General features: G+C 33.8%; 2 protein-coding genes across 3 annotated transcripts; one reads left to right on the plus strand and one right to left on the minus strand.

Annotated features, from left to right (window-relative positions):
* Positions 1-2575: 2575 nt before the first annotated feature.
* On the plus strand, positions 2576-29392 carry LOC129221882 (U6 snRNA phosphodiesterase 1-like). 2 transcript variants are annotated; one of them, XM_054856251.1, is made up of 7 exons: positions 2576-2814; positions 5037-5186; positions 6232-6415; positions 12332-12385; positions 21881-21986; positions 24362-24442; positions 27403-29392. In XM_054856251.1, exons 2-7 carry the CDS (start codon positions 5057-5059, stop codon positions 27508-27510), a joined length of 663 nt encoding a protein of 220 aa, XP_054712226.1. In that variant the 5' UTR covers positions 2576-2814; positions 5037-5056; the 3' UTR covers positions 27511-29392. The 2 variants fall into 2 exon arrangements, with proteins under 2 accessions (XP_054712226.1, XP_054712225.1); XM_054856250.1 differs by having other exon boundaries at positions 2576-2728.
* Positions 29387-81065, minus strand: LOC129222924 (serine--tRNA ligase, mitochondrial-like). The gene is made up of 3 exons (XM_054857485.1): positions 81018-81065; positions 37562-37746; positions 29387-30436 (listed from the first exon to the last, which is right to left on the minus strand). The coding sequence occupies exons 1-3, from the start codon at positions 81063-81065 to the stop codon at positions 29944-29946; spliced, it is 726 nt and encodes a 241-aa protein (XP_054713460.1). The 3' UTR covers positions 29387-29943.
* Positions 81066-130543: the final 49478 nt, after the last annotated feature.

Below are 130543 nucleotides of genomic sequence, written 5' to 3' on the forward strand. Positions count from 1 at the left end.
AAGCCAAGTGAAATGAATCAATGATCCTTTAAATCCCTGACACTCTTTCAATTTATTTCTGTTTGATTTTTTTTTTTTTTTTTTTTTTTTTGCCATCGGCCAACGGCATCGGCCATCGGCAATCGGCCATTTGGAGGAAAACAATCGGCCATCGGCAATCGGCCATCCTTGAACAATCGGCCAACAATCGGCATCGGCCCATCGGCCAAAAAATGCCATCGGTCGAGCCCTAGAAGCGTAAACAAGAAAACTCGGGATTAACAAAATTGGATAACGTTATACCAGGTAAAATTTTTTATTGTTTTGTATGAATTTGTAAGAATATGAGTTTTTTTTAATCTTAAATTAATTTTACTAATCATATTTTACAGCAGCATTTAGTTGGAATGGACAGTATGCAAAATATTTTCTTGAATTTATTATCGTAGAACAAAATGAAAAATGTTTAACCGAGAAAGAATTTACTTTATTCCTTTTATTCTCAGCTGAAAGGTTTCGCCAAATTTGTTTAGGGTTATAGTGTTAGTATTGTGCGAGCAAAGTAGCCTTGGCGAGATTTCGCGTTTTTAGTTAAACCATTTTTAATTTTTATCATGAGTGGAATAAAATGATAGTAAGATTACAGAATTCGATAAGTAAAAAGAAATAATGGTCAATCAACTGAAAAGAAAACTACCACCATATATAAACTGTGAGTACACATTTTATTTATTTTGTTCTGAGTGAATTTGAATAAATATCAGTTTTTCAATTCGATGAAAAAAAAACGAACTTAACAACATTGACTGGACACTTTTCCTTAACCTAATTCCACATAAATGATTTAAATAACCTTTGTTACTACAGTATCCTACTGAAATAGACAGTATGCAAATAAATTTTCTTGAAAATATTTATCGCAGAACAGAATGAAAAATCCAGAAAGAACGTTAAGAATTTGAACAATAAAAAATAAAAGTTCGCCAAAAATCTGTTTATAGGGTTATGGTTTTAAAATTGTATGAAAGAATAATGTATCTTGACAAGATTTCGCATATCAGGTAAATCATTTCCATGACGAATGAATTAAATGCATGATTTCTTTGGATATCCAATCATATAGTCATAGAAATAAATTATCTAGTGTTAAACGTTACTCTTGACAGTCTGCCACGTATGTGTCCTATGTGACAAAAATGTCAACAAATGCCGGAAATGTCACGAAACTGAACTGAATATGTACTAATGTATAGAAAAAACGGTACAAAATGAAAATGCCGTTCGAAGCGAACCAAAAATTTATGAATTCCGAATTCAACATCGTGAAAATGGCTGCTTCAGAACAACTTACTGTGTGTTCTGCATTAATTGTTTACTTTCATAATACTTTTTGGTTTCTAATCTCTTTCTATATGGGTCAGATAACCAAAAGACTTTGAAAAATCTTTTCAAATGAATAAAGCGAAAAAATCATACATAACAACAAAAATCACAACACTTTTAGCATTTTCTTCGTTACCATGTGCGTTTGTTTTGGTTTTTAAGTCCGCCATTAGACAGTGACTTCAGTGCCCCCTATAATTCGTTGGAGTTGCGAATAAAGTAAATTCTTTCTCGGTTATTCATTTTGTTCTACGATAATATATTCAAGAAAATATTTTGCATACTGTCCATTCCAACTAAATGCTGCTGTAAAATATGGTAAGTTTAATTAATTTAAGAATAAAAAACCTCCCATATTCTTAGAAATTCAAACAAAACAATAAAAAATTTTACCTTGTATAACGTTATCCAAGTTTGTTAATCCAGTATTTTCGCTTTCACCAATTATTAAGGAAATACTGAAAACTAACATAATTTTGAGAAGCTCGAGAATACTACTAAGGGACGAATTAATTTCTGTAGCTGAAAGCAAACTAAAACACATCGATTGCGTTAATAAATACTCAGAACAAACTGCCTGTGTTTACGTCAACAGACACACGTGGAACGCAACGTGACAATGTTTTAGTTTCATTTGCAGTTTTGTAAATCACCGCAAGGTAGCGTATTCGAGCGCTGGAGTTCCGAATTCTTGTCAGGCCACAATTATTATTTAGTTTTATCAAGAATTGATAAATATCGAATTCAACATCGTGAAAATAGCTGCTTAGAACTACGAACTACGTAGTTTGCATTAATCTTTGACATTTAGTAATGCTTCTTGAATTCTCATTTCTTTCTACGTGGGCCAGAATATCCACAAGACTTTGAAAATTAATTTAAAAAGAATAAAGCGAAAAAATCATGCATGCGAACAAAATTTACTAGACTTATTACCATTTTCTTCGTTACCACATGCGTTTGTTTTAGTTTTTTCGTCCGCCATTAGTCAGTGACTGCAGTGCCTCCTATAGTTCGTTGGAGTTGCGAATAAAGAGCTTGAGAGCTACATTAGGGGCAGCGGTTTTGTGGTTTTGCCTTCCAGTTATTGCTTAGCTCAGTGATCAGCTGAAAGCTATTGCAGCGCAACCTATGTACCGCTTCCTCCGTTAAATCAGTACTTTATGTTACGATATAGATCTTATGTTCTTTTGTTTACAAACAATGTAAAATACTCTGTCTTTCCTGGATTTAAAACAGAAAGTTGTACTTTGATGAATTCTTTAGTTGATTATTCTTCAGATGAAGAATGTTACTCTCCATCGCCATTAAATTCCAAGTCTGATGTTAATGAAACCCTGAAATGTTTGAAAAATAATGACGAATGGTTATTTCTATTTATACTTTTTAGAACGGAAAACTGCTGAACTGTAGTGCTTTAAATTTCATTACATATTTTCCCTCTCATTTTTCGTACGCATATATTTTGCTTTTATGTGTTTTTCTCCCTGAAATTTTCTCCATGGCTGTTTATTTCATTAATATTATGCTCATTCTGCTCAGAGCTTAGTTTTCTTTCTTTTCTTTTATAAATACCAGCTTTACTCTTTGTATACAAAAAGAAAACCAATGTTATTTGGCATGAAGTTGAAATACTTTATTTCTAACTCATGTCACATGCAAATTGTTCATGTAGTGGATGATGTTTCTTAGAAGATACGCATTGAATTTCTGTTGCAAGTTTTCAAAATAGCATTGTATTTAAGATAAATAAATACCTTTGTGCTGAACAGTAAAGTCAGACAAAACAATGTAAGTAGAAGCACAAATTTGTAAATTACAGCAGACACGTGTTTCGGCGTTACAGGGAACGCCTTTTTCAATGCAAAAAATAATGAGCTTATGGATGAAAAGACATCTGACAAAAGCTCATTATTTTTTGCATTGAAAAAGGCGTTCCCTGTAACGCCGAAACACGTGTCTGCTGTAATTTACAAATTTGTGCTTCTACTTACGTTGTTTTGTCTGACTTTAGCATTGTATTTGTTTGTGTATTCTACGTCTTTTAGGCTAGAAACTATACTCTGTTAATTCTAAAATATTTTTTTCTGATTCTTCTTTTTTTTTTTTATTTGTAGTTTTCCAAACGCAGGGGTGCCCACCTGGGGGGGGGGGTCGTGGCACAGACTGCGGCATTGAAATTTTTAGGGGGGTTGTTTTAAGGAGTAGTTTTTCCTTTTCTTAAGGGGGTCTTTGCGACATTTAGGGGGGGGACGCCCTCGCTCTTAGGGTGTGTGGGCAACCCTATCCAACTTACCCTGGGTTCTTGATCTAATGCCCTAATTTTTTCTTTGTAACAAAAATAACAATAAAAATAACTGTAAACACTTACTTTAATAGTAGGAATTCAGTTTTTTTGCTCTGATCTTGATAAAAAACTGTTCAAAAAAATATAATTGCAGACTTCAGAAAATTACTTAGCTCTGCTGAAATAACATTTTCCAAAATATATTTTGTTCAATATAACTACCATGTTATTTCATTATTGGATTTGTAGGACTATAAGTATTTGTAGGTCATAAATTAAAAAAATTAATTTAGTTTAAAATTATTGACAATGTCCTAATGTACTTTCAGCTGCAATGAGCCCCTTATCCCCCTATGCATGCATAAGAATGATTTTTTCGCTAAAAACAGTTACCTGTGATTAATCAGATTTTATCATCTTCATGTTGCTATTGTACATTTGCTAATGTACATTGGGGAGGGAAGAGGGGTATAACATACAGAATATTGTATAACATCACGTCTTGATTAGGTTTTAAAACTGGTTACCTGAAGTTGCTTGAGTAGCAGCATTGGTGCTCATGGGGGGGGGGGGCTTTTTCAATGTTTTAAAGCTTTAATTTTTAAAAATATTTTTTTCCTTTTGCTTACAAAGTAATAAAAATTACATTCTTGAATGTTTTCAGTTTTGGAATTTAGAAAAAGGGGATTTATATTTCTGCTTTCCTTAGAGAACTGACAGAAATGTGTTGCCAAAAATTTATTATTTTATTCTGGAAACAAATTCAGAGTGCAGATTAAAATTTTAAGATAAAGAAGTTTTAATAACTCATTCCTTATATGGCTTAGGTCAAAATGTTTTGATCTTTTAAAAAAATTGAAAGTATTATTATCCAGAGGAGTACTTTTTTGCCTCCAACTTAGTGGACCCCCATGAATTGCACATTGCACATATGATTTTGCTTTTATGCATGAAACATAAAATTTAACTGACATTGTTTCCTGCCTTTTTTTCCAAACTACTTGCAGGATTCACAAATAAAAGTTATCTAGAGATGGACCACTTAACTTTTTCTGCAATTTATTGCCACTGTTTTAAATTTTTTGTGATTATATTTTCATAAGTATCCCTTAGACACCAGAAGTTAGATCCACCTTCTCATGGAGGGAGGTATCTCACTACAGAATTCTTTACAACATTTATTGAAAACCTTATTATTGCTAATTTTGGCTCAGTGCATTGAAATAGTATTGAAAAGTTGAGGCATTCAATATGATGTCTACTTTCAAATGTTCTGAATCTATGTGCAGACTTGTCCATGTTTAACTTAAGTTGTATTTACATTTACTACTATCTATATTTTATTTTAAATAGCCTTTATGTTTAATTATTTTTATTGTATTTTCAGCTCTCTTCTTCCAGTGCCTGATGAAATTTCACAAATGTATGAAAAATATTACAGAGCCAGATGCTAAAAATGATCCAAATAAACATGGTGGAAAAATCAGATCTTTTCCTCATGAAAGAGGTGTATGGGCTACATATGTTTACATTCAATGTAAGAAAAAATTAAAGTATCATATTGTTGATCCTTTTTGTTTTAGAGTTAACAAGTAAAGTAATATCTTTTTCACTATGCATTTTAATGTAAACATGCTTCAAAATATGTTAGCATTTTATTTTTTCTCAAAAACTTTTTCATTCATAAATTTATGCTGTTTTTGTTTAATTATGAAGTAAAAAATGAAGATTATGTTTCTGCAAATACAAAAATGACGAGCAGCAGACTCTGCGTCTAGATAGACTGATCTTAGTCAATTTATCAGTCCTCAGTAAAAATCAATAGCTTTCTTAAAATTATCTACCTCCTTGCATGTTACAGCTTCTTCGACTAAGCTTTCCCAAGTGCCTACATCCCTAGTAGTACTTTTTCCTCATTTCCAGATTATTCTAAGATTTAAATAGCTTAAAACAATGACCCCTTGGCTTGCCTTTGATACAAAAGTTTATACAATTTGCATCTTTCATTTTGATAAACAGCTGAAACATGTCCTCTCTGATTCTCCTGCCTTTTAAATTGGATGCAAAAATTTGACAACCCTTCTGGCTCACATTTTTGCTCTTTTAATGAAATTTTCTTTAACTTGTTGGCATAAGTGCTCGAAAACTATAGCATATGTAAAATATAGCATCTTACTGATTATCTGGGCTATTCACTGGGAATGGCGACATGGAAAATCTGAAAACATGGATAGTCCAAAACGGTTTATTTTACAATGGAATAAGTTACATGAGAAGGAAATAGTTTTCATGTGTATATCTTTGAATATAACAACCAAAATTTTGAACAAAAGTGGAGTAATCAATCAATATGGTTTTTTTTTCCCTATAATTGATTATTATATGAAATTTAACCTTTAAATATGCAGCTTTTTACTAAATAAGAGAAAATGCTTACACCATAATCAAAAGGAAAAATTCACATTGTTAAAATAAAAATATATTGCTGAAAACAGAAAGCATTACTTATCTAAAATTATTGTTACTTAAAATATTATCTTGCTAGATTGTTTGTGTTATTCAAAGATTCTATAATACCACAGATAAGCCCCCTGAAGAATTCTTAGAAATGGTTGAAGAATTGAAGAAAGTGTCAGAATCTCATGGAATCATTTTAAACACTGTAGAAGATTTTCACATTAGTTTATCGAGAACGGTAAAGCTACGACATCACTGGATTCCACTATTTGTTGACTCTCTTAAAGCTCATTTAAGTTATTTTTCAAGGTAATGTATTCTAATTCTTATTATATGAGCTAAAGTTTTCTTATATGTTTGCATATAAGCCAATTTTGAAGGTTAGTGCAAGGTAAAATATTCTGTTGCTAAAAATTAAATTACCTTTGTACAAAGAATAATGTATAAAGGCAGGGGTCTCCAACCCTTTTTGCTCGAGGGCCACATTGTAAATTGTTGCAGGCAAGGCGGGCTAACAATCCAACGATATTTCAGTTCAGATGGTTTTAGTAGTTTTTGGTCAAATGAGGGGAAAAGAACGGGCAAGCAACTATCCTACAGAATTTTTTTGAAATTGAAGTTCCAAAAATGCAATTTTTAACTATCTTTGGTGACTTTAGACAGAGAAGGGAAAATCAGGGACTATCCTCTAGGAGGAAGCAGTTGCCCCTTCCTTCACCCCTCTGGCTAAGATGATGCTTAGTGTTGGTTTTTGAGATTTTCTTGGCTTAGTTTTCTTCTAAAATGCTTAAAAAGGAATATTTCCAAATTTAAAAAAAAAATATGTTTCTGGTTTGTAACAGTGGCGGATCCACAGGGGGGGGGGGGGCGATTGGGGCGATCGCCCCCCCCCCCTCCCAACAGACTTCGTGGTTTTTTTTTTTTTTTTTTACTATTAGGTTGCATACCAAAATAAATCGTTTTTGTTTGAACACTTTCTGAAGAATAATCTAATTTTTTTTCAAATTCAAAATTTATACATTAAATTTTTTTCATTTATGCTCAAAATTTAAATGATAAATGTTAAAAATTGAAAGCGTATTTCCTTCTCAGCGTTTGTTTTATATCGTTCGAAGGTGTAATCATTCCTGCATATTTATAACTGGTGCCATACATACGTTTTATTTTTGCTCCAGGGGGGGGGGGTATTACATATTCCCTTAATTTGCGGTTTTTTAGTTGATTGATATGAAAATACGGGTTTTTTTTCTCCTTTATCTATTTGATAAATTTAATTATTTTATATATAAATGTGAGTTGATGAAGTCAGTAGCATTGCTACGGTGGCGCGGATGGTTTTGCCCCAGGTGGCACCTGAAATTGATCTTCAACTTTTTTTGAAAAATTTAAATGCTTCAATTCTAAAAAAAATTCCCCAACATTTCAATTTATATTAAAAATTATTTTGCAGGGTGGGGCTAAGCCGGGTGACACCCCCTAGATTGTGACACTAAAATGAATATGAGAAATTTCGATGTTTCAATTCTGAATTTTATTTCCAACATGAAAAAAAAATATATTTTTTCTATCAAACATATTGGTCTTACTAGAAGGGCATTTCAGGCGGTTGGTACTCATATGGAGTGGGGCGGGGGGGGGGGGGGCGGAGACACCCAAAATGCATGTAAGAGATGATAATGTAAATACCAACGGAAAAATATAAATACCAACAGAAATTCGCATATGTTTTATAATCTCTCAAATGCATTGGTATCAATACGAGGGAAACGTTTATTTCGGATGATATCCCTCTCGGGGGGGGGGGGGACACAATTTCGTTTTGTTTATGAATATTGTATGAACTTTGTTTCTTTCATTGAACATTGAATAAGGTTTTTTTTTCGCCTTCGGTTGATGGGGAGGGGTGAGGGGTGATAGCCCAGATTACCACCCCGGTTGACATCCAAGTTTGCTACGCCACTGATTAAGTGTAATTTAACAATGCTGTAACAGAATATGGTTTATTAACAGATCAATTTTTTTTTTAATTGTTAAAAGATCTTTTCTGTCTCTTGTATTTCGCATTTCCTAGTAAAATCTTATTTCAAACAAAAGTAAACTACACTTAAAACGTTTTATTTTGATCCTAAATTTATTTTAATACTGGTTAAATAGTGGAAAATTATGTTTTGTATAACGAAAATTAACCGCTTTATTTGTTTCTGGTTCTATCATATAAGCAATTTTTGTTACAAGATTTATTTCGATACATCTTTATTTAAACTTTTGTTTCGCGTTTTTTACTGCCGCTATTTGTAGTTATAGTGAACTTTGGTAGTTGCTTGTTTTCATTTTTTCGGCAATCATTAGACATTATTTTTATTCAAAAATGTATTACCGAGGAGATTCATAGAAATGCCTCATAAATCCATGTCATATCGATCTCTGAAAATCCCACGTTACATTAGAATAGTGTTTTCTTTCATTCCATAATAGGATGAGAGAAAATATATAAAAAATGGCGATATAAGGGAATGTATTTCCTTTATTTGTAAGACTCAATTTAAAAGCTCATGAATGATCTTCTCAACGAAATAGCTTTTGTGCGTCCGATACTTTTGAGCGCATGTGAGAACGGATGGGATGGAATCATAGGCGGCTCGTGGGGGCAACTCTCCTTTTTAAAAACAAAGGGGCACTGCCCCCTCCGTTTTTCTAACTTCAAAGTTATAGATCGACTGGGAAATGCTGGTGCTGATCGATTCACGTGTTTAAAGAAAGAAGAATTGACTTAATAAGGGTACTTTAAATGTTTGTCACATTTTTTGATGAAGATTAAATTGGAGCTTTGAATCGAAAGAAGGAAGTCTACTGTTGATATTTGTCTCGAGATTTCAGGTCGTGTCCCTAGGTTTTTTTTTTTGAGACGATCATTTAACCAACAACAAAAATACCATAGCCCAATTTTATAAAATTTAAAATAAAGTAATAAATAAATAAATAAGGGGCGCTGCCCATATCCCCCCTCCCATGACTTCTCTGACCCCCCCCCCCCCAAAATGTTTTATGGACCAATCGCCCATCGGATAAAATCGCCCCCCCCCCCCAAAACAGGCCTCTGGATCCGCCATTGGTTTGTAAGCTAACCTGTGAGCAGGGAGAAAGCTGCTCGTGGGCCAGATTTGGCCCGCTGTTGGTTGGAGAGCCCTGTATTAAGGTACACGTTTCGAACAAAAATTTTTGTATTTTGTTAGCATGAGACTAAATATATGTTGAAATAACAAATTTTTTCCTCGCAACTTCATTGTTATGAACTTCATTGATGAAGTTACAAGTGTCAAGGGTAAAGGGAATTCTTTTAACTATGAAACACATAAATGAAAATTTAATAACAAACCTTTGATTTGAATGCACTTTTCTTCTTGCAATCCAGCACAATTCTTGCAATCTTGCAATATTACAAAGGTAATATTTGTGTTTCAGCACAAATGAGCTTTAAGTATGTAAATTCTTCATAACTCTTTATAAAGTCAACTGAACTGTGGCAGATATTTGTAAGATAACTTCTAGCCTTGTACTGGAAATGCAGTGTTAGTTTGTGAAAATACAAAAAAAGAAAAATATTTTTTAAAGTTTTAGAAAATATTTTGAAGTGTTAATGTGTTAGAATCAAACTGAAAAACAAACTGTTATGTATGAGGAAATTTTATATTAGGTCAGTGCTAATTCCTGCAACTCTAAAACTACATTCAGTTATTGAAACTTTACCAGCACAAAAATACAAATCAGTTAAGTTCAAAATTATGCTCGTCTAGGGTACATACTAAAAAAAACTAGGAGGTGGTATTTCTTACCTGAAGTATAATGTTAAGTGGCATTGTTATGAGAACAACATGCAAATAGTGAGATCCTTAGTGCAACTGAGTTTTGTGCTAACTTAGATTCATTTAATCTTTTTTCATAGTTTAATTTCATAGGGATGGTAAAATAGTGAGCTTTTAAATTTTTATGTTTATTTAAACATTTTGAATATTAAGAAACTGTTTATAATGTGTGTCAAAAACTTATCTAGATTGTTGACTTTGCAAGTGAAAGCTTGAGGGTTTGAAATATATCAAAGTACCATTTAAACTTATTAGTGTTTCCCCCAGGCTTTTTTAGGAGGGCATTGTGCCCAGCCCCTTTTAAGCCAGCCCTCTGATGTGCCCTCCTTGCCAATTAAAAGTTTGAATAAAACTTCATCGCAAAAAAAAAATATTTTTTCGAAAAATAAAGATCATGTCACGTCCTTGCCTTCTTTCAAACACTTATCCAATAGAATTTGAATAGAAGGTAAATCTGAATATCTTTAGCATCATCATCAAAACTAAACATTAAAAAGCTTTTCATGATTTAAAAAAATAATTATTATAAAGAAATACTTAGATTTTGCATGCATGTAGAACATCAAAAAGTTAAAAAGCATCTTTTTACTACAAAACTTCCATCAAAAAGGGCCCTTTTAATTGAACTGGAAGCAGCACTAGGCAACCCATCAATCGCAATCCACCGATCGATTTCGAGCCTGCTTTCATGATTCCGGCGACATTCTTGACCTTGTTTATTTTTTGTCAGAGTACCATTCAAAAACAGTATTTTCCGGGGGGAAATCAGTCTCAACTTCTGAATCAAAAGAGTTTTTAAAATGTTTTAGAACTTTTTAAAGTCTATGAAAGGGCCACCATTTATAATATTTAAGAAAAAAATCATTTTTGCTTTTTGTTCTTGAAAAATAATGTTTGCAAAAGTTAGTATGGTTTGACAGATTATACTTGGTATGAATGTTTCATAATTTTTTTAGCAAGGAAGACAACTGTTTTGAGCAGAATTTTATCAGGGACCCAGCGAGGAGAGATCAATCAAGTCGATCCTATTTTTTTGTCAAATTGGAAAGTAGATTGGCAGTTAATTTAGGTTGCCGATCCCTGAACTAAAGTCTTATCTGAGCTTATCTGAAAGCACCCTGCCCCTTTTCAGTCTGGGGGGAAACTACTTATTTTTGTGTTATTTTATCAGTCTCTATTCATCTGTAACTACTACAATGATAATTAACTTCATTTATAAAAATAAAATGTAGTGTCAGTCAAGCATCATTTTACCTCACTCTTCTACAAATCTCAAATTTTTTTTTATCTCGGTCATCTTTTCTTTCTTCAACTATCAGAGTAAGCTTTTCCTAGAAAGCAGAAATGACAGGAACTGATTTAAGGAAGTGAATCCAGTGAGTGGGGGGTGGCAGGACTCCCTCTTTTTATAGGGGGCTCCTGTATCGGGCAACTTGTAATCAAGTTGTCCAAACAATTTGAATTTTCCAAATTATTTTCAATATTTCATGATTGTTTGCATCAGTTCTATGGTTACATATTTAATTATTTGTTTTGACCCCACGTTTATCAAAACTTGTTCTGTCTGATTTTTAATCTCCTAAAATGTCTTCAAACAAAATATAAAGAGCTCTCATTATAAATGGGCCATTCCACGAAAAAGTCAACATTTGTCCTGCACAGGACAGTTCATATACTTCATTAAAAAGTAATCATTTTAAATGGTAATGACGAAATTTTTTTGCTTAAGAAATCACACATAAGTTTGTAATCTGCTAAGCAGAAAAAAAATTGTTCATTAACATTTTAAAGTATTATTTTTAATTAAATATATGTGGCGTCACATGCAAAGGGAAGTGACAGTTTTCCATGGAATGGCTCAAATGATAAATTGTTGATTTAGAATTAGTTTTAGATAGAAGAATTTGCAAAAGTAAAAATTAATAAAAATAAAATAACACAAAGTCTTTTCATTTTGAAAAAAGTTGAAAAGAACAAACAAGTCTTAGGATTGATCATGTAAGAAAAAGTAATTTGTAATGTTATGAATTGAAAAAGTTTCCTAACGGTATTTGCCATTGTGCAGGTTAAAAGCAGTTCTTTGAAAAAAAAAATAATAATTTTCAAAGTCTGTTAATTTGCACTAAAATTAAGCATTATTAATGAACATTATTTTGTGAAAGAAGTCCTTAGGTTTTTTTCCCCCTTTTTTAAAAATCTTCATTCAAATTTTTTGTTTTAATCATAAATTAGAAATATCAAAACATAAATCAGTTGACATGTTTTTGATTTTTTGTTTTTTGAATTTTCATTGAATGTTAAATAACTGCATTCCTTCTCTTTTTCCATAATACTAATAATTTTTATATGATTTTATACTTAGGTTCAAAGTAGCATTACAGTCTCTAGATGTGTATGAAAATGAGGAAAAAACTAGGTATGTTCATTAGCACATTTGTTTTTCAAATGTAATCTTGAGAATGCCAGTTTAAGATGTATTATTTCGTGCATATGTGTTAAAATGCTTTTCATTTACTACTAATATTTCATCATTTTTCTCAGTTCCTAATGTGTGGTGCGCACACTCACATTAGGAACAAATGCTATATGTATACTAGAGGACTCGACAGACGTTGTTCTGTCCAAACTTTCTAAATTGAAAAGTTTAAAAAATTCAATGAACTATCAAGTGTTTAAACGGTTTCGTTGAAAAAAATAAGTAGTATAAAGAAAATGTTTTAAGCTGGTTGGTGTCAGAATGCGTATATTTATTACAACTTGATTTCTCTAATGTCTACTGAGCAGTTGTTTTATTAACTATTTTTTCTCCCGTACTTGATGGTTTGTTCCTTCAGCCATACTCAAAGGATAAAAAGTGTCCTCAGATATAAAGTGTAAAAAACTAACTACCCATCCAGAACAAATGGGAAAATCTGCTTCAACATCCCCCATATGAAAAAGAATAAAACAATCTAAAGGATAAAGGATATTGTTTAAAAAAATGATAAAGGTAAAAACATTTCTCTGAATAAGCGAAAATCACTCATCCCCCCTCCCGATGGTAAATACATTCTTCAACTAAAATGACTAAACACTCTTTAAAAACAAAAATCTTCTTTGCAACTTGAAATATTTTGCCAAATAAGCAAAAATTACAATAAATTACATTAACAGTGGCTGTAAAATGTAAACAAATGATCACGCAACTCTATTGTTTACAGCCAAGTCGCCAAACCACCACTTTACTGTAATCCAGTCAATCAGTGAGCCAAGCTAACTCTGACCGATTAGCAATCTGATCTTTTGAACGAAAACTTTTAAAACTTCATATATTGCCTAATTTGTTCTTTCCACCAAAGATAACTATCTTCCACTGCACTGATCTTTTGTGTATCAGACTACCCTGCTGTAATTTATCTAGACAAAAATTAAATTTGTTTTGTCTTTAAATTCCATCATCTTTTCCTTTAATAATGTTCTGATTAGTTTGATAATCCTTAAAGTATTCTTGGCAATGGTGCCAAAACTCAGATGGATTTGAGCCGAGAAACAAATGTTGCTAGGTACAGTACTTTCTGATCATTTGGTTAGAAAAACCTAAAGCACCGAACTGGTCACATAGTTCCACTACGACGACAGAACACATGTTTTGCGTGAACCTTCCAGTACTTTACTTTAAAATATATCACGGGACATAAAATCGTTGCTTTCAAAAAATGAAGCCTTCACTCTCTCTCTCTACGTTTTATCTATTCTCAATTGACATATCACAGTAGGAGATTTCATTACAAAAAGCAGAGCTGGCTTTCTTATTGTCCTTTGGCAACAGGTTAAATATTTATTTCAGTTCCCGCTCAACAATAGGTTAAAATAAATATTAATCATTTGGGAGATATAACCATCCAATATTTAAATTAACTAATAAATTAACAAAAACGTTTCCAATTCGATCCATCGTGCTTCTAAACCATGCTCCCCACAACTTAATTACACACAAAAAATTTGATCAAAATCAGTCCAGCCATTTAAAAGCCTTATGGTGACAAACATCTGCACAGAAAATTTTTATATATTAAGATTACTGTGAAAGATGGAAATTGGAGAATATCGATTTTCACTGGCAACTCACTGGAAATATTCAGTCTTTTGCCTATATCTTTGGTGTGTGAATGTTGGTATTCATTGGCTAATGTCAGTACCAGATTGTGGACTTTCAGAGTTACATATCTATTAAATCCCTGCTATACCAAGGCACAAAGGGTATTGGAGAACATGTTTTACACCTTCTCTGTAACATAACTGTTTAAAGAAATTTATTTTTTACTCAATATGAGTTAATAACAGCAACATAATGAAGTATAAAATATATGCTTTGTTGTTTTACGACTAATCTATTTAAAAAAGAAAAAAAAAAGCATCTAATAAACCTTGAATTACATGTACTGCCAAATTTTTGTTGAAATTATATCATATATTACTGCATGTAGACATATTAAATTGCAATTATATAAAAGTATACACACAAAAAAGCAGTAATTATAGCATAAATGTAATTGAAACTCAGACTTGAGCCAAAGCAGATATAGCTTCTGGTTATGAAAGGTGTCATCTTTACTAATAATAAAGCTCAAAGTCTCTATGTCTGGATGTCTATAGGATGTCTGTGACGCGCATAGCGCCTATACCAGTGATTCCCAACCTGGGGGGCGATCGCCCCCAAAGGGGTGATCGAACTCTTCTAGACGGCGATAAATTTCTGGGGGGGGGGCGACCGGTATTCGGATACCTGGTAATAGGAAATTCTTAACCTTTCAAGAACTATATTTATTAAAACAAATCGGTACACAATTCAGAAATATCTATCAGAATACCTATGTTGTGTAATACCGAACCAAGCATATGGCACGTCAAATAAAAGAAAGTCGTTCCCAGAAAATGAGGCATGTAGGATTTACAGCTCAATCAAATCTGCTCGGATAAAAAAAATCATAAAGGCGAAAAATAATATCTTTTATTTTATTACCGTTTTCACGAGGAAGAAAAAAAATCTTGTAAGCTCTGTCTGACCGTTGGCGCCAGCATATATTTAACGCCTGAAAAGTGGATGGATATGTGTAGGAATGGATTTTTGCATTTACTTATCAGTTGTCATTCAGAATCTTGCAATCAGCGCATATAACCTCCTCACGTAGTTTATATTGTTTGATTTAATTTAGTAAATTTCTGTTCAATTGTGCATGTTTCATAGTGTGGAAGTTTGATATGAATTCGAAAAAGAAGTGCCGGCAGTATTCAGCAGAATATTTAAAATTTGCTTTGTCACGACACCGCAAAATGTGCAGTTTCGGCATTGTCTTTTTTGCGATAAAACATTTTCTAGCAATGAAGCCCTCGCGAATGAAAGAGCATTTGTCAAGAGTGCATGGTGACAAAGTAAATAAACCTCTTAGTTATTTTCAAGACCTCAAAACAAAAGCGGATAAACGGCCAAAGGTGGGTACATTACTTAGAAGACAAGCAGCAGATCTTGACAAAGGGCTTCTTACGGAAGTGTCTCTTTTGATAGCAAAATGTGGTAAGCCTCATATGATTGGCAAAAAAATAGTTGAAAATTTTGCTTGATGTGGACTCAGTAAAAAGATAAGTCAATCTCTCCTCCTGAGTAACAACACAGTTTCCAGGGAGAATAGATGAAATGGCTGCTGACGTTGAGTGCAAAACTCATAAATGTTTTGAAACAAAGTAAATTTGCTCTACAGATTGATGAATCAACTGTGACAAGATACAGAGCTATTTTTTTAGCTTGCGTTAGGTTTATTAATGAGCTGAAAAAGATAACTGAGGAAATGTTGTTCGCCAGAACTTTGATTACTGCTACAAAGGAATTGTCGATTTTTAAAGTGGTGAAGTATTATTTTGAAGAAAAAGAAATTCCATTGCCAAATGTAAGTGCTTGCGCAGCAGATGGTGCCCCTGCCATGGCGAGTCGTCATATTGGGTTTCTTGCACACTTTAAAAAGGAAGTGCCAGAAGTGATTACCATCCATTGTGTCATTCATCGTCAACACTTGGCTGCAAAAAAATTGAGTGGTGTTTTACATGAAACCTTAAAATTAATCATTTTTGGTATTAACAAGATCAAAGCTAATTCTCTCAATGATCGCCTGTTTCGAGAGTTTTGCCATGAAAATGATGAAAAATTCGAACGCTTGCTTTTACATACGTCTGTGAGATGGCTTTCCAAAGGAAACTGTTTGCCCCGTTTCTTTGAATTATTCGACTCTGTAGCCGAGTTTCTCGACTTGTATGATCCTGCTTTAAGTGAGAATTTGAAACAGTGCAAATTGAAACTTGCGTATCTCACAGATATTTTTGAAAAAATGAACGAAGTCAACATTAAGCTTCAAGGAAACAAGATGAACCTCATCAAGGCCAAAAGCATAATTTCAGCATTCATTGCCAAATTCGAAATCCACAAGGCAAATATTGGCCGTAAAGAATTTATCCTGTTTCCTACTCTAAAAAAGAGTTTAATCGTGGATGATGAACTTCCTGAAGAAAAATTTTTAATTTTTATTGATCACCTTAATCAGTTAAGAAAGAACATGGAATCAAGGTTTGCAGATTTGATCAACTTACAAATTCCTGACCGCATTTTAGACCCATTTAGTTTTCAAGATGTGGATGAACTGGAAAACTCTTCGCAGACAGAGTTTATGGATTTGAAATTTGATTGTGAATCAAAAATTACTTTCAAGCAATACGGTTACGAACTTGCCTGGGTGAAGCTTATGGGTACTAACCCACAACTTTGGAAAAAAAAGTTGAACAGGTCGTCATCTCATTCCCCTCATTATATTTAGTTGAAAGAGGATTTAGCTCTTTAGTGCAGCTTCTCACGAAGCAAAGAAATAGATTGGATATCTGCCTCAAAGGGGACCTCAGATTAAATCTCACTAATATAAAGCCAGACATCAAAACTTTAACGGAGTTCCATCAAGCACAAGGCAGCCATTAAAAAGGTAAAAAAGAAGAAATCTTAACAGTTAAAGTTTTCAATTTTTTCCAGATTTCAATTTTGAAAAAAAGCATGTACCTGAAAAAGGTAGTATTCTTATTTTTGCTAAGTATGTAAATGAGGTTGGTTAATTAAAGTGCTTTAAATTACCTTTTTTCTTTTTTTGGGGGGGGGGGGGGAGGGGGTTAAGAATAAAAAATTCAGTTTTATAGCTAATCATTGCTTTATCATACACTTTTTGAAGCTTTAAACTAAAATTAAGCGTTCAGTAACATTAATCTTCATTAGAATCAGTGCCATCTAATTTGTGTTTTTAAGGGAAGTACGTGGGAGGGTGATAAGTGTAATTTAACTTCCAAAAGGGGCGATGGGCCAAAAAAGGTTGGGAACCACTGGCCTAGACCGTTCGGAGCGATTTTCATGAAATTTTGCACAAAGTTAGTTTGTAGCATGGAGGTATGCACCTCAAAGCGATTTTTCGAAAACTCGAATTTATTCTTTTTCTATTTCAATTTTAAGAACACTTTCCGGAGCAAAATTATCATAAGATAGACAAGTAAATTACGAAATTATCATGACGTGGAATGGGAGAGCGAATGAACATAGCCAGTTGGGGAGAAATTCGTCATCCATTATTTATAAATATACAGGCGTACCGAATGTCCTTTTAATTTTCAACTATGGGCAAAGCCATGCAGGTACCACTAGTTATTGAAATATAAGCAGATAAATCGGATGGAATGGGTTAGAGGTGATCATAAGCGTAATACGTTCAGAGTCGAGGACTTGCCCTAGTTACTTTCTTGAAATTGAAATCCTCAAAATGCAATTTTAGGCTAACTTAGATCTTGTTATGAAGGTCATGATCCTCTTGACCAAACTCCTAATGCGCTTGGACGATAGGTCAAGTATCCTACATTTTGCAGGAGCATAATAAACATGTAGTGCTTAAGTAAGATGTGAGTAATTAAAAAAGATTGTGGGACATATGAGGCTGTATGAGTTTTGAGTTTTGTGAATGAAATAAATGGGGATTTTTTGAAAAATTCTTTAAAATATTCGTAGACACAATGGCACTCAACTTACTTGTAACCAACTTTGTGATGTACCGACGTGCAATAAAATGAGGTTCTACTGAGTATATATATATATATATATATATATATATATATATATATATATATATATATATATATATATATATATATATATATATACAGGGGCGGAATGGCCAGGTCCGCTAGTTGGAGATCCTTGAGTGGGTCAACCGCAACCGGGCCTTAAGCAATTTTGTTATTAAACATAATACATTCAAGTTCCCACATAACATTTTTAAAAGTGTTATAACTTTTTAAAAAAAAATTTATTTTGTTTATTCTATGTGAACAAAGCGTGTTTTTAAACAGGTTTTTTTTTCATCCTAAAAAGGACCAAAGTAAATAGCTGAAGTCCACACGTGCGAATGCTTTCCTCTCTTATCAACTTCCTCGCCTGGCGGGCCATGGCTCCCACATTGTGGAAAAGGGAGGGGCCAGAGAAATTGGAGTTGGACGCGGCCTGTAAAAGGGCCCGGGATGAAAAAGGAGAAGGCCTACGGCTAAGAGGTGGGGGTGCGTGCGGAGAAAAGCCCCCGACCCTGCTTTAAATTCGCGGGCTATGCTTTGGAGTGTTTTATAATGATCCGGGGCGTGCAGAGGGTGACACCTGTTGGCCCGGTTAAGAGCCTGAAGAGGGCCCGAGATTTTTTAAACGAGGATTGAAAATGTAGGGACATAGGAGTAAACAAGATGAAGGGGGGCCCGTTTTCATCCCAGGCTCTTTTACAGGCCGCGTCCAACTCAAATTTCTCTGGCCCCTCCTGTTTCCACAATGTGGGAGCCATGGCCCCAAGGACTCTAAAAATTAGAGAGGAAGTTGATAAGAGAGGAAAGCATTCGCACGTGTGGACTTCAGCTATTTACTTTGGTCCTACTTAGGATGAAAAGAAAAACCTGTTTAAAAAACGCTTTTTTTCACATAGAATAAACAAAATAAAGTTTTTTTTTAAAAGTTATAACACTTTTAAAAATGTTATGTGGGAACTTGAATGTATTATGTTTAATAACAAAATTGCTTAAGGCCCGGTTGCGGTTGACCCACTCAAGGATCCCCAACTAGCCGACCTGCCCAGTCTGCCCCTGCTATTTTCTAGCTGATGGATATTGATTTAGTAAAAAAAAAAACTGATTTTTCTGCTATACTGGGGGTAGAGTACTTACAAAATGGGGTGTACTTCGAATTTTTTTAACTAAGCTGGTAATAATTTTAAGAGGGAATGCTTGCCAAGTAAAGTTGTTAATTGATAGTATAGTACCTTTAAATCTTTAAATCTTTAAAAAATATTCGAATAAAATCATAAAATCGTCAGAATCAATCACTAAAAAAATATTCAAACGTAGATCTACTAGTTTGGGAAGTCTCGTATACATATGCGATCCCTTAAGCACGAAAATTTTGTTCATTACCCTTTTAAAATATTATTTTTAATGAAATATATGAACCGTCATGCTCTTGACAAATTGTTCCTTTTTCCGTAGAATGGTGTTGTTGTACCATATATGTATGCAATTTAAATACAGATTTAAAACTTAAAGTATTTCGAGGGCCAAGTATTTTTTTTTTTCCTTTTTTTCAATTTGAGTTCTTATTGTTTCATATGTGTCTCTAACCTAACATAACTATTTAAGCTTTGAAGTATGCTGGTAATAGGGCCAAAATGCAGTTTGCTCATATAGAAGAAGTATATATTTTTTTTAAAATTCGCAATGGCGGGCCAAAATGTGATTTTGCCGACCGGGCCCAAAGGTAGTCAATCCGCCCCTGTATATATATATATATATACATTGGTGTGCAAAAATTAAGGTCAAAGTCGAAAAATTAGCATATCAGCTGATTAAAGAGGCAGAGCGGACAGAAAGACCAATCAGGAGATTAAGTAAGGTGATGTACGGTAGCACATGCGCAGATATGCAGGCAGACGTAATGGGGGAGTGTCTGAGTAGTATAAAGCATGTTGTCGGTGTAAGATCAGTATTTCTGGCAAAGAGATTGCACGCCGTATAGCAGTTAAAATCACACCGAGTTGCTGCCTCAGCGAGAAATGGCGAATAATCAATCTGTTAGACGACATCTGGATGCTTTTACCCGAGGTCGAATCATTGGGAAGTTGGAGGAAGGCCGCAGTGTGACAAGTGTGGCTGCAGAGTTCGGACATTGGTGTGCAAAAATTAAGGACAAAGTCGAAAAATTAGCATATCAGCTGAACGAAGAGGCAGAGCGGACAGAAAGACCAATCAGGAGATTAAGTAAGGTGATGTACGGTAGCACATGCGCAGATATGCAGGCAGACGTAATGGGGGAGTGTCTGAGTAGTATAAAGCATGTTGTCGGTGTAAGATCAGTATTTCTGGCAAAGAGATTGCACGCCGTATAGCAGTTAAAATCACACCGAGTTGCTGCCTCAGCGAGAAATGGCGAATAATCAATCTGTTAGACGACATCTGGATGCTTTTTACCCGAGGTCGAATCATTGGGAAGTTGGAGGAAGGCCGCAGTGTGACAAGTGTGGCTGCAGAGTTCGTAATTGCTCACAGCATCGTTTCACGACTTTGGAGACAATTTCAAACTACAGGAACAGCTATCCGGGGGTTCAGTAGTGGTCATCCACGAGGAACCACACCCGCAGATGACCGGTATATTGTCTTACAGGCCAGAAGAAACAGGCAGCAGACGGCGGGAGAAATCGCTAGACACACGACACAGGCGACTGGACGACCGATATCGCGTTTTACTGTGGCCAGAAGACTGCACGGTGGTGGTCTGTTTGCACTACGCCTTATACAGTGTGTACCTCTAACGCCTGCCCATCGGAGAAGGCGTTCTCTGTGGTGCCGGGAACACCGGAATCGGAGAGACAATGAATGGGGACGAGTACTCTTTACAGATGAGAGCAGATTCACTCTCAGTGGCGATTCTCATCGCATACTCATCTGGAGAGAGCGGGGAAGCCGCAATCATCCCTCGAACATCATTGAAAGGGACAGGTATGGAGGTTGCGGTGTTCTCGTTTGGGGAGGCATCATGCTTGGTAGTCGTACAGACCTTCACATCTTCGACGCACGTTCAGTCAACGGGACACGTTATTGTAACGAGATTCTTCTTCCATATGTGCGTCTTTTTAGAGGCGCTATGGGTCCGCAGTTCCTTTTCATGGACGACAATGCACCATGTCATCGCACAGTAGCTGCCGAACAGCTCTTAGAGAGTGAAGATATTGAACGTATGGATTGGCCGGCACGATCTCCGGATCTCAATCCCATCGAGCATGTATGGGATTTTTTAGGTAGATGCTTGGCAGCTCGTACCTTACCACCAGTAACGATTCGGGAGCTTCGACTGGCGCTGCAAGAGGAATGGGCAGCAATGCCTCAACAACTCATTGACACCCTCATTCTCAGCATGGGCAGACGCTGTGAAACCTGCCTAGCAGTCGGGGGAGATCATATCCCCTACTAAAGACCGGATGTTTCTTGCTAGACACCCATCACAGGGATGTTTCGGCCTTCATTCGCATTGCGCTCCATGCTACTTTTTCAATAAAGCTTCTTTTTATCCCTCTGATTTCTCTTTTAGTAAGTTGCTTACATTACACATGTCCTTACGTATTGGGGATCTTAGGGTATTAAATGTGTTGATTTGGAAAGCTTTTATACAAAGTTATATTGAAAAAACCGTCTCGTCCTTAATTTTTGCACACCAGTATATGTATGTTTCGTGGTAACTATTTTTCACATGCTTTTTCTTTCCGAGGTAAAAATTTGTACTGCTTCAGATGACATTATCATAGGAAAATTTAACCTGAACTTTCTTTTTTAGAACCTTTCTTGGTTTAAAAGCACATACTGGCTTTGAAAAGTTGGAGAAAATAGCTGACAAAGTTGATTCATGTCTACTAGAATTTAAACTTCCAACATTTTATCAAGTAAGCATTAATAAATTGTGTTTGAGTAATGATTTCTAATGTAACTTTTTGCCTAATGAGATAAACGAAATGAAGCACAACTTTTTGCTTCACGAGTGTCTAAGTTTACTTCTATTTATGTTTTGTCTCTTTTTTTAGAGTATAAATGCGTGAAACGCCTGCAACATTTTGCAGTCAATTTAGTTTTTTTCTGCAATTTTTAATAACAAAAGTTTTAGGATTAACCTGCAAATATAATCCTTTAAGAAAATGAAATGCTACATTAAATAAAGCACTCAATAGAGAAAACAGCAAAAATTCTTGAAAAAAATCTCGAAAATGAAAAAAAAATCTCAAAATTTAAGCCATGAGCAAGCTAAAAAGATTAGATAAGTAAGCAGAAAAAAATTATTCTATTAAATTTATTTTCATCCTAATAATCACCAGGCCAATTTTATTGCTTGAAAATAAATTGCAAAAAATCACTAAATTAAAAATCTCAATAGAACACAAATATAACAAAAGTTTGAAAAGTTGTACTTTCATGAAAACTACAGAACATAATATTTTGCTAAATATTTCTACAGGCAAGCTACCACTATTAATAGGTACCCATTTTTGACAGCACTTTTTTGTTCTTTTTACTCTAACCTGTTATAAATACACTTTATTTTACAGTTCAGTCCCAAAAAAAACCTTAACTCTAATGATTTCCCTGCTTTCTCTTGATGTGCATAAAAACTTTTTGCCCATTTATTTATTTTTGTTTTGCTACAAGCAAAAGTGACTTAGTAGTATTACTCATTTGTTAGTATTAACTATATCTTTAGTGATAACAAAAACTGGCAGATTTACCATTTGGCAGTTACAAAAAGCCCCACTATCATACCAATCCCAAAGAGATTCAAAATTGTTCATGACAAATGTTTTACCTTGTTCTATGACAGACATTGGATATCCTCAAAGATCCTCACTCCTACCAATTCTTTGGTTTATCAGTTTGCAATTCTCAGATTAATCTGAGCAAATGGATCTCTAAGTAACTTCTGTGATAGACAAAAGGCTCCACAAAAATGCAAAATGCTTGTGATACAAATGATGGCCTCCAAACCAGGAACAAAAGTAATTATCATAATTACAAACAGAATTCACGACTACACTTTCAAAAGGACAAGGCACAAATCTATAAAAAATATATATATGAAGCATAAAAATGGTTGGCTTCGATTGAAAAAAGGGCATATCTTTCTAAAATAGCATTGTCAAATACTTAAGAAGCAAAACCAAGATTTTACTTACTGACTATATAAAAACATGAATTTTCAGCACAGTTAAAAGTCAAGAATGTACTATGAAAATATCAAATCAAATAACCCAATGAGAAAATGAACAGCAAAATTTTAATGTTATTACTTAGAAATAAAATCAAGAGTTTACGAAAGTAACAAACACTGAAACAAATCTTTAACCAAAATTGCAATCTTGAAAAAATTTCTTTAAAAAACTCTGGGTGCAGAAATGGATTATTTTCATAATATATCAAAAACAAACCTATGTATTTGGGACCTTAAACTTCTTCATTAGATTTTAATTGAAATAGTTTCAGAATATTTATTTTCAATTTTCACTCTATTTTTAAAACAATTCCAAATCGTTTCATGGAAGTAGGTCTTAACAGCTAATTGTTGATAGAATTCAAAGAGATTTTTTCTTTAGTTGGTCTGTTACACTTGTAATTAAAAGAATGATAAAGACTACATTAATACTTTGATTGGTGTGTTTCTAAACCAATAAACTTTAATTATGCACATCTTTAAGTGAATTAACTAAAATTAAAAATTTTTACGAGTAGTATTTATATATTTCTGTTAATCAAACGTCTATAACTTGGAAGTTTAAATATACTTCTCGACCGAAGTTTTTTGGAAAGGTATAAGGTTTGATCTGTAGAAAAGTTGTCTTGTTTTAAGTACCTAATTAGTGTAAATTAGAAACTTGCCCCCCCCCCCATTTGGATATTGAAATGCAAAAAAGTAGAACCATAACTCAACTGGCTATAATTTTCTGATTGTTCTAAGCTTTATAAATTGCTACATATGTTAAACATAATAATTTCAGTGTGATAAAAAACTATAAGGTATCTTTGCTTTGTATTGTTTTGTAACAATTTTTTTTTTTTTTTTTTTTTTTTTGTATCCATTGTTTATTTTTTTCGTATATCAACATTCCATTACATGCATTAAAATTTTATATTATCTGTTTTTATCCCTTTAATGATCATTTAAAACATTTTATATTCTAATGTTGCAACATTTGAAATGAAAAATTTAAAGTCATTTGAAACATTCTATGATCTATTGCTGCTTCAATTGATATCAAATATTCTTCTCTTTCAGAATCCTTCATTTCATTTAAGTTGTGCTTCTTGCATTGGTAGTAAGACAGAAGAAATTGAGAAAATTTTGGCTGACCTAAATGTAAGTTGAATTTTAATTTCAATATAGCTATGAATCATAAAAAACGTTTTTTCTTCATGCAACTAGTAATACATTGCATTTCTTGGCCTGATAATAGTGTTAGCTCAAAAGAGTGCTCCCAGTGATTTATCAGATTAGAATTTTTAAAAATACTTAGATAAGCTCTAAAAGGAGTAAAGTACCTATTAGCGGTTTACATGAGACAAAAGGGACTTGCACATTAAAATCAACATCTAGTCATTGTAGAAACTCAGACTTTTCTTATCCATAACACTACTGTTAAAATCATATACTGTTGTACACCACTTTAAGCTTCAACTTTCATGGCTTCAACATTTTCTACCTTTGATAAAATTTTTAAAAATAAAGATTATCAAATGTATGTTATTTCTCTCACTAATTTTCTAAGTTATTAAAAATGATAAAACATCATTATTTCAATCTACTTTCAATAATAAAAAAATATGAAAGTTGCCTCAAAAGATTTAATAGATTCTTCAAGTGATGAAAAATTTTGCTGCACTAAGACAGGGCCATATACAGGAGAAGGGGGGGGGCTTTGGGTTCACCCCCCCCCCAAAAAAGTTCTTTTATATTTAAAAATTTCCAAAAAATATTGTTCCAAAACTCAAATGTCTTTCATATGTATAATAATTGCATGAACTGCTTTCATAATAGATACCCCGATAACTTGAACATTAGCGCAAATAGTGCAAAGCTCAGCTCAAAAGTTTTGAAACCCTCCCTGAAATTATTTTTTGGTTACGGCCCTGCGCTAAGAGGAATTGGCCAGTAACTTCCTATTATCCTTCTGCAATTCTACTTTTTTTTATCCATTGCAATTTTCTTGATCAATATGTTTTTGATTTACCTTTTTCGTTAATGTTTGTATTTAATATATTTAAATTATAATTAACCTTCATGAGATAACACTTGAAAAGTATGAATCTTGTATTGAACAGAAAGAAAACTCGCAGGGCCATACCTTAAGACTGAATTTTCCCTTGATAAACTTTCAAATCATTGCCTGCCAACTTTTTTTTTTTTTTTTTTCAAAACAGTTGCTTTGTCAATAATAAGATTAAACTGCTAACTAGTTTTTAATCCAATCCAAACTTTGAAAGGAAAGATGACAAATGGACTCATTAATAGTGTCCCATAATGTAATAAATAAAGTAATATAAATAATATAATCTTCTTCTCTGTTTTTACAGCCTAGGACAGGCCAAGACAGGGCTACTGAAACCCCCCCCCCCTGAAACTACCCCCATGTAGTTTAAATTTTGTTGTTACATTGTGACAGATAAAAAATAGTCAGTTCAAAACATGTATATCCTTCTTTAGCTTATATAAAAAAAATATTGATGCTAATGGCTTATTGCATCCCATAATTTAAAACCATGAGCTGGTACTGCAAAATGAGGCGCATCGGAACAGCTGGGTCAAACAAAACAAATCTTCTCAATCGTACAAAGAAATTCTCCATTGGGGTAATTTTCAGTAGCCTTTTTATTTTAGGAAGGTAATATCATGAGAAGTTCAGAAATAAATTTTGTCATTTTAGAAGCACAATTGGCTAATTATCAGGACTGCACATATAAAGCTAAATAACTCGGTTTTCAACATCCGCTAAACTTTGTATGTACAGACCTTTTCATGTTTTAAACCTATGGAAAGAATTTTTTTATTAGGCACTGGCCTTTACAAGTCTACAGTATTTAAATTTACAATTTGTTCAAACTGCATCGTAAAAAATGAAAAATGTCTCACAACATCAGAGATTTAAGATTTACTACATACATTCACTTGTGTGAAAAATAAAAGCTTTTGTTTAAAAGCTATTTTCTGCACTTTTTCTCCCCCTCTTCATCATTATTACTTGTTTTTGTCAACTATTTTAAAGATTGAATCATTACAAATAACAATTTTAATATTTGTTCCAACTCCCCCGTTTCTGCTCGGTAAATCAGAACCCCTTTCTGTGTACCTTGTAGAAAAAGGTGAATTGCAACACTGCTAAAAAATTATATAATGACGTGTTAAAATCTTTAATAACTTTTTTGATGTTTAAAGTTAAAAAGTGTTCGGATTCACCCCATTTTTACGGTATTCTGTTAGCAAAATATCGCCAACCACTGCTTCAGACTAACTTTCATTTTTCCTCCAGAGTACTGAAACATTTTAATGCATCACAGCAACTTTCTTTCTTTCTTTTTTTTTGGAAATATGTAGAAAATTAAGGACGTTCTAGGGGTCCCTAAACTGATTCACTAATTTCAGGACATTTTTTCAAGACCAGTGAAATGTTTGACTAAACAATTAATGCCATTTTATAACATTTTTTTGCTTAAAAAAAGTGATGATGATAACAAAATATGCTTTTGTACATTTTTCTTCAAATTTATATAAATGCTGATTTAACTCTGTTGATAGCACAAAAATTAATTTAAGCTTTATAAATCATTTCTTAACACGTTAGCTATCACGTCAGTCACTGGTTAGTGTGACTCAACTTTCCATTCAGGCCGAGTGAGTCATCAGTGACTGACAGTTTAAAATGAGATATGGAACCAAAAAAAAAAAGTCGTAAGTAAGTTTAGGATTGTATCATTAATGTACTAAAGTGTTATTCATCAAAAATTTTAATGGATTTTTTAAAATCGACTGTCCTTCCATAACTTTGCGCTTCATGTGACCTGGTATTTCACTTAGCTTATTTTATATCTTGGAAATCATTTTTCATAGTGTTCTTTACCATCATGTTTGGTCAAGGTTGCATAGAAACTACTTGTATGACGTAAATCTTTATAAGTGCATGTTGAAACTAACATGTTAAGCCCCCTTGTAAGTACTCGCCTTCCTAATGTGAATCTTTTTACGGAACCCATTATGTTTGTATTATAAATTTCAGAAAAGCAGTTAAAAATATCTTTCTAAATTTTTTTCTCCTCCTATTTTAGGTAGTTTTCCAGTTATTTCTCAATTCTCATTCCAAATGCAACCAGATATGGGTAACGAAAATTTGCTGCAAAAGTGGAAATAAATTATTCACATTTTCCCTCAAGTAATAATGTATGTAATGCAAAGTGTACATAAATATTTTTTAATTTTTATACATAAAATGATTGTATTGAATTACACACTTCTTTTAAGACAACAGATTTTCAACACAATTTTGGTTTTCTGAAAGGTAACAACAAACTTAAATATGTTTTATAAACATAAAAGTGCGTGTGACAAGATATTATATTTTACACAAAAAGGGAGAAGGAAAAAAGCGACAACAGTCGAACCTTGTTACTCTTGGATTCTCTTTTGTATACTTCAATTTTTAGATAACCTCAAAGGAAATAATCATATGCTGTTAAATCAGGTGACCGCCAAGGCTACTCACAGGACCCTCATATCCTATGATTTTGTTTCCAAACGTATTGGATAGAAATGTACGAGGCTGAAAGGATTCATGAGCTGAAGCCCCATCTTGCTGAAACCATCCTTGAGAAATCTCTTAACAAAACAAATTCTGATAAGATATTATATTTTACACAAAAAGGGAGAAGGAAAAAACCAACAACAGTCGAACCTTTTTACTCTTGGATTCTCTTTTGTATACTTCAATTTTTAGATAACCTCAAAGGAAATAATCATATGCTGTTAAATCAGGTGACCGCCAAGGCTACTCACAGGACCCTCATATCCTATGATTTTGTTTCCAAACGTATTGGATAGAAATGTACGAGGCTGAAAGGATTCATGAGCTGAAGCCCCATCTTGCTGAAACCATCCTTGAAAAATCTCTTAACAAAACAAACTCCTCTAAATAATCAGATAATGGTACTAATATAATGTCTCTATTTTTATCAGAATTTCAAGTATCATTGTAGATAAAAGGTTCAATTACTTCGTCATTCCATGTTCTACACCAAACATTTACAGATTAACGTATTTGTTGCCTGTTTTGTTATACGTTACGGGGATTTTCCAAAGACCAAAAATGACTTGTGAGTATTAACACTCCCTTATCTCGTAAGCTGACACTCATCAGTCCACAACATTTCATTCATAAACAATAGACCTTCATATTGTTCATTTGCTTTATTTACGTTGTTTTTTCACTTTAATCATATTGTATCACAAAGCTTATATGATAATTTTTCATAAAATAAGCATCATATACCAAAGTTTTTCTTTTCCATTTTATAACAATTATTTAGTGCTCATTAACTGTGTTGAAGGGTTTAAAATGTGATTTACCTTTAATTTCAATTCTTTATTCGTGTCAACAGAGGAAGAAAGTAATTTAAATCAAAAGAATCATAAAAAGTTTCATTTCCTTTTAAAATTTTACTAAAAAAAATCGATTTGCAATGCAGATTTTTGTAAGAATTATAACCTGAACTAAGATTTTTTAAATGCAATAAAATTTTGCTGGAAACATGCAACATAGGATATTTTTCTTTAAAAACAAAACCAAATGGTATTTTTAACGATATTTTTTATAGTTATCATTTTTTATGCTGATTTATATCAATATTTTTTTAAGAACTAAAAGTAGTGAAGCATTTAAAATATTTCTTCTTTTCCCTCATTTTTTTATGGTCAACAACTTTTACAAACATGAGTTGAACAATCATATTATTTCTAATAAAAGCAGAGGAATGTGGGGAAAAGTGAAATGGTGAAATATTTACTGTATTTAGCGCCACCTAGCTGGTGGTAGCACCCAATGTAGTACCTTTTGTAGTTTATTATAGTCAGGAGACAGTTCTCTGGAGATTAAAGCATATAACATTGCAAGCAAATTTCAAAAAAATATACTCATTTAGTAATATTTTGCAGTAAGTCAAAAAATATTTTTGTTACAATAAAATGATAAAGTTCTTGTTATTACAATTTTAAATATTAACTGAGACTAATTTTCATTGCAATATTTACTTGTTTAATTTTAAATATTTTGTACAATTAGTCAAATGCATGCAGTGCAAAGTGAAATAGTTTATTTTGCTTAATTATTCAATCATACATTAAATAACGTATTCATTTCTTCATCAAGTTATTCATATTCTTTCATTTATTCTTATTTTCTCATTTATTCACTATTTTATTCACTCATCCACTAGACCAAAAATATTTTTAATCATTAAATAGAAAATATAGAAAAATACTTTATTTTTCACTTTTCCCCATAAATAAAAAAAAGGGTGAAATTTTTCCACTTTTTTTTTTTCGCAAGTACAAATTTAGTGCCAAATATTTTAAAAAATGTTTCAGTGCAAGTTTTATTATGAAATACACTGTTCATTCTTCATGTACACTGTAATTTTTAAAACAAATTTCCAATTTGTTAATTTTGAAAAAAATAAGTTATCGTAACTATTTTACTTTGCCTCACATTCCCCTACAAAACCTTAATTTGACAGTTTCATTTTTTTAAAAACTGCATGCGTAATAAATTTAAGCCTTAATTATTTAATGCGAATAATTAATAAATTATTTGCATATTAACCTACAGGTTTCTTGCAAACTAAATTTTCAGCAAGTTTTTCGGAAATTATTTCTTTTTGTAAGAAGTCCTGCAAGGGTTTTGGAACAGTGATACTACCATCGAGATTTTGAAAGTTTTCAACAATAGCTATAAGTAAGCGTGGTATAGCACTTGCAGTTCCATTTACAGTGTGACAAAAGTTATCTTTTTTAGTCCTCGGTGAAACATATTTAATATTCAATCTCCGACTCTGATAATCTGTGCAGTTTGAGGCACTTGATATTTCCCCATATATTTTCTGATTTGGAATCCAAGTTTCCATATCAATTTTATGATATGCTGGTAATCCAAGATCACAAGGCGGCATTTCCATGATTTTGAAATGCAAACCAATTTCAGAAAATATTTCCTCTTGAATCTGAACAAATTCACTTAAAAGATCTTCGCTTTCATTCCCGACTTCATTTGCTGTGACACCAAACATTTCAACTTTGGTAAATTGATGAACCCTATTAATAAAAAAGACTCAATTTAATAACAATAAGTACATTTTAAAATTCTAGTTGTAATGTTAGATTAGTATTATGTTGTGCATAATTCCTAGGCAGCTATGAGCCAATTTCAAAAACCTTAAAAACTACTATTGCATAAAGCAGTGTAGAATCAGACTTCCATGAACTTCATGGAGAAATCAGACGCCTAGTTATCATATCCAGAGACTGCAGTTTCAACCTTTTTGAGGACTCATCGGTCTGGAATAGTGAAGAATCCAGCTGAAGGCAGATATCATCTCATTGAAGCTGTAGTCAGGGTCCGATCAAGCCAAAGTGGTGCCCAGGTCCTAGCTCAATTTGGTGCCCCACTCACAATAAAACCTGCACGTTATCAAAGTACAAGTTTCAAAAAAAAAGGTAGAAATAAATAAATTTACCCTCTTTTGGTGCCTTTAAAACTATGGTGCCCAGGTCCCCGTCACAGTCCTGTGCATTAATCAGGCCCTGGCTTTAGTGCCAACAAACTGGTAGGGAAAGTAAATGTAGCTCACGCGTGAGTATCCCCTGCATGTTGTGGCTTGACTCTAGGCTGTCTGGTATATTTCATGTGATGCAGTTCTGCCTTAGCCCTGGCTTAGGAGAGAACTCACTGCTAAATACCCGAACTTTGCCTTCAATTTACAAGTCAAACCGCACCATGCTGCGGATACTTGCTGGTGAGACAAATTTACTTTATCTTCCAGTTTGTTGGCACTCACAGCTTGAATGAGATGACATGTGCCTCCAGGTCAGTTATTCACTATTCCAGACGAATGAGTTTTAACAAAAACGAAATTGCAATTTCTGGATGTGATAACTGGGCTGTCTGGTATATTGCATGTAGCTCTGGGCCTTATCCCTGGCTTAGGAACAGCAACTTACTGCTAAATACTCCATGGATTTCCTCAGAAACAAAATTTCAGTTTGTTGAATGATAATGGTAATAACTTTATAAACATTACTCAAACCTGGATATTTTGGGTTTGAAAAAATAAAAATAATACAGAGATACCTAATACCCAGACATAAATATGTAAAACAGGAATATTGAAGGATAAGCGTTCTAAAGGACATAAATATTTCCTTGCAATTTCTTTCTCTGGAGATAAAAGGTAACTGTATATCAACGTAAGGCGAACAATTGTAACATCTGTAAGTTGCCATGCATACAGAAATTGCTAAAAATCACCAGATTGATCGAAAAAGTAATGCAGATCTTCATTAAATGCATAGAATTTGAAGGTCAGCATTTGGAGGATGTCAATTTTAAAACTAAGAGACTTGGAGTGTAACATAAATGGTAAACATTATTGTATTAAAGTGTAAATAAATGTTTCAATTGATTTTGTTTTTGCTATTTTATTCACACTTGAATTATGGGATTTACTTTTGCTGCACACTATATGTGCTACTGCAAATTAAACTAATACCTTTTTTTAAACAAAGTTTATTTCAAAATAATTTTTCAAAATATCTGTCATTGATAACACTGATGCTTTACAAGGCTTAAAACAATAATTGTTCCCATGAAAAAGAAGACATCTTCATTGTTAATCATACTTTTAAATTCAGATTATTTGGATCCATGCTAAAGGATAAATTACAAAAATCATATGAAAATAGGCACACGTAGTTCTGAACACACTTTTTATTACTACTGAAATAGGTTTATATAAATAATTATTGAGTATTTTTTCTATTTTAAAAGCATTCATTCACATCTAAAATGTATAAGTTTTTTTTTTTTTTTTTTAGAAAATGATCCCCAAAAGCTCATAACAAGAATTTTACATTTCTACTCAAACCAGTATTCTATTTAAAAAGGCATTTAAACAAGAATTAAGTTTTGTGAGCTTCAATAGTTTCAGTGCCAGAAGAATTTATCTCATAAAATGTAAAAGTAGCTCTACTTTCTCAGAAAAAGGTATTTTAAAAGGTAAAACTAAGTCTTAAAAAATAATCAAATTGATTACAGACATTAAAATTTAAAGATATTTTTGTTTAAGAATTCCATGTGATACATTGAGAAGAAGAAAAATGTATTTAAGATAATCAAGGTCCTATGTACTCTTATGTAATCATTTGCTGACCTTAGTAGCCTATTATTTAACATTTACGTTTTAGAAATTCTAAAAAAACTTAATTATTTGTAATTAGTTTTCATTACTTAATTACTCTACTAAACTTTTAGGCCAAGTTTTATTTATTTTTTTTTTATATAGACAAGAACTAGCAGCTGAGGCATTTGATCCGAAAATTTTGGGCTGATAACATCTTCTGAAACTGAAAAATTATTAAAAAAGAAAACTTATGGTTTTTAATTACAGGGATGAAAACAGCCCGAAGTCAAAAAAGAGGAAAAATTGCGAGACTTAAAAGTTTGAATATATATATATTTTTTACATTACGCGAATTTATATTGATACTATACTGACTTTTAAATATTAATAGATATTTTTTTTAATTATTTTTTTTTACTAGTATAAATGCTAACAAATGAATAAATAAAGTAAGCTTGCATTTATTTAAGATTTTAACAGAAGATATATCAATTCCATTTACCACTTTTCAATTTCCCATAGCCCACAAATCAGGGTAAATTCAACTTTATAATGTGACATCTAATACTGTAAAACTTCCATATAATTAAACACTTAAATACAAGGTGAGTTATTTGACACCATAGTTACAAAATGGCATTATCAGTATGGCTAACCTAGGAGAAACAATTTGAGGAACATTTTAAAATTTTGTGGAGCAGCTGGGTATATTTTATAAAAATCATTAAACAACTAAACCCAATCTAAAACTTTTTGAGTTTTGATGGTCATTTTAAGCACTAGCATAAAAATGATTATTTTTAAATTGATAATAAAGTTTCAAACACTGTCATGATTTAAAAATATAAGCATCTTTAATTTCCTATATTTACATGTCTTTCATTATAAAATAGCACAGTATAATTAAAATAAATTTCAATTTATTAAGATCTTCACGAGCTATATCTTTGGTAAGCCTGATAAGCATTAAAACTAGATTTAAAGAATGATGTTGGCTTAAATTAACTTGGATGGAATAGGATAAACATTTTTGAATGGGCGTGGTAGTCTTCTTAAAAAAATTAATTAAACAATAAGAAGGGTTGAAAATATTAGTCTAAAATAAGGTATTAATGTCTAAGCAGTAGAATGGCATTGCAGATAAAAATGAGAGTGTTACAGAAGCGGATGCAATCAGATTTCAAAAGCTACATCCAACGATAGCACCTACCCACAGCCACTCTCCAGCATTTCCCCCTCCACTCCTATTTCACCCTCTTCACCAACAGCAAAAAATTCCTCACTTCTTTCTGCTCAAAAAAGAACGTGTGCCTCAGGAAGAATCCTGATGGGAATATCAGGGCAGAAGGGAGGTGAGGATGTATTTGCCCTATTGCTAGAAAGTGGCTGTGAAATTGGCATGGCAAAACAATGAGCGTACAAGTCTTCGGCAAAAAATAAAATACATACAAGAAGGGTTGAAAATAATAGTATACAAAAAGTTATATAGGTTTGAGTGATAGGATGGCAGAGTAGACAAAAATGAGCAAGTGTTACGGAACCGGATGTTATCGGATTTCGAGATGCATCAACGCTGACGCTTTCTACGTCATTCTCGAGCCTTTTTCTCTCCCCACCCACGAAACGAAGTTCCTTTCTTCTTTCTACCTTAGAAAGAACACGTTAGTCAGCAAAAAATCCTGATGGGAAGAATCGCGATTGATCTCTTGAAAATTCTCGGCGGCCAAGAAATTAAATAATACAAAAAGCGGAAAATCGCGGATCCAGGGAAGATTTTCATCCCTGTAGTTATGATTTCAACGATTTTTGTATGAATATTTGAAGAGTTTTTACTTGGGGGGGGGGAGGTGGTCAAACTTCCTCATAGTTTCAGAAAATTTTACTTGAGTCCACTATCATCCCTGATTAGCAGACTTGCACCTCGTAATCTTATAAACAATAGAGGAATTTAATAGGGTAACAAGAAAACACCAAACAGCTCTTTATGGCATTTAAAGACTAGAGTTTTGTCCCTTTCTTGGGAGCATCAATCTGGAATAGCCAAAACATAGCTGGAGGTAGTAAGCTTCTGAGAGTTTTCACCTGCATTCTCTAGCTCTGTTACCACTATTCCAGACTGGTTGGCCTAAAGCAACATTCACACACGTTCGTACTGTGTGCAAGCAAAGTTTTTTTTCTAAAACCAGTTTTCGGCGTTGCCATGACAGCAAGCCGTATTGTACAGGACCCGTTAACATGACGAGAAGCTAGTAGATATCTGACGTCCATAGAGTTGGGAGTCGCATTTCATTGGTTTCCACGAGATGAGCGTGTGCTCTTTATTGGGTGAGAGTACTGACAGGGCCGGATTTAGGGGAGGGCAGGCAGGGCTACTGCCCCGGGGCCTCCACAACAAAGGGGCCCCCACAATAAAATGTTCACAAAATATCCTAACTTTCACAGGTCTGCAAATTTTACGTTTTTTCCCCCCAGACTTTTTTTTTTGTATTTCTACAAAGAATGTATTTCTAAATATCATATGAAAATAACCTTAAAAAGTACATAACTTTTAAAATGAAATGTATGTTTAGGTATAAATAAGAAACAGTAATTTTAAGTCTATAAATAATAATAATAATAATATAAAAAATAAATAGCAGTAACTTCAGGATGTATTTACTATTAAAGTGCTGAACGAAAAATATGATCTTTTCGAACCCTGATTAGGGGCCTCCACACTTCCAAATCCGGCCCTGAGTACTGACATGTGCTTTACTCACGTTCGCAATATTTTAATACTTCTCCCTTTTTGGAAAAGGTATGTCTGTCCGCTTACCATGGCAAACATTATGTGCAGACAATATCTGAATTACACTTAATTAAGGTGAAACTGCAATCTCTGTATGTTGTAAAGAGCTGTTTGGTATGTTTTTATATGCTTGTAACTATGCCTAAGTTTTGGCTAGCTGATGGTTACTTGTAGCTCTTAAATCAAGTTAGCCGACTTATGAAAAAAGAAAGGAAAAAAATCTATATATATAAAAATGGAGTTTGGTAAATTTGTTCCCTAAGATCTCAGAAACTACCCGGCAGATTTGGCTGAAACTTTCACCGTTTGTTCAGTTTGGTACTGGGAAGGTTTATAGATCAGTTCGAAAAACATCCGATTGATAGTTCCCTTTTTATTCTAATTTTTGTCCCAATATTCGCATAAATGCCTCAATGTGCGGGTGGAAAAAAACGTGCACATACTAACATTATATGTCCATCGAAAGCGTCAACTTTTCTGCTGAAGATAGCATCTGTTCGAAGTTTCTAAGTTGTATAAAAAACGAGTTATGAGCTTTTTTGTTCCCTGTTCGAAGACTTTCATCAACCCAAGTTATTATTTAGTGTGTCATCTCAACTCCCAAGAACTGTTGTATTGTTGAATATTTTTGCGTTTCGTCTGACTTTTTGAGGCTTTTCTTAAGTCAAATCTTAAAGTAACGTTTTTCTACAAATTTATCTAAAAATAAATGGATTTGGCTGATCATTTTAATTTTAAACGGAACTTATGTAATTAATGGTTTATTATTATTATTTATGCTGATTGGACACTTGCTCGCCAGAATTTTTTCAGAAAGATTTCAGTAGCTGATGCATTTGGCAGTTTTTTCCCACTGTCGCTGTTTTCGAGCCCAAAGACTATGTAATAATGTTTCTCAACTTTCACCATATAAACAAAATATCACCAATCAAAGATACTTTAAAAAAAAAAAAATACTGTGTAAAATAATTCAACAACTAAATTAAGCAAATCCATAAACCGCACAAAAACTTCCATTAATTTTTCTTTTTGCACGATTTCAAACAATCGCCAAATTTTACTACTTATTTTGGGAACATTTTGGATGAAACCGTTAAGCGCCATTTTTTTTTTGACCAAAAGTATCTCAGCATCTGGCAACAATATTTCCATAATAAAAATTAGTCAGGAGGGGGAGTATTATCGAAAGTGTCCCAAAATGATTCTTGCAAAGTTGATAAGATTTTTAACCGCACCAAGTGCCCACAAAAATTGAAATTTCCCAAAATAACTAAAGCAAGTGTAAGGGGAACACGGGCGGCTACATTTTTTAAAACAGTTAGTACATCAATAGCTATACAGAGAAGGTTTTAGATTTTTAAAAAAAAGTACTAACAGATAAATCTTTTTAAACATGTAAAGTTTAATTTCATATTTCGGAAATCCTTCAAATTTGTATATGCTTAAATGTTGTGCTTTCGTTTCTAATTGAATACTATTTTGTTCTTTATACTTATTGCTATTTTAGTTTATTGAGTAAGGAAGAAGCTCGATTTTTAATCACGTCAAAAAGGTTTGTTTTAAATTCTTTCGCTTAAAACTGAAAACAAGAGCAAGTAACGATTGTTTCTCATAATTATTACTGACCCAGGCAACGCCGGGTATTTTTGCTAGTTTAGTATATTTTTCAGAAAAAGAGTTAAAAAAGGTTGTAAATTAACTTAAACTTTCATGACACATACTCGTCGCAAGTTATTTAAAACATATTTATAAATATAATATTTCGAAGTATACTATACTCAATTTGAAGGTAAGTGCAAAATAGAATGAATATTACATTTCTCAAATATTTCCTGCATGATTAGGTTCTGGTCTTTCACAAATTTAATCAATGAAAATGTGATACTTAAAAAGACATTGTTTCTTTAATCATGGCCTCACTGAATACTTACGGGCTGTGGCAATCGCTGAAACCCATGGCAGTAAAGAGCGCTACAGGGCACCCCTGTTTCCATTACTTGCCATTGATTGGTGGATGCAGCAGTAGTTCCCAGTGGTGCCTCTTGCGTTCAAAATGGACGATGTCCCAATCAAAAATATAAACAAACTTTGAAACACTGATTATGATTGGTGGATGCATGAGCTCATTGAAACGTTGACATTGATGGGTGGATGTATGAGCTGCATCGGTTTAACACAGAAAAATAAAAAAATGTCAAGGCCTGTAAGCGTATTGAGTGGGGCCATGCTTTAATATTTAGTAAGTACAAATACCTGAAAATTCCTTTTTCTTTTTGATGCCTGTTAGCTTCTGCTCTATAGCATCTACTATAGGCACACAATTTTAAAGGTAGGTCCTCCTTTCTCCAAGTTTTCTCTGAAACATAAGACGCCAGAGCTATTTCAGAAGTCCCAGACAAACATAGATCTTTACTCCAGGTGTTGTCGATGAAATATATCTAAAATGATTTCAAAATTAATGGTGAATTTTATATTGAACATTTTTCACCAATTGCAAAAAAGGTCACAAAATTAGATTTGATTATAATAGAACCATACATTTCTTGAAATTTTCACTTGATTATATACCAACACATCACACAATAGTTGTTATAAATATTGACTATATTAATGCATGGCTGAAACAAGAAATATTTTGGAATCAACTGAAATACAAATAGCAGAGCAGAGAGCACATCATGACCTTAGGAAAAGGTCAGTGAACACTTTAAACCATTAGAAGAAACGGTCGAACTTGGACTTAATGAGATCCCAGATTTGACAAGGAAACCACAAATACAAGGTTGGCACAATGCTAAGTCTATGGGAAAATAACTTGCTTTTAATAATGAATTTAATTTTAATAATTAAAGACAACAGTCCCTAAAAATCTTCATTACAATGAGGTCAGGCATAACTCATTGCAAAGGTAGGGGAGAGGGATCAATAAGACTTTTTTTCTCGAAATTGAAATGTTTCAGGATATTTTTTTATATACTAGTAACAAGTTTTGAAAATTTTACTAGAGTGCTCAAATATTATTTTTTTTTAAATCAAGTGGTAGCTTCATCATATTCCGAAAGGGAATGAAATTTATTGTTTCCTCCATAATAGTAACCTTAACAGTAAAAAAAAATCGTAATAAATAAATAAAAAAGGTAATAATCTTGCTCTCTTGGCTACACTACCACGTCTCTCAATCTGTAGCTTCAGACGAAAGGAGAGAAAAAACAAACAATAATGCTAAGATACCACGAGAGAAACACTATGTTTTGTATCAGAATAATTTTATTATTATAGTCGCACCAAAACTTTACAATTTGAAGCTTTTTTTTCCCCCTCCAGTAATAGACCAAAAGTATGGTTTCCTTCTTGGGAAAATGCATTGATTTTTTTCGCATCAAAAGTAAAATTGACGCCCCCCCCCTAAAAGTGTCGCCTGGGGCGGACCGCCCCCTCCACCCCACCCTAGCTACACCACTGCCTGCACATTCTACAATGCATGGGAAAAACTGTAAATAGAAAAAAATGTTAGAGGAGACTCACCAAAAGAAAAAATTTGAAACGAAATTAGGTTTTTTAGATTTAAAAAAAAAAAATTCAGGGAACACAGTCCTCCCTCCCTTCCCCTTAAAAACAGTATTTTACCTAGTCGTGTATATAATGGTCGATGTTTTAGGCAAATTATAAAATACAAGACTAATTACATACTTTGCCTTGGCATTTAATAAAGACATTCTAGAGGATGACAAACGTTATTTAGGGAAGATATAAAGAAAGGTCATGATAATGCTATTGAATGACCCTGCATTTCTTAAAAATACAAATGTTATTCTTATAAAATGGTGAGAATGCTACTGAAATGAAAATTATTCAAAAAACAAAAGAAAAACAAAAGTTTTACGAAATAAAATCCATGGCCTTCTCATTTTATGAAAATTGAATTTTTATATAAAAAATTGACTTACTGCAACATGGCAATAACAGATCTACAATTCTTCTCAGCTGGGGCCAAAAACTTAAAACTACCTCAATTCTTGCCCGTCTTCCTTCAAGTTTTTATCCATATTCAACAACAACCTCCCCCTCTCCACACACACAAATAGGGTGAATTTCCCAATACCTCCTCCAGAAGTTGCCACCTAGAGCAATGGGCAACTTGCTCTTCACTAGATACCACACTGTAATATAGTAATGAATCATATTTCAAACTGAAAAAATCAACATGTTCGAAACAAATCGGAGTTGTTTTTTATAAATTGCTCGATTCTTATGATCTTACTTGAACAGAATGATTTGGCAATGTGTGAAATATGAATTGTGTCATGCATTTTAGGCATTATGTATACAATGCCCAGTAGACATCATAGATTGTTGGATTTCAAACTTTTTCAGTAACATACATAACAAAACACATTGTAAAATTTTGCCATAATCTCAACATTACATCTCGGTTAAAAGTCCTCCTAGTGGATCATATAAATCTCTGATCATTTGAAAGTTAAAAAAAAACTATTCAAAAAGATTAATACATCCTCATTAATAAGAAACACAATAAACTTACTTGTGAATGTTTTCCTTCAGTTTGCATGCCACACTGCTCAAAATTTTCTTTTGTTATAATATCAGGAACAGATATCATTTTAAACCCTTTTTTAATTAATTTTGAAAGAGTGAAACGTATCAAAGCTTGTTCTAATGAAGACAAATCACTTTTCAAAAAATAACTTTTATTACCACTCATATGACCTAGAAATTTAGTTCTGAGCACGTTCAGACGTTTAGTCAAACTATCGAAACTTGCAGGAAAGTAGGAAAAATCTGGCTTCTTCCCAACTTTCTTAATTACTATAGGTTCTTCTGACTTATTCAATAAAACTTGGGGATGCGTGTGATTTGGAAACCATATGAGTTGGGGGGCAAGATTTTTTTTTATTGTAGCAGATAATTCTGCATCGTGTCGCTGATTGTAAAGTTCATTTAATTGCTCTAAAACTTTAATCATATTGCAATGTGCTTTTCTTAGTGTGATATTTTCAGCAAGTTGATGAAAATTCTTCGGATTACATAGATAATCCCAGTCAAATGCCGCATCTGAAAATTTTGGTAAATTAGAATACCTACGCAAATGGAGAACTCGAGACGAAAATAAAAGCTTCATACTCGATAAATCAATAGTTATCCTTCTATCCTTCCCAATTTAACATCGGATCGTAAAGAGAATATTAACGTGTATGAAAATATCCTTCACCGCACAGAATATTCAAGTGTATCCAATTTTGTAAACAAACATTTCTAACAGCTACAGTTACAGCAAAAACTAGAATTTAAAAAACGGCAAGTTATGAATGGCACAGTCGACAAACAGAACAACGTGATTGCAAGATAGATAGCTTTATACTACAGTCACGTGGACGTCTTGAACCAGCACATTGTCCCACAGAAAGATATCATTTTAACTTCAGCAAAGTGCGGCAAACTCTCGATCAGGGCCATAGCCAGTACAGCAGGAAGTAGGGACACTCTAATAGTCAAGATAATTAAACTTTTGAAAAAATAAATGAAAAAAAAATTTTTTTTTCAATTCGACAGATAGGCTTCAGTTTAACAGAAAAAAAAATCGATAATTAACAATCATGAAAATCACAGCTAAGTGGAGAAAAGTACACGGGCCGCATAAATATATTTTTGATACAAAAAAGGTGGAAATAACATTGAGAGAGATTTAAAATATTGTTATCTGATAAATAGCCACACTGAGTATTTGAATATAACTATGAAAGTAAACCAAAACTTATTCTAAAGATTCAATAGGCAAGATATTTAAAATAAAATTAAGTGCAAAGAGGAAGACCTAAGGTATTATTTAAAAGTAACATAATGATCCAAAATGTTTAGAGTTTTTTACTGGAGCCGCGTCTATTTCAAACGAACAAAAACATGAGTGTAGAAATGGAAGGTGTGATAACACTGGAGTTTCGGCTTTTGTGATTCCGTGTTGCTTGCTTATATTTAGGTTGAGCTAGAGGCTAGAGTTCCAACAAATTAATGAATGCGATTAATATATTTTCACAGCAATTTTGGCCTTGAAAAGGGCCTTTGTTTGATAGAAAAATCATAGACTAATTATAGGAGATAATAATAAGATCTTATTCATAGTCTATGAGAAAAATCAAACTCCGAATCCATTAATAGATAAGACGCAAAACTCAATCTTCACCGTGGCCTAAAAACTAAATCAGAGAAAGCTTTGTGATTTCTAATTTTCATCTTTTGCCATCTCATATTCAGGGACTGATTTACGGCGGGGCATTTGGGGCCCGGGGCACCAAAGGAGAGGGGGCACCAAATTTCTGTCATCATTTTTTTTTTTTTTTTTTTGAGCAAAAAGACAGAAAAAAAACTCCAAAACAGTTTTATGATAGACAATGTGAAGAAGTCATATTAGACTCTAAGCAAAGTTTCAAGGTTTCCTGTTTTTATGTAATCTGAGATAATTTGATTACAAAACTAAAATTCAGAATGTCAGCCTATGATGGCATATTAAAGAAATTTTCTTGCTTGTTTGAATGCGACAAGCAAAATATTCGAGAAAGTGCAAAAGATCTTTAAAAATCTTACTCCTGTGATTTGGAGGAATCTTTACCTTATGAATTTATTCATATTATTAGTTCAATAATCGGAAAAGAAAGTTCAGTCACCGAAAAATTGAAAAAAAATCCATAAACCTAGTAAATGGATATACTTTGTCCAACGTCGATACAGCCCTGAAATAGTTTTTAGCTTTTCCAATCTCCAATTGTAGTGGAGAGCGATCGTTTTCGCTATCGAAGAGAATTAAGTGTCCTTTGCGTACTCTCATTTTTGATAGTAAATTAGGTTCATTAGCTCTATTATCAATAGAAGGTTGACCGCAAAACTTGGTTATAAGGACATTATAGAAGAATTTACTACAATAAAACAAAGGAACACAGAAAGCACATTTTGATTTACCTTAACCATCATAGTTTCTTCATCTGCGACTGTAAAACATTTTCTTACATGAAAATCAGGAATTTATTTTAGAGTTTTCTTTCTATCAAAATAATATCCAAAAATTACATTCATATTTTTTTTTTGGGGGGGGGGGCACCATATTTGTCAGTGCCCCGGGGCACCCAAGTGTGTAAATCGGTCCCTGCTCATATTTGTTAACGAATTTAAATGTTTGTAATTAACTTAAGCAAAATTTTTGAAAGAAGCGAAGTCTGCTCGCAAGCGCAGTTGAAATAGCAAATTTGCGATATGCGCGATTTAACGTCGAGTTGCGGGCAGGTATACGGCAGTCTTTCCAAAAATGTGTTTTCGAGATGTTTGAAAAAACGTTCCGTTAATTCAGGAAAAAGTAGGAGAAAAAAAGTCCTAGGTTTTTACAGTATTTCACAATTGATCCATAAGCACACAAATTAAAAAATGTAGAGATAAAGAATTAGCAATATTGGGAGATATGAGAAGGGAGGGGCAGTGGTATAAAAGAGGGGGTGGTTTCCTTTGAATCTCAAAATTAAGTTGCAATTATTAAATTTAAAGTTATTCCATTTAGAATACTTTTCTATCATCTATTCAATTTAAAGTATGTAATACTGCGTATCTAAAATTAAAACCAAATTATCTTTGCGCGCTGCCTCATTTTACGGATCCAAGTGTCAGAGTTGGCTGACTTTAGGCAGGAGTAAAATGAAGGGATAAAGTTCGAGAACAAAGCGAAAAAATACAAAGCGACTGCGGCCCCAGTTAAAAACAACTTTTTACATTTTGGACTGATATCATACTTTAAAGTGATGTGTTAGGTCTTTATTTATTTAATTTTTTTTTCACTTTATTTATTTTAAATATCATACCTCGAAATCACTCGATAAAGTTTTATTTTTTAATTTTTTTTACCTTTCGTTTTTTGCATTCAAACACTTAGAACAACTTGCGTGACTATTCATTGCATTATTTTAAACCTTTCCCACTGTATTTTATTATTTTTCTATTTAAAACATATTTCGGTTACCCATGTAGCTCTGCTTTTGTCTTTTTTACTCCATGTAGCTTGTCTCTCTGTGTAGCTCTGCTTTTCGTGATGATATTTTATTTTAAATATTCGCAACTCCAACAAACTATAGGGGACGCTACAATCACGGTCGATTGGCGGATGAAAGAAGTAAAACAAACGCATGCCGTAACTTATAACTTGCTTTGACGCTTAGTGAATGACAGTAATTTTTCATCGTGTTTGTAGGAAGCTTTCTTTTCTATTCTTCTGAAATTACATTACACCACAAACTGTCTGAAGCCTGTAATTTACCCCAAAGAAAACACGTGGAATGGAATGTTTTAACCTTTTCTTTAGTATTATTAATCATCGCAAGGTAGCGTATTCGCGAGCTCTGGAGTTGCGAATTAGAAGTATAGTGCCTAGAAAGAGTAGTGTACTGACCACCACTGTTTTCCCCGCGATTCTTGAGGACGAAATTAAGGAATTCCGCTAGAGGACACGGAGGGAGCACGTTACTTTTGACGGAGTTCACATTAGTTGTTGCGGGATTTAGTTATAACTCGGTTATGCGTTAATGGTTTTTTTTCCGCATTTCGTTAAAAAATTATGAAAGAGTTTTAAAATACTTTAATGGAAACATCAAAGTCGAATATTAAGAGAAAACGAGCTGATGTGTGCATCACATGACTGCCTTTCACACCAATTTAAAGTTATTGGCACCCCATTATTGACAATATTTATGTGTAAATTAATCAAATCCATAAACAGCACAAGTTTGCGCACAATTTCAAACGCTATTGCCAAACTTAACTACTTATTTTGGAAACATTTCGGATAGCATTATTTCATGGTCACCAGAAGTATCTCAGTATTTGGGGAGGGGCAAGCTTGGGGGGACAGGAACCGTTTCTAGAAACAATAACTCCAATGCGTAGGGCCCTGTCGCAACTCGTGATTGTGAAACACATAATTTGAATTCAAAATGTCTAAATTCAAATTAATTTAATTTATTTTTAAATTTGTTTCTTATGCTATCGGACCTGTAATGAAGATTTTTGGACTTAATCATGAAGGAGATCTTCAGAGGGAGATGTTATTTGAAAACGCTGATATCACCATTCTAATAGAGACTTTAGAGAATGTTTCTCTTTCCGAAATGAGAAGTTTTTTGTACTATTGTCCTCATTTAAATGGGATCTTAAAAATAAAAATAAAAAAACTGCTGTGCTTACTTTGATTTTAATGGTATTTTTACTCTGAACTTTTTTGGTATTTTAATCAGGATTGTTTACGTTGTTAAGAAACAGTTGATTTCCTTCATGTGGGGGATTTTAAAGGTTTGATGTTCTCACTCAAAAGGGACATTTTTAGAATCTGGATTTGTAGTGACTGTTAACCCTATTTTGAGACCCTTTCTCCGGTAAGAAAGCTATACAATAATTTAGATAGCAGGTGTAGTGCTGGACACCATTTGACGGGCATGGGGATTATAAGGGAAATGGTTGACTTTATTTAAGAATTGTTGACCTCACTCGAATTGGAATTTTTTAGAATTACCTAAACTAACTTCTTTACAACTCCTGAACGGTTTCCTGATTTATGTTGTGTGATTTTTTTTTTTTTTTTGGGTGTCGTCCCAGTTTCGCCGACATTTCATTTACCCTCCCCCCTCCTTCCCTTGATTTTAAGTTTTCATCATATATTTTGATATATTAAAGTGGGGAGGCCATTTTAAATGTCGGCGAAACTGCATGGGGAGAAACCATTTTTTGGTAACTATTTGACCATTAACCCTGTGTTGACCATTACCTTGAATCGACTGAAAAAACTACATCAAAGTGAGCGAAGCCGCGGGTAAAAGCTAGTACTATATAATTTATAAACAGCAAGGTTTCCTTCTTATACATTTTTTTTTTTAAATTTAGAGGAAGAGTCATGTTTGAACCCTTCTCGATATCAACTCACATTTAATGTCTCAAAAAAATTATACGTAATCCCTGGGCTCGACTTACTAAAAGTGAGGTCCAAGGCCCACACTGCTTTGGAGTCCCCTGTGCTTCAGGGATGCATTTTACCAGAAGTGAATGCCTATGAGAAATAGTTGAATCCCGAGTTAAAACCAGCTTTACCTGAAAAGGGAATTTATTTTTCCTGAAAAACAGACCTGGTACGCCGTTCCGGCATCAATTCACCCTGTACTACGCATCGGTTAACCATATCAATTAAATTTTACGATAAAGATTAAAAAAGTATCACTTTTTACAGAAGAAATAATTTGTTAACTAATGTAAACAAAGTTTTCCCCGGTTATACTACAGCGCTCTCTTGTGTGCAAGTCGGCGTCTTTGATCTTTTGAGAAATGACTGAGCCTGATAAGACGCGCATCGAGTGAAGCCTTAGTACAGTTAACTGATATATGTTTTCAATTAAAAAAAATGTTTAAAACTTTCATCTCGGAGGCCCTTAATTATAAAATCTTTGTAATTAATAATTTAGATTTGCTAAATAAATCTTTTAAATCGCATGCTCTTATAAAAGTTTTGCAGAAATAATAATTTTTGTTCCTTTCATTTAATTTGGTCATTTATTATTAGTATTTTAATGATTCAAAACTTCGAAGGTTTTTGTGTGTGTGTGTGCTCTGCTATCGAAGAGAACGCCGATCTGGTTTGCTGACACATGAAATTTGGTACACATAAGTACCTCAATGGGAGAGGTGCTGATAATTTTTTTACTACCTATCATTTCAAAGGGGTGAAGCAACATAATAATTTTATTGTCGTCGTTTCTTTAACAGCTGGCAGTAATGACATATTTTATTTCCTATGATACAAGGAGCTCCCTTGTTGATTTTCAGCCGTAATATTATTTTTTAGCACAAATTTGAATTAAAAGGATAACTAAAGTTAAAGCTGTACTTTATTAGATTCACACTAATCATTAAAATAGCTCATTGTTTGCACAATTAACAAAATTACTAGAATTTACCTCTATCTTCAAACACTAAAAGTTCTCCCCCCCCCCCATGAACAAGGGTTTTTTTTCCCCCGAGTAAGATAATTGGAACTGAGCTAGGCCATTGTTTATGGTTACTTCTAGTAGGTAACTTTCATGTAAGAGCGATTAAAAAAAATTTTTTTTTGAATAAAATATTTTCCTATTTCAAAAGTTACACATTCTGTAGCTGCTTAATTTATAATTAATGTGCAACATGGTCATGGTCCCAAGTTAGGCAATTAAGTGTCTTTCTTTTTTTTTTATTTTTAATTTTGATTCAAGACATACTGAACTCGGGGTTTTATTGTACTTGGTGTATGATACCTCATTTTTAAAATTTCAAACAAGTAACCAATATGTATTCTGCCATGGAAAGGTTTGGAAGTTTGAGTACATGTCATTTTTAACGTATAATAAACTATATTTAGTAATTTGTTTCTCTTGTTTTTCACTTGTCTTAAGAGCAATTTTCCTTATCATAAGTTTATAGAAATACAGTGAAGCACCGTTTATACGTTTCTGAAGGGACTTTATAAAAAAAAAACGTATAGCAAGATACATTAATATGTATTAAAACTCTGCAGGGACCAAATTAAACGTATAAAAGAGAAACGTATAAATGGTGCTTCACTGTATTTAATTGTAAAATTCTAAACACATTTTTTAACCGCAATTGTATTTGATTAGTAGCATGCAAATGTTGTAGATTATTATATCTCTATTGCTCTTTGACAAAACATAATTATAATATGCACATCATTTTAAAAAAATGTATACACTATTTAGAAATAAGTGTTTTCTCTTGCAATGCTGCTGCTTCACTCAAAACTTAGAATAAGGTAGCATAACTTTGCTTGTTGTTTTTAAAAGATCTTTACAATGCTGGGCACATAATGATTCAAACACAATAGAGTACGGGTTTAAATATTTATTTTTTGAATATGAGACATAATCAAAAACTGTTAATGAAAAGATGGAGTAAACTCATGTGATATGCATGCATAAAGATCAAATTCCATCAGCACAAAGTCTCAATTTCATACAATAAATAAGTAACAATGTTGGTAACATTTTGATTCATTTTTGAGAAATTATTACATTAATATACACAGCACCTATCCTATAATAGAAATAATTCTCAATATCTTCAGACTTATAAATGCAAAGAATAACCAGGTTTTCAGAAACTATTGCCGGATCCTTTTGGCATCAATGGACTTTTAAAAACTTGCTGCAAATTATTTTCTATTTTAGCTTTTTAACTGTAAAACACATTACTTTTTATGCATTCATTTTCATCTTTTAAAAACATTCCACTGTATTTTTAGTTTATACATTTTAAAAAATTACGCTCCTGACAAGTTTTTGTACTAAGTTTCTACTAACCGTGATTTCCGACATCCGAGGCAGTAGAGGTACCAATTAGCTTGGTTAATCGAGGTTCTACTATACTGTCGATCCTGCTCAATTGGATAATGGGTAAGCAAATACCCTGCTTATACAAATAAAAACTCCTAAAACCAAATATTTCCCTATTGGACGCAACATCAAAGATCTCTGCTTAATCAAAAAATTTCAAATCGGCTTTTGCAAAAATTTTTGCTGAGAAATTTTTTGGATAAATTAGAAATGAATGAAGTAAGAACAATTATTGACATGAAAGTATAAAATATATTTGATTAAACAAGCCTGACAGTATATATACCCTGACAGTAGATATACACCTAAACATGTTTTTATGCGTTGGATAGGGACATAAAAAAAGTCATGTATAAAATAACCCAAAATGTTACATAGAAATGAAATCAAAATAAACAAAGTGATGATAATTTTGACGACTCCTGAAAAATGTCCTGAATAAGGAAATTTTTTGGAGGTCACAGTAACTTCTCATCGGGATGTCCCTGTCGTCACTTGGAGATACTATCTTCTATTCGATGAGCCATTCAGCTCATATATTGAAAGAGGACTGCATACTTATACGCCTAGCCTCTGTAGATGCTACCTTGCATTTATTTTATAAATTTTCATATGTAGTAAACTCTCCATTATCCGTGGAATTGGGTGACAATGTCTCCGCAGATAATAAAAATCTCGAATAAACAGCTAAAATGAGGGACAATTATGGTACAAGTTGTCCTTCCTCAAAATCTTGGCTGTATTATGCATAATAAAATTTTCAAACAGTGAAATATATAGAACATGTCTATATATGATAAATAAAGGACAAAAAAGGAAAAACATAAATAAAACAAAAGCAACAAGAGTTTAAATTTACAAATTTTTACAAAGGAAACATCCATTGACATTTGCTTTTTACTGCGAAAATACATGTTCTTGATTGTTGACTGCCTCACGGATAATCAGGAGTTTACTGTACTGCACAAAAACAGGTTTGGGTGTATAATGGTATAATTGATAAATAATATTAATTCCCCCTAAATTAAAATCCTGCCTAAGCCAATGATAGTATGGAGCATACAAACAATTTTGAATGTAAGGATAAACAAATTAACCTAAAAAAAATTACAGATGTAAAATGCTATACACAATAATCAGTTTGCCATGGCAATGCATTGGCTGGCTTGAGAAAATGCTCGGCCAAAATATCCCGACAACATATGGCACTCATTGGGCCTCTTCGCATCTCAGGCTCCAGATCGTCTAACGAGTCTGCATATGATGCTTTAGATATGTCTTTATCATTAATGGAAAGCCATTTATCATTTTTCCCAATAAAATTATGCAGAACGCAAGCAGCTTTTACGATCAACGTTGCTTTCGTAGGTTGACTGCCAATTGTAGTATGGAAGACTCTGAATTTGGAAGCCAATCTTCCGAAAGCACACTCGACACTTTTTCTTGCTCGTGATAAACGAGCATTGAAAATTCTCTTGCTGTTGTTTATTCCTCTAGAAGGGTATGGGCGCATAATATTTTTCGCTAATGGAAAAGCCTGATCTGCCACAACGTAATGAGGAAAATTTTCAGTTTCCCCTGGCAGACTGACTGGTCGTGGAAGGTTAAGTGTTCCGGCCCGCAACCTTTTTCCAAATGCAGAAGTGCGGAACACTGCGCCATCACTATTCCGGCCAAAATCTCCCACACTTATAATTAGGAAAAACCCATCCGCATCAACCACAGCCAGAAGAACAATGGAAAAGTATCCATTATAATTTATGTATGCTGATGCAGATTTGCTGGGTTTTGCAATTCTTATATGCTTCCCGTCCAGGCTGCCGATGCAGTTGGGCATCTGCCACCGCGACTTATATCGGGCAGCGCATCTCTTCCAATCCTCTCTTGAGGGCACTGGCATGTATTTTGGTTGCAAGACCATCCACAGTATTCGACAAGTATGATATACTATATTTCTTATCGTTGATGGCCCACGCAAAAATGTAAAGCTCATTGCTTTAAAATTAGTCCCAGTAGCAAGGAACCTGTAAAAAAATTACAAAATCAGATAATGATAGGCAATGTCACATAGAAAAACTTATATTAAAGATAGCACTTGGTGGTGCGTAAACATATAAGGATCAATATCCTGAGATATTCTTAGAAAATGAGATTGATATAATCTGATTCAGAAAGTAGAGGGTTTGATTTTGGAAAAAAAGAATTACAGAACATCATCTCTCGGCAAATGATGATGAGATAGATGTCAGTAGTGGGAGACGGGGCATGTTACTTATCAGTTTTAAGTTATTAAAATATTTATTGATAAATGTTATCCAATATTATTCCCGCATAGAACGTCCAATAAAGTATAATAATACCGATTTAACAAACAATATGGTATACTTGGGAGTGTCAGTGCGACACCATTGCAGCTGAACAATATAAATGATAAAGAATTTGCGACAAATGGTACTCTGTAGTTTTGTTAGCCAGCATTGTTTTTAGCTTTAACAAAAGATAAGTCTGCTCATTGAAGAACGTTTTTGCACCCTGAGTGCCTTTGGTTCAAGTTTGTCCAGATAAACGAGGTTGCACAGCACATGTAAGGAGCATTATGAACTTTTAATTCAAACTTTATTATGTTTTACAGGGGGGTCATGGTGCAGACTGCACCATTAAGATTTTTAGGAGGGGGGGGGGGGATGTTTAAGGGCTATTTTGCGTTATTTAGAGAGGTGGACATTGGGCATCCTTGCGTTTAATGTGTGGTTGATTACAACAAGTACTAAAAAAATTTCAAATTCTTTTATGACATGTATTTTTTTATTTTATATTCTAAAATAATGCTGGGCAAACTAAATAGAAAGGGCAAGGGGTTTGTTGCGGATTAAGTTACGAAACCCAACTACTATGCATCTTCATAGCAACAATACATCTCTTTTTATGAAAAGCCCAAGTCATAATAATCTCCTAATGAGAAGCAAGATTAAATGCAGTGAATGCTTCGTATTGACAGCCTATTCAACGGTTCCTCTATCGCTGATTTCCTAAAATCTGTTTCTCAGAGCCAGGAAGACTTAAAATCACATTATGGTAATTTTACAGGAGAGGGGAGGGGGACTTTTTCCTGGCATGCTAAAGATGAGACACACACTCTTTTTCCCTGATAAATGATTGAAAAGAATTTATTCTTAAGAAGTATGTTCACATGACTTGATGCGGAATAAGCTTCTATATACACTGCACTAATAAACAGAGAATAAATGTTTGGACTTACGTCAGTCTGGCTCTGAGGTACAGAAATATGCTTTTTGTCCATAAAGAAAAGGCTTTCCGAAATTGCCGAGAAATTTACAGAAAATTTAAAATACAAAGAAAAATCTGTTTACAAACTTCAACATTCAAGTTAATTTTAACTCGAAGTGCACTTATCTTTGTTTTGTTTCTTTATTTTCCCCCCAATGGGACGGGTTTAACCCTAAAAAGTTCTCTTCGAACACTGACCTGGGAAGATCGATAAGGGTGCGGATAAATCTAGGATACAGCACTTCTTATAGCATGTCTAATTAGTTCTTTGACTCCATTTTGAGAGATCGTGATAAAGTAGTCTTTAAACTTCTGACATACAAAGCATCACAATAAACATGCAATTTATGTCATTGAATTGTAAACTACAGAGAGTTTCGTAAATGTTAAATCATTATTATCTTTTTTGTGAGCATCATTATACTTTCTCTCGAATCTCGACGCATCACAGTAGAAAAAAACGGTATTTTAAACATAATGTGACCAGATTTTTCAAGCTAAGAATCAGGACACATGAAGGGGGGGGGGGGGTAGAGTAGTTTTTTTCCACAGACTTCATATTTTACGTACCAGAAAAATGCCAAGAAATAACTCAAATGTACCAATAAAGAACTCAAGTTGAAAATAATTAAATAGTATTGATGTAAAGAATATTGCATCACACAACAAATTTATTAATCAAAATTGTTATTTTTAGGTAGTTCAGCATATTAAACATTAAAGAATAACATTTTACATGGCGTTCTTACGTTTACTGACAGCAAAAAATCGAAAAAGCGTTTAAAAAATCTAGATTGTATGTTATATTTCTTGTGTGACGGAATTTAAACAAAAAAGGGACTTTTTCAACAAAGCGGGACACTTTGGCGGGACATTCCCGCAGCGGGACAGTAAGACAAAAAGCGGGACTGTCCCGCCAAAAGCGGACGTCTGGTCACATTATTTAAACGTTTCTTCTAATGTCACATTTGTAGAATGGACTTTTTACAGGTGTAAAGTGCAATCAAGTATTTTATTTAGCAAGTATTCAAAATGTGATACATAATATTAACTTACCTTACCAGGAAACATCACGATCAAGGAAATTCAAAAAAATTCCAAATTGGTGGCATTCGAAAGAGCATTGGAAAACATGTTTATGGCACTGAAACTACGTGCCCTCGTGACCACGTTATCGAAATATGATGTCTTAAAAATTGCCGAAATTTTTAGTAAAGTCGCCAAATTTAGCGAGTTTTGCTCAGAAATGGAAGGTACGGCGCGAATTCAACATCTGCATCTGACAAGACATTTCACTTCCATATTTGGTCACCACCAAAGCGCGTGAGAAATAGCGCATTAATTCTTTACTCGGGGTGACTACAATGGCTCGGGGTGTCGTGGCACAGACTGCGGCATTGAAATTTTCAGGGGCTTGTGTTCCGGAATATTAACGTGCAACTGTATAGGGGAAAACGCCACAGCCCGAAATATTTGTTTTATTTTCTTGTAAAAACAATGGAATTTTTTGTTATTCTTAAGACTGTCTGTTAAAAAACTGATGTTTAAAACTTTTATGCTTCTGCGGGTGAAATATTTCCACTGAAAGAGTTTATTCGATGATGAAACTGTTTAAAAAAAAATATGATAACCGTAGAGAAACGGTAAACACACTTTAAAGTAAAGTAAGACAAAACAACGTTAGAAGAAGCACAAATTTGTAAATTACAGCAGACACGTGTTTAAGCTCATTATTTTTTGCATTGAAAAAGGCGTTCCCTGTAACGCCGAAACACGTGTCTGCTGTAATTTACAAAGTTGTGCTTCTTCTAACGTTGTTTTGTCTTACTTTACTGTTCAACACAAAGGTATTTATTTATCACACTTTAAAGTCTCTTTTTTTTTTTTTTTTTTTTTTGAAAAGTCGTAAATCTGAAGTCTTCAACAGTATCTAAATACGAAGAAAACGACATTTTTAAAGATTTCAAACCATGTTCTCAAATTAAAAAAAAACGATTTCTGTCAGTTATTTCCAGTGTGTTTTTCGTTATGTGTATCGTTTTCAAGTTATGTGTAAACCCTCTAACAAGTCAAATAAAAAAAAAAAAAAAACTGTATTAATTTTTATTTTGCTCGTATTTGAATTCCCTTTTAACGTGAAACATGATTGGTAAAAGTGACTTCAGTATTTTTAAAAATGACTAAATAACATGCAATATGATGTGCATTTACGTTATAACGACTTTCAATTGCAGTGACAGACTTTTTCGAACTACAGGGGTTGTTGTAATGAACGTCGACTATAAAATTTTTGATAAGAATCTGTTATGAAGTAATTTCTGACATCGTTAGTTTTGCTGTGCAAATTTTTGACGTTTACTATCCGTTGTTTTCTTTTTTTTAATTATTATTTTTTTCGATTTTAAATTAAAAATTAAACATTTTCGCTAGCAGTGGTCAGACAATAAAACTTCATGAATGATAATAACTTTTGAAAAAATAAATAAGAGCTGGGATACTACAATCCATGATCATGTTCTTTCAACATCAAAAACTATCCATTTTATTTTCAATATATAAGCTTTGATAAGCATGTTTTTTTTACTTATTCATATTAATTCTCGTACATAATTATTAATTACTTACAACACATTTCATTACAAGAGTACAAACTTAAATTAGTTAAGTAAAACACACTTGAAATGCACTTAAATTCTAAAATGCATTATTATCACGATTACAAAGTTAAATCCTACGTTCAATTTCGTTACAAAGTTGTAGCTCCTCTGGATAAAGCTCTCTAGTTTCCATTTCACAGGCTTCATAGTTACTTTTTAATTTTACACACACAAGTAAAGGGTTAATTCGAAACATCGTTTACGCACTTTGCAGATGACCAGGAATGGAAATGAGAGTCCTGCTAGACGCAGGCGATGAAATCACGTGGTATTTTCCATTTCTTGCCAAGTCTTTAAATTTGGCGAATTTTCGTAAGATTTCGACAGACTTTGACCCCCCATATCTCAAAAACAAAAGGACGAGGGCACACAATATTTGGGTCAAATTTTTTTCTAAAGATACTCTTTCGAATGCGACCATTTTAAACTTTTTTCATGATTACTGAACTCGTGATGTTTCCTGGTTAGGGTAATTAAAAAGCGCTCTTCCACAGGGACTGCTAAACGGAATTTGGTGTCCTTTTTCCTTAAAGATTCCGAAACTAAACTTAAAAGCAGATGAAAGGTTTTGCGTTCCATCCTATAATAGGTTTGGAACTTTCGGTCGTCGTTTAAATATTTATGTACGACCACAAAAGTACCATGAATAGGTTGTTGGGCATGATACGGATGAACCCAGTACTTCCTTCGTCGTTTTACCCTTCGTTTTTCTTCTTCCTCAGCAGCAAGTAACAATAATAAAGCTTCTTCATCGGATGAATCGCTATCCCACCCGCTAAACGACGCCATGTTTGTTGTTGACAACTGATAAATGTAGTACTGCGCATGCGCGCGCGATACCTTCTTGCCTGCTGGTAGTCTGCCAGATGTGCGCTGAAAAATGTTTTGTCGCCGACCTGAAGGAGGCAAGACAAATGTCGCGGGCATGTTTCAGACAAATATCCTCTAGGTGTGCGCCCTGCCTAACAGAAACATGTATGGATCCGCCGTGATTTTGGGACATAGCGCTCAGAGAAGGACTTTGAATGCTTTTGCCGTCCAACATGACTAATAATCTCTTTCATTATTCAGTGCCTCTGCAGTGTTCATTATTGGAACAGCGGCAAGACATTTAATCTATCTAATTTGATGGTTCTGATTATACATAAATTTGAAATTCCTCCAAGATAACAAATTGCGCAAGTCTGACTGATATTAATCGTGAAGTTCTAAGGGCCGTGAAGGGAATGCAAAAGTTCTCATGATAAATGTTTTATACTGTGATAGATATGTAGGGGCCATAAATATGCATTTATCTACCCCCAAACCTATAAATCTGCCATTGGTCTTCACACGTATCACAGAGGTAGTTTTACCAGCTTCAAAGGAATCCTAAAGACAAATATTTTTTTTATGCTTGACCAGGGACTAAGCAACACCAGTCCACCACCCCAAAGGTATTGATTTGGGATAGAACCTTGAGGGAGTTGACCCAACTGATTGAACGTCCCCTAATCAAAGTAACGCACTTAGTAGATCTTCGACAGTTGTCAGTATCGAACCCGTGACCCTTTAGCCATGAATTCAATGCTTGACTGAGCTCGATACGTGTTTACAGCATACTATTTAGCTACGTACTAAAAGCAACCTTTTTAAAATGTATAAGGCAGTATGACCACTATCTTCAATTTAAAATAGGGCCATATTTATGAAAACAGAATTTTACCATGAAATTGTTGCAACAGTTTTATTACTATTCCTGCAACAAGTTATATTAATATGAAGAATGAAATTAATTCATTACAAAACTGCTAATAGCAGTAAAGTTTTGCTTTATATCGAAATGTTCAGTATATTTACAGCCGGAGAAGAATCAAAGAACTGAATTTGTTTTTTTTTTGGATACACATGGGCTAGAAAACTTGTTTTACATTGATAAATTGTTGCCAGCGGAAGAAGTTTTGAGATGCAGCTTGTTACCCAATAACGGTATTCATTTTCAACATCAAATCAAAATTTATTGAGTGAAACTGAATCAGAAAATTGGTTTCCAGCTGATGAACTCTGAAGTGCAATTATGATTCATACTTGGGCACGGACAGTGTGATAGGTTTCTCAAACGAACAGTAATGGTTTTTAATATCATGAAATATGTAGTTGCACTGCGTTTTCTTCATTGATTGTTTCTGGCAGAAATTCCCTTTATGAGCGCAAAACATTCTACTTTGATCTTTTTAGGCAGGAAACACGAAAATTTAGCTTTCATTTTAACGCTGTTATTTTGTCCCTCACAACAAATGTGGCTACTGTTTTCCTTTGAGTGAAAATAATTCAGTTCACAAAAAATAGTCGACAAAATATTGATCAATTCGTTCCTCAGGTAAAACATTGAAAACAGCTGAAATGTTGATTCCTTTTTGCTCCAGTTGAGAAACCATAATTTCACGTAGAAGTTCATACAACCGTTTAAAAACTTTTGTTTTTTATATCCAGCATATTTCACACGGACAAGTAGTGGTTTTTACTGCCTACCCATGCTTCGTAAGTTTTCCTAAATAGTCTTGACTGGAGAAAAAGAGATTTAACAAAACAAACTATTTCTGAAGCTTCGTCAAGAACTTTCCTCAAGTCAGCTGGTATTTACTTGATTATGACATATTGATGCAAAACACTGACGACTACTACTTTAATCTGGAGCGACATTTTAGATCTTTGCTATTAATTATTTCATTCTTCTTGAAATTAGGGGAAAACAAATTTTTGCAACGGCTAATTCGCGGCGGAACCCTACTTGTACTTCGGCGGAACCCAAGGATTCCGCAGAACACACTGTGGGAAACGCTGTCCTAGGGGGTTGAATTTTTGTATATGTCCTCAATATATCTCTAAGAATATGTATACAAAAAATCATTAACAAAGATCCCTGGGGGGCTGTTACAGATCCCCGGGAAAATATAATTTGGGGGATAGAAGCGAGGGGGGAGGGAGTCAAATGTCACAAAAGGCACATTAGTAGGGCACGAGCGATGTGTGTGCGAAATTTCAGCTCGATCCTTCTTTTCATCTGACTGTAGCCCTGTCAAAGAACGCGAAAATGTTTTTGGATAGCGATTTTCTAACTTAAAATCCTCCTCCCCCCTTGGGGATTATATTTTGGTATACTTCGTCAGGGGCCACAAAAGATTGAGTATACCAAAAATCAACTCCGGGGGTCTTCACGGGGCTGAGATACAGAGGGGTGAAACCCCAACTTGTTCTGTCGTGTAAACTGTCCTTAGTCGCGAGTTTATTTTCTTTCTTCTTTCTTGGTGGTGGATATTTGACTTTGTCTCGTGGCTGACAATTGGTTTTCTTGGCGGCCGGGACGCTTTCGCGTCCCGTAATATGTAGTGTATTTATAATTTTGAAATTTGAAGATTTTCCGTTTTGCTCTTAATAAAAATAAGAAATGTTTGCTTTTGAATTAATTGCTTGTACATTCAAGCTTTTTATTTTAAGAGAGTAAACCTTTTTACCTTTCTTGAAATGTTAAGTGTTCATAATACCTACCTTATATATCTATAAAAAAAGGTCATTTTCAGGTCCAAAAATTTTATTCTATTATAAAGGTGAAGACGTAAAAAGCAACACTGTGTCAAATGACGTACTATAACAAAAACATACCGCCATATAACCGGAAAAAGAGAAGCAAACACAAACGATATTTTCTTTTTTTGTCGAAGGTAGAAAATAAACACGTTGCCAAGTTAAGTGACGCATCTATAATAAAAAAGTCTATTTGACGGATTATTATTGATGGATTTTTTTGATGTTGTTTTGTTTCGTTTCAGAATTGTTTTAATCAACTTTTAATGTTATTTAATGGCTTAGTTTTTATTTGGTGGATTTTAAAAGCTTAACTTAAATGTTTGACGGATTATTTTTCATTGTAATGGAGATTTTAGTCTCATTTTATTGATGGTTTTGTTAAAAAGTTTTAAAAAAATAATAATAACGTACATAGATATGCCAAAGTACTTTCTATGTAATTTTGGCTAAAATTTGAGGCCAAAGAATAATATCAAAAACAATCGCCAAATTAAAAATTGCGTCAAAGAAAATCATTTTCAATAATTTTCAACATTTGCTTATTTTTTTGTTTCATAATTTTGCTAAAATATCGCCTATTACAATTTTTGAATCCAACTTTGATTTTCTGTTTTTAAATATTAAATACTTCGAGATTAAAAGAAGCGATGATATGAAAAATTATGCAAGTAGGATTTCAGTAAATTTGTTGGTCAGAAGGTGCTGGGGTTTTGTCGCTAGCAGTTACTTTAGGTGCAAGTAGTGTTGCAAAGGAAGGAAAGAAGCAGGTATATTCTCGGGAATTAACCGGGATTTTTAGGAAGGAAATTTTTAAAATATCAGGGAATTTTCAAGAAATTCAAAGAAAGAAAAACTTTGTTTACATTTTAACCTTTTTCCTAAACAATTTCAAAATATTCATTGCTTTTATCGTTGTAAATGCAAATTACGTAACTTATTTTTAAAAATTCCAAATAGACTGTTTAGATACAATTAACTATTTTTTTTTATTGGTACGCAATTAAATATTTAACAAATTGAATGTTTAATACTCTCATGAACACTTAATTTGTACACTTTGGGAGGTTTCACATAACGATAAAAAAATCTAAAAATGAGAATAAAACTATGTTTTTTTTTTCAATCATAACGTAGGTCGACTCAAACCTGTAAATTTTAGTAGAATTACTTGACATAAATCTAGAAAGTGGATTTTTTGAGAAATCACATTGCTTATTGTTCTCATTCAACTGTTTTGAATTCCTATGATTTTATTTTCTCCCCGCTTCCCTCTGCAGCACCCCCCTCTGCATACACACACCTGCACACACACATACACACCCACAATCATGCTTACACACAGACACAAACACACACGCACACACCTACACACACTCATGCCTGCACATAGGCACAAACCACACGCATACATGCACATACCTACACACACACTCATGTCTGCATACAGACACAAACATACACCCATACATACACATACTTATACACACACTCATGCCTAGGCACAAACACACACGCCAACATACACACACACACACTCGTGATTGCGAAAAACATAATTTGAATTCAAGAAGCCAAAATTCAAATTATTATTATTATTATTATTATTTTTTTTTTTTTTTGAGCAATCACGATTGCTTATTGCTTTCATTTGACCGTCCTTGATGTCCGGTTTCTTTTTCAGAATGGGCCAGGGGCCTCTGCGGCACTGCCGTCCAGGGGCGGACTGACCAGAGGTCGGCTAGTCGGGGATCCCCGACTGGGCCAACCTCCGAGTGGGCCACTTCCAGCCATTTTTTTATTGATTTTAATACAACAAAAATTCACACCTAGAATTCTTTAAAGTGTTATAATATAAAAAAAAAGCATGTAATTTGTTTACTCTATGTGAAAATAGCGTTTGGAAACATATTTTTTTTTTCCATCCTAAGCAGGGACCAAAGTAAATAGCAGAAGTTCAGAAGAAGCTTTCCTCTCTTATGAACATTCTCTCTAGTTTTTAGAGCTTTGGGGACCATGACTTGCACATTGAGGAAACCAAAGGAGCCTAGAGAAAATGGGGTCCAAAATGGCATGAAAAAGGGCCCGGGACGAAAAAGGAGCGTTAAAAACCTATATTTGTACATCTATTAACAAAAATTAAAGGGGCCTGCACATTAAACAAAGCGGCCCGGCCCTTCCAATGCGTGAGCCTTGCTTTGGGGTGTTGATAATGAGCAGGAGCATGCACAAGGGGAGGAAAAGAGGGACGCCTGTTGGCAAGGTTCCAAGCCTGAAAGGGGCTTGAGATTTTTTAAATGAGGGGTGAAATAAATGTAGGGACGTAGGGGTAAGCAAGATGAAGGGGGGCCCGTAAAAGTCATTTGTGACGGGCCCCAAAATGTCTGTGCATGCTGCTGGTATTTACTGATTGTGACAGATTCATTTAAATGCTGCCAGTTGGCAAGATATTTCATTACTCTATAGTAAATTTTGGCTATACAATTATTATCATATAAGAATCGCGTACGGGAGAGCAAATCTGGACTACGATCAGGGGCGTGGACAGAAATTTTGGGTCCCCTCACAAATGACTTTTCCGGGCCCAGTTCATATTGTTTACCCTTGTATTTCACGCCAATTTAAAAAAATATTGGCCCCCTTCAGGCTCGGGCCCGGGCCAACAGGTGTCCCTTCTCTCCTGCCCCCCTTCCTGTGCACGGCCCTGAGGGGCGGATACACAAATAGTTTTTTTTTCGGGGGCTAAGGAAATTGAAAAGCTCACCCCCTCCCATTACAATTTCTCACAGTGAAGTTTTCATGACTTTATTTTCAAATGTGTTTGATTTTTTTTTTTTAAACTTTTTTTTTCTTCAGGATCCTTTAAGACCAATTAAAGTACTTTTAAGTACATAAGTACTATGCACTTTTCTGTTTCGAATGTGGAAGTAAATTATCTTTATCATTTCAAGCCAATTAAACACTAAACGCTACATAATTTCACCGAGATGCTGTAAAATGAGTGGTTTTAATTAGGAACATTTTCATAATGATTATGACACATGGAAAAGGTTATTAAAAAAAACCATACATCATTTTAGTTTTTTAACTATAAAATATTATGTAAATAAGAAAATTGTAACTTTATAAATAGGCTTTATTGAAGAATTCAGAAGCTACTTCTTTGAGAATTTCAAAGAGTTGTTGATTTGTTCTTAAAAAATTAAACCATGCATGTCGTTTCAATTAATAGTATGGTTTTGCCAAGAAACTATCATGTATGATTTATTTTATTTTGCATTTTTTATAAGCTGAAAAAAAATCTTTTGTCTCGCAATATCTTCTGGGATTAAAACGACTTTTCTAGGCACATCTTCACGCATTTTTTTTTTTTAAAGTCAATTACTGATTCCATCAAAAGAGGATTTATAGACGAATCGCGGTGTATTACATTCCTTTTAGTTCGAAGTTAGTTAAATTGTCGCTGTGATGCCTGACTCTAGTATTACTTCTTTAGCAAACAAAAATGTATTTATTCAAGTAAGATTTGTGTCTTTTGTGTTCTTTTCAAATAACTGTAAAACATTTCTTTATGTTATACAGAGAAATCAATTTTAAAAACAAATGAATAGTTAAATTAACTTTTCCTTTTGGGGGGGTGCCCGGGCCCTCTGCCATCCCCCCTTTAAAATCCGCTACTGACTACGATAAACTGAATCTGAAACAGTCCTAAAGTCACACCAGCGATAGTCTTCAGTCTACAGATGAAGATTTAGATGCAAGAAACAGTTTACGCTCAAACTTTTTCCTTTTTTTAAATTCATTTTTATGTGTGGAGAATATAGATGTTCTGACTAGTGCAACATCGAGACACAAATGTAAGATTAGACCTCTGCTTTGTAGTCAATGAAGTGAGAAAGATATTAGCCTTTCTATCGGACAGTGATGAATATTTGTTAGTCTTACTAAAATGAATGAGTCTGGACTTACCTATGGTTTTTGCATCAAGGCTCTTATTTGTGTTTTTCAGATTTAAATCCCGAAAAATTTCCATACAAAGTCTTCGAACCTTCGCCATTCCCTTAAAGTCACTGAAGATAGCTTAAAATTTCACTTATAGAAATTTCCGTGGGAGAGCTCCGTAAATCTTTTATCTACACAATAGCCTAAAATTGATTTCAGTTTCAGGAAAAAATGCCCAGAGGGAGCTGGTGTTTCCCTCAGACCAAAAAAGGTGCAGTGCGCTTTCAGATAAAAGAAGAGAAGTTTTGTCAAATAAAAAAGATGCTTCTTTTACTTTTGGTATACAAGGTACGTACAAAGTTCAAGTCTTTTCGATAGTAATTATTTTTAAAATTTGAAAAACTTTTTGATGTTTAGTTTTAAAGGTAATGCAAAACACATTCAGATATATTCTAACAAGATTCTTGTGTGATTGAAACGAGGGAGTTGGTTTCAATGACAGGCTTGTGTGAACTTTGACCTTTTGAAAAAAATTCGTTTTTGTGAAGTTTTGTTTAAACTTTTAAGGGGCAAGGAGGGTTGTTTAAGTCTTGAGTCAAAGGTTAGCTTAAAAGCGGAAGGGCACGGCGCCCTCCTAAAAAATCTTGGGAGAAACACTCGGGAAAACTTTCCCCTTTCCTTTCAATGTTTGCTTTATGTTTTTTCAAATTTCAGTGTCGAAAAATTTCGAATGGGAGTCGTCGGATTCCCTTTAGTAACGAAATGTAGTATAAAATTGGGTCGAGTATACTTCAGTTTTTAAATGCTTCCAAATGAGATCACTGAGCACCTACTCTCTCAAACGTGACCAAAGATAGTTTTGCGTTTTTTAATAGTTCAAATTCGACACCTTTTTCGTTGAGAGCTTACGATGCTTCCCTGTTCGATATGGGTAGCCTAAAATTGCATTTTTAAAATTCCCATTTCGGAGAATTTCTGAGAAGAGCCCCTGACATTCTATTGTAAACATAGATAGACTAAAACAAACTTCAATTTTGAAAAAAAAAAAAAAAAAGTTAAGAAAGCAAAATCGCGTGGTGGAACCCCTTCTTTTCCCACTCCTCTAACGTTACCGAAAATTGCAAAATTGCGGTTTTTGACATCAACTTTAAAAATATCGCTTTTTTTTTACGTTTCACAATTTTCTTTTTTTAGAACTTTAAAATAGTTGTATAGAACTATAGTTGTAGTATAATGTCTTTGTTCGACTCAGAAGAATCGAGATCCGGTACTGTTTAATTTAACTTTTTTAATTTACAGAGGTGGGCCAAAATATTCTTTTGCCGATTGGGCCAGTCCGCCCCTGCTGCCGTCCACCGGAGGACGGAGCTACTCCTCTGGTCCTAGCCTCCCACTAGCAGCACTGTCCACCGGAATCCCCTCCGCCTAGGCGGTAGCGTCCATGTCCTGCATACACACACTCCTACATACACACACACAAATTATATATACATACATACATACATACATACATACATACATACATACATACATACATACATACATACATACATACATACATACATACATACATACATACATACATACATACATACATACATACATATATATATATATATATATATATTTTCGTTGATTTGCATGGAATGAATTGACGAACAATATAACAATGACACCACCTAGAGGTTGAAGGAGATCTCGTAATTTAACTGTCATTGTGTCAGTAACTGTTACGATCAAGTTCAACCTAGTTTAATCAAATGTGTTATCATCTAAGAAACGTATTTATTGAATATTTTTTGGATGGCAACACGATTTAAACACATTATATAGAGTTAATTTTTCGGAACGCTTTACACTTTTTGTCTTGTTTTGGTGAGTCAAAATGCAGTTCAAGATGAAGTACCTTTTGTTCATGTGTGCACTTTTGCTCAAGGAGTGCGCTTGGTGCATGGATGAGAAAATAAAACTACTTTTAAATAAATATGAAGAAACGGAGATGTCATATGAAACTCCAAGATTCTCCAGTGCAAAGTATTTTGAAATATCAGACGCGTTAAAAAGTTTCAGCATAACAATTTTCGGTAAGAGGTATTTTGTAGATTTGTTTATTTTTTTCCCGACCTATTTGGATGCAGAAATTAAGTACTATTCGACTCGAATCAACACTACAAGCAGCTATTTACAGGACGAATACGTGTTATATCAAGGATGGGTCAGAGATGTAAAGAACTCTTTAGTGTTAGGCTCATACACTTCAGATGATACTTTTCGAGGATATATAATGATGGAGGACATTTATTGTGTTGAGCCATATCACCCAGCTCTTGAGCCAAAAAAGGTAAAATCAAGATCCGTGATTGTTTATAAATTCACCGACGTTATTTTTCCTGGTTGCACTAAGGTGGAATATGGGATCAGTTGTCCAGATACCACCTTTTATGACCCATGGAAGTTGCTGATGGCCCCTGGTATGGAAGAATTGCTCTATAGAAGTGAATCTGAAACGTCTGAAATGAGAAGCAGATGGGACTGGGATATTGTACAAAAGAAAAATGATGAAAACAAGGAAAGAAGAAATAAAAGAGGCTTACACGAAGGAAAAGATGGGGATAATACTACTGACGGCAAAGTTCAAAAGGAAAGAATTGGACAGGACGATATTTTGGAAGATTCAAACACTTATATGGAAAAATTGTTGAGTTTATTACATACGCTGAAGCAAGACGTATCCTTGTCAATAGAGAGTTTAACAAAGGATGATGCTGAAAATGAAATAGGTGGTAAAGATGGTATTACTGAAAATGGAACAGGAGAAAGATTTCGCAGACAATCGGAGAAACGAGACACTAATTTGGATCAGATAGTATTTGATTTGAAAAAATCTCAAAATAAGTCCAATCCCGAAAATGAGACAGTCGACGATACGCAATATGGCAACTTAACAAGTAATGAAACAAAAATTGGGAAAAGTGACACAGATTGGAAGAAACCAGGATTGTTAGCAGAAATAACTATTTCTGAAATGGCAGAAGCACAGAGTTTAAATGTTAATGCTAATAAAAGCAAAGTTGATAAGGGTATGGATGTTAACAAACTCCCCAATTTTGGTGATTATGATGGCAACAAAGTCCATGAATACAACAAAAACTTCTTCGAAAATTCCAGTCATCCTGAAGCAAAAGTCAATATTTCGAAAAATGCTACATCAAATATCAATTCATTGAACACAAATGGATCTAATAGCGATGAAAGAAGTAATATTCTTAGTTCGACGTCGACCCCACCCAAAGAAAGATTTAAACCAGAATTGCCAGTTACAGTTTCAAGCAAAAAACCTGAGAAACCTCATGAAAAGCGAGAAAATACCACAGCCACTGCTGGTAATACAACTGAAAGCGCTTCAATGAACTCCACAACTAAACCTTCAACAAATAAGAAAAACGAAACAAAATTTGAGAGAGAACATCACAGTATAAAGCAGTAAGTAAAAGAAATATAATGGTATTTAACTATCATAGACATAAAATATTTCTCTTATATAATCTTTACCTTTCCCTTCCATTATTATTTATTTCAGTTCTTCAGATATCAATTTCTTTCTCTCTGGGGGGAATTATCTTTACATGGAACATGTCTTATTGATGAAAATATTTCACATTGCGTAATTAACTGTTGCTTTTTTTTCTCCTCATACTTTAGTTCTATATTTAATGACATCTTTTCATGACAGCTTGTTTTTCCTTATTTGGTGGATTATTATATATTTTAATAGCTAAATTTAATTATTTGGAGGACTTTTTTTTCGTTTTGATGGTTTTGTGAATGACTTGTATTATTTACAAAATAAACATTGAGTTTTCGAATTCAGTAATATTGGTTTTGGCAACGTTTGGCAAACAGATAAGTGCTTTGTTTTCATTAGATTGGCGAAAAATTTTGAAAATGTACCAAGTGCTTCATTGTATAACCATTCCCCCTTACATATGGAAAGATGACAAAAATTGGGTGTTTGGTAGTTTTTATCTATTGAGCGTTCAATTTTTGGTACCAATGCCTGCACGTTCAATATTTTTCCTTTACAAACATAAACAAAAAGTAAGAAAATTCAAAATCTAGTCGCATTTGCTCACCATAAAGCAATTGAGTGTAAAGGATTGCCAAATTAAAATTAGTAACGTCAAAAATTTGACTTCTACGCCAAACTTCCAACTATCAAAATAGTCCGTGTGCTTAGTATAAGTTCTAAAAATAGAAAAGAAGTAAAGATAAAAAATACTTTGTCACCCAAAGAGGTAATGCAGTATCGGGAAAGATTTTGGTGACCAAGAAACTTGTAAATTTCTTCGATTATCGCCAATTGTTTTTGACCGACACAAACCACGAATATTTTACCACCATCGGTCTCCAGGATGAAATTATTTTTCGGAGAAACGAATTTTTAAGCAAATGAAATGTACCTATTATAATCTCCAGAAATCCACCATTGGTTAATTAAGTATTTGTGCGTAGCATGTCAGTTCTCCCGGCGCATCAGTATTGCAGAGAACCGCGAAATTCAATCGCCAAGCAACGGAAATGATGCTAAATTTCTGTTTTATAATTTTTTTATTGTCAGCAAGTAGACCAAACAAGTCACCAAACCAAGTGACGTACCTTTATCAGAACACTACGTATATCTGTGGTTATGCATGCATAAATTTTGGGAGTCTTTGTAATGTAGAAGTTCTCAGAAAACATACGCTCATGAGAAAATATACATCATTTTTCTTTCTGTCTCTCTGTACGTATATTTTAAAATGTTAAAACTCTCTAAGATAATAAGAAGGAATTACCATAACCTGGCAAAAGTCGAAATGGCGAAAAAGTTTCCCACAGCTGAAATTGCTGTTGCTCGTTTTATCTTCGCTTGCTTTAGTTTTAATGAAATATTCTTAGCTTCTTAATGAGTTCATATATTTTATTTGACAGATCATTTCACTTTTCAAAAGGTTTAATAAAATTATTTGTTTTTATTTAAAAATTAAACTTTTGGCTTTAAATTTCAGGAACATTGTTTTTAGCAACGTTTGATAAGCAAAAAAAAAAAGCTTTGTTTCGATTAGTCTGGCAAATTTTGAAAAGGCTTCCCTTTGAAAACGCACTAAATGTTCTATGTTATAATTTCTCCACAATAAACGTTCCATAGAATGAAAAACGTGGAGTAAATATTTTGACAGTGCAAATAATATTGTTCTGTTTTCGCCGAAATAGACAGTAAACAAGTCGCCAAGTGCCAATGTACTCCTATTTTACTCTGACCAAAGATTTATTACGAAGCATGATTGTTGGTGTACCTCTCTTGCTGGAACTTTTAGCGGCCTTTGTTGATGTCGGTACAGGAAGTGTAGCTGTGTCAATGTGGTAATAACACCCTATAGCTAACAAGGTATCGGAGATATTTCAATAAATGAGATTTTATGACGGTTGTCAACTGTTGAGCAATCGTTTAGTTTTCGCAACATGGGCAAAGCTGAAAAACATTGGTACCTAGTCTTTGGCGTCAAAAAAAAAAAATAAATAAATAAATAAAAATAAAAAATTGCCAAGAATCTCAGTTACCGGAATCTTTTTCGAATTTTAGTGGTATTAAGCGGTCCTTAGAGATAAATGGCACTAAGTTTGGTAAACTGCCATTAATATAACTAATATTCTACTGAAGACCCCGCCTATTCGATAGTGCAGTATGAGATGTTAATCAAAATTGGCTAGTGTTCTTATGATTTGCCGAGCTTTTTTCATGGTCTCTCTTACCGATAAGCACCGTTCACTTCGTGCTATCTTTCATCTAGAACAATTACCATATTCTTGTTTATCGCTGATTTTCCCATTTGTGTTGTACCGTTTAAATAACTAGTTATGTATGCGTGTTATCTAACAGGTTTACAAGTTAAAATTAACTCTTTTAATTCTAGCTTGGGCAAGCAGTTTGAAGCCAGTGCCTGCAAAGTAGAAATTGTTATTGATCCTACAATCATTCGTAAATTTCATGGCAGAAATGATGACGTCGTAGAGGATTTGTATGTTCAAGTGACGATGTTGAATAAGATATTCCGGAAGGTATTCTTCGGGAAGAAGGGTCACTTATCCTTCTTGGTTGACAAAATATCAATTTTCGACGACGAAGCATTAACTCCATTCAGCAAAGATGGAGATTTGAGATATTTTACGACGAAGTATAAGCATGTGCCGGGAGTCTGCCTGACTATAGGTAATTAATTATGTATTACACGCAATTGTAGTGCTTCTGCACTGATTATGTTGGGCTAAATAAATATTAGCTATCAACGGGAAGGCAATCTCAGTTTCAATGGGAGGATATTTTCTCCTGGCTTGGTTATGACTATTCCAGACTGATGACTTCAAGAAGGGTCTTACAGTATCTGGATGTCGCTGATGATATCATGCTTGTAATTATGTAATTTTTAATTTTAATTTTCAAACAATAACTGCAGCACAATCACTTCATACATGCAAATGGTAGAAAATAAATGGAACATATACATGGAAGTAGTACGTGTGAACCGAAATATTGGACATGTTCATTTAGACATGATTGTTCCAAAAAAGGTTTAGAAACGCTGTTATATTGGATATGCACACATAATGAGAGTTTGTTAAAACTTAATAACTTGAAAAGTTGTTAGAGATGCATACCGAAATGTATTACCCCAAGAAAATCTAGTTCGGCAAATTTGGCATAACGATTCGGAAAATTCGGAGACAGTTTTGCGACATTGCATTTTAAACTAGTATGTTGTGGCCATCACGAAACTTTCTTCTATATTTTTCTTTTTTTTTTTCTGATCCTTCCCCATGCTTGACGAGGAAGCAATATTCCCAACAAAAACAAAATTGCACATGCAAAAACTTGACGACTATCCAAATGTCTGAATTATTGCAAAAGCAAAGCAAAGAGCGAAAATTGAAAGTTATTTTAAAAGCCTTGCTTGAATTAATTACAAATATTTTATTTGTTAACAAACATAAGATGGCAACAGTTAAAAATTTTAAATCATTGAGATAATATTTCCTATCATTTCCATACATAGACTAATAATAAGAGTAGACCGAGCTATGGCAACCCTTTTGCTGCTCATAAACCAAACCATGTGACTGGTGGATATCCTAGCAACAGCGGGCGTTGATCGTAGCAGACGATCAACGCCAGCACGAAATAAAATGAACAGAATTGATGGAACACGGAAGAATGATCTTTTATGGAGTCCGATTTGTAAATTTATTATTCTAAGTTGTAAATATTTTGTTAATATAGTGAGTTTTTCGTTTAGATAGTATTGTGCATTTTCTTTAGTCAATTTCAATAACTCTCTAAGCAATAAAAGATGCAAGCGACCAAGAAGAATCAGCAAACGGTAAGATTTTTACCTACAGTTTCAATTTAAGATACCGATTAGTACATTTTTGCGTTAACGCGAAACGTTTACGCCATTTCGTTCACGCCAACGCTGACAGCTCCAAATGAAATAAAAGTTACCGAAAACTGATCAAAAACTATTACTAATGTCAAAATAATGCATAACTAAAAGAAAAACAGTTCAATCTCTGCACCTGGAAGTTTTTTTTAATGAAAACACATTGTCTTAAAATACATGTCGAGTGCCAAACTATAGATAATGCTGCCATCTAGCAACCATGCTGCTAAAGTCTTCGCCAAGCCCTTCCACTAGTCACGTGATACATCTATGAACCAATTTTCTTTATCAGCAAGAATGAGAAAGCTCGGTCTACTCTTATTATTAGTCTATGTTTCCATACAACTACTAGTATGTTGTGGCCATCACGAAACTTTCTTCTATATTTTTCCTTTTTCTGATCCCTCCCCATGCTTGACAAGGAAGCAATATCCCTAACAAAAACAAAATTACACATGCAAAAACTTGACGACCATCCCAATGTCTGAATTATTGCAAAAGCAAAGCAAAGAGCGAAAGTTGAAAGTTATTTTAAAAGCCTTGCTTGAATTAATTACAAATATTTTATTTGTTAACAAACATAAGATGGCAACAGTTAAAAATTTTAAATTATTGAGATAATATTTCCGATCATTTCCATACAATTAAAATCACGAGAAATACGCAGACGACAATCTATTACGATTTATCTTTCTTATTGTTGCATTAATAAAGCTATTTTTATTCGCTAAAAAAATAATGATAATAAAAAAAAATCAGCACCTCTTGTCATGATTGGCGCCAAAATTGAACCAAAGCCTGTTTACATATGGATTCACATATATTCCAAATTTCAACCAGAACGTAGCATTACTTCTTGAGATAGGGCACTCAAAATGGAAAAAAAGAACGGGTGATTGCGCTACCCCCCCTTTTAGCTGTTGACACAAAAATAAAATCAGTTCTTATACCCACTAAGGGCTACTTGCCGATAAATTTTTCTTTCATTCCGTTCATTATTTCTTGAGATACAGCAGTTACAATTGACGACAAAAAACGTTCTACAGCTCAACCCCCGTTTGAGTTATTGACACCAAAATTGAATCAGCACCTGTTCCTGTTAATACCAACATATGGACCAAATTTTGTTTGATTCCGCCAGTAACTTCCTGAGGAATAGCAAGCACGCGTAACTCGAAAAACGTCCCATTGCTCCACCCCCCTTGGAGGAATTCGCGCCAAAAACTAATGGGCACAAGTTCACATAGGGGCACATATGTGCACTAAATTTCGTTCGATTTCATGCGGTAGTTTTTGTTGTAGAGCGGCCACAAAAAACTGGTCACACACAGACGTGACACACATACACACACACACACACACATACATACACACACACACACACACACAGACAGACAGACATTTTCCAAAAATGGTCGAAATGGACTCAGCACACCTCAAAACGTTCGAATCCGTCAAAATTCGAAATTCGAAAATTTGCACGAATCCAATACTTTCTTCTATATATTAGATATAGAAGAAAGTAAAAATTACTATTCACTTATTTCTTTCAATGGTTCGTAATGTCTCTTCTCATCAGTTGCTTGTGTATACGCTCCTGTTATCATTCTGTATAATTTGGAGTTTTATTCAGTAAATTGCGATATTTTCTCCTCCAAAAAAATTGAAGTTTGCAACGCCCCTACATTACTCCAGATCTCTACTACTTAATGGCATCTCTAAACCATTTGCCTGGCCGCCTGTATATAACGGTACCTAGTCATACCATAATATGGACGACTGCTGATGGCTCTGAACCCAAGTCTCGACGCTCATCGAGGGCTTTTAAATAATCAATATAGGATGATATTGATCTCAAGAGAGTTTCATTCGTGTTTGATTTCAAGGAACGTTTGAGCTTCAGCGACGAATTCCGATTTGATTTCGGTACTGATGACCAAGATCTTCAGTCCCAAGCAAGGGGGTAATCACAGTGCGTTAATCCTAAGACGATATGCTAAGAAGCAGGAAACTGTGGAGAAGTGGAAGAAATCAGTGAACCAATGGTCTTGTAATACATCCCTGATTACTAGGCAAAAGACACTGTTACTGGTAAGACTGCATGTTAGCTATAATTATAGGAGTAATCTGCTTCGGCTATCATTTTTAGTTATCTTGCAAGGTTTTCTAAATGCTCCCATGTAGACTGATAATATTTTGTCAAAGATGGTATTGTAACATGCTATGTTGTCTTCCAAAAACTATTTATCAGCCACAACATGCATGAGTCTTGTCGTGACGTCTGTAAAGAGCATAGTGTGTCTTTGTGGCTTAACAGATCATCAGATCGTAATGTATCCTAATCGTGATCAAAATATTTTGAGTAGGATACGAATTAAGGCTGCTGAAGCCATTTTTAAACACGCTTTTATTAGCTTACCTGTATGTATGTATGTATGTATGTATCTTGTAACGGAATCTTGCAGCTCAAATTTCGCCCACTTCCTGCGATCGAATTCTTTTGAAATTTGGCACGCGACCTCAGACCCGAAGACAATGCAATATTCTATAATCAAATTAATTAATTAACTATTTTAATTGTTAGTTTCCTCCAATTTTAATCAATATTTCGGTATAAATCCAACAATGTGAAAAAGGAAAAATTTTAAAAAATACATTAAAAAATGCTCGCAAAAATTATTTTAAAACATCTACAAAAACCTTTAATTTTTCTGCATCAGACAAAATTTGTTCCAATGTTCCAAGGTAATTAGAACTTGAAATATAATTGTTTTTAACTAATTTCATGCCAAAATTTAGGTGAGCCTTCAATTGGAAATTCATTGCTGATCAGACCATTGTTGAACAAAACTTTTATTCAAATGCATCTCAAAATTTCAAAGTAATGTAGATATGATTTCCGCACACATACATCGATGACTGAGATGGATTAGCTTTTTTGGGGCAAATTTCACGAATATAAAAGATTTTGAACAATGTTGAAATGAATATTTTTTCGTAAAACAAGTTAAACTAAAAAGAAGAAAAAAAAAATAATAGTTTAAAAAACTAAAAAAACACGCTTTCGTAGCAAAATGAACTAAAAAGTGAAAAATAATCTTTGGATGATAGTAGTTGACCAATAACTTAACTTTAATGTAATACCAAAAAAAAAACGTGGGGGCTTCTTATCAGTTATCTTGAATTTCTTCCATTTGTTGTCCATGCAAAAATGTAAATAGACAGCACCCCATGGTTTTTTGTATTACATTAAAATTAAGTGATTGGTCAACTATTATCATCCAAAGATTATTTTTCACTTTTTAGTTCATTTTGCTACGAAAGCGTGTTTTTTTTAGTTTTTCAAACTATTATTTTTTATATATTATTTCAGTAGTCTGTTTTTTTGTTTCTACGCGAGAACTTCCTCAATTCTTGATCGATTTCTTTGATTTACACCTCATTTTAAAGCTTATCGTGCAACGAAAAAATAGACCCACGGTCTAAAAATTGTTTTTTCTTGCAAAAAAAAAAAAAAAAAACGTTTTAAAGCACCGGATTGAATTTTTCGGTAAAATTTATAAGTTTAACTTGCGCTGTGACCGACAGAGCTGAATAGCTCGATCGGCAGAGCGTTCGAATAGTAAGCAGAAGAATGAGTGTTCGGACCCGACCCGGACGATCTGCATTAAAAAATTAAACAAATATCGCGCATGCATGAATACATGAAAACTATAAATAACACAAGTGAGGTAATAAATGTGATAGAAACGCTCATTGCTGGAACACAATTTTCCAATTTCTTGCGTCGCTTTCGGCGAAAAAAAAATTACAATTAACCAGTTTTTTATTATTGCTTTTTTCTAAATGAAGATTAAAAGCACCCGACTTAGTTGTTCGGTTTTATTAATACGTTTTTTTCGGTAGAGCGTTCGGCTATAAACTAACTGAACTTCGGACCCGCCCGGGCTGTCCCACATAATAGCTAATTTTGATTAATATTACGCATTACATGTACTCATACCATACAACAGATAACACATGTAAGGCAATAAAATAAATGCGACGGGAATGCTACTTTTCATTTTGACTCCTTTATGCAGGCTACACTTATTATTCAGATAAGTTGACTATTTACCGAAGGGTGTTCTTTCTTTTTTTTAAGCTTTGATTCCGTTCAGACCACTAAACATAATATAAGCATAAAAAGTATTAGATTTAAAAATTCAATTCTCAAGGGAATCCTTTTTGATCAGAAAAACTATCATTGTATGCTGAAATGTATATATTTCTCATAGCAGTGTTCGACCTTTTGTATAAATGAAAAAATACTATGCCAAATTGAAATTACGAGTTTCACCCAGCAAACCTTTAACTATTTATTCGAATACGATGTAAAACATTAAAATTATTATGAACTTTATTACTAAGAAATCATTGTCTACTCCTCTGCTTTCGAGGGGGGATGCATTTTGTCTACGTTCGAAAAATTACACTTAAAAATTGGACTCAATTCAACAGGCTTTGGTTTTGAATTTTATAAGTTGGATTAAAAGAAAAACATGTGCTGGCATTCAAGCCGTAACGGTTAAAGCAGCCTGCTATGCGAAATTGAATCATTTTTCAAAAAATAAAACATTTATTTTCAATCTAATTTATTATTTTTCTAAAATGTTTGTTTCAATCGCTACGCGAGATCTTCCTCACTCCTTAATCAAATTTCCATGTTTTACGAATAATTTTAAAACGTATCATGCTGGCTAATGGCAAAACATGGAAGAATGGTCTTTCTTTCTTTTTCTTTCTTTCTTTTTTTGGCAAAACGCTTTATTTGCTGTTTTTTTATTACACATTGCTTCAATGAATAGCATTCGAAAACGAAGGCGCAAATGCTCGGTTGGTTGGAGTGTCGTGCTGTTATTCAGAATGGCGCCAATTCAAATCCGTGCCAATAAATCTCTCTTTTTTTTCCGTCAGATGTTCACATAGGTAGGACTGTATTTGCCACAACCCGTTTTTCCACATGCACAATTACTGCTTTTTCTCGAGTCACTCAGTCACACTTTTAATGATAATTATTTTTGCATTGAAAATACGTACAACCAAAAGGTGAGTGATGATCACATTATCACAACGTTGTATTTAACGAGGTTTTTTGGCTGATGCCTTCAAATTACATGCCTTTTAGGCGTTTACTTTTTCGATTCTTCTTCATAATGTTCTTTCTCTGAAATTTTTAAACAGCGAAATGCCACATGAAAGGATTCGAAGCACAGTGCGGAGTTCCGCACGGGTCGACTAGTTTATAAGTATTATCGAACTACGTAGTTGAGCTGTTGCTATGGTTTTGAAATATTGAATCAAGATTAGTAAAATAGTACATACTTTACTTGTCCCACAAAGTATTGACTTGTATAGTTGCCAGGGGGCTTTACAACGTACTTAAATTAACATTAAAATTATTCTGTTAACAGTGTTAACAGAATAATGTAACATAATTAACATTATTCAGGTAGCAGTGAAAAATTGCTTTTTTTTCCAATTTCTTTCTTTGTCTCTTGCCTGAATTTGTAATAAAATGCTCTTCGGAAGAAACACACAACGCAATGTACATATTTGGTTTTATGTTCGTGTCTGAATTTTTTCTGGGTGCATATTTTTTGCTTGCAATAATATATAAATAACAGATTTTTTTTAAAAATACTAAGCACTTTTCAAAATGCATTCAAAAGGACAAAATAACTTTTTAGGGTCAGAAAGGGCGATTTCAGTATTCCTTTAGTTTTCGAAAATTCCAAGAAAATGACACCACATACGAATAAAAGTGCGGCTCAAGTCATAAAGAGAATTTCTTATCATTATCTAGCTTCCAATCATAACTTTGAGTGTTGAAACATGCATAATTTTCTTGTTGGGAAAGTTTGCTTTGAAATGACTAGAACCGCACTTTTCTTCGTTTGTGGTGTCGTATTCTTAGAATTTTCGAAAACTAAAGGAATACTTAAATTGCCCTTTCTGACCCTGAAAAGTTATTTTGTCCTTCTGAGTGCATTTTGAAAAGTGCTTAGTATTTTTTAAAAAATTCTGTTATTTTATTCTTTTTAGTGTAAATGTATTTCAGAAACAATAATTTTGCCATCACGAAACTTCACCTTATTTTTACTTTCTTCTATATCTAATATATAGAAGAAAGTATTGGATTCGTGCAAATTTTCGAATTTCGAATTTCGACGGATTCGAACGTTTTGAGGTGTGCTGAGTCCATTTCGACCATTTTTGGAAAATGTCTGTCTGTCTGTGTGTGTGTGTGTATGTGTGTGTGTGTGTATGTATGTGTGTCACGTCTGTGTGTGACCAGTTTTTTGTGGCCGCTCTACAACAAAAACTACCGCATGAAATCGAACGAAATTTAGTACACATATGTGCCCCTATGTGAACTTGTGCCCATTAGTTTTTGGCGCGAATTCCTCCAAGGGGGGTGGAGCAATTCGACGTTTTTCGAGTTACGCGTGCTTGCTATTCCTCAGGAAGTAACTGGCGGAATCAAACAAAATTTGGTCCATATGTTGGTATTAACAGGAACAGGTGCTGATTCAATTTTGGTGTCAATAACTCAAACGGGGGTTGAGCTATAGAACGTTTTTTGTCGTCAATTGTGACTGCTGTATCTCAAGAAATAATGAACGGAATGAAAGAAAAATTTATCGGCAAGTAGCCCTTAGTGGGTATAAGAACTGATTTTATTTTTGTGTCAACAGCTAAAAAGGGGGTAGCGCAATCACCCGTTCTTTTTTTCCATTTTGAGTGCCCTATCTCAAGAAGTAATGCTACGTTCTGGTTGAAATTTGGAATATATGTGAATCCATATGTAAACAGGCTTTGGTTCAATTTTGACGCCAATCGCTCCAAAAGGTGTTAATTTTTTTTTTTTTTTTTTTTTTGCGAATAAAAATATTTTTATTAATGCAACAATAAGAAAGATAAATCGTAATAGATTGTCGTCTGCGTATTTCTCGTGATTTTAATTGTATGGAAATGATAGGAAATATTATCTCAATGATTTAAAATTTTTAACTGTTGCCATCTTATGTTTGTTAACAAATAAAATATTTGTAATTAATTCAAGCAAGGCTTTTAAAATAACTTTCAATTTTCGCTCTTTGCTTTGCTTTTGCAATAATTCAGACATTGGGATAGTCGTCAAGTTTTTGCATGTGTAATTTTTTTTTGTTGGGAATATTGCTTCCTCGTCAAGCATGGGGAGGGATCAGAATTATAAGAAAGATATAGAAGAAAGTTTCGTGATGGCCACAACATACTAGTTTCATATGAATTCTCGGTACTAAAAGGGAAAAAAACCTATACCTACGTGTCCAAAACTTTAAGCAGTTGGCACTAAAATTTAATCCTTGTTCTTCTCTAGGATTTATACTTGCTAATTTCATGTTTGCTTCAGAGAAGCCTCGATTCAAAATTTTCATTATGATTGGTTTTTAACATTACTGTTGCAAGGCAACGAAATTTGTAAGAATGAGTTTTAATTTAAACACTAGCTGACCCGGCCACGCGTTGCTGTGGCTAAGGTTTTTGTTGTATTTCATTGTAGTAAATTATTTAAGCGGTAGGTGAAGGCTCATGGGGACCGTTTTTTTTTCTTGTTTTACATAGATGCTAGTAAAATATATTTGTAAAAATTGCGGATTTTTACCTGATGGCGGTAGAAGGCTCCCTATGAGATGATATATTTGCCCTTCTACTTTAAATGTAGGCATAAAATTTCCTTCCCTAATTTCTTTTGCGCCAAAAGATGTCATTTGAAATAGGTTGTTTTATCTACGTATGTTGGCTAAAAAATGTGCAGACAATGAATGATTATTTTTCAGCAGATTTTTTATTGGTTGTGGTGGTTCCTGAATATTGAGGAGAATAACTTTTCCAGAGGCACAGCACATACCGTTCGGCTCATCAGCCCACTTTTTGGCAGAGCAATGAGAGCAAGTTTTACTCATTCCTCCAATTTGAATAGTGATTTGATGAGCATATTAAATTTGTGGATTGTAATTAAAAGCTGATCTTCGACTGTGAGCTAAAATGTGGTTACGCACTTCAGTCGTTGATATTCGTTGCCTTTCCCTCTGTGACATAAGTCGCTGTAGACGCTCAGTGTCTTCTATATTAGCAATAACGGGAGTTGCTGTAGGGATGGCTATTGCAGTCTACTTGGAAATGCTAGCAGTGGGAATAGCAGTTGGGGCTTGTTGTCTAGTTTCTGCGGCAATCGTAAATTATTGTAATCAGCCTGTTTGCGAAGCGCGTGCCTGCGATGTTCTAGCATTTTGTTCGGCAAGTCTCAAGGATCGTTCAGCGCTAGACTCCCTCGCGCGAGCACGTGAGGTTCTGGCATTTTTATCATCAAGACGTTGCGAACGTTTAATGCTCGTTGCTCGATTCTCCAGCTCTCGATTGTGAAGCATACTGCCTTTGACTTGCAAGGCGATTGACATTTTCTTCTGAGGATTCCGTAAGACGACGTATTTTGGCTCTCCTCACCGTGAACGTATGCTTCGTAACTTGAGATCTTCCTCTTTTGGGCATTGTTACCGCATCAAAAAACGTTTGTAAGACGACGTATTTTGACTCGCCTCGCCATGGACAAATATTTTGTAAGCTGAGATCTTCTTCATTTACGCACAGTTACAAAATAAACACAAATTTACAAAATAAACAAATGTTGCCAAATTACAAAAAAAAAAAAAAAAGCATAGGCAAATAATAAAAGTAATTACTAGTCTCTGGTTTAAACAAGACATTAATGTGTTGTCCTTCAGAAAAATAAATACAATTGTTGCCAAACAACTATTTGAAGTTAAAACAAATTACAAAATTAAACCCATGAAAAAATGCAAAATAAAGGTTTTTCAAAATTTCATAAAAGATACAAAAATTGCTCTATCTGCAAAATTGTTTTTTTTTTTTCATCATAGTTAAAATAAAATTTCCTACATTTTAGTACAAAAATTTTTTATCTGGCGCAATTGGTTAGGGGTCTGTTGGGTAAAAAGCACTAAAGATCACATAAAACATTACATAACTTTTTAAAACTAATTATTTTTGAAATAAATTATACCCTATTATAATTCCTGATAATGTAGCTTTCTAATGGTGAAAAAAAATGTAGCTTTCTAATGGTTAAAATCGATCCGGTAGTTTTAGAGCCTATACGATACAAACACACAAACAAATCTTTCCTCTTTATAATAGTAGTATATATTTAATTCGCAACTCCAATAAACTATAGGGGGCGCTGCAGCCACTGTCTAATGGCGGATGAAAAAGGTAAAACAAACAGATGCCGTAACTTATAACTTGCTTTGAAGCTTAATGATTGACAGTAATATTTCATTGTGTTTGTGGGAAACTTTCTTTTCTATTTCTCTGAAATTACATTGCACCACAAACTCTGAAGATTGTAATTTTTGCCAAAGAAAACGCGTGGAACGGAATGTTTTACCCTTTTCTTTAGTATTGTTAATCACCGCAAGTAGCGTATTCGAGCTCTGGAGTTGCAAATGGGGAAATTACATGAAATTTGCTATTTTCCATCCTAACCGAAATAATAATTTTATTTCTGAATTTTAATTTTTCAGCTTTAAGTTATACCCTAAGATTAAGAAGCAAATCATTTAGTGAAATTCTGAAGTCTCTAAGCGATCTAGTTGCTGAAATGTAAGTAAAACCAGACCTCAGATTACAACGTGACAAACAGGCCAAGTATAATAAAAGTGCTTAAAAAAGCTAATAACTTGAATTTTTATTCCTTATTTTGATCATATCATTAATCGTCAAATCACCTACATTATCTAACTCTTTTTAATTTCTGTTTACAATGAAGCAGACATGGACGTTGTATTCCATATACAACAAGAAAATTTTTGCAGTTTGTAATGATGAAAATTTTAGACTTATTTAAAATACAGTACCTTAACAATCACTTGCATTTCAGCGTTCATCAATAATTTGATTGAAGCGCCCAATTCACCCCTGCTTTACTACTCTGGATACGTGCCTAAGGGAAATGGCGGTGCATGCGCGCCTGTTGGCAACACTATCATCATCAGCCATGGCAACGACGACTCGCCTGCACCCATGGCCTTGTATTTGGTGTCAATGCTTCGAAGCATTACCCGCGCCCTTGGAGCTACTGACACTGGCACTGGATGCTCAGAGGGCGATCTTCCGAACCCAATGGAACTGGTGAAGAAACATCTTATGGAAAAAGAGATTGAAATTGTCAAGACGTACGGGATTTTCACAGCTTGCAATATGCTTGAAATGGAAAAGACGGCACTGAAGTCGAGTAAGTCGGTTCAGTATTCATTTAGTAAACACATTGAGCATTTGCTTGTTTGTTGTTTTTACTGCTTTGAACGTTTGTGTTGCAGTTGGAGTCGGGAGTCGAAGACTGTATAATTCCAAGAGTAAGAGTCGGTCATTTTTTCTCCAAATCCGCAACTCTTCCATGACTAAAACCCTAGATTGTAGCTTAAGTAGTGGCATGTCCACCATCCTGGGGTTAAATGCCGCTTTCTTCCTATATCTGTCATAATAAAGTACAGTGTTTTGCTTCTTAATTGTGGATTAACAAAGAGTTAATAAAAAACTGCAATCAAAAAGCAAAACACGCTACTTCACCAAAACAGAGAGAGGAAGAAAGCATCGGCGGACGTGACGCTTCTTATTCTAGGATTCAAGGTTTTTGCCAGGACTGCGGAGTCAGAGTCGTGAATTAGAAGTCGCACTGATTTTAGAATAAAACAGTTAAAGTCGTCATCGGAGCTAAAGTCAAATATTTCCCTCCAATTTAGAAACCCTGGTTACAGCTAAACATTTTTCCAAGTTCACATTTTGCCGAGAAGCAGACTTTGCCTTTGTTGTAGGAGTAATGGGTAATTATCGGTTACAAGAGACCATGAAGTCAAGCATGTCAACATGTAAGAACAATGACGAAATTCGTGACTATTTGTTGCTCAGTTCTGGCAGCATTCTTGCTGACATCAATTAGGGAAAGCATTTTCTAAAACGAGGTCCTGATAACCGATAAATATATTATAATCTGGCATAACAACTTCTCGTATTTGGAGAGGGCACTATGTTGTGGTAGCTCAGTGGTAGAGTTTCCCATTTGGGCAAGTCACTACTGTAATAGGAACAGGGGATACTCGAGGTGATGTCGATAAATAGCAGTATAAATGCTACTTGAAGTAGTAGCGTCATTTGTTGTGGAGAAGTATATTCATAATGGCGGTTATTTGATATTACTCAGCAAGAAGCAAGAATTTTGCATTCTTTGGCAAGAATTTGGCCGACATGATCCTGTTCGACTACAAAAACTATTCACGTTGTGAAGACACTGTGCAGGGTTTTCCTTACATTCATATCAGAAAATCCCTGGGTAGTTGCAAGTTTGAGTGCTAAAACGCTTTAGAGACTCTTATATGGACGCTCTCAAATGTGTCAAATTTTTAGCGTTGTAACGTCTGAGTTCGGTCCGACGTTTTTGTTTTCAGTGCAGTACCCGTGGCTCTAAAGTTGGATACCCAAACATGTTTTTTTTTCTATCCGGAACAGAATCTTGTCGGCCAAATTGGAACCGAGTGAGAAGTTCTTGCGGAGAGGTGATCAAAAATCACCATGCTCTTCTACAACTCACGACGATGCTCACCTTTAATACTGCTCCAAATGGCACGTATACTGCTATCTATCGGTACCACTTGCCTCCGTACCACTTGTCTTGGTACCACTTACCTCCGTATTCCCACTTCAACTCACACAGTGCCTTCTCCAAATACGGGATGTTAATTGATTGTGGTTTTCTCACCAAAATTTTGAAAGTCTATTCTCGTTCTTATATTTTTAACATGGAATTAAACATGTATTTTTTGACAGTTCCCTCTCAAGGTCCTTATTATTTATAAAAAAAACTTTATAAATAAAGTTGATTCTGGGGAACAGGAGTCATTTCGGAGCCTCAGAACCAAAGTAACGTAAGTCACATAATCCTTACTTTACAAAAAAGCGGAATAACGATCGCTTTGTGCATGCAAAGGATTGGACTTGCGTTCTTTTACCACTGTTAAATTATTAGAAAGAATATCTTTTTAGGATTACGTTCATACGGCTGAATGCAGAACAGCATTCAACATACTATGCTCTAATAAATGAAAAATTGCAATTTTTGGACTTACGTCAGTCTAACTTTGTGTTACAGATTTGTAGAAACAAGAAACCCAACGAGTAGCGCAATATCACAGCTCGTGGTTGGAAAACGTTTTTTGTTTTCAAGGTATCAAAATTCAAATTAATTCATTCCTTTTTATTTTCTTACCTCAGCTTGTATAAAAGAATACTTCAACTCTTCGTGCGGAGACGCCATTGTCGACGACGATGAAGAATGCGACTGTGGTCCACCCTACGTGTGCGAATCTTTGGATCCGTGCTGCACACCTCCCGTGCTCACTCAGCAGGGGTCTTTTGAGGACCAACTAGCGGCTTACAAGAAAGGTTGCAAATTGCGTCCGAAGAAAGATTGCAGTCTCACCGATTCTTGCTGTTCCGACTGCAAAATATGGAAAAGGAAGAATAAGAAGGTATGATTTCATGTGATTACAAGGTGATTATAATTTATGTTCAGATTACAAAACGCTTTAATTTAAAAACTACTTGTTAGAATGACTTGAGATTTCACCAGAACAGTCGTGATTCCATCGGAATTTGTTTGGTTAAGAGAAAGAAAATAGCCTCCAAATCTGCCGCGTTAAGCTCGGAAGTGTAGTGTTGTTCGCAAGAAAGATATAATAGATTTCAATGGTTTCCGAACAATTGATTAGTGTTTACAGCAAAAAAAGAGGAAAATCTTGACCCCGGAGAGATGGCGGATGACTTTAAAGCGGAATCATCTTTTTCAAATGTTAGAATCAGCCAGAAAGCGCCAAGTAGTAAGAGGTGCTTTCTCGATGATCCTATCTACAACAAAATAATAACAAACACCCTATCACAAATGGTGTTTCTGCTTTAAGTTCATACGCCATCTCTTCGTGGTCAGGCTTTTGTGACGAGAGAAAAGGTGAAACACGCACCTTACAGATGAGTAATGCATGGTGATTTGACATACCTTCCACCCTATTCTGCAACTAATTTTTAATTTAAACCGCAAAATGGCATGTTCCACATCAAATCAGAGGTTATCTGTGCTGATTGTGTGAATGTGGTGAGTATGTTAGGTCTTAGGAATTAGCATACCTCCAAAAAAGCAGTTTGAACCCCAGTTGCGCCATTTAACGGCAGATTTTGGATTTTTATGTTTTTTTTTTTTAATTAGTCAAATATGTTCCCATGGCTTCACGACTGTTCTAGTGAAGCATCAAGCCCTTCTGACTGGTAGTTTTTAAATTAGATCAGTTTGAAATCTAGACTCGAATGACTATAATCACCATATACATCACTTTAGGGGGGGGGGGGCTGGTTTGTCTCAAAAAAATCTCATATTTTAGTAAATAGGGAAAATTCTGTTAATTCTTAATCTGTAGCTAGATTTAACTGGATACAGAATTGGATTCGACCAGAACTTAAATTTAAATCTGAAAGTCCCATTACTAACCTAGTAGCTCTCCTTTGAACCTTTACTAATAAATAAATATCCTTCACCTTCTTGAGATGAAGAGACATAAACTGAACAGTGTACTCCAAATGAAACCTTACCAAACTTCCGTATAAAGGCAGAGAAACATCATCAGAAAATATCAATTTAAAATAGATCTGTTGATAAATCAAGGTATTCTATGAACCTAGTTACTTGATATATACTGCACAAATGACTAAACTTGAAGTCCTGATTTATTAGGACACTCAGATCAACACATTTTTCTGCTTGATTCATGACTGGTCCCTGTGAATAATAACTTGTGTTCCTTGTGTGCTTATTTGCAGCCTAAATCAGTGATTCTCAATCTGTTCAATGCTGAGGACCATTTGGTACCCTTCTAAACCCTGAGCAGACCATTTACGAAAGAAATAATATTTTTACAAAAATTAAAAACAAAATACCAGGTGAAATGAGAGGAATCGAAAAATTTTCTTTATAAAATTTAATTACAACTATAAAAATGATATATATTAATTTTCATTAACTGTTCGCAGACTACATGAAAATTTCCCGCGGACCACGAGTGGTATACTGACCACAGGCTGAGAAATACCGGCCTAAATGAAGCATTTGGCATTCCTCAACATTCATTGCTATACAGTCGACTCCCGCTATACCGCGATTTTTCACCAGTAACGAATTCTATACCTAACGCGAATTTCTCACCTGCAACGCCAAAATTTTCGGAAGGAAATCACGAAGCGTAAGTTTCGGCTTTGTTTGTTGGCTACTAAAAACATTTTGTTTCCCCCCCCCCCCCCCGTGAATGAACCTTCATCCCTTTAACATCACTGACACCGGAAGTTCCGACCCGTACTAGTCTGGACATCGCTTTATTAGTGTATTTAAATAACTACTCCTCAGTTTTTTATTTTTTTCATTCTAAATGCGAAAGTTGAGAAAATTTAAGGACTCCTAAGAGCTCTGTTTCATTGTGCTTGAACAACTAAAAAATGCCTCGAAGGTTACACGACAAATAGGTTTGAGTGAATCATATGTAATTATCAGTCCAGAAAAGGAAATCCGTAAAATAAAAGTTCGCTGAGTAAACAAAATGCAAAAATTTTGAAAATGAAAGCTGCTGTTGTATTGTGGATTGAAGAGACCAGGAAGAAGGATGTTATGATAGATGGAAACGTTATGAAGGAACTAGCGAAGCAACTGCACAGGAATATACTAGAATAACGATTTAATTAAGCAGCATAAATCATCATCTTCCTTTTTTAAGTTAAAAATGTTATTACTGGATCTACTGTACCGAATTATTATAGTTTATTATTTTATTATTACTACGTACTGTACGTACTGATCTGTTTAAAATTTCTCTTTCCCACACTGTTAAAAATTCAGGAAGATTTTCTGGTAATTGTTACTGTAAAATGGCGGACTAACGCATCACTGATTTTTACGGTAATTTATACCGCAGAAATAAGCGATCCCAGCGCCAATTGGTTGCTGTGGCCTACCAAGGAAACCGTAAAATTTTACAGTAACATTTGATTTTTACGGTAATAGTTACTGTCAACATGGATGCCAGTAACAATTACCGTAAATTTTCCGGAAAATTTTTAACAGTGCATGGATCTTTGATTTTGTGCATCGTAACAGTATTTTATGTTGAATAAAACAGCGTTTTTTTCTTAAATACGGTAAAATTCAGTGCTGGTGCTTTATGTAAGAAACGGTAATGTATAGTTAAGAAATAGTTTCAAACAGCTTGAGGTGGTGTTTACAAGTATCTGAAATAATTGGGTATGCTAATGAAAATTTGTATATATTGCCTTTTCCACAACGCGAAATTTTGACTTACGCGAGGGATCTTGGAACGCTCCCCTCGCATAAGTCGGGACACGACTGTACCCCCACTTGACTACTCTACTTAGAAATGTAATCTAAACGCTTTTGAAGCTGTTTCAGTTGTTCTTCACTTTTCTCAATCCCATAACTTTGACATCAACAACAAAGTTATTAATATTCTCAGGAATATTTTCACTAATACTATTCATAAGTATAATGAACAGGACAGGCCCTTAAACTGAACCTTGAGTAGCCCCGCTTAAAACATCACTTCATTTAAAATGATTTTCCCTAGTAACTACTCTTTGTTACCTTCCAGTCAGTCAGTTTCTAATATAAACTATAGCTTTCCCTCCTATTCCAATATCAACCAATTATCTGAGGCAACAACAGTTATATTTCCATTAAAAAGTAAAATGAGGACATAACATGGTAACGCCGAAAACGATATATAGTTTCTAATTCGTGTCCTAACAGCTCGAACAGAGTTGCTAGATCGAACGTTTCCCTAGTAGCATGCACGGTGGGGAGATAGTTGGCGAAAGGTGGCTAACGGTAGAAACCGGAGGGGAATGGTAGGTCGGCAACGAACGATGAGCCAACTATGGCCCTTCAGTTTCTGGGCATCGTTGAGCCAACCGTGAATATTTTCGATGGGCCATTGTTGGGAAATAGTTAGGCACTGTAGCTGATCGTTGGCCCTTCGTTGGCAAATGGCTGGTTGGGTAACGGTTGCCAAAGCGGACATTGCCTACCGTCGGCCAACCATAAGCTCCACCGTTGACCAACCATGTCCAACCGATATGTTTTTCTAGGGTTATTACTATTTGAGTGAATTCAATATCGTGAGAAGTTTAGCAAAGAAAAAAAATTAAAAGTGGCATGATAGATGGATTTCAATGAGATTCAAGCTACTGCAATTCGGTTTTGGCGCAATTGAACTTTTTCTCGTTAAATGTGACTTTTATGTATCAAAGGGTAATACAAGAAAACCTCCAAACGTTATTACAATTACATGAAAGAAACCTGATATGATCGGCCAACTATTTGGCGAGAACTGCATACAGGATTCTCCTCTATAATAATTATATGTTTCTGTGTTGTGCATGAAAGATATACAATGATCTTTCGTAATGGTCACATGTACTAGTTTTGAAATCGTAGTCTCATTGTAAGAATTTTAACAACATTGTTCTTTGCTTAAAAGATTAACGTCTTAGATTTTATTTTGCGTACTATCTTTTGTGTACTAACCTCCTAAAAAATCGTGGACAAATTCTGTCTGACGATCTGTGAAATTTGCAGACATATATTTCAATATCAAAATTTTTAAATGTTCGAATGCACCTTTCAATTAGAATCGCTTATTTGTGCATACCCATAATTTATCATTCTGCAAAATTTGGGACTCCATTCACCAAATTGAGATTTTTTGCCCTCACAAAAACTCAAGTTCGGGACTCCCTTATATGTGGGTGTTTGAGTGTCATTTTCTTTTTCTTTCTTTCTTTTTTTAAATTCATTTTGGAAAAAAAAAATTAACATTGAGTTTTACGGGGGGTTTTTTTCTTTGCGTTTATTATAAAAAATTGTCGCCAATTTTAAGAAAATTCTTCTTAATGTTTTTCTTTTCCCTCGATATTTCTCATTTCGATCCCTAATTGATGTTTGGCGTAAGATACAGCAAAAGAACACCACTAAGTAGCCATTCTAAACCGCGATAGTCAGAATTCTTGAATTTAAAGCTGTGTGTATCTGCAATTTAATAACAATTTCTTTTTTTTTCATGTAGAAACGTTGCTTCAGTGGCATAGGAATGTGCGACATTGCCTACTGTGACGGCAAATCTGCTAAGTGTCCAAAGGGGCCTGAAGCATCAGAGGGTCTCGCATGCTCCTTGAACGATAACACGACAGGTGAACCATTATTTTGCCAAGGAGGAGAATGCAAGCTGAGGCTGTGCGACTCTGCAAAACTGGAATCTTGCACGTGTGCCAGTTTGTCCGGATTTGAATGTCAAGTATGCTGCTTAAAAGATGGAAAATGTCAGACCTCCAGTGAATTGGGTTTGTTCGAAGGGAAGGCTTTTTTCAAACCTGAAGGAGCACCTTGTGTAGGAGGTATTTGCCTGTGAGTATCAATTTATGCTGATTCTTTAAATGACACTTTAGAACTGATATGAGTTGGTTGTAGGGTTAGTGCTTTATATGGTGGGGCTCTGCTAGCTAGTTGAGCAATGACCTTGACATATGTTTTCCTCGTTTTGGATAGTTCAGTGAAAAAGGAACGTGTTGTTGGAGCGGATTTGAGTTGAAATACATCGTCAATTACCCCTCCCTTTTACCAACAAAAGAGTGTGATTATTGTGAAGACAAATTATTGTAAAGGCCATATCACTGGGTTCACCGCACCTTCCACTATTTGTGGTCTAACCGTTTGGATGGGGCCCTGAAGATAGCTCTGTTATTTTGATACAGACAAGAAACCGAGCCAATACCTGGTCCAGCATCCCCAGAAGTATCGATTCACTTGGAGGACTTTGTGGTCACGATATATTCGAGGTGCCCAGTCAACAATAACGAACACGGAGGATCTTCGACTGGCTGACATCGAACCTAGGCCCCTTCGGTTACGAGACCGACGCTTTACTGATCAGCCAATAGTGAAGATCATGGCTCAACTGACCAGAGTCATACCATACAACGTGTTTTGTTTACAACTTGTCTGACATCGCATTTCAGTCAGTGAGAAGCAAAAGGATGTAGGGTAAAGGCACCAATTGCTAACACCACTCCAATTACTGACACATGCGCATTGTATCTTGATAAAATAAGCGGTTCAGGTCACCTAGGAATACAAAATCGGCGTCAAATCAATGACACAGTAATTTGCTACCGATTCTGGCCAAGCTCTAGTCTGCATTCATGATAAGGTGCTCAGGAATAAAGTTTTATCAGCAGTGTCTAGAGCAGCATTTAAAAGAAATCTGGAAAACGATAGTGAATAATTAGTGAGTGGAACATATGAACATGATGCTGAAAAAGAAATACATTTGACCCTTATTGGATGAGGTTATAAGAGGGATCTCACCAGCAATAGTGAAAGTGGCTTCAGAAAATGGCGGACTTGTATCCAGGGACAAAACAGCCACAGTGGTGTTCTCCGAAGAAACGATTACCTCGAATCCCACTGGTTCAAAACCTCATTCCAAAGGCGTTCAGGAAGCATTGTTGATCCAGGATCGATTCATCAGCGAAGATACCATAAAGTTATTTAAAGAATCACGACAAGGTACTGGTCATACTGAGGATTCATCTCTCTTAATGACTTTGAAAAGAACACGAAGGTGTTGCCTCATGGAGCTTGTTAGGAAAGGGATTTTGGACACATCTCAAGGAGAGCTCATTGACGATGCGCTCAGAGATGGGATGGGTAATGCAAACAATATCTTTCCAATCAGCATTCACTACTGGCAGGTGAAGATGCCATTGAATCCGCTCCATCCGAACCTCTCAAAGACTTTGGGAACTTCCTGCCCCCCCCCCCCCCTCCCGCTTCTCCAGCACCTCCAAAAACATCGACTCGGATGATCCACCCAGTTTAAATAACTGTAGTTAAATAACTGTAATAACTGCATCAATTGATAACTGTAGAAACTATTGTTCATAATGACCTCAATATACCAATGAAATCCAACCATTTTACAGAGCATGTTATAGAAGCCACCGTTCAAACTCAGGCAATTACGCCTGTAGAACCTAAAAAGTTACCAGTACCGAGTCTTTTCAAACGTGCTCTCAGTTGGCTAGAGCCTAGTAAAAAGACCGTGAAATCTCGCAACAGGGAGTTAATGCTAAGTGTTGTCTCTTCTGTTGAGTACAAAAATTATCTCAAGGCGAAACTTGATGAGAGAGCAAAAGAGGAACAAAAGAAGAAAGTGCGAGTGGCAAAAAAAGCTAGGAAAGATACAGAGAAAGGGAAGATTAAATTGTAAAAGGCAGCAGAAAGAGAAAAGAAGAAAGCAATGACGCAAGCAAAGAAGAAACTATTAGTGAAGAAAAAATCTAAGACTCAACCATAGCACTGTTAGACTCAGACATAGCAGGATATTTTACGAGTGTTTAAAGTTTGTATTTGTAGAATTTGATTAAATTGAAGAGTTCCTACCTTGTACTGTTACATAAAACATAGCTCAGAATCAGTAGGTCTCGACTCAGAATCAGTAGGTACTTGATTTGGGATTTCTTTGGGATTTTTTTAATGACCTAAGTACATTAGTTTTTCCATTTTAAAGTTGGAAATAAAATTAATTTGGTCCTGATACATGGTGTCAGTAATTGGTTCCTCACACTGTCAGTAATTGCTGCATGCATGTCAGTAATAGGAGAAAAAAAATGCATCCAAATTTTAAGCATAAAACTAATTGATTTATCGTTTTGATAATTTTGATGAGCGAAATGGAAAAAACCGATATTAGCCTAGTGGAAAAATTTTAAACTATGAGGATCGATTGATAAATACGGAAGAAAAAGTTGAAAAACCAAAAAACTCTAAAGTGTCAGTAATTGGCGCTTTTACCCTAAGTGGATTTTTCATATTTTTAATATAGGTGTTGCTAAATTCACGTCATAGGTATCATACAACACATTTTCTACGTCATGCTGTGTAGGCACACCTTTCAGGGTCTAGCACCACCTACTATCACCGCACTCTTCCCTCAAAACAAACGAGAGTTTCTTACAACATTTGTACTATAAAAATGGGGAAAACTTATTTTGGCAGTGTCGTAATGCTGTGATTAGGATCTGCGTAGTCTTCACAATGCTGCCAGGTAGGTTAGATTTGCACCAACTAGTTATTTCCGGATTTTTAAGTTTTACATCTACGCCCCTCTTTTTCTTGGAGCTTCATTTCTCATTCGTTGTCTCGTTTTCGTTTTTGTACCTCTCTCTCCTCAATAAAAGACACACAGGGGCGGACTGGACCACAGGGGCGGACTGGCCACGTGTGAGATGTGGAAAATTTCGCATGGGCCGTCCTTAACTCGGGTCGTTTTCTGTGCATTCAATGTGTACGTGCCGTTTTCCTCAATTTTATTTAAAAAAAAAAGTTCTTAGCTAGACCGGCCGTTCTTGTGTTGAGGGCTGCAGCCAGAACTGCTCTTTTCTTTTTTTTTTTTTTGTGGGGGTGAGGAGGGAGAGGAGGACAGTGGCTCCTTTTCCAACGGTCACTCTCAGGACGTTACTCTGTTCTTGCCAAACTATTACCGTATCTTGTTACGTAGGGAAAACGAAACAATGTCTTTGCTGGGTGGTCTTCGTCCGAAGCGAAGCCTTCAGGGTCCATGGGTCTCTCTCGTATCTGTTCGGGATTGATGTTTCCCGGAATTCTGGTAAGGAGTTTTATTGGGGGTGGGGATCTTTTTTTATGGCCATCTGAGACGATCTGAGACTGTCTGGGAAAAGATTACATTGAACCTTTTTCAAATGAAATAAGAGAAAGGCATCATCCTAAGAATAGAATGAATAGGAGCAAAACGTCTGCTAAAAAGGTTTTTTTTTTTTTTTTCGACTTTCTCAACCAATTAGATAATTTTGAGAACTCCTCAATTTCGTCTCCGAGGAAAAAAACGAGTCATTTGTTATACACCGTGTTGACTGCTCAATAGGATTGCTGTGTTTTAAATCCAACGGTGACAAGAATTTTTTTTAGGTAAGTTTAATACTTTTAATCACATCATCTGTTTTTTATTTATTTATTTTTTTTTTTGTCATCATCACTTTAAATAATAAGAACTTGAACTATCGGTTATAATTATAACAAATTGATGGTGTTACACAAAAATGGGTCAACCCACCAAGCAGTGCTTTTGACTAAATTGAGTTCTAAACTGAATTTCATGGCATATTAATAGAATTTGGCTTAAATCGTCTTTCTATCCCCGTAGTGTATCAGTTTATCTGCCAACCTATGTGAATAACTCATTATTTTTTTGAAAATTTTTGTTGGATAACTCATTTTTGTATTACACCGTCCAATTCATCTATTTTCGTTTAGCAAACATAAAATTTATAAAAGTACAAACAGTATAAATGTTTAAAACAGTGATTTCCAAAATTTTTTTATCCGTCGCCCCCCTTACCATTTTCCTTGAAAAAAGCAAATTTTAGAGCAACGTAAAATCGATATTAGGTATTTTTTGCATACGGTGAAACCTGTGTAAGTTGATCACTCGCGGTGCAGTACTTTGGTGGTCAACTTATAAAGGGCAGTAATGATTTTTCGAAATATTTTTTGTCATTTCTCGCACCGTGTATTCATTTTTCGAGGAATTCACCCTTATTACTCTTTCTGTTCAACTAACTTTCATTGTTTAACATTATTGAACGTGAAACCATAATTAAAAATACTATTCAAATAGTTTTATTATTTTTTCCTTGTTTTAAACTATATTAGACGCCGTAGTTTTAGAAATTCCATATGTGCCAGCTAATTTTCTCTGGCTTTCTCCTTTTTCAATTCATTTTAATATTTCATACTTTTTATTAATTTCAAGTTCAAAACTTTCTTTTTAAAGCCTTTTTATGTAACACTTACAGCCCAAAGAGCAACAAGCTCGACTCTCTCAGTTCATAATGGCAAAATTAAAATGTCCTATATCTTAATCCCTTGCAACCGAAATAAGCCAGAAGAGCTCTTTAGCAAGCCCATATCTGCGTATCCGCAGTGCGGGGGGCTCACTTCCTCAAGGGGGCTGACGGCCCTAGAAATTGAAGAAAAAAAGAAAGAAAACTAGCATTAAGACTTATTAACTTTACAAATAGACACTGGGCCCACTAGGGAGATGCCCTACTTATTCTGTTGCAGAGGGCCCAAAATATACAGATCCGGGCCTTAGCGCAATTCCAGTATTGCCACAACCTATTGTAACTGAAAGAAAATACTTCGTACTTTTCTACTGACACCTATTTTTATTGAACAAAGTACAAAAAGCTATCTCAAATTGAACAACAAATGAAAAACAAGTTTGGAGAATAAAGAGCAGCTTTATGCTGCTGTTTGGTTAGTAAAATGCTAGTCCGTCATCACTCATCAAAGCACTCATTAAAAACATTCTTGGAAAGCTATCAAATAATAATAATACTAATACAAAAATGATAAATTAATAAATAATAAAATAAAATAATTTACTGAAGAAAGTTTTAAAAAATAAACCAAGTGATAAACTTACAAAGGTTTTTTTTTACAATACTCCAAACCAAGTTTGGCGTACATTAGTGGTCAAGATAGACAGGTGGTCAAGTTACAGAAGTTTTCCTTCATTATAAGATAGGACTAATTCCGGTCCTGACAAAAGAGGTCAATATAGACATGTGGTCAAGTTACAAGGGTGGTCAACTCTACAGGTTTTACTCTACTTAATTTTAATTCAAAGCCTAAATACTGTACCAATTTTATCCACTTATTGTTACACACATTTTTTATGTTTTTTTTTTCGAGAGTAATTAATTTTTGAAGAGAGTTAATAAACTAAGATTATTAATATACTTCTCAAAGACAGCAGAACATTTTTCTCTCCCCCCCCCTTTTTTATGGTATAAAATTTAGGATTTGGAAGAATAAAAAACTTTGGCAGCTTAAACTTGAAGAAAAAAAAGAAGAGAGAGAGAGAAGGGTTTGTTCCGGTATCCAGAACCTGCCCTGAGTACAATTCGTATGCTTGTCCAAGATATGAGGATGTGCATGGCCCTCCTGAACTTAATTCATTTCTTTTTTAAACTCATGATTTTTTGTTTAACCCTTTCTCAAGAAAATTTAGAAGCTCTCATGTTGATGTCTGTAGATAAAGACATTTTAAATCAAATAGATTCAGAGGATACCATTGAAGTTGTTGCTCAACAAAGTAGACTTTTTGTAAAAAAGATTAATGTTGTAGAAATGTGTTTTTTTTCTCCCGATTTATTTTATTTTTATCTTTAGTACCAAGTAGTCTTTAACGGATATTCATAATCTATTACTTTTAAGGAAAAAAAAGTTACATGCTTTGAAGGGAATGTTTTGATAAAATTAAAAAGTTATGTTAAAGTTTAAGCAATTATTATGTCTTAAATACTGTAAAATTTTGTTTCCCTTTTTTTTAAATACAATTTTAAGAAAAGACTTTTTAAAAAAAGAGTTTTTTATAAAGGGTAAATAGTACCGCTCATGGCCATATGAGGTAATGAAAAGCAAGGGATGCAAGAGGAAAAATTGAAAATTTGGAGATACCAGTACAAATGATAGGTGGACCCCCTCCTCTGTCTTGGGGCAAGAGATAGTACCAGCAGCCCTGGTAGGTGCCGCTGTACAGCATGATTATGAAAAAATTCAATGAAAGCCTACCTAGGATGTAATCTTTATACGAATTTTACTCAAAACTTGAAAATATCTATACTTACACCCCTTTGCTTCTCACTGCCTCAAATGTATTACGTTTTGTTTTAAATAAGATTTTTATTCACTTTTACATAAACAAAATACTCTTAAATGCGGATTTTCAAAAAAGTCACACAGTTTTCACAGTGGTTTTTTTTTTATTGCGTAGAGCAATTTAAGCTTGCAAATATTTTTGAGAAAGTTAGATCCTTGAAATATCATCTGTATATTATGGGCGTTTGCTGTATGCTTAGTTTAAATTAATCTGCCCTCTAGTTTGCTTGAAATGAAAAGTTAAATAAGGATTTCTGAAAAAAAAAAAAAAAATCCTTGGTATTTCAGCGGGGGTAGAGAGGTGAGGGCTGCTGGAGGAACCCCCCCCCCCCTTTTTTTTTTTTTTTTGAAAAAACACACTAGAAACTTTTTAGGTTTGGAAAAACTACAGCGAACTTTTTTGGATGGGGCTGGCATGAATTTTTTTTCCACATTAAAAGTTTAGGACCAGTCCGCCCCTGACTGTCCACAAATGATGTCACGCTATAAAGGGGGAGGGGGAAGTCGTGAAATTGTGGCGGTTGTGACTAGGGGAGGGAGAGGTTACAATAACTGTGACATTACACATATTTTTAAAAGAATATGTTTATGAAAAATAGTGTGATATGTGACAAAGAGGAGGACGGAGGAATGGTGAATAGTGACAACTTGTGACAAAAGGGGCAGGGGGTTCAAAAATGCTGAAAAAAAAGTGTGATATTACGAACAGCCCCTAACCAAAATCCTTTAAAGATTACTGGAGGAATGTCTTCAATATATACAGATCACATTCAAGTGAAAGGCATTTTTCAATTTTGTTAAGTGTTATATTGGATCGCTCCGACATTTTTTTTTATCTATTAGCATCTCTATAAACAATAAATCCCTGAAACATATTACTTTAAATTCTATATACAAAGTTATTATATTTTTTGTGCGTTCTATCTAATAGCAAAATAAATGCTTTTTTTTAAACCAGAAATGGAAGATGCGTAATTTCAAGTAAAAAGCAGACATATACGGAAAAAGATATGACTAGTAAGAACACCAATGAAGGAGATAAAAAGCAAGTCGGTGTAACAATCGTTTCAAGTAAACAGCCGATACTTTCGGATAAAAGTTCCAAGACCAAAATAATAGTCATTGAAGAAAATAACAAGACAATGACTGGGGTTACAGTTTCAAGAAAAAATCAGACACTTGACAAAACTGACACCTCTGACGATAAGGAATTCAGTGACGAGGAAGCTTTTAGACCACCACCTGCTGCAATGGGAAGAAATTTGCAGTCAACTCATTTCATAATATTTTTTATCATGGCCTTGTTGCTCATTATTTGGTAATATGACGTTAAATATTAAGTAAAACGTTTCCAAATGCCTACAGCAAGGCCGAATGCAAAAGTTTACGAGTGTTTAAATGCTGTGCATTCTTAAAATTATTTTCTATGTCTCTGACTTGATTTTAAATCTTTTTAAATTTGAGTTTTGAATTAAAGTTGGATGAATAATGTTGTTAGAAATCTCTGAAGTTTAATATTGATTTAGTCCCGTCATTTCGAGTTTTTCTAGGGAGTGGGATGCAAAAGGTATCCACCCAATGTAAATTATACCACAAAACAGCAAGAACCACTTACTTAAACACATATAACTTTCATGTAAATGCAATAATTTCTCAAAACCACAATGGGCAATTGCTTCGCCCCTCACTGACCCCTTAAATGACGTGCCTGTACTGGTTATACATGAAGCAATATATCAAAAAATTTTTACTCCTAGTATATTTTTGTTGTGTGGTTATTTGGACCTGAAATGTTGCAGCAATAACTATACTGAGTTGGCGAAAAAGTAAAAATGACAAGCTGTGCATTCTTTAATCCAACCATATTCTCTCCAATTTTCAATTCAAATCAATTATAGGGGGCGTTTATTGTCTCTGACCAATGGCTGCTGAAAGAAGTAAAACCAACTTACTTGCAATGTGACCCGTCCAATGAAACGCCTTGACTGTACAAATTGGAAATGTTACACCTCTTTGACTAATTTCTTAAATTACAAGGTGACGTTTCAAAAGCTCTAGAACAAATACCGCATTGCGAATTCCGTTCGTTAATTTTTTTCTGCGTTTTTCCCCTTAAAGAAGATGGACGCTTCTGAAATAAGACAGAACCAAGGGCCAACTGCTGACCTATAGTCTTGTATTATTTTCATGGGGCGTCAATGAACGGAGATCTCATCAACATCTTCATTCGTGTTACCTTCATTCTGAAGCTCACGACTTAAAGGATTGGTAAAGGGTTCCTTTTGAAACCTCAAAAAGTGCATCTTTTTTTCTTCAATGCATACTCAGTTTTAACCAGTTGTCTTCCTAAATGTTTTATTTTGACATCTGTTACAGGGTGTTTCTAAATGAATATTGAGATTTTAGCGCGTTGTAATATTTATAACGTAAACTTAAAATCATAATTATACGTATGAAATGAAAATGCAACTCAAGCAGCTTTACGTACAAGCTTATAAGTGCTCAATGTGAGCACCTTTAGTCCCACGGCACACATCAAGTCGATAGCCCAGTTCTTACCAAACGTTATTTAGTGTCTGCGGTGTAAATGATGCAACACTGGCTTCAATCCTGTTTCTTATGTCGTATAAGTCAGATAATAGTGAAGGCACATACACAAAATCCTTTATGAACCTCCACCAGGAAGAAATCACATGGCGTGAAACCCGGTGAGCGGGAAACATGTTTCGTATGACCGCCACGCTTACTGGATCTCCCGAGGATTTACTGTGATCTCATGTAATTTCTACCTGTAGGGGTTCATAAAGCATCGTGTGCATGTGACTCTACTACCAGCGAACCTAAGAAACAGGCTTGAGGCAGCTGTTGCAACAATTCACTACAAACACTAAACAACGATTGTGAAGAATTGGACTGTTGACTCGTTGTGTATTATGTGACTCAAAATGCTCGCATTGAGCACTTGTAAGTTTGTACGTTGTCGCTGTTGTTGACTACTTCCTCCTGTCTAGCCGCAAGCTAGGCAAGGTCCATGAGCCGAAGAGTCTTCAAGAAATCGTACACCAGGAGAGGACTGGAATATATATCCTCCCTAACAAGTCCTGCACAATATAAAAGACGATCCGGAAATGCTAGTACTAACTTACATTTAGTACAAGTCTCATAAATTTACTGATCTAAGTGAAAGGATGCACTTGATACCCATTTGCAAGTCTACTAATTGTCGTTTGGACGACTCTATCCGCCTTGACAGAAAGGGCACCACCTGTCCTGAGTTTGAACGCATTACTGTTTCAGTAGATCTTTCATGTCATGTATTAACAATCATTTTGAGTTTTACGAAATAAATTTGCAAAGCATTAAAACCCCGATATTCATTTAGAAACACCCTGTATAACGTTATAGTTTATATTGCGTGCTCTATTTAATTGCGAAATAAGTGTTTTTTGTTTCTCAACCAGAAATGGAAGATGCGTAATTTCAAGTAAAAGGCAAACATTTAAGGATAAAGATACGATTAATAAAAGCAACAATAAAGATGATAAGAACGAAGGTGGAATATATGTTTCAAGAAAAAATCAGACACTTTCAGCAGAAAAAGGCCAAGATGAAATGAGAAATATGGTTCCTGAGCCATCACCAAGCCCTCCACCTGCCGGAAGAGGACGACAATTGCAATCAACTCAAGTCATTTTAGGTTTTCTCACTGCTTTGCTGCTGATTATTTTGTAATCTTACATTTCATATTAAGATTTCAAAAAAGGTCGCTGAAACCCTCAGCAATACAGAACACAAAATTTTGTGAATGTTTAAATGCAATGTATTCTTAACATTTTTTAAAGAAGCTTTGGCTTTCTTTTATTTGCTTCTTAATTTAAATTTTGAAATAAAGTTTGATGAAGAATTTTTTCTCTGCAATTGGATCTCTGTAGTCTAATATTAGGTATTTATGAAATAAACCTTTGTAAATGTCGTTAGCGAAGAAAGACGCGCAGTGGCACATTTACCATGTCGCAATAGCGAGGGAATCACGTGAAACTTATTTATTTAGTTTAGTTGGTGCCTAAAGGCTCCCCAAAAAATGTTTTTAGACGGGCCTTCAAACCTTTAAATCCGCCACTGAAATCGGAGGTCAAACTCGAAATTTCTATAGTTTCAGCATAATTTGGGAAATATTTTGATGTGTAATAGTTTAGTTGGTCGATTTAAAAAGTCAGCTTTTTAGGAGGGTTCTAGTCCTTAAGGTAGAGGCAAACACCCTAATTTTAAAAAATAAATAAATTTTGAGATTTTGAAAAATATAGAGAGCCCTAGTGTTCTTTCTAAATCCGCAATTGTTTTTTGAATCGAAGAGTTATTGAGAAAACTAGAAGAAATTTACTTAACTCAAATGCACATCTTATGACTAAAATTTACTTTTTCTTTCTTGATTTTTCTCATAAGAACGTTTTCAAGTTTTTTATTTACGCCAACAGCTCTAGCGGAAAAAGTATTTACTTTAAAGATTTGAAACTTTGTGCAAACATGGTAATTGAACAAATTACTGTGATATAAATCTCGAAAAGTTAATGTACATGCAACATGTGGTTTTGAAGCAATGATCAATTAAAGTTAGGGGGCAGAAGGCACGTTTTCCGGGGGAAATTTTGAAACATTTACCCATAAAACTTGTTTCTAGTTAATTATTTTCAAATTGGAGGGTCATATCACTCTCTGGTATCTCACAAAGAAATAGACACAAAAGCTTTTTAAAATTAAGGAAAAAATAAATGCTCGAAGTAATTTTTTTGCTAAAAATATAGCATTTGCTTGAAAAAAAAAACATTTGAAATTTTTTTTTCAACAAATAAGCAGTCAAAATGTGTTATTTATGTCAATGTTCAATAATCGTACAAAGTTTCAGAAAGGTGCAATGAGTATTAAAGAAAAATATATTTAGGGTGTTCGCCTACCTTAAGAGGGCCATTCTGCAGCATTTGAAAGTGCCGCGCCATCGCTTTTGGGGCACGAAGCATCATCGTATGTTCAATAATTATGTGAAAGCGCGCCTGATTCAAATCATTGGTACGAAAATGCTTAAACAATTCCACAAATGAATTTTGGTTGAAGGACTAAAACTACTGCCGCTTGAACCTACTTATGAGCAATTTATCAAATTTCAGAGAGATTTCTAGCATTGGAACTTCAAGCAAAAATAGTCATCTTAAATGCTCTATGCAATCTTTCTTATGTATTACGCCAAATAAAATCGTCGCACAAAAGCACGACCAGGGCCGCTGGGAGCCAAGGTATGCCCCATGTCAGTTTAGGCGCCAGGTTCCCCCCACAAAATTTTTACTACTCCGATTCCTAGCCGTATCCCTACTTTCTGACTAGGCTGACATGGCCTCTCGTCGGCCCTGGGTGCGACGCGAATCGAGGATAAATAGAAATGTTTTATTACAAATTCTTTTACCTGCAAGTGTTCTATGGATTCAACGCAGTGGCGAAGAGAAAGGGGGAGGGGGTTAAACCCTTCTAGAACATTTGATGTTTTCGTTTTTACACATACTGTCAATCCTTATGTTGTAAGGAATGTTGCGAATAAAACCCTGACGGTTTTTCTGACTGGATTAGGAATTTGACATAAATAAATCTCAAACCAAGAGTTTCATAAAAACTTATTTCAAAACATTCAGACAAGAATTTATTCTAAAAACAGAAGACTTATTTCTGAAAACAGAAAAGAAATTGCACTACCACTATAGTGACGTACGTAAAATTAAAGTAGTATATGCTTCAGCTGTTGAGCTTGATATCTCCATTCCCCATCTGCATTTGCATTGACGAATATTTTGACAAAACTTATTCTGCTATATCTTATGCAAGAAAGATAAATGTTCATCCTGAGTCATTTTTTTTCGCCAAAAGTCGAAAAGATTTTAAGTTTTTATCGTCTACTAGCAAAAATACCCGGCGTTGCCTGGGTCAGTAATAATTATTAGAAAAAATCGTTACTTGCTTTTGTTTTCTGTTTTAAGTAAAAGAATTTAAAACACATCTTTTTGACGTGATTAAAAATCGAGTTTCTTCCTTACCCATAAAATAAAATAGCAATAAGTATAAAGAACAAAGTAGTATTGATTTACAAACGAAAGCACTATATTTAAGCATATACAAATTTAAAAAAACATGAAATTAATCTTCTCATGTTTAAAAAGATTAATCTGTTGATACTTTTTTTTTTAACATGGAGTCTAAAACCTTCTCTGTATGGCTAATGAAGTACGAAGTGATTAAAAAAAAGTAGCTGCGCTCGTAATCCCCTTATACTTGCTTTAGTTATTTCGGTAAATTTCAATCATTGTGGCTCTTGGTGCGATTTTACCGAATTTGCGAAAGTCGTTTCGAGGTACCTTCGATGATGCTCCCCCATTCTTTCCTTACTTTGTAAAACGATATGATATTAATTTTCGTTACAGAGATATCGTCGCCAGATGCTGAGATATTTTTGGTCACCATAAAATGGCGCTAAACAGTTTCATCCGAAATGTTACCGAAATAAGTAATAAAATTTGGTGATTGTTTGAAATTGTGCAAAAAGGAAAATTAATGGAAGTTTTTGTGCTGTTTATGGATTTGCCTAATTTAGTTGCTGGATTATTTAACACAGTAAAAAAAGTCTTTTGAAAATTATTTGATTGGCGATATTTTGTTTACATGGTGAAAGCTGAGAAACATTATGACGTAGTCTTCGGCTTCAAAAACAGCAACGTTGAAAAAACTGCCAAATGCATCAGCTACGGAAATCTTTCTGCAAAAATTTTGGCGATCTGCTGGTTGTTTGGATAATGAGTAAGTGTTCAATTAGCATAAATAATAATAAAAACCATTAATTACACTAAAGTTCCGTTTAAATGGAAAATCATCAGCCAAATCATGTATTATTTGCCAATCTTGTGCAAAAATCTTACTTTAAGATTTGACTTGAGAAAAGCCTTGAACAATCACGAAAAGCAAAGAAAGTCAACAATACAACAATTGTCGCTATCGACAGGGAGTTGAGATGATACACTAAATACTGTATTGAGTTGAGGAAAGCCTTCGAACATGGATCTAAAAAGCTCATAACTCGTTTTTTATTCTACTTAGAAATTTCGAACAGGTGCCATCTTCAGCAGAAAAATCAGAGCTTTCGATGGACATATAATGTAAATATGTGCAAGTATTTTTCATCCCAATATTAGAGAATTTATACAAAAATTATGTTTTATTACCCCCCTAAGGGGGTTTTCAACCCCATAACGGGACGAAAACTACCCTATGTGTTATTCTGATGCATAAGCTATATTATTGTAAAGTTTCATCAAAATCCGTTCAGTAGTTTTTGCGTGAAAGAGTAACAAACATCCATACATCCATCCATACATCCATACATCCATCCATACAGACAAACTTTCGCATATATAATATTAGTAAGATTTTCACGATTTAGACACACGGCAGTGTGTCAGCCAAGTTCGGAAATCAGGCGACACATCTGCCAGTGTGTATCTTACACGAATCATTTCAAGCTACTTTTGACTCCCTCATTTCTCAAAAACTATTAAATCTGCGTGCTTGAAATTTTGTATGTCTAATAGAGCTGCCTATCAGAACTATAATCCTAAATTTCATGAATGTACCTCTTATAGTTATGGAATTATTACTATCTGAAAAGTCATTTTTTACACTGACTCACTCACTCACTCACCAAAATGTTTACGAACTTCCAAGTGTCTCACATACTTGAAATTTGGTATAAGGATAGATTTTCATGCATGTGTAAAGGGAAAAATCTAAAAAGCCAAAAAAACTACATTAAAATAAAACTACGCTATTTTTTATGAGCATCACGGCGTAATCACTTCACCGCACGATTGCAAAATATTTCGCCAAATAAATCAAAACAAATGGGCTCGTCAAACGTTGCCAAAACAAATTTCTTGAAGTTTTAAATTAACAATTTAATTTCTAACCAAAATGGGGCTTGAAACAATACTTTAAGTTCCGCTAAAATGAAAAATGATCCATCAAATAATTAAAATTGCAAATCTAGAGCTAAGCCTTTAAAATCAAATTTTATAAAAACTTTAGATCTCAATTAAATGCAAAATTTTACAGGAGGAGCAAAAATGGCAGCAATAATTTCAATAATTGAGAAATATTTTCACAAATTCTGCATATTTTACGATCTACGTTATGATAATCTCCCCGAACAATAAAGAAACTCCAGACAGATTTTGAGATGAGTTTTAGCAATTTTCCTAATTGTCGACAAATTTGAGGAAGCCGAAGACCAAGATCTAATGTACGTTGGCCTTGCTGATAAATGGGAAAACAGATGATTATTGCCCAAAATTGGCGATCGCGCCAAGTCCCCAGTTATCAAAATATCTTCATAACTTCTAATAAAATGAAACCGCAAACCAGTGTACCGTAACAGCAGGAAAAAAAAAAAGAAAATCCTATATTTGTAATATACGCTTTTGCATTTATAACTGTCTAAATTAGAACATAACCTTTGATTTAGTTTTTCAAAAAGTAATGACATCCCAACAAAACATAAATTTGAAAAAGAAGCCAAGTTCGGTTGAAATGGGGTGCGGGAAAGACGGTGTCACCGACAAAAAAAATTCAGATCTAAACAGTTACCAAGTTCCATAGCAGTTCCTCATAGAAGTTGGATTTTCCCATATTCTTCAATTCATTTAGAAAACAATTTTTTACTTTCTTTGATATTGGATTTAAAACTTGGCAAGTTTGGAAAAAAATTTAAAAAATAGTGATGACTAAAACTTGCCGCAAGTTTAAAATCCATTATAAAAAGCAAGTAAAAAAATTGTTTTCTAAATGAATTGAAGAACATGGGAAAATCCAACTTCTTTGAGGAACTGCTATGGAACTTGGTAATTGTTTAGATCTGAACTTTTTTTTGTCGGTGACACCGTCTTTCCCGCACCCCATTTCAACTGAACTTGGCTTCTTTTTCACATTTATGTTTTGTTGGGATATTATCTACTTTGACTTATATTTATTTCTATTCGGAGAGCACCAACCACTTAGCCATTAAGATAACTGCTTTTAGGATTTCTTTTCCCTTTTGTCATTTCATTAAGAATCATGGCGAAGAAATTGCAGTCGAGCCAGTTCGCTGCCAAGAATTTATATGTTTGAGGCATATTATCAACTCTTGCTCTGTATCAGTGTTTCTTAAATTGTGTTCCGCGGAACCCCAATGTTCCACGAAGCTCTCTCAGGGGGTCTATGAGACTTGCATGTTTTCATTCCACATCTTTCAAATTTGTCAATCAAAAATCGGCAAAAAAGCTTTCCCAAAAATAAAAATAAATTACTTTCACTTTCGTAACTAATCTGAGCTTTATTACCTATCAGGGTTTGCCACTATATGAATAATTTTATTTGTCGCCTGATATTGTGCCTTTCAGATTCCACTTCGAAATTCTTCCAAGATCAGTCATAAAGCACCTCTTTCTCACTTTTAAACACTTCAATTTCAAAATAGTTTAAAAGTGACTTCAATGTTGAAAAACTTAATGGAAGGGCATCCCAAATTCCCTTTCCTGCATCATTACCAAATATTGCCAAAAATTACGATTTTTGATGTAAATTTCAAATATTCTACTATTAATTCTAGTCACTCTCCCAGTATATATGGCAGCAGTTACAAGAACAATTTTAACATTTAACGAGTGAGGACCAATTTAAGTCAACATAACATACAGTGACATCAAAGTCTCTGGTTTATAAATAACTTTAAAAAATGTTGTAAAATAAGAGACATTTTAGTTTTTAAGTTTTAAAACCTTTTTCTTTGTAAATTTTAGTGAATTATTAACACTATTGTAGGTAAAACACATCAGTATTTCTTTTCCTAACTAAGAAAATATTTCAATCATATAACTCATGCATAAATTCTGAGGCTATTCATCCCTTTCAAAAATACTCAGAATCACAAATAGGCATAGGGGGCTCGCACAAGGGGGGCAAGAGGGCAATTGCCGTCTCACTTTCAGCAGTAAAGGGACTTTGCCCCTCCACTTGTCTAAGTTCAAAACTAATGATCGAATGAAAAATGATAGTGATGATCTATTCACTTGTTTAAAGAAAGAACTGACCTAATAAGAACTTGTTTTATGCTTTTTTCATATTATTATTTTGTAAAAATCAAAATTGAACTTTGATTTTGTAGGAGGGAATCTTTTCTGTGGCCATCTGATCCCGCTTTTCGAGTCCGTTTCTCGAATTTTCGGAAGATCAATTCATTAATAATGACGTAAAAATTCAATTGCTCAATTTTCGAAGAAAAAAATTAGCTCTAAGGGTGTGTCGCCCACCAAACCTGCCCCCCCCCCACAACTCCTTTGACCCCCCATTTTTTTGGGGCACTATGCAAATAGGAGTGTTTTGGTGTTTTATAAGAATAAATAATAATTAGCAGTAATCAGTAATTACCATGGTCTGTAATGAAGTCTATTAAATTATCAGTTTGATGACAAATAGTTAGGATAGTCTCTTTGAAATAAGAACCTGGCTCCCTCTCCAACAGAACCTTGGCTACGCCCAGCAAACTATTAACAAAAAGCTAAGGGTTCCACGAGAAAAGTGAGCATTTAAAAGGGTTCCACTTACCAAAGAAATACTATGCTTGTTATCAAGTCTTGCATAAATTTGGGAGCTCAAACAGAACTCTGAAACATATAATTCGAATATAATTCAGAGTAAAAATGATTTTAAAGGAGAAAATTAAATTTTCTTGAAATTTTACACGCACAAAGCAGAATAATCTCAAACTGTGTACAGTGGAAACCCGATTTTACGTTTCTCAAAAGGACTGGGTTAAAAATATGTAAAATGTGGAAAAATGTAAAATGCGGGAAATACAAGGAAAGCAAAAATCAAATACCCAAAAACTAAAGATAGAAGAGAAGACCCTTTTAAAAGGTGCAACATCTGTAGAGAAACCTAAGCTCTATGCTCCTTCCCAACTATTATTCCAATAGAGAGCGCTGCAAGCGCTTATTGAATTAAGTAAGTTGATTATGGAAAAATTTAGTGGCAACTCTGACAGTGGAAGAGATGAAATAGAATTCGACCCACCGTCGTCATTAAAGGGGACTGGGCGACGTTAAATATGCTCGTGGTCTCAATGTCCTCCAAGTGAAACGATACCTCTGGGGGTGCTAGTACCAGGTAGCTATTAGCTCTTGGACTAGTTCTAAATTCTCATTAACTGTTCGATCCGGTGATGGTGCTGCCATCTATCGGTATATAAAATAATGGAGGCAAGGCACTAGTATGCAGACCTCGACATAAAATACAGTTGAAGTCAGTTGTGACTCTTGAATAGATAGAAATAGAATTCGAAACACGAAGCGCAAGCTCCGTGGAAGCGAGTAATTTCGCTGTTTAGAATAAATGATTTGGTTTAATCACCAATATGTAAATAATGTACATAGTCTTCAATAAAGATGTCAAGTTTTCTTCGAATCGTGATAATTTGAACCTATCACTGAACCACCGGATCGACATAGAATTTGCAAGATTCCCCACATGGTGCATCGGCATCGGAAAGATGAACTATTGAAATTTTATTAAGTGGATCGCATTTGGATAGCATTTTTATGCGAAGACTGCAAAAGGTAGGAACTTTTGAGTTATTTACATTGTTGAAAATCATTGAAAATGGAACCAAAATCATTTATACAAAAAAGAACTGTTCTTCGCTCTTCTACTACGGTAATCGTAAAAAATGTTGATAAATACATAGAAGAAGAGCAAAATGAAGAACTAGAAAATTGTTTAGAACTGTTAAATAGCAAGGAGATAGAACTGGATAACTTAGATGAAAAAATACAAATTTTGATAGAAGACGAGAAGAAACTAGATTCTGATATAGAAACTTCCATGAATTATAAAGATAAAATAACTTTGACGAAATATCGGATAAATCGTTATTTTAAGAAATTAGAGCAGCGAAATGAAAATAAAACGTCCATTAATAACGTATCAAATAATTCCTCTCTTATCGATGAAATTCGAAACCAAACACAAAGTAACGTACGGTTACCAAAAACTTCCATCCAAAAATTCAACGGTGATTACGGTGATTGGATAAATTTTTGGAATTCTTTCGAAGTAACTATTCACAAGAACACGACACTTTCAAAAGTCGAAAAATTCAACTATTTGAAAAGTTATTTGAGCGGAAATGCTGCTAGTGCTATAGAAGGTTTTTCGATTTCAGAAACAAACTATGATTCTGCGATAGACATTCTCAAAAATAGATTTGGTCAAAACGACTTGATAATTAACACGCACATTTCCAATCTCTTGAGTTTGACCCCGGTACAAAGCTCAAATGAAGTTACGAAATTAAGGAAATTGTATGATAAAATTAACGTACAAATAAGAAGCCTTTCTTCACTCAATGTCCAACCCGAGAGTTACGCGAATATGTTAATTCCTGTTTTGATGAAAGTAATTCCTGCTGATATCGCTCTAGAATTTCACCGCAATAGAGAGAATTCAGCCAATATAGATTTGAATGCATTTCTAAACTTTCTCCGTTCGGAGATAGAATCTCGGGAAAAAATCGCTAGTATAAAACTTCCGCCTTCGAATAGCAGTGAACAGATTAACACAAGTACTTTGAATAATAAGCAGTTCAGAAAGATCCCTTCCAGATCACAGCACTTTACAGAAAACAGATGTCCTTCAACACATGAGCTAATTGCTAAAACGTCAATAAATCTTGACAAGTGTCTATTTTGCTCAGAAGATCACGAGTCGGAAAAATGCGTAAATCTTAACGTGGATGAAAAAAGGAATGTATTGCGGGGGGATGGCAGGTGTTACTTATACCTTAGAAAAAATCACAGAATATCTGCTTGCCACTTTAAGGCAACTAAGCGTTGCAAAATTTGCAAAGGAGCTCATTCCGAGGCGATTTGTTATAAATCCCATTCAAAGTTAAAATATAATGACACCGACAAAAAAGAAGCAAGTTCACTTTCGAGAAATAATGATAATCAATTTGAAAAAAATAAGGAAATCATTTCTGCCGTATCACATTCTAAATCCAATTCGATGCTTTTGCAAACTTGCTCGGTAAAAATCAAAACAAAACAAGGCATAAGCTATCCGCGTCTTCTTTTGGACAATGGAAGCATGAAGTCTTTCATTACACAAGAATTGGCTAATAAATTAGATCTTGAAGTAATTAGAAAAGAAAAATTATCGGTTTACACTTTTGGAATTACTGCGCCAATTCAAAAGACTTACGACGTCATTAGATTAGTACTAGAACATAGAAGTTCCCCTAATTCTAGAATAGAAGTTGAATTATTGGTAACCGATCACATATCAGGTTCGGACATTCCTCCACCAAAATCAAAAGAAATTAGACAAAATAAACTGCTACGAAATTTGATATTAGCGGATTCTCTTGACAGTCAACAACCTGTTGGCATTTTGATCGGAGCAGATTATTACTGCAATATAGTAACGGGTCACATTAAACGTTTGAACAAAAATCTTGTCGCTGTAGAAACTATTTTTGGCTGGAGCCTACAAGGACGAGAAGGAGAAGATAACTTTGCTTTATCATTTAATGTGATAGTAGAGGAAGATTTAATCTCGAAACAAATAGAAAAATTTTGGGATTTGGAAAATTCCGGACTCATATGCGCAAATCAAAATTATAATTCAACCGAAAATGAAATCCTCAAATAGTTCGAATCTGATGTAGTATACGAAGATTGTCGGTATAAAGTTAAATTACCATGGAAAAGTGACACATCAAGATTGGATGATAATAGAGAAATCGCGGAACAAAGGTTCAACCGACTTAGAAATCGTTTCAAAAAAAATCCGCAACTATTTTCTGAATACCAAAACATAATACAAGATTACTTGAAACAGAATATAATTGAACCCGTCACAGACGAAACGGATAGAGAAAATATCGTGTTTTATTTGCCTCATAGGGAAGTAATACGTGAAGATAGAACCACAAGCAAATTGCGAATTGTTTTTGATGCGTCATCACATGACTCAAACTCCGCATCTTTAAATGACTGTCTCCACGTTGGCCCAAATTTGTATCCGGAGATATTCGAAATTCTGTTAAGATTTAGATATTATCCAGTAGCATTTACTGCAGATATAAAGCAAGCGTTCTTACAGATTCTCTTAGATAAAGAAGATCGAGACGTAACCAGATTTTTCTTCACAGACTTCCCCACCAATGACAATATCCCGCCTCTTGTTTATCGTTTTTCAACAATTCTTTTCGGACTGAATAGCTCATCATTTTTACTATCAGCAACTCTCAAACATCACTTTAAAAAGTATAAACAACTCTACCCTGAAACAGTTAGTATTTTAGAAAATAATGTTTATGTAGATGATGTAATTTTAAGTCGAGACACAGTCAGAGAAGCCTTGACTACTTCTTTGGAAACAATCCAGATATTCAAGGAAGCGAGCATGCAACTGCACAAATGGCATACTAATTCGAGAGAATTACATGAACTTTCGGAAAAAGAAGGCATAATTTCAAATGCAAATTTTCAAATTTCCGATGTTGAAAACACCGCCTTAAAAGTTCTGGGCATGGCGTGGGATAATTCGAGGGATTTACTGTATTTTGATATTCGAAGCCTATTGTCATTTTTATCGAAGCCAATTGAGACAAAAAGGTTTATTCTACAAGTGTTAGGACGAATTTTCGACCCAATAGGAATTTTGGGACCCTTCACTGTAAGAATCAAACTCTTGATTCAGAAGATTTGGGCATCACATATAGATTGGGACGAGCCACTTCCTGAAGATTTGATCTCCCTATGGAGAAAATGGTGCGAAGAGTTGCATCAAATGAATAAATTCAAAATCCCTCGACATTATTTTTTTGAAAGTTTGTGCTCAGACATTAGAAATATCGAATTACCTTGCTTCTCAGACGCTAGCACGGTGGCATATGGTACAGTTGCGTACTTACGTTTCAAGACGAATGATAAAGAAATTCAAACGACGTTCATTGCTTCCAAAAATAGGGTAGCGCCATTGAAAATATTCACCTTACCCAGATTAGAAATAATGGGGGCATTACTATCTGCCAAACTGGGAAATAATATAGTGAGAATTTTGAATTTAAATATTCCTTGTTATTTTTGGACCGATTCAAGCATAACGTATTTTTGGATCAAGAAACAGCCCGATGCATTTAAACCCTTTGTTAAGAATCGTGTTCGGGATATTCAGAAGTTGACGTCACCAAATAATTGGGGACACTGCAGAAGTTGTGATAATCCAGCGGACTTAGTCAGCCGTGGAGCAAAGATCTCAAAGTTGATTAATGAACCCCTTTGGACACAAGGTCCACCTTGGTTGAGACTTTCGCCTGACCATTGACCAAAATTGATCCATGAGAAAATAGTAGAAGAATCTCAGCTAGAATATAGAAAAAAATCCCTGGAGACACATGAACTTGAATGTATAGTCGAAACTAGAGAAGACCCAGTTGATTTATCCAAATATAGTGACTTAGAAAAGTTGTTGAGGGTTACAGCATGGACAAAACGCTTTATCGCGAAATTGAGAAAATCTAGTAACATACAAGGAGCTCTAATTACAGAAGAGCTACAAGAAGCAGAAAATTTATTGATTCGATGTGAACAAAAGAGACACTTTGGAGAAGAATTTAAATTTTTAAACGAGGGTAATTCGGTTGAAAAGAATTCCCCGTTGTACAATTTCGCCCCCTACATCAATGAAAAGCAAGTCATGAGATTAGGAGGAAGATTGGAGTTCTCAGAGTTTTCTTTGGATAATAAACATCCAGTCATCTTGCCTACAAACTCCGCGCTAACAAGACTGATAGTACTTAAAGAGCATGAAAAAATAATGCACGGAGGTACATCTGCTACTCTAGCCAAAATTAGATCTCGCTTCTGGATCCCGAAGGGGCGCCAGTTAATTAAGAAGATCATCAAAAAATGCTTGATTTGCCAGAAATATTTAGCCAAACCAGCAGATCAAATGTCAGCGCCTTTACCGAAAGATGGAATCCAAGAGTCACCACCATTTTCCATTTGCAGAATTGATTTTGCGGGACCTGTATATGGGCAGTTCTCAAAAGGTGGGAACAAACACAGACTTCAACTTTGAAGCTTCAACACCAAATAACTTTCATTTTAATTAACTCTAAAATTTTTGAGGTAAATTATAATGCTGTATAGAGACAAGAATTGACATAAATTATGAAAAAAAAGCTCTTCAAATGCCCTTAAAAAAATATTTTCTTTGCTAAAAGGCACAATTTTGGACATACCAAAACGTTAACTGAGCAAATGTACCATTAAAAAAAATTTTTTTAAATTATTTCCATACGTTTCAAAAAAAAATTAAAGGTATGAATCTTACACTGAATAACTTTTTGTTAATATTTTACACAGATAACAAAAATAAAGATAGATTATTTACTTTGTAAACGATTTAAAAAAAACGTAACTTTGAAATTTGATGTATGTCCAAAAGTTGCGATCTTTAAAATGCTATTATTTGAGAAATAAGTATATGATGTTTTCGTTTTAAAGGTATTTATCGATCCTCAGAATCAATTTTTAATTGTTTAAAAGTGTTTTCATAAGCTTTTATGCAGTATCTTAGAAGAAAAATGATTTTTCTTAAACATACATGTGAGATGTCCAAATGGCGTAACGATCTTGATGCCGATAATTCTGTCCGTTTATTCATAATTTTTGATGATCCACTGTCTTCTAACCTCAATAAAAAAGGTTATTATAATGTTATCTTCTTTAATCCATTGGTATTTTGCATAATTAATACGTTACACATTGAACAATGCATAAATTACAGTAGTAACATGGCTTTCTATGATCGAACGAAAGCCATTTTGCGCTAACATCGCCAAGCAAACTTCCGCTGGCGACATTGGCGACAGCACAGTATACGATACGCTCAAGGTTACCAGAGGGGGATTCCAGTTTAACAAATGTAGTTAATCGTCAGCTGCACCAGTTTTGGCGACGTTATCACCTGCGCTAGCAATTTTTTTTCCCGCCGCTTTTATTATTTTAGAATTTTTTTTTTCTCTTTCTTTTAAACATAATTTAACGATCTCGAAATAGAAATACGAATTTCTTTTTTCAATAATTTTTTTAGACATCGTTTTAATTCTTATGACATTAGAAAAAATATTCGTTATTAAAACTGATGTCATTTTTTACATTCTTTCTTAAAGAATATTTTGTTTATTTTTCCTTTAAAAATATATATGTCGTATTTATTTGTTTCTATTTTTATTCCTTATTTGTCCCAATAAATCAAACTACAAGTTTGTATAATTATTTCCATGAAGCTTTTTTCTACCTTTCATCAACTTCTTCAAAATCATTCCAAAACTTTATTATATGTAAAGAGCAGTATGTATAGCCATTCAAGTACTTCATTAATATCCTCTTTATCATTAAATTGCAAAATTCAAAAAGTAGTAAATAAAATTTTCATTGGAAAAGTTAAAAATCAGATTAACAGTTGTCAAAAATGGTGAAACTTACATTATGATGATGTCCAAAATCCGTTACCTACATGACAACAATGTCCAAAATCTGTTACCTACAGATTGCTGATTTAATTTGCTAATTAACAATTTTTACAAATACCTGCTGTCTTTTCATGTTCATATTTTGTGTTCTAGGTATGCATACTATAGAATAAAAGAAAAATTGATATCAAATTCGAAAATTTTTGAAATTGCTCAAAGTTAACTTTTTTGTTCCCACCTTTTGAGAACTGCCCATATGTAAAGAACTCCAAAGATATGCAAAAGTCGTATATTGTTTTGTTCACCTGCGCGGTAATTCGTGCAGTACATTTTGAACTTGTATCAAACATGTCTACACAAGTCTTTTTACTTGTATTTAGAAGATTCTTAAGTAGAAGAGGTAATTGCAAAATCATTTATTCCGATAACGCTAAAACGTTTAAGAAAGCTGAAGAAGAAATGAGAAAGTTTTCTAAAATATTGGAAGATGATACATTCAAAAATTTCATAGCTAAAGAAAGAATACAATGGAAATACATCATCGAAAGAGCCGCATGGTGGGGAGGATTCTATGAACGCCTTGTTACATCGGTTAAGGAATGTTTGCGAAAAGTAATAGGAAAAGCCCTTCTGACGTTCGAGGAAATGACAACGCTTCTAACAGAAGTGGAAACAGTTTTGAACTCGCGCCCACTATCTTACACCTACAACGAGTTAGATGAACCTGAAGCATTAACTCCCTTACATTTTTTAAATTATGCAAAAAATGATCACAGCTATCCAGTTCACTTCTCTGATCTCATCGCCAAAACTTCTCCTGACCAATTGAGAAGAAGAAAGGAGTATCAGACAAAACTGTTAAAGAACATTTGGCTGAAATGGAAGACCCAATATCTTCTAGATTTAAGAACTGGACATCGCTTGGATTGCAGTAAAGAAGGAAAATCTCTCAAGATAGGGGACGTGGTACTTCTCGAAGGAAGTAACAAAAATAAGTTCTTGTGGCCTTTAGGTATAATTACAGAACTCTTTAAAGGACGTGATGGACTTGTTCGTGCCTGCACAGTTAAGACAAAGGACGGACAATATAGGAGGCCGATACAGCTAGTGTATCCTTTGGAAATGATCAATGGACCGTGAAAAAAAAAACTTTGGAATTTTCATTTTATATCTTTTCCATATATTAGTCAAACGATTTGATAGTTTAGAACTTTAATTTCTTTATTTTTGATTTTTGAATTTATCTAATTATGTTTCATTTTGATATTCATTACTTATTGAAAAGCATAATAATTTGAATATGATATTATTTGTTTCTCTAAATATTTTTTTATATTGCTATATTCATTTTTTGTTGTGTAAAATTGTTATTGTTATATTTCAATATATTTTGATTACAAAGAAAATGTAAACTCGAGGAGTTTAGGTGGGGAGTGTGTAGAGAAACTTAAGCTCTATGCTCCTTCCCAATTATTATTCCAATAGAGAGCGCTGCAAGCGCTTATTGAATTAAGTAAGTGGATTATGGAAAAATTTAGTGGCAACTCTGACAGTGGAAGAGATGAAATAGAATTCGAAACACGAAGCGCAAGCTCCGTGGAAGCGAGTAATTTCGCTGTTTAGAATAAATGATTTGGTTTAATCACCAATATGTAAATAATGTACATAGTCTTCAATAAAGATGTCAAGTTTTCTTCGAATCGTGATAATTTGAACCTATCACTGAACCACCGGATCGACATAGAATTTGCAAGATTCCCCACAACATCTATGTTTTACGAAAAGAACATTACTGTTCATTCCATTTTAGATCATTTTCACATTTTGTTGTTCAATATGCTTTTAGGGTGAAAATAATCCATGATAGTGAGTTCCGTAATGAAACTGGATGGAGCAGTTGCATTTCTGTTTTCATAGATTTAAATTTCAACAGCATGGATTAGCTTTAAAAAAGCACAAAAGGAAACATATTGCTTTTGCTTATTTTAGAACTTTTTTTCTTTTTTTTTTATCTAACAGGAAAAACGTAAAATGCGGAAAATTCATAACTTTTCATCGAGGTAAAATTAAGAGCTACTTTTTTTTTGACTGGAATCAACTATATGTTTAAGAAATTAATTAAAATAGTGGTTGATAGATGGCACAGCAAAATGAAAAAAAAATTACATTTAACTTGCTCCGCTATTTTATTTTCCAAAAATTCCCCTACTGCCAAAACATTTGACTTGTAACCAAGATTTTCATGTTTTCTGATTAGTGTCACATTTTCCTGTTTTTAAAGAATGAAATCTGAACACCAAACATTAGATGGTAACATGGTGACTACTTGGGGGGGGGGATGCAATAAAAAGTAGATTTCCAGCATGAAAAGAGAAAAGCAACAGGGCCATTCCATCGTTACGTGCGTGACTTTTTGACACCATTTCTTTGCAAAAAACAATAAAAATCAATATGATATTTTTAAAGATCTCTTAGTAATTTCTATTGGAGTTACAGAACATATGTAAGAGTTTTTAGGTGGCAGTGTTTTTTCCTAGGATAATTCTAAATTTTTTTATAGAATTTTAAATGCAGCGTTACGTGTGTGACTCGGAAAATCTGAAAATAAGCTGTGCCTCATATTATTTTGTAATTTCTTGCAAAGTTTTGAAAGGTAAATGAACAGTATTTTTTGTGCATGTGTCTAAGTATACCAAGTAAGTATTCCATTAATATTTAGATCTATAGCTCGTACAATAGCAATAAAAAATATTTTATAAGCGTTACGTGCGTGACCGCGTTCATCAGTTGAGGGGGATTTTCCAGTAAAAATCCAGTTAGCGTCGGATCTTTGCGAAATTGCGGACAAAGGTTCTTTGGTGCTCAGGAACTCACATGGAGATTTTTCCCCTGGGGGGGGGGCTGTGACTTCCCACCCCCACTGGGGTTTTCCTAATTCAACTTTAGTCATCGGGTCTTTGCCAAATTTGGCGCAGAGGTCCTTTGATGCTCACGAATTCACATAGGGGTATTTTCGCCTCCCTAAAGGGGGTCGACCCCCTTAGGGGTTTTTGCCAGAAAATCCTTGAAACGGGATAGTTAATCCTATTACAAATAATGCTAAGATTTTTTGAATTAAAAAAAAAAGCCTAAGACGTCTGAATTTAAATTTTGAGGCATAAAGTTGCTCTTTTTCTACACCTTGACGGGAAGTTTTACTCTATTTTTTTTTTCTTTTATTTAAGCCTGATTGTTAAAAATACGTCACTTGACCAAACTCCTATATTCGAAGTAGACCGTGCAACAACAGGCAACGCAGCCAGTAAATACTTAAATTGGAAGGAAATATTCACAAAACAAAGAATGGAGTGAAATTAATTTTTATTTGTATACAAAGAAAAAAAATGTCAAGCTTATAAACTATCAGGAACTTCTAACACTTACTTATGCGCTTTAAAACTATTTGGAATGTTAAATTATCTGTAGAATTTATTCACTTCTCTTCTCAAAAACGAAAAATTATCAAAAAATATTAACGCAATTTAAGGTAAATAGAACGGATTACCTTTTATCTTAAAGTATGTAGATTGCGAATACTTAGTTTAAATTGCTCTTTGGGTACGAAATAAACAAGTCTTACTTATTTATTTATTTATTATTTTTATTATTAATTATTTTTTAACTCTCATTGAGTCTTGGTTCCAGTGCTTGCACACAATGTTTAAAGTTGAATTGTGTAAAGTAATCCTTTCCGTAAAAATGGTACGTAAAAATGGTTTAAAATGAAAACTAATCAGGAGCGTTACATATGTGATATCTTTCAAAAAGCCTCGTTAAAAATTTTCTGCCGAATGTTTGAAGATGAAAGTCTGGTTACAGGTATTATACGAGGCGTGTTTTTAAAGTAAGTTCCGTTTTTATATAAAAAAGGAACGAGTACAGATAGAACTAAGTAATTTCGTGCACAAAAATCTACCACCCTTACGCTATTTTTCGACATTGCTCCCGTGATTTTCGAAGCATTTGTCATAGCGTGGTACAGGTTTTTGTATACCTATTCGTACAAAGTTACCGCCCGTTTAGTCAACCATGAGGACTCTTACAGGGCTTCGGCTGGGGCGTTTTTGAACATCCTCTGGTCTGCCCTCAGTTCGCTCGCAGCATCTTTCATTTGTTTCGGCATCTGAAGTCTTTCCAAGGTGGTCTGTGGCACAACAGCAATAATGAGCTCAGAGAACATGTTATCCCATGGCTGACTACACAGGTGGCAATTTTCTATGAATAGGTATACAAAAACCTGTACCACGCTATGACAAATGTTTGGAAAATCACGGGAGCAATGTCAAAAAATAGCGTAAGGATGGTAGATTTTTGTGCAATAAATTTCTTTGCTCTATCTGTACTCGTTATTTTTTATATCAAAACGGAACTTACTTTAAAAATACGCCTCGTATATCAAGTTAATTTATGATATGAGACATTTTTCTTCCAGTCCCCCCAATTTGATCTTGGGGGGAAACTTTTGTTTCTTTTGCGTTACGTGTGTGACCAATAAAAAAAGACCAACATATTATGGGGGGTTAAGAACTTATCAAAAGTCTTTATTAAAAAAAATTGAGGCATAATTATAGTAAAGCATCTGTGCTCATGATATTTGTTAGTTCCCCCCCCCCCCCCCAAAAAAAAATAAATGATTAAGTATAAAATAGGCTCTTACATTTATTTCACTAACAATGCGTTTTTTTTTACTTAGTATAAATGTTATCAAATAGGCAAAAATCTGATATAAAAATATTTTAAACCCAAAATTGATGCTAGAATTGAAAAATATAGATATTTTTTGTCAAAAAATAAGGTTTGTTCCTATTTTTTGTGAAAAAAACATTTTTGGTGGGTCAGGAACACTTTTCGTGGAATTGCCCAACACTTGAACAGAATTTCTTCTACCAACTCAACAATCCAATTCAGATATGATTGATTGGTTTTGAGCACAAAATCCAAAATTTGTTTGGAATTTTCCTTATTTGTATCATTAAATTTCTTGAAAATTCAAAGACACAGATGTTGAAATATTAGTCCTAAGGTAAATGAATTGAAAAGTAACATGTGGTCTGAAAGATTCTTGCTTGGAAGGAACTAAGGGTACTTTTTAGTAGCCCAGGATTTGTCGGACCCTGCGAATGGGTAACATTATCATTTTGTCGAAATTGTTTTCACAGAGGCAAATTCTAACATAATATTAAATATATAGACACAATCTTGAAAACAGAAAGAAAATCCAACTTTTTTTTTAACATTCTTTAGCCAAAGTTTTTAAAAAGTAGAACTGTTGTCCTCTTCTTTGCACTGAGGTCTTCAATTTCAAAGACAAACGCATATAAACCATTTTATTTAATATTCCTAAGGCAAAGAATTATTTTCTTCTTCTGTTATATTTGCTTCCTATCACAACAGTTATAATTTTTTGCATTATTTTCTTGGCAGTGCACGGATGCTGGACTATAATGATTTTCAAAATTTTTCTATGCCCAGAAAATCCACAAAAAACAGATAATCAGCGGATCTAAAAACTAGACGCTTTACCTACGAACCGGATAATCTACTGAAAAAAATGATCTGTAGTTCAACGTACTGAGACCACAGCTCGTTTTGATAGCTTAAAAAGATTATGAAGTTGTATAAGGCTAAAAGATTATGCAAATTCATAAAATGCTCGTTGCTCACTATAACGAGTCCATCTACCCCAAGAGGAGAAAAATGAGTTTGTGAAATCATTAAAGAGGAAAATTTAGTCAAATTCTGGTTTTCAATGAGAATATGCCCTACGTAACATCTCAAAGCATGAATCTACATACCATAAATTATTATTACCACGTATACGTCAAAATAACCGGTTAGAAACAAACAGATTCTTTACAACTAAAAAGAAATCCCTCTCATCTTCCGACTACCACCACAAACGGGAAAAACTACTTTCAAAATCGAGCATACTTTTTCCTGTTCCTAGAGGGGAAAAGAAAACGATTTTCTTTTTTAATATATACTAATGCTGAGTGGCCTTATTAGTGTGCCATTGCAGGTCACTGCAAGTTATTTCGTTTTAGGGGCTAAATGACATGGCTCCTTAAGGAAAATTTGAATCCTATACAGTAAACTCCCGATTATTCGCGTGCGGAGAATCCGCGGGGTGGATTATCGGCGAGTCAATCAACAATCAAGAACGTGTATTTTCGCAGTAAAAAGCAAATACCAAAAGCTGTTTTTTTGTCGAAAATTTGTATATGTATATATATATATATATATATATATATATATATATATATATATATATATATATATATATATATATATATATATATATATATATATATTCGTACATAGATTTGTTCTTTATTGATGTTAAGTTTTGTTGTGCAAAAAGAACAAACATTTTTACTGTACTGTATATATCTTCACTGTTTGAAGAAAGTATTATGCATCAATACAGCTAATTTTTTGAGGAAGGACAATTTTTATCTCATCTGTCCCTCATTTTAGCCTTTTGGCTGTTTATCTGCGATTTTTGTTATCCACAACACTTGTGCTGCCACCCAAATCCACGGATAATAGTTAGTTTACTGTATAACGGTGGTACCCAACCTTTTTCTATCTGGATGCCGTACCCCATATTAAAATGATTCTCGCGGGTCAGAATACTTATAAAATTTCAACACATTTAATGTTTTTCAAAAATGACGTATAAAAACAGGGAAAAGGAAAGAAAATTAAAAAACAATAATTTATGTTATCATAACTATGCTTCTTTTATTAAATGCATCTGTTTTTCAAAAATCAATTTCTGAACATTTAAAACTAAATTTTTAACATTATCATTAATCGTCCTTTTCGATGTGTAACATTAAACAAAACAACTGGACACACGGATAAGCTACGTACACCGGATGTGGTCCGCGGACCGTAGGTTTGGAACCACTGCTATATAAAATTTTAACCTAGTACAGCGATTGTGAACCTTTTTCAGAAATGGCTCAAGTTATGTTGTACCTGTTTCTAGCTACTAGTTGGTGGGTCACTATATCAGTGTCACCAGGGGAGGGAGGGATCAAATAAAGTATCTGAAAATTGATAACTGATATAAATCATAAACGAGAAAATCAACGTAATTAAAGCAAAAATGAAAATAAAATTGAAATAATAGTTTGTTACATTAATTTTCTCATTTTCTGAACAAAGGTTTCCTTTTTACTTCTGACATAATATGGCAATAATTACGTGGATGAAATCGTTATTGCAAAATTCAAAGAACCGGATTATTTTATTCCAATAAAAATGAGAATGGAATCATATTGTGTTTCATCTTTTTCTTTTTAATGAACGTTAGTTTCATAAAAAGGCAAAGGATCGTTCTCGTGAGAAAATTTAGTTAAATTGCCTTAAAATGATGTAGAAGAAAGCTTCAATGTTGGATAACTCTAAATCGATATTATCTTCGTCATTTAGGATCTTTTTTATAACATTAGTTTACATGCCATTAAGCGATAATGTATTCTTTTTTTGAGGCTTACGAATTTTAATAAATGAATAGTGCTTACGAATTTTAATAAATGCAGGGTGATTCAAAAAGATTAGTGGGGTTGCCAACCCTGGCAACCCTGGAGGAACAATTTGAGGAGCATCTGTGGTGAATTTGAGCAGCAATTTGAAATTTTGAGGAGTACTTCGGTATTTTGTACAAAAATCAATAAAAATAACTAAAAACCACATAACTAAAATTGTTTTATAGCTATAATAATTATTTTAAGTACTAGTATAAAAATAATTATTTTTTAATTAATAAAGCAGCTTTAAACACTATTTCAACATTTGAGTATAAGCATCTTTAATTTATATGTTTGACATGATATCTTTGACAAAATATAATCTCGAAAACGTTCGGCTAGGAAATGCGGAGCAAAACAACTTCTTTGCGGAGCAGCAGAGTTTCGCCATTTTTGCGGATTAACTCTGCAAAATGCGGAGTGACTTGGCAACCCTGGTAAAGCAGAAAAGATTCCACTGGTAGAGCAAAATGCACACAAAAAATTTGAATTTTTTCGGTTCATTTTCTGATCATCTGCCGCAATTGCATTAAAGGAGCAGCGGAGTTTCGCCATTTTTGCGGAGCAACTCTGCAAAATGCGGAGCGATTTGAAAACCCTGGTAGAGCAGAAAAGGTTCCATTGGTAAAGCAAAATGCACACAAAACAATTTGAATATTTTCGGTTAATTTCGTGATCATCTGCCGCAATTGCGTTAAAGTTTCGACTGAATGCTGTTTCTATAAAATGTTTTTTGCAAAATTAGTAAAGTAAAAGTATTTTTCTAATTTCGATGATGGGTTGAGCGGAAAAGAGACCATTGGTGATACTAAATTCCCATAAAATTTTTTAGGTGTGTGGTATAGTTTCCACACATGTTTTTTTTTTTTTTTTTTGGTTTTTTTTTTTTTTTTTTTTTGGCAGCAAATGCGTAGAAGTTTGGGGTTTTTTTTTCTTTTTTAAACACACATTTTGTTTCACATAAATAAAAAAGCAACATTTCGTCTCGAAATGATGAAGAATAAATATCTTCCAAGCAAATGGGTGGACTTTTTTTGCGTGAGAGATGCAAGACGTACCCACATACTTAGGGAAAATGCAGAAAAACATTGTGACCAAACATGGCAAATGGTGTGAGATTTTCCCCTCCTCCTCTTTATCCCGTTTGACGCAGAACGGAAGAACATAGAATTCTACTAAAATAGTAAGATGTAGTCATGTAATACATTATTTTCAATTACGTTTATACTTTTGCTATTTTTCTAAAAAGAGATTTGACTACTTGCGGGCTGATTTGAATGTAGCTCAGAATTTGTTTTACCAAAAAATAATGAAAATTTTAAAAACGTTTCATTTTAAAAATTAAGCCATATTTTACTTTTTTTTTAATTATTTTCTTCATTTTAAACATTTTTTAAAACAAATTACCGATATGTTTTATACGAAGGCTGTGTAGTTTCTGACAATCTTCGTTGTGCTGAAGCATCCGGAAATAGCCATTTAAACAACCATGTGGGAAGAGATATTCATTACATATTTAATACCACAAAGAAATAACTTGCTAGCATTCACCTTGATTTGGGAGTAACTACAGGCCTCCCGTTTTTCTGTGAATTGTATGGAAGGAATGTGAAAAAATTGCGACTGGGTTCGACAAGGTCCAGTCGCCAACTCCCCCGAGCGGCTGAAAATAATAATAACATTATTAATAATAATATGCTTGCAACTAGTTCTTTCAGAACGAAAGAAAAAAATCCTGGTGTTTTTTATCTAACATATTTTCACTCGGTGTTCTGTCTTCAAAACAGTTCAAACTAACCAGTTCTCGTAAGAATTTAAAGTAAAATTTTATGTATACTTATATTTTTCATTCATTTGTTAATATTTATCATAGTTTGTAATAAAACGGGGGGGGGGGGGGTTCAGTCGTTCGCAAACGTTTTTCACGAGTATTTAAAGGTAATCGTGTAGAAAGTTTTTTTTTTTTTTTTTTGCAAAAAAAAATAAAAAAAGAAGAAGAAATTCACATGTTTGTAACTGTCTTCAAATGCAAACCTTTTTTAAAACTCTATCTTATTATTATTATTATCCTTATTATTATTTATTTATTTATTTATTTATTTATTTATTTATTTTTATTTATTTTTTGAGAAAAAAAAAAGAAAAAAATTGAAAAAAAGGAAATAAGGGGAGAAAGATGTAAAACATCATCCGTCCGCGATCTTTTTTTTTTTTTTTCTTTTAGCTCCTGCCAGTGCGCGGGTCAGAAAAGGTTGAAAACACGCTGCTGGGACATTTCACGAAAAACGGTCAGTTTGTCCCTCGCGTGACGCCTCATATATTTCATTCAAAACAATACTTTAAAATATCAATAATCAATAATAAAATTTTTTTTGCTTAACAAATAACAAACTTATGCGTGATTTCTTAAGCAGCAAATTTCGTCATTGTCTTTAAAATTATTACTTTTAAATGAAATATATGAATCGTCACGTGCGGGACAAAGGGTTGACTTTTTCGTCGAATGGCTCGGCTATATGGCACAAAAAAAAAAAAAAAAAAAAAAGAAAAAAAAAAAGAAAAGAGGAAAAAAAAAAAACCTAACGAGTTAATTCTTAAAAATAGAATTAAGTATTTTTAATCTTTTTTACGAATAAAAGATTTTAATCAATTCAGCTACAAGTTTTAGGTCAAAAAATGGCTGTCCGAGATTCCTCGATTTCATACAGAAATGCAAGACATAAAGAATCATTTGGCTAGTAGAAGGTGGAGAGGGGGGAGGGGTGCAGCCGGCATTCGAGGCAGAGAGAGTGAGCGATCTTTTTCTCCGAACAGACCGGTGGTTTGATTTTTCGCAAACGGAATGCATTAATGTGGCGGCTGAAAAAAGCGGCGTTTGTGTCTGGGAATCGCATGTTTGTGTTGCATGTATTTCGTTCACATCGAAATCTCCAGGACTCACAGCCAGAAGTCAGACAAGGTCAGGTTCATGTTCCATTTGGTGTTTTTTTTTTTTTTTGAGATGTTTATTTGTAAAAAAATAATTTTGTTGAAATTGTTCCAGTCTGCGGTTTTAGTATTCATTTTAAAAAATATTAAATCAATGCAAAATTTGATTAGATCTGAATATGAGCATTTAGTATGGATTTTTTCTTTTGATATCTTAGAAAATCCACGTTCTTAAAATGTTATTTTAATTTTTTAAAAAAAAGCATGCAGCTGAACTTCTCTTTGAGTGTTATTGTTAATATTTTTGACAGAAGCTAAAAATTTTAAAGTTATTTAATTACATTTGGCGAAACTTTAATTATATTTTTTATTTATTTATTTATTATTATTATTATTTTGTAACTCTTATTTGCAAAAACTATTTTTCTAAACTGTTTTATTCTGCTTTCTTAATGCATTTTTTATAGTATTCAATAAAAAAAACATTTTTTTTATTAACTCAATACAAAATATGAGTTAACCAACATAATTATATCAACTTTTAGTATTTTTTAAAAAATTATATCTCCCTAGAAAACTTGTGGTTACAATTTACTGCAATTTTTTAATAAGCGATTGCACTTTTATGTTCTTAAACTTCTACACTATTTTTGGTTAATTGTGAAACTGCTATATGCAAAAACAATGTTTGGGAAGTTCTCAAAGTTAGCAACTAAACATGTGATTCTTCGGCTTTCTGCAAAATCTCGTGTATGTTTTTTTGTCAGTAAATTTAGTCTGGAGAAACTCCACTTTTATGAGGCATAGTTCTGTATTTTTGTGCGCATTATTGTACATTTATACAGCGGTGCCTATCCCCCCCCCCCTCAAGTTCACTAGCGCAAATTCCCCTTCTCCCCATTTTTCTCAACCCTCTTTCTCTTTTTACTTATTATTTTTAACTCTCTTTTTTATTTTATTTATTTTAAAAATATTTTTCATTAATTTATTTTTAAAAAACAGTTTTGTTTATTTATTTTTTAAAAGTATTTTTTATTTATTTATTTTTTAAAATATTTTTTATTTTATTTATTAAAAAAATTGTTTATTTATTTAATTATTTTTAAAAATATTTTATTATAAAAGTTCTAATAAAATATTAATATTAATATTATTCTGTGCTACACCAAAAACACACACGCCAACTAAATAAATAAGTGAAATAAAATATAAACAGAATAAAATAAAATAAAAAAATAATTTGATTTAAAAATAAATTGATAAATGAATTTAAATAAATGAATTTAAAAAAAATTTTAAATCCCCCCCAAAAATTTTGATGGCGCAACTTGCGCCATAATTCCCCCCCCCCCCCCCCCGTGAGCACCCCTGTCATTTACATGGATTTGATACACACAAGGTTTAGCCCTACTAATGAAAGACTTTTGATGCACTCATCATTCCCATGCTTTGAAAGATCTCAGATTATACCATGACTGCAGATATTGCTAGATGTTTTTTTTTTCTTCGTTTCCTTCCATTCTTTTTTCAAGGCGTGAAAATACTCTTTGACTTCTTTATAGGACTGAAATTCATTTTAAAGCAATAAAATATACGAAAACAGCAAATTCTTTTTTTAAAAAACTTTCTAAAAGAGATGGAAGATGGGAGAGAAAGAAAAGATGTGCCCAATTTTGATCTTCAAACCTTCAGAATGTCTGACATTTTGAATTTAAGCAAATTAAAGAAATTCAAATTTCATATTAAAAGTTCTAACTGCTCCCCCTTCCCCCATTTTTAACGATGCAAAATTTTTATTTAAGATATAAAAACGTGAAAATCCGTTAGACAAATTTTTAGGCGTATTTTCGATTTTCAACACAGGAAATACGCTTGTAGGAGAGTTAAAAATGTCTACGACCATTCCCCTTTTTTTTTTTTTTTTTTTTTTTTTGTTAAAAGAAAATGCATCGTTTACGTATTTTACATTTGAAACTACAACTGCGACTGCAAATTTTTTATTTGTTCACCCAATTTTCAAAATACAGTAACATACTTTAATGCACTGGTGCCTGACATTTTTAATCAATGGCTGCACTTCATATTAAAAAGATTCTAGCGGGCGAAAGCACATACAAATTCGAAAATATTTTCAAAATTTCCAGATAATTAAGAAAACCATGGAAGGAAATTACTGACCAAGATTTGGCAGTTTTAATTTCTCGTCGCTTATTCTATGTATTAATGTGAAGGTTTAAATCGCTTTTCTAGGAACAGATTTCTAAATATTTTGGTCAAAATTAATGCCATTATAGCAAATCGTAGCGTTCGATTTGTAAAATGACAAAACAACGGCCCAGATTTGCGGCCGTATGTGGCCCACGTTTCATAGGTTGGACGCCACTCCTTTTTATATATTGTTACTATTAATGTATTTTATTATTACTATATATTATTATTTTATTTTATTTTCACGTTTAACTCTCTTTCTGAGAGGTTTTAAACTCAACCAAAGGTCATCATTCGTTTTTTTAAGCAATCACGATTGCTTATTGCTTTCATTTGACTGTTTTTGGCGTTCCTATGATTTTATTTTCCCGCCAGTACCCTCTGCAGCATCACCGTCGACCGGCTCCTCCTCCTCTAGCGAAAGCCGTCTCGAGGTTGCGTCCATATCCTACACACACACGCATACATACACACACCTACACACACGCACACACACTTAGATACATACATACACCTACACACACAAACACATACACACGCATACATACAGACACCTACACATACACACACACATACACACATGCATACAGACACACAAACACATACACACATACACACAACTACCCATACACTCATGTCTGGACACAGAAACACATGCCTACATACACACACACACTCGGGATTGCGAAAAACATAATTTGAATTCAAGATGTCAAAATTCAATTTTTTTTTTTTAATTTTTTTTTTTCATAATTGAGTCATATTGAATTTGATAAGCACTTTTTTCTTGAAAAATGGCGAAGTTGCATTTTATCAACGTTTATAATATTGGGTCTATATAAAGTAGGCGGTTGCTAACAAATACGGTAGCGTTTGCAAACAATTACAAAGAGTAATCAGTGCGATCTCTCTGGTGAAAGGTTAAAAAACTATCACGTTGCTTTTTTCGGCAACTTCATTGATCTTTCGTTTCCCACTTACAGTTGACTCATTGTTTTTTGAAACTTTAACTTGAAAATGACTTCATTTCAAAAGCTTCTTCTTGTTTCTTTTTTCTTTCTTTGTTGCTCCGTTTTTTCAGATTACTATGACAATGGTTGTTTTTAATATTCATTTAAAGAGCAAAATTTTTCGTGGTCACAGTTACAAATCGTCTGTGGTTTGGTTTTTATCCATATTTTTTTTTCAGGGCTTAGCTCAAGGCTGACTGAAAAAAAGAGATTTTCTGTGTCAAATTATGTCCTTTCTGGCAAAAGCACATATGAACTTAAATAGAAAAACTTCATATAAAAGCAAAATTTCCAGAATGCTAATTTACATCGTTTGAGATTGATAAGAAATAAAAATACATAACGTTATACGCTGTAAATAACCTTTATAATAAGTGTACTGGTGGATATCGGCCATAAAATCTTTTATCTTTATTACCGCATCTTAATGTCCTTTTTATTTTTAATGGAAATGCCCGTTTTACCTATTCTAGAAAACCACCAGTAGTAATGTGACGAGTGCAAATTTCTTGGCCATTTCTGTTCCATTTCATTTGTAGAAACAAGAAACCCAACGAGTAGGGTCCTATCCCAATTCGTTGCGAAAAACATGATTTGAACTCAAGGCGTCAAAGTTCAAATGATTTTATATTTATTCTCTTTCTTTTCTTTCCTCTTTCTCTCTCTTTCTTTATATATATATATTATATATATATATATATATATAATATATATAATATATATATATATATATATATATATATATATTATATATATATATATATATATATATATATATATATATATATATATTATATATATATATATATATATCAGCAAAAACAACCCTGTTGTAAAAATTTCCCCGCCAAGAAAACCTTTAACTCCTCCCCACAAAAAAGAAAGCCTTCATCCTAAACGAAAAAGCCTCAGCCTTAAAAAATCATGATATCTAGTTTGCCCGCCAAGTATCTGCCAAACTCTCATCCTCCCTGTTCTCCTCTTTCATCACACCTACTTCCGTTAGAACCTCCTCTCACCTTCAACTCCTCAGAAATATGGATAGATCCTTCAAATTGTTTATCTTGTTTGGCGGGAAGCTTTTTGCTCAATAAGCAACTACCTCAATAAGAAAAGCTTTTATATATTATAATAAGTTGTTTATACAAAATAAAAGAATTAAGAAATTTACATCACAAGCAAAATTTAAAAAGTAAGAAATTCTAATTTTTTTGTAGTAAACGCCGATGGAATCTCACCTCTTCTGATCATTTTTGAGATTGATTAACTTCAATCTCTCTTTCTCTGTCTTTACTTTAAGTTTACGGAATACACACCTCATTCAGTGATCGATTTTCTAGCTAAAAAAAAAGATGGAGACGTTTATTATAGAACAAGGGTTCCCAAATTTTTCCAATCCGCTGCATCCTTTGAAGAATTAAAATTTTCTCATGACACTCGCGGTAGCGTCACCCCTCGCCTCTACCTAAAGTACTCACTTTGGCATACCTCATGTAACAAGAAATGAAAAAAAAAAAAAAAAGTGATAATAATGGGGGGAAAAAAAACAATATGTTCGCATTGGAATGATATGAAAAAAATTTCAGTTCTTATAACTGAGAATAAGTAAAAGAACTGAGAAATTTTGAGCATACCAGAGAGAATTAGAACAGAAAAAGAAATATTTGCAAATCTTGTGATTTTACGAAAACAGATGTGAATTAATTTCAATAGAGGTGTTGAACATATTTTTAATTTTTATTCCATTAAAACAGAAAGAGAGAGGGGGGGGGGAGGAAAAAAAATGAACTCTTCTATATTTTTATTATCATTATTAGAAAATCGCCCGTCAAAAGCATACCCCACAAGAATTGGATTTTTGCATTCAAAGGTTAAAGTTTACATCAATGGCTTTATGTTACGTTTCAAAGAAATGCAAACGTTACTATCACATACAAGTTCAAACAAAGCTTCAAATCAATTTATACTCATATATTTATTACTACAGCACACTCCCGATTATCCACGAGTCAATCAACGATCAAGAACATGTGTTTTCGAAGTAAAAAGCTAACACCAATAGCTGATTTTTTGTCGAAAAAGTGTAAATTTAAACTCTTGTTTTTGTTTTATTTATTTACTGAAAATTGCTTCTACATATGAACGAAGCAATGGACCTTATTCACGGTTTGGCAACGGTCCCAATCAGCTGTCCGTCTGCGGGTATTTTGACCAATTACGTAGTGTCAGTACTGCTAAAAAAACTCGTTTTATTTAAGGATTACTGAACTTCATGCGCATAATGAACATGTTAAGGGGCTTAAAAAGACTTACGAATGCATGGAAAATGCCGAGAAACAGGGAAAATAAAAAGACAATTCGAGTTTTCACCATGTTTCTGATAAGAAACCAAAGAGGCTTAAACCCATGAAAATACGATAATAAAGAGAGTATTTCGTATCAAATGAATCGTTCATCAGTCTTTTACAACGTTTCTTAGTTAAAAAACGTAAAAAAAAACCTCCCATTTTTAAATAGAAAGAAGAGTTTATAAGCCACACAAAAGCAAGTGTTATTATACGCTGTAGTGCCGGATTTTCGTCTGCTACAGTTCCCACAATGCACTGCAGTGAGGGGTTTTTACCCGCAGTGACGTCAGGTGAATACTGTCCATTGCATGTTTGATGATATTTTGATAGTTGAAATTTTAACCCTAACACCATTGGATTAACCCTAAACTTCAGTAGATATCATTCATTGTTGACCATTCTTTCATTTTTTCATTCTCCTAAAATGAGTCTTACAAGTAAAAATTTAAGTTTCCGGATCCAGTTCAGCCTTGTCACAATAAAGCTTTCCCCGAATGTCAAACATTACCAAAAAATGTTATCAAATTATCATGCTATGGCGCAAGCTTCATTGTTGGTAACGTCAGCGTTACTCGATCAATGAATTGGCTATTATATATATGAGGATAATTATTATTCATTTCAGATAAATTAGGGATTATTTGAATAATTCTAAAGGAAGAGATATAATTATTACATTTTAACTCTTAACTTCACTCGGCTCATTCATCTCTACATAGTATAAAATGAAGTCCCCTAAAAGCGTCTGTGTGTTTGAACTCGCAAAACTCGAGAACTACCCGGCCGATTTCGCTGAAATTTTCAGTTTGTTCCTTTAAGTCCTGAAAAGGTTTGCACACCTGTTCGAAAAAAAATCGATGAATAGTTCTTTTTTTATTCGAATTTAGGTCCAATTTTTCACATAAATTCTCGATTATGGGGGGTGAAAAATCTCTTGCACATATTAATATTGCATATCGTTAGAAAGGGTCGAATTTTCCGCGTTCTACGCAATTTCTTTCAATGCTCTAACTTTATTACGGCGGGATTTATTTGCGTTTTTAACTCGAATTTTTTTAGGCTTAGCTGAAATTTAGGCACTACTTTCTTCATTAAATAAATCAATAAAAAGTGAAGGAATTGTCCCACAGCTTTCTTTTTGAAGCCATTGGAAAAAGCGACCTTTTTACTCCAGATCTAATTCGACCTATGGAAAAATAAGCCTTTATCTCGAAAGGAAAAAAAGTTATACAAGCCTTTTTAAATCAAGTTTAAGAAATCTCGATTCCATTTAAATTGTGAACCATTTTATTTCGCATTTTAATTCCTTAAACTTATTTTATTTTGTGTTTCCATGGTTACGCATTTTAAATCCATCTTTCTGGATTTAATTTCTTAGAAGTATTTTAATAATCTGTCGTCATTGTTTGGAAGGGAAATCATGATTTTTTTTAATTTATTTTTTTACGCCTGATTGTTGAATTTACTTCACTTGACACAATTTTTTATTTCATTACCGGGCAAAGTCGGGCAATGCAGCTAGTGTAAAAAATAAATGAATAAATTGCAAGTGAAACAAGACATATTTTTTTTCTTCTTGCATCAGAAATATCAAAACAATTGACGAAAACCATTGCTTAGTGTATGATGATGAGCCGAAGATAATATCTCTTGCTTTCGCCAGTTAACATTGTCACCTGGCAAACTTGTGACAAATCCATTTAAAAAATGCTTTAAAAAAGTGCTCCCCCCCCCCCTTTCCCTAACTAAGCACCATGAAGAAAAAAACAGAACTCGCATAGTTGTGACTCAAGTCAGGGCACAAAATTTTCACACTTTTATTAGAAATTCAATGAAAGTATATAAACACTTAATGAGACTTAGTTAGTTAAACTTTTACTCACTGCAATAAGCGCGAAATTTCTAAAAAATCTTTATGACGCAGTAAGGTTGTATCGAAATAACTCAACCTTAATCGATATGCATAAATAAATAATGTAGAATTTATTTGTGAACCACGAAACTTTAACAATACTATTTAGCTTCTGCAGCAATGCAATTTATTTATAAGTATTTTGAAAAGCTTCTTATTCGTTATTATAAAGTCGAAGTTTAACATTTAACGACCTGAGCAATTTCTAAAGCAGACATGACCTGCCGTTCCAGTTCAACATCATAAATCGATTTCGCCATCATTCCCTGCGGTATTCGTTACCCCCCTACTGCCAATCAAATTCCTTAAGCTGTGTCATGTTATTTTCCATTTCATTTTTATTATACCATTAAGGATTGCATATTTATGAATACAGTTTGCAGTGTATCTATTGTTATCAATTTATTTGTTCTTTACTCTACAAGAAAATAAGATGGTAATAAAAGGCTTGCCAGACGTTTCGGTTTGACCCGGACAGTCTCGGTTTTCAAACAAAAGTCCCGGTGTCTCGGCCGGTTTACTTCACGTTCCAGTAAAAGATAAATTTGATTGTAGTTGACTAAAGAAGTAAAAATTGTAAACTGTGAAGGATTATTTAGGATGATTAATTTGTCATTTTGTAACATTATCATGTAAAATTAATATTGGATTAGCTTGTGGAGATTTTTACGAACAGATCAAAATCAAAAAATCTTTCTAAACAAAAAAAATCCCAACCAATGAAAAGAAATGTAAATGTATCAGTCACATTTATATTCCTCAAAGAATTTTTTCATACTTAAGTAACTTATAAATATTAACATGTTTAACATGTAAGAAATAAAAATATTCGGTTCATAATTAGTGATCATTTATTCATAGCACTGAGAATAAACTACCAACTAAACACTTTAAAAACCAGCCAAGAATGTGTACCCTTTTAAATATCCACAACGCGGGGGGGGGGGGGGGGGGCATTCCGTTGCCTCGATTGAACATTTCAGAAATCTGACAAACCTATTAGTGATGACTCAATGACTTGGCTGCAATGTTATAAAGATTCTTTTAAATCAAGTCAACAAAAGTAACCAATATCCGTGGGAAATTATTCCTGTGAAGTTTCAATAATTTGTATTTTAAATTCATGCATCAGTTACTTATTCCTTTGTCCTACTAAATTCGAAATAAATTTTTAATTCTTCATTACTACTATTTTTTATTTTTATTATTAATATTATTGCTTAAAGCTTGACGCCACAAAAGTTTTAGTCGATAAATTCAGGCTGTGCATTCAGTTCTTCCCAAAAAGCATATTTTAGAGTTTACCATGTGTTTATGTTTTAGTTAAAAAATTCGATTAGAACATCGATATGTTTTGGTCTACGCATCGACGCCATTCCTGTTTTACTTTTGACCAACGATGTTTTTTCATTTCACGATTTTCATTGATTGTAAAATATTCCCAAGAACAAAATACTTTATTTCGTTTTAAAAATTGTACTTATATTTTTTTAAATAAATTATTCTTCTCCTTAGCATTTTGGAAAAGCAGTCTGTACATTGTACAAGCAATATTCGTAATATAATAAAAACTTACATGAATCGAAAAGTTAGAATCAAATAAAATAGGTTTGACGTTTCTGCGAAAGCAAAGAAATGAAGCCTCAGTTTTTATCGAAAGTGATGCAATAGTACAAAAAGATGATTAACAAAATTGGCCCAAACATCTACGTTTGAAGGAACGTAACAAGCAGTTTCTTTATAACCCTTTTCTGTTAAATTAGATCAAAATAATGTGCTTTAATTTTTAAGATAAATAATATCTTATTATAAAAATACTAATAGAATATCAATTCACAAAATGTATCTGTGTATTATTATATTAGGTTTGCTTTTCTTTCTTTTAAAGATGATTGTTGTTTTGTTTTTAAATCTTGTTCATTTGTGTCACAGGTTTGTATTATATAAGCCCCTTTGCACAATATGTAATACATTGAAATGTTTTTGAAATTACCCTTGATTAAAGAAATATTTTATTGAAAATTCTCAAAAAATATAACAAAGAAAGGCTGGTTTTCGTCTTGTAAATATACAGTGCTGGCCAAATTATTAGACTAAGATTGTTCTGAAAGCAAATTCTTTATTATTAACGAACAGTGAAATAATTATCAAACATTTAGTATGCATTCCCTTGTTCTTGATGACCATTTTAAGTCTTTTTGGCATACTTTTCACAAGGTTTATATCATTTCTTAACATTTTAAAAAAAGGAGGGTAAAAATTGTTTATACTCACTATTATATATTATACTCACATACATGTACTCACTAATTACCTAAAACTAACTTGAAATATAACAGAACACACTAATAT

The sequence above is a fragment of the Uloborus diversus genome, chromosome 5 (genome assembly GCF_026930045.1).
Source record: "Uloborus diversus isolate 005 chromosome 5, Udiv.v.3.1, whole genome shotgun sequence".
NCBI classification, from domain to species: domain Eukaryota; kingdom Metazoa; phylum Arthropoda; class Arachnida; order Araneae; family Uloboridae; genus Uloborus; species Uloborus diversus.

What these genes read in the sequence shown, in the direction of transcription:
- LOC129221882 (XM_054856250.1), top strand. An exon ending in GAAAATGAGGAAAAAACTAG is followed by an intron (nt 12,386 to 21,880) that starts GTATGTTCATTA and finishes TTTCTTTTTTAG; the next exon opens with AACCTTTCTTGGTTTAAAAG. An exon ending in AACTTCCAACATTTTATCAA is followed by an intron (nt 21,987 to 24,361) that starts GTAAGCATTAAT and finishes CTTCTCTTTCAG; the next exon opens with AATCCTTCATTTCATTTAAG.
- LOC129222924 (XM_054857485.1), bottom strand. Translation starts at nt 81,065, where the DNA reads ATGGCGTCTCCGCACGAAGAGTTGAAGTATTCTTTTATACAAGCTGAG. An exon ending in ATTCTTTTATACAAGCTGAG is followed by an intron (nt 37,747 to 81,017) that starts GTAAGAAAATAA and finishes AAATCATTTTAG; the next exon opens with ATATATTTCATCGACAACAC. An exon ending in AAAGAAAAAGGAATTTTCAG is followed by an intron (nt 30,437 to 37,561) that starts GTATTTGTACTT and finishes TTTTATTAATAG; the next exon opens with GGTTCATCAATTTACCAAAG.